This window comes from Rhinatrema bivittatum, chromosome 2, assembly GCF_901001135.1.
Source record: "Rhinatrema bivittatum chromosome 2, aRhiBiv1.1, whole genome shotgun sequence".
Classification (NCBI taxonomy): domain Eukaryota; kingdom Metazoa; phylum Chordata; class Amphibia; order Gymnophiona; family Rhinatrematidae; genus Rhinatrema; species Rhinatrema bivittatum.
This window is the reverse complement of record NC_042616.1, coordinates 730,989,985-731,134,163: the sequence shown is the minus strand read 5'-3', so window position 1 is coordinate 731,134,163 and position 144,179 is coordinate 730,989,985.

The following is a 144,179-nucleotide window of genomic DNA, read 5'->3' as shown; positions in this document are numbered from 1 at the left end:
GAGGAGGGGGGACACTGACAAGTCGTTTTGCCGTTGTTCCTGCGCTGTCGCCGCCGTTGCTTCCTGTTATCTGTCATTTCAAATGACATTTGAAATGACAGATACCAGCGTGGCGTGAAGCCTTAGGCCCGCGCACCCAGGATCCTGTATAGGCGCTCTATCCAGTATCCTGGGTTGCGCGGGCCTAAGGCTTTTCGGACGCGGCTTACATTTACATATAATTAGGCTTCAGGATCGAGCGGTAGGTGAGCTGCACTGTGCGGGTGGTAACTGCGGGTACCGTAGGCACTAACGCAGCTCTTCCTACTGCTCGGTACTGGATAGGCCTGTGTGTAAATAGGAGCAGTATTTTAGTTCCTTGACTCGTGATTCCTACATTGGAATGAGATGCTTACAATGTGTCATGTTTGTAGTTAGATGGGATTTGGTGGACACAGTTTTCAGTTGGAAGCATTCTCCGGACAAGTGATTTCATAGTGGAAAGAAATTGGAACAAATCAGACATGTAGTTTAGATGTTTAGTTATTTAGGGTCTTTTATAATGTATATAGGGTTGATTTTTGTGGGTTTGATGCATGTAGAAGTACTTCAGATCTGTATTTGTGATTGAAAAGTGGTTTTATTGGGTGAGATGGTTTTGCTGGTGTATTCATTGACTAACTTTTTGTTAATGCACTGAATAATGGTTGAAAAACAATTTCTGTGTATTGTTTGATATTGATATGCATTTCTAAGTTTTTGACATTGTTAATAAAAATGTATGGGTTGGATTTTAAAAGCTCTACGTACGTAAATACAACCATTTGCCTCTGTGTCGGTGGATTGCGTGCCGGCAGGCTCCTGACGCGCACAACTTGCGCCTGCTCAGAGGCAGATACAAAAGGTAAGATAGAGGTCGAGGGGGGTTAGAATAGGGCTAAGGGGTAGGCAGGTTAGATTGGGGGAAGGCTGTGTGTGTTGACGCGCACAAGATGTACTAGTGTGCTCCCCCTTGCGGGCGTCCATGTGTTCATGCCGGGTAGCATGCGCACATGTACGCCCACGCACTTCTTTGAAAATCTACCCCTATATTCATAACTTAATATAGTATTGAAATGGATTAATATACTTACCCATAGTTTTGTAGTGTAATTTTTCTTGGGGAAGTAGAATTGGATATAACAAGATTGGTTTGTTTTGCCTTATTGGGTCTGTAGTTAGTTCATGTCATCTGATAAAATATACAAGAGGTTTTGTATAGGAATTATCAGCTGTTCTGTGCTATTCTGTGGAGAGAAGTGAGTATAAATAAATAGGGTTTTTGAGATGGGAGAGGGGTATTCGGGATGTAATATCGTGTGAGTGTAGATGTGTTTGAGTTTTGGGTGCGGAGTAACTGGGGAATGGATAAAAATGTAAAGTAAAAGTAGGGAAAATGTTTGTGGCACCAATCAACCCAAACAAAAGGAGCAGGGTTGAGAATTAGGGGTGTGCATTCGTTTCCTATGTATTTGTAATCCGTAACTTATAGGGCCATAGTCGTTGTATTCGTGGGGAAGCGAAACGTATCACGATTCCCCACGAATACAACGAATCTTCACCAAATTATTCGGCTGTCTAAAGGAGCCAATTTAAACAAACTCCCCACCCTCCTGACCCCTCCAAGACTTACCAAAACTCCCTGGTGGTCCAGCGGAGGGTCCGGGAGCCATCTCCTGCACTCACACCCTCGGCTGCCTGTATTCAAAATGGCACAGATAGAAGGTCAAAGGCTATGTCACAGGGGCTAACGGTGCCATTGGTCAGTCCCTGTCACATGGTAGGAGCACAAGATGGTGCCGGCCATCCATTGCTCCTACCATGGGGCTGACCAATGGCACCGATAGCCTTTGACCTTCTATGTCACAGGGGCTATCGGTGCCATTTTGAATACCGGCAGCCGAGGGTGTGAGTGCAGGAGATGGCTCCCGGACACACAGCCCCCCCCCCCCCCTCGCTGAACCACCAGGGAGTTTTGGTAAGTCATGGTGGGTTGTACTTAATTCAATTTTAGCCGGGAAACAAATAAGAATTAATGCAAGTACGTATCGGGGGCCCCCTTGCCAAATGCAACATATCTGCCCCCGATGAATACCAATCCTGAATGCAACGTATGGTGTCCCTCTGCAAATCCCTATTGAGAATTCCATTTTTAATGTCTAACTGCAGACAAATTAGGTACGCTTTGAGCATCCTGATTGTCTGCTCTAATTATAACATTGAATAATAATCATTATGTCAATTAGTTTGTATGTGGAAATATCTGGGAACATTCCTTTATGTTTCTATTTAATTTGATTAGATAATATCTGATTTATACCATTGGAAAATTAAGAAAAACAGGTATGCTAGTTGATGGGTGAGGGGTAGGGTAGGAGGGAAATAAACTCTCATTCAGAACCCCTGGTAGAGAGACTTCCTGCCAACCAGAACCATACTGTAATATAGATGTAGCCCTTTTCAACCACAAAAAACAAAGCAGGGTGACGTTTAATATTTTAAACAAGCAAAAATACAATTTTAGAGACAAAATTTAAAACAGCACATTATAAAGGCAGAAAAAGCAATTATAGATGCAAATTCAGCTTTAGAAAAGCAAATTTTAGAGGCAGAAAAAAAATTTGAAATATTTATTTTAAATCAAAACAATGCTTTCTTGCAGAGTTTAGTGCCTGTTTGAAGCATAGAAATTAATTATCACTCTGTACCCATTCTCATCTAGTTTAAAACTGTTTGATTTTTGAAACCCAGCAAGGAGGCCCAAATTGTAATTCAGAACCTCTGCAGAGAGACTTCCTGCCAAACAGATCCAAACTGTAAAACAGATTGTGCCCCCTTTTTAACCACACAAAGCAGGTTAACATATAATAGCTATTTTTTGCCAGTTAAATCTTCTAAGGACAAGCAATTAGTTTAAAAACCATAAGCCATAGGAAAGTCTTTGGACTTCATTTCTTTCTTTGTTCAGCAGGACCAGTCTCTTACTATCCTTAGGGAGCATCTCATTTCATGAGTGTTTCTCGTCTCAGATGTCCAGAAGTCATCAATACATCCCTGCATGCATCAAATTCCCTTTTATTTATCCTAGAAATGTGTTTCTCTGTAAAACTGCTCCTGCTTCTCCTTTCATTTTACAAATCAAGAATTGCTATAAATCCATGTACTTTTCTAAATTATTTTGCTTTGCTGCTAGTGCGAACTGGTTGTTTCCCTTAATTGTATTCCTTACATATCTCTCACAACTTGAATTTCAGAATCTTGGTTTCACAAAAAATAAATCTTTCTGAAGATATACTGTTTAGTTGAGTAACTATTTTCCTTAGGGATCTCAGCATTTTGTGATAAACTGCTTGAATAGGAGAACCTGAATGCTAGACCCCCTAGTCACTGCTGTCTGCCTTTTGAATATCAACATATTATACAAGGTCATTGCAAGAATGCACCCCAATCTTGCTTGGGTACTTGTGATATATTAACATTGTCATTTTGTAAAGAAAACATAAGAATAGTGTTCACTGTAAATAAAACATATGCAATGAAAACTAATTTTTGACAATTTGCAAAATGCTCAAAAGATTTTTTTTTTTTTTTTTTTTTGCAACTTTAGACTATCTTAAGATTACACATGGCTCATTATCCCTCAGTTAAAACAGTAGACTATCTCTAGTGAAGAATTTGATGAGAGACTGTACAAGGATGAAAGAATAGCAGTATTTGGGGATGTTACACCCGTCAGTCGCAGACGGCTGTGACCTCTCATGCTCACCTCTTTTTTTTTTTTTTTCCTTCAATTCTGGGAAGAGTGGCAACCTCCGCCAGTCAACACCGGCATCCCTGGGACAGCGTGGGCAATGCCGATCGCCATCTTGAACCTTGAATCACTTAGGCGCGCGCACAAGGGCACGCTTTGTACACGTCAGGGTGGGAACCTCAGGGGCGTCCCCTCCAGATGATGCCAACATGATGCCGTACTTAAGCCGACCAGCCATCTACACCGACGAGTTAGCAAGGAGTATCATCATTGCTGAATCCACTCTGCATGGGAGTTTCTGTTCCGGACTTCTCTCTGGGTAATTGGACGCTTTGGGTACCCGCTCCTCAGGGGTCCTTCCTCATTCTCGGCTATCCGCTACTCGGAGGGCCCAGCTACCCTGGGAACTCTCCTGTTCTACAATTCAACTTCTCTTGGACCTCCACCTGTGAGTATGTCTCAGACTTCCATGAGTCAAGCATTCTCTAAAGCTTTCCTGCGGGTTACCCCGTACCCCGGGCCACTACTGCTCCTGCGTCAGTGAAGCCTATTACTGCATAGCCTGAGCTACTGAATATCCATACTACAGCTTCCAGTACCAGTTCCAGGTTCTACATCTCAGTCTTCTCATCTCTGTGCAGACTCCTCGGCGTACCCCGCTCCGCGGGCCACTACTGGAGCTGCACCCCTGAGATTATCTATACCAACGGAGGGAACATATCGGCATACCCCGCACTGCAGGCCACTACCGGATCATCAGCTGTGGTATCCCATTGATATACCTTCTTGCTCAAGTACTGTGTTTACTAATAATCCCGCTTTGCGGGTTCTACTTTCTCTCCTCATAATAAGGTTTCTAACTATAGCCTTGTCATACGCTGCTGAGACCATGCCTATTACAGGTGAGACTCACAGGGATCCTCCGTGTCGGCAGAGACAATGCTCATCTCAACCCAAGGGTTCACATCTACCCATGATCATAACAGGGGACAGTACATATTCTGATATGTACTATCCCTGATAAAAAAAAACAGTCAGACTGAATAACTTTATTTTCTGATTGCATGCAGGTGTGTTCTGAGTACACGCAATGAATTAAGCAGTCCTTCTCCTGATCATTGAGACTTTCCTGGTTCCTCAGCCAGAACTCTCCCCCCCCCCCCCCCCCCCAGTTCTCCCAGACCTCCTATCCAGTCAGCTCTACACAATAAACACATTTACCATCACTTACACCATAATTAGCAGATGTAAAAATACATGAGTAAGTGTGCTTGGATAAATTTAGCCTTAATTGGCTACATTAAAAATATATAGCTAGTTAAGTGGTTGTAATAGGGGAAAAAAATCAGTGCAGCCTCTGGGCCCAATCAGCCTCCCCCCAACTCGTTAAAAAAGTAAAACTAATGCAGGCCATAATGTCCAAACCCTCTCCATCTCCCCCAAGGAGCTCCAAAAGATTCAAAAAATGTTGCAGGCATATCGATCAAGAAGCCTCCACCCCCATCCCCCAAACAAAATTTGGAACACAAATCTTGTATCCAGACCCTGTCCTCAAGCCCACCCAAAACCCTCAGAGCTGTCAGGAGTTCAGTACAAGCATCCATCTCCTGACAACATCCAATATTTCTTTCAGAATAATATTCTGACAGAAGCATTGAATGTGTTTTGTTTTGGGGGATTTTTTTTTTTGAGGGGGAGGGACTGAGGGAGGCCCCATCCATAGATAATTAATTGGTTCATTGTTTATCTCGGCCTGTGCTATCTGTTTCATTTACTACTTACCTCAGAAAATTACTTGACCTTGACTTGAATCTGTGCTGGGTTCACTCTGTCCACTAAGCTATCGGCTCACATTTCTTGCCATTTTCAGTTATGTATTTGAAGCTTTGAAAGAGTATTGTTAATTGCTTAGAATACCTCAAACCAACAACATTTTGCATAACTCTTTATTTGGATAATGTTCATTTTAAAAATAAAATTGGATATGATCGGAACTAAAGCTGGTAAAAATTCAGACACATGACCTGGATTCAAATTCTCTAAAAGGAAGTTTGTCCTATATTGGAACGAATCCACTAAATCTATAAAATGTAATTTTCTGAATTAAAAATATATAAAATCCTCTTTGAATTAGCAGCTTTCCGTAAAGGGACCAATACCTGTTCAGAACTGAGTAACTGTAACTGACTAAAATTATTCAGATTTAGAGGGTAAAGTAAACCAGAGACCAGAGATCTTTAGCCAGTTAAAATTATTCAGTTCTGAATGGGATTGGTCTCTTCACTAACAGTTGTTAGTACATAGCAACAGAAGATCATAATAAAAGTCATAGTGGCTCAGACCAAGGATCCATCAAGCCTAGTATCCAATGTCCAACAGTGGCCAACCAAGTCTTAAGTTCCTGGCAAGTACCCAAACATTAAGGGGTGGATTTTCAAAGTGTTACACGCGTAACATACGCGCGAAACCCTTTAAAACCCCTCCTGCGCGAGCCGAGCCTATTTTGCATAGGCTCGGCGACGCATGTATATCCCGGGGCTTTGAAAAAGGGGCGGGAAGGGGGCAGGGTGCCGAGCCGGGGGCGGTCTGGCGGTGGGACCGAGGCCTCCGGCACGGCGTCCGTGCCGGGGGAATCATGTGCCGGCAGCTGGCCGGTGCGCGTAAGTTATGCCTGCCAGACGCAGGCGTAAATAGGACAACAAAGGTAGGGGGGGGGATTTAGGTAGGGCTGGGGGGCAGGTTAGATAGGGGAAGGGAGGGGAAAGTGGGGGGGGAGCGGAAGGAAAGGGATTTTGGAGTGGCCTCGGAGGGAACGGGGAAAGCCATCGGGGCTCCCCTAGGGCTCGGCGTGCGCAAGGGGCACAATGTGCACCCCCTTGCGCATGCCGACCCTGGATTTTATAACATGCACACGGCTGCACGCGCATGTTATAAAATCGGGCGTAGATTTGTGCGCGCTGGGTTGCGCACACAAATCTATGCGCTCGCGTAATTCTGAATATCCGGCCCTAAATGAATAGATCCCAAGCTACTAATCCTTATTGATTAATAGTAGTTTATGGACTTCTGCTCTAGGAACTTATCCAACCCTTTTTTAAACCCAGTTACACTTAACTGCCGTAACCACATCCTCTGGCATTAAATTCCAGAGTGTAAGTTTGTATTAAGTTAAAAAGAATTTTCTCCCATTTCTTTTAAATGAGCTACTTGCTAACTTCATGGAGTGCCCCCTAGTCCATATATTATCCAAAAGAGTAAATAACCAATTTACATTTACCTGTTCATGTTCTTTCACAATTTTGTAGACCTCTATCATATCCCCCTTCAGCCTTCTCTTCTCCATGCTGAACACTCTTAATCTCTTTAACCTTTCTTCATAGGAGAGCAGTTTCATCCCCTTTATCATTTTGGTAATGGGACCAATTGTTGGCCTTTTCATCCAGAGAGATGTTTAAATTTATTCTAATATGCTGGGAGCTGGGACCACTTTTGGGGATTCAGTGTATGTGTGTATATGGGATAGGAATTTGGCCAACACCTTTTTTAAGGTAGGGGATTGAGGGAGGCAGGATTGGCATCAGCTTGGCACCCTAGGGTTTTTTTTTTTAATGTAGCTGATTTTATGCCTGAGATTTTTCCAAACAGACAGGGTCATTTATCAAATCATGATAGGGCCCTAACACCCACAATAACGCCATAAAGCCCATGATAAATAACTCATCACGAGATGCGTAGGCAAATTTTAAAATGTTTCCCTACTGGGAGGAGTTTGGGCAGAGTACATTAAAATGAGGTGTGCTTAGCATTGCGTGTGATAGTGTAATGCATGTTTTTGTGGGGTTTAAAGCTGGAAAAAACTACACCTTTTTTCCTGGAATTATGCTTTGCAATATGCCCGAAACGAGGTTTATGCTAAAAATTGAAAATCCCGTGTCGGGCAGCAGAGAGGGAGAGGGGAGGGGAGGAGGGGAGGAGAGAGGGAGAAAAAGAGAACCTCTAGGGAGGCTATCTTTCTGCTGCCATGCGGGTTTTCCCACCCCACCTCCTTTATGACATCATCTGGGGATGACAGCTCAAAGGGGCCGAAGCGTTCTCCGAGGGGCCTAGTGCCTGTGCCTCCACGCCAGCTCCTCTCTACCATCTAGAGCTATGCTTCTGCCTCTGTGAATGCTGTCTGCTGCCTCCATCAGCCCAAGCTGTCTTGTTGCTGCCATGCAGATTTTCCAGCCCCGCCCCCTTTCTGACATCATCCGGTGGTGATGGCTCAAAGGCCCAAAGTGTCGCCGGAGGCACCGCGCGCCAAAGGAGCGCAACAAAGGGGCACGCTCCTTTGTGCACTCCTAGGCGTCTCAGCGTGGCACCTCTCTTGCATACACATACTTTAAATCTTTACAGCTAAACATCTTTGTCGTTAACTATTGCTGTGGCGCCTGTAAAACCTTATTCCTTGATTGTTTACATCTAAAGATACAGAAATCCCTACAATATCTGGTCAAGGCAGATATGGACACCTCTGTAATCTACACCGCAATCCAAAACTGAATGCACATAATTCCCTGATTTTTATTGCTCTGGCCCTTGTTAACTCTATGGCTGTTTTTCACCTCTCTCCCTCCTTATTTGTAATGTACAATCGCTCAGGAAAAAAAATGCTATTATTCATGACCTCTTAATGGAACATAATCCTGACTGCTTTCTAATTTCTGAAACCTTGCTTAGATACTGTCACAATTAACTCCTTTTGTCCCCTGGACTATATACCAATATGTTATGTTATTAGTCATACACTTAGTGTAGTTTTAATTAGAGTTTTAATGTATATTTAGTTTTAAGTTAGATTTTATGAATTTTTTTTAGTGTTTTTATGATTTATTGTATGCTATGTTGAATTTATTGTACAGAAACATTGTAAACCGGTGTGAAGGTTTATACCATCATCGGTCTAGAAAAAACCAGGAAATAAATAAATAAATAAATAAATAAACAAATAAATAAATACCTTTCTCTGAACCTAGGCCTCACCGCCATGGCCATAACCTCCTAGCACTAGTCAAATGTTCCTTAAAACCTCTCAAATTTTATATTGTTGATCCATCCATACGAACTACTTCTCATTACCACAATTACTGCAAACTTTCTGTCTGCTGTCCACTGGGTCTGAGACATCATGACTCAGCTTTTTTACTTGATATCATTTCAAGCCTTCAAGTTGACTTCACTAAAACTATAATTGCTGGAGATTTTAACATTCACTTAGATTCTCTCTGCACTCACCCTTCTGAATCTTCATTTCTAGATGTCAAAGAAGGCCACAAATTGGACACAAATTGTTGAAGCCCCCACCCATAAATTAGGTCGTAGTCTTGATCTGGTGTTCTATAATCTTAGTTTCATCTCCTTTCTGCCAAACAGATTTTCCATTCGCCCTGTACCCTGGTCCGATCACTCACTTTTCCACCTTTCCATTAACATTAAGGATAATTCCTTAAATTCCAAGACTAATAAAAACCCAATGACTCGCTTTAGAAGAAAGAAATTCACCACAGAAATATTTATCGAAGCTTTTCTTCCAAATGTGCCCTCTATAATAAGTTCTGACATAAATAACACAGTATCCCTTTGGAACTCAGCAATTAATACCACTCTTAATATCATAGCGCCACTAGTCCCTGTAACTGTAAAAGTGAGGTCTTGCGCCCTTTGGTACTCCAATTCCTTACAAACTCTGAAATCTATACTCAGATGCCACAAACGATAATGGCGTAAACATTATACTCCCTCTACCAAACACTCATATTTCATCTGTTTGAGGAAATACAAAAAACAAATAGATATTGCTAAGAAAACCTATTATTCCCAAAGAATAACTGCCTCCAATGGAAAACTTTCTGTTCTGTTCAACATTTTAAAATCTTTAACAACTACTTCTCAATTGGATTTCTCTGAAGTAAACAATTCTCTTTGTGACCATATCATGACCCGTTTTCAAGATAAAATCTCTAAGATTACCAGTAGCTTCCTGCAACTCCCCAACCATCAATAAATTCTTCCTCCTCCAGCATGCAATTGGTCTGTTTTCTCACACGCAAGTCCCTCCGATATCACCCACATACTACACAAAGTCAAAATATCAATCTCTCATTTCAATCCCTACCCTGACCAACTTCTAAATGAATTCACTGAACTTGCCAGCCCTTTTCTAAGCCACCTTGTAAACCAATCCTTAGACTCTGGCATTTTCCCAGATATACTAAAACAAACACCAATTCACCCAATTCCCAAGAAAAACAATGAGAACATTACTAATCTTCATCCTATTGCATCTCTCACCTCCTTGGCTAAATTACTTTAATCTGTAGTTTTACATCAACTCTCTGGAATAGCTATCTGAAAACTCTCTTCTTCACCCAAACCAACATGGATTTTGTAAGGGCCACAGCACTGAGACTTTACTACTTATCTCTTTTGACACCTTACTACGAGGTTTTGACACCAAAACTGATTATTTCCTTGAACTTCTTGATATTTCTGCCACCTTTGACACACTTGACCATAAAATTATTTTTCACCAGTTATAGTCCATTGGTATATCAGACACTGTATTAAATTGGTTCAGCTTATATTTATCTAATCGTCCACATCAGATTTATATTGGTCCTTATTCATCTAATTGGTATACCCCTTCTTCCGGTGTACCTTAAGGTTCATCTCTTTCTGCTATCTTATTCAACATCTACCTATTTCCACTCTGCCATCTTCTCAATAGTCTCAGCATTCAATTTAAGATTTATGCATATGACATCCTGTTCTTTGTACCATATTCTATATCCTGGTCAAATACCCTCACTACTGTATGCCTTCATATTAAAACAATTAATTCATGGCTATCTCATAACCATCTCAAATTAAATACTTCCAAAACAGAAATTCTACACTTATCAACTCACCAGTCCTCTTGCAGTCCTCCCTCACATTGACTTTTAGACGCCCTACCAATCCCTATTGTATGTAAAGCACGAAATCTCAGAGTACTCCTTGGCTCAAGCTTCACATGCTAAAACATTTCTGTTTTTTACTATTCGCCAACAATTTCCATACAGTTCTCCAATTTCTTATCCTTATAGGTATAGACTACTGCACTGCCCTCTATCTTGGCTTTCAGGAAAATGCACTCCGTCCTTTACAACAATTTATTTATTTATATATTTATTTATTGGTTATTTATATATTTATGTATTGTTTTTGTATACCATCACTCGGGTTCCATCGTAATGGTTCACAACAATAAATAATAATGCACAATAAATACACTAAAATCAACTTCCTAGGACTAAAAAATAAAACAAATTACAACCATTCGAATAAAAACAACTCAGAAACCAATTAAATAAACTTATCATACAACTATCCCTCCCACCTCCTATCTTATGACCAATGTATGGTGGAAACAATAACACCCACATCATCTTCTATAAAACAAGATAAAAATAGTTAAAGCTGTAAAATCATGACATAAGTGTTGTGGAGCGCTAGAAGAGCGGTCCCACTTACCAAGAGATTAGTGTTCTTGGGCCACGGCTCGACCCCAGAGGAACTCCAAAGAGGTGCCGTGGTAGGTGAGGCATGCCCGAGCATGGGCTGGACAGGAGCGAGGCTGGACTGAAGACTGGAGATACTGACCCTCCTCCGGACCTGCACGCTTTGGAAGACCAACAAAGCAATGATGGTCTTATGAACAGTCCTCCGACCATTCCAAGCCCTTTCGGACCTGCCGCAGGGTACTGCAAGAAGCGGCAGGCCGGATGGAGGCCAGGGCAGCGAAGACCGGAACATGGAGATTTAGACGAGACTCAGGAATGAGGTATTTGGATGCACAGACGTAGACTCAAGCACAGACATAGACTCAGGAATGAGGTACTTGGATGCACAGACGAGACTCGGGTATTCGGACAGTGGCGCGATCCCTCAGGGCGCCCTATTCAGCCAGTACTACTGGTCTTGTCACGGACCACCCTGTCTTACATCCGCGGGAGCGGGACCAGTGCAGGAAGAAACGAGGTACTTGGCTTTCAGAAGACTCAGGAACAAGGTACAAGGCTTGCATCATGAAGCGCCCTACTCAGCCCACCCATGGGGCTGGTCGCGGACCATGACATGGCTTGCCACGGGGTACTAAGCTTACAGAAGACTCAGGAACAAGGTACTTGGCTTTCAGAATACTCAGGAACAAGGTACAAGGCTTGCATCATGAAGCGCCCTACTTAGCCCGCCTGTGGGGCTGGTCGCGGACCACAACATGGCTTGCTGTGGGGTACCAAGCTTAAAGGAAAGCTCAGGAACGAGATACAAGGCTTTCAGAAGACTCAGGAACGAAGTACAAGGCTTTCAGAAGATTCAGGAGCGAGGTACTTAGCTTTCAGAAGACTCAGGAATGAGGTACAAGGCTTGCATCATGAAGCGCCCTACTCAGCCCACCCATGGGGCTGGCCGCGGACCACGACATGGCATGCCAGGGGTTCAGGACAACTGGACAGGATCACAACATCAGGATTAGAAGAAACACATCTGGACTGGAACACAGATACTGGATCAGGAGACAGACCTTAGACGTGGTACACGAACAACAGGCGGACATCAGGACTGGAACAAGCTTACTGGAACAGCAGGCGGACATCTGGACAATACAAAGAGCTCCAATGAAGAACAGGAAACACAGGACCTTGAAGAAGTGCTGGAACAAGGACAATTCCTGGAGTGAAGGACAGCAGGATCCCAGGAGCGACCAACTCCTTGCGAAGGCAAAGCTGGAATGGACGCTGAACCTTTTTGTAGGTCTGAAGAGGACAACGTCCAGGGAGGGGTCAGCAGAGAGCCACACCTGGCTGGCCCTTGAAGAACAGACAAGAGGCGCGCGCCCGCACCTAAGGAAGCTGGAGAGAAGAGAAGCAGGATCCACAGATGGCGTCTTCAGCCACATGGAAGGCCTGAAGAAGCCAGGCAGGCAGTGGAGCAGCCCTGCCCTGAGGCTGAAGAGGTGGCAGGCTGCAGGAGCGGCTCCCAGCCGCGAAGACAGAAGCAGGAAGCAGAAGAAGGACTACAGGCACCAGCAAGGATGGCCTCCCTGCTGGCCTAGGACCCGGGCTGAAGCAGGCACCGGCAGGGACGGCTTCCCTGCCGGCTGAAGACCCTGGCATTGGCTGAAGACCCTGGCATTGGCTGCAGCACATCGGAGGAAGGCAGGAGCGGCAGCAGAGGAGCCGGCTGCATGGGAAGGCTCCCAGCGGCCCGACCCTGCCGCACAGGACAGGAGGCAGCCAGGGAGGAGCCTGGCGATGGTGGCAGGCCCGCCGCGAAGAAGAAGACATCAGCGGCCCGACTGGCTGCGTAAGGTGAGGAACCTGCCTGCACTCCTTGCGGGCAGGACCGCAACAATAAGAACAACATTTAAGATGGGTTAGGGTAGGCCTCCTTAAAAAGCCAAGATTTTAGAGCCCTCTTAAATTGTTTAAAATTCATCTCCATTCAAATCTCTACGGGGAGCATGTTCCACATTTTAGGACCTGCCGGGGACAGAGCCCTGTCCCTCACTTCATTCAGCCTTGCTGATTGTACTGCTGGAATAGTAAGTAAACCTTTATTGGCAGAACGTAAATTTCTCTGGGGACATATAATTTGATGGCAGCATTTAGCCATCAAAATACAGCTGCACGGATCCTAACAGGTACTTCACGGAAAGAACACATAACCCCAATCCTACATTCTTTACACTGGTTTCCAGTCAAATACAGAATACAATATAAAACTGTGTCCATTATACAAAATCTAATTCATAATGACTACTCAGCATGGCTATGCTCACTTCTTCATATTTATCAACACAGCAGACAGTTGTGCGCCTTACATAAAAATCTCCTAGCATTACCATCCATCAGGCTAGCTAGACTAGACATTACTAGAAGACATGCTTTCTCTTTCACTGGCCCTTTGCTTTGGAATGCAATCCCAGATCACCTAAGGCAGATAAAATCACACAAAGTTTTTAAAAAAAATCTAAAGACATTCCTTTTCTTGGCAGCCTTTAGCTCTCTTTCGATTCCTCAATAAGCATTGTCATGACTCTGTTCTCTGTTGGACATCTTTTGGAGACTCTTCCACCCTAGATCCCCATTTTCACATTCCTTCCTAACTTCTGTACTCTAAATTTTTCTGGTCTTATTATGTTTTATATTTATGCTTTTATGTTAATTTTTAATTATACTTATAACAATTATAAACCGTTTTGACCAACTTCTTAGTTGTAAAAGCAGCTTATAAACCCTTTTAAACAAATAAATAGACATATTAGTCAACTTTTTATACTACCGTAGAAGGGACAACTAGTAACTCGAGGTGAGGTTTTGGTGGTGGTCTAGATTTTGGAGGGCAGTTTTACATGCACAGTCAGAGGTATGAACAATAAAGATTTGATGTGATTTCTACACTGTACTCTCGACCTAGCTGCTATCAAACATGTTAAAACAAATTTAACATGCATTTGGTACATCAAAAATTACCCTAACCACACCCCCTTTTTTTTTATCATGGAGGTTGTTCACGCAAATTTTATAGCAAAATGATAAATTTAGGTTACAGTTAGTCAGATAATTTTACTTGGTAACACCGAATATTAGTGCTAGCCAGGTAACATTTAAGCCATGTTGGGAATTATTAGAAAGGGAATGGTGAATAAAACACAATGTCATAATGCCTCTGTATCACTCCATGGTGAGACCGCACCTTGAATACTGTGTACAATTCTGGTCGCCGCATCTCAAAAAAGATATAATTGCGATGGAGAAGGTACAGAGAAGGGTGACCAAAATGATAAGGGGAATGGAACAGCTCCCCTATGAGGAAAGACTAAAGAGGTTAGGACTTTTCAGCTTGGAGAAGAGACGGCTGAGGGGGGATATGATAGAGGTGTTTAAAATCATGAGAGGTCTAGAACGGGTAGATGTGAATCGGTTATTTACTCTTTCAGATAATAGAAAGACTAGGGGGCACTCCATGAAGTTAGCATGTGGCACATTTAAAACTAATCAGAGAAAGTTATTTTTCACTCAATGCACAATTAAACTCTGGAATTTGTTGCCAGAGGATGTGGTTAGTGCAGTTAGTGTAGCTGTGTTTAAAAAAGGATTGGATAAGTTCTTGGAGGAGAAGTCCATTACCTGCTATTAATTAAGTTGACTTAGATAATAACCACTGCTGGGTTCCAGGGGCGTTCCAGGGGCGTGACCGAGACCTCCGAAACAGCCGGGGGATGGCGCGCTGGCAGTTGGCTGGCATGTGCGTTACACCTGCCCAGAGGCAGGCGTAACTTTCACGATAAAGGTCAGGAGGGGGTTTTAGATATGGCTGGGGGGGCGGGTTAGATAGGGGAAGGGAGAGGAAGGTGCAGGAGGGCGGAGGGAACGGAGGAAGGCTGTGCGGCTTGGCGTACGCAAGTTACACAATTGTGCACCCCCTTGCACGCGCCGACCCTGGATTTTATAATATGCGCGTGGCAGCGCACGCATGTTATAAAATCGGGCATAGATTTGTTCGCGCCCAACAAATCTACGCCTGCGTACAGGTTTAAAGATCTGCCCCAAATGTATTTGTCAGATTCAGAGAAAAACCTTCGGCTGTGAATTTTTCTACGTCCCAAGTAGGAGTGAGTTGAACCCATATTAATGCTTCTTACTATGAGGTTTGTATGCAGAATCTATTATGAGCAAACAATTTTTTTATTGAGCATAAACAGAACACGAGATCCGTGCCGTGGGAGCATATCCACAGCCCAGGAATAGAGAAAAACAACAGTGTACACTAGCTCATTTACAGTTCGCAAACCTCTCCCCCTTAAAGGCATTGGGTTTTGGGGAAAACAGAGTTAACTGAACAAATAAAAGAATAAAAACCCCAGAGATGCAGGCCCTATTCATTTAAAAAATATGCTAATACTATACTGACATACAAAATGAAAACTACAATGCATGCTGCAATATTGAAACAATATAGAAACATAGAAATGACGGCAGAAGAAGACCAAACGGCCCATCCAGTCTGCCCAGCAAGCTTCACATTTTTTTCTCATACTTATCTGTTTCTCTTAGCTCTTTGGTTCTATTTCCCTTCCACCCCCACCATTAATGTAGAGAGCAGTGATGGAGCTGCAACCAAGTGAAATATCAAGCTTGATTAGTTAGGGGTAGTAGGGGTAGTAACCGCCGCAATAAGCAAGCTACACCCATGTTTATTTGTTTTACCCAGACTATGTTATTCAGCCCTTATTGGTTGTTTTTCTTCTCCCCTGCCGTTGAAGCAGGGAGCTATGCTGGATATGCGTGTAGTATCAGTTTTTCTTCTCCCCTGCCGTTGAAGTAGAGAGCTATGCTGGATATGCATGAAGTATCAGTTTTTCTTCTCCCCTGCGGTTGAAGCAGGATATGCATTGAAAGTGAAGTATCAGGCTTATTTGGTTTGGGGTAGTAACCGCCGTAACAAGCCAGCTACTCCCCGCTTTGTGAGTGCGAATCCTTTTTTCTTCTCCCCTGCCGTCAATTATAAAAAAGTACAGTAGAACCCAAATCAGAAATACTCATAGAGAACATACTTCACATTCTAATTTGTCATTGAATTGCCATCAAATTTGCAATGCATGTTTTTAGTATTCCATAATACTCATAATGTAAATAATCTCATACAGATTTCCACTTATGGGGGTAATTTTCAAGAGATTTCAGCGCATAAATTTGGAAGTTACAAGTGAATGTAGCATGTGTGCACAAATACTATTTTGTAAAAGCCTGAAGTATGTGAATATTCGCAGTGTCACACGTCATAGTATGCACACAAAAAAGCGGCAGTTTAGAGGCATTCCAGTAAAAGGATTTGGTAGTTGGTGTACAGTTTAGTATTTCATAAGCAAGCAGTATATGCCCTTATATTACCAAACATATACACATTGTTTTACCCCTGCTGAGTTGCTGAAATGAAATTGCACTTGTCTTTTGTCTGTAGTTTTTGGGTGGGAGCTGTGTGTTAAGGGGTAAAGAGTCTGGGTGAACTGTTGGAGGTATCCACAAAATGGGCTTTTAAAAATTGATGTTTTCTACACGTGTAATTCCTTTGAAAAGTCACTCATAGGGATGAATTACCAAAACGTTTTATGTCTGTAAATGAGCTTTTGAAAATTGCTACTATATATGCTACTTTTAGGCATGTAACTCCTTTGAAAATTACCTCCCTATTTTCAAAAGGCTTTATATGCTTAAAACAGGGTTTTACATATGTAAATGCACTTTACCTTTGTATGTGAGCTTTTTAAAATTGCTACAATATATGCCATTTAATTGTCAAAAGGTTTTACCCGTGTTAAGTACACTTAATGTGAGTAAATGGCTTTTGAAAATGACTCCGATAGTACGTTACATTTACTAAATGCATAACTCCTTTGAAAATTCACCTGTTAGGAGAGGAAGTGACGTCAGCCGTTGCAAATGGCTGCTTAAAGTTCGAGCTCAACATGGCATATTTATAAAAGTGGCCTTTTAGTATGCTCCGAGTACTCTCTGCGAGTTATTTTTGCAGCGAAATTGCTGTTGGGACCATGACAACCCGGCAGAGGATGGTGGATTTAGCGACTTTTCCTATCCCAGGAATATGGCAATTATGAAAGAGGCTAATCCCGGCACAGCTGAAGGGAGCGCGCTGGAGAGGGATGCGGCAGTAACGACTGCCACAGCTATCAGAGGCCTGGCAGGCCCGACAAGGGAATAATTTCTTGCATGGTTTAAAGATTTGAAGAGCGACATTACCACACTTAAACAAGAAATGCATGAGGCGGTGGGAGAACTGCGGTGAGATGTTGATGATTTGGGATAGAGAGTGCATGAATTGGAGCAAACATCAGAAGAGATATGATGCAGCATTCAAAAGACTTCCAACTGTTGAGAAAGGTTTCTGAGGAGATTACTTCCAAATTAGAAGATCTAGAGAACGGATCTTGCAGGAAAAACCTTAGAATTCTTGGTGTTCCTGAAGAGGAGGACTCCACAGATTACAATGTGCTAGTCCAGGATATCTGTAAGGCAATTTTGAGTTTTGACTTGGCTGACTCTCCTGATATGGTGGTGAAAATTGATCAGGCTCATCGGTCTTTGGGGAGAGTGGTCAATAATAAACCCTATGATATTATAGCCTGCCTGCATGACAAAATGTACCACTGTAACCCGCCCCGAACCTTGGGTGGTGCGAGATATAAATTCCTTTTAAATAAATAGATAATGCAAAAAGCAAGAAGTTTGGGACACATCACTTGGAAAGGGATGAAGCTTCAGGTATTTAATGATCTATCTGCCATTACTCTACAGTGGTGCAAAGCTAAGAAACATATCACTGACTCACTGAGGACTGAAAATATCAGTTATAAATGTCTCTATCCCTTTGGAATCTCTTTCATCATTAGAGGCCATTCCCTGAAAGCTTGCATTCCTAAGACAAAGTCTCTTGTGGCAGAAAGGCATTGAAATCAAGGATACAAAGGTTGATGACTGGTCCATTCCGAGAAGGGAGGTGACCCGTTTTGCAAAGGAGGCAAGTGCTTGAGGAGAAATTCCAACAGGACTCCGGCACTTGATCTGTGCTCTCTGCTTTTCTTGATCTGTGCTCTCTGTTTACTTGCTATTGTTGCACCCGTCAGTTGCAGGAGGCTGCGACCTCTCATGCTCACCTCTTTTTTTTTCCCTGCACCTTCAATCTTTGGAAGAATGGCAGCCTACGCCGACCTCCCCAAAGTCTCTGGGATGGTGTGGGCACTGCCGACTGCCATCTTACTTCCGGAATCACCTAGGCGCGCACGCAGGGCATCCTTTTGTATACATCATGGCGGGAACCTCGGGGGCGTCTCTTCCTGATGATGTCAACCCGCTGGTGTACTTAAGCTGACCAGCCCACTGCTAAGACGAGTTAGCAAGGAGTTATCTCATTGTTATATCCGCTCTACTATTGGATCTCCTGTTCCTGTATCTCCTCGTGGCATTCAGACGCTCTGGGTACCCACTCCACAGGGAACTTTCCACATCTTTGCTATTCGCTCCTCGGAGGGCCTTCCTGCCTTGGACTTCACCTGACCTGCTCCTCGGGCCTTTCGCCTGGAACTTCCTTGTGTGAGTACCTTCTTCAGTTTCCTACGATACCAACATTGCTGAAGTCTCCACGGTGTACCCTGTGCCTCGGGCCACTACCATTCTTCATCATTATCACTTCTACACATCCTGAGCTTCAGGGTATTGCTGCAGCTACGCAAGATCCCCTGCTTGGTTCTTGTATCTCGAGACCTCATCTACCTCGTCACCTACAGTACAGTTATTCTCTGCATACTCCGCGCTGTGGGCCACTACTGGATCTGCACTTCTGAGGTATCTCAACCAGCCTGCAGGAAACTCCTGGAGTATCCTATGCTGCGGGCCACTACCTGACCTTCTCATCTACAGTACCACCCTGGGTATATCCTTTGTGCTCAAGAACTGTGCTTATTGCATTTCCCCCTCCTCTGGTTATTCCTTATCTTTTCTCTCTAATAAAGTCTCTTTCACAGGTGTGTCCTACGTCGCTGAGACCACACCCACCAACGATGAGGCTCCCAGGGCTCCTCCCTGTGGGCAGAGACATCTCTCATCTTGGCTCGGGGTTCACAATTTCCTACAAAACATAACAGCTATTTTTTTTCTATTTCCCTTTGATTGGAGGTACTGCTTCTCAGAACTTTGCACATGAAATTATGGTTCTGAATATTATTTTGGTCCAATCTTTAGCAATATGCACTTATTTATTTATTTAACTTTTTTCTATACCGTCATTAAGATGGATACCGTCATAACGGTTTACAGTAAGACACATAAAAATGCTGCTAAAATATATCAAATTACACAGGTGCCGTAAAGTTTCGGTAACATCATTTGTAAACTATATTAATTGGTAAGTGTGATAAATCAAGTCCATTTCTCACTCTATCAGTTTTGGATACAAGATTATATAATATGGAACACCATGCCGGTAGAAATCAGATTGGAAAGAGACATCAAAACATTCAGAAAAAATTTAAAAACATGGCTATTTAAGCAAGCATACCACAAAGAGAATCAAGAGTAGAACCCAGGGAACTGTTAGGTGCGGTCAAGCAAACACCCACACAAACACACTCCTTCCTTCTTAAAGTGTGTCTTCTCTCCTATATTCTAATTTCTTCCTTTATCTTAAACAACAAAGAACTAAAGTTAAATAACACCAAACGTTTAGCAGAGTTAGAAAAACTAGACATGACTTATAACACTCACCAAATAGTATTTATTATGATATAATGTTACAGTATTTTTTATGGCACCTGTTTAAGAGTTAGAATTCTAGACACTTTATTCAACATAGTTTTTGTGCCTTATTGTGAACCGTTGTGATGGCACCCGCTTAACGACGGTATAGAAAAGATTTTAAATCAATCAATCAATAAATAAATAAATAAAGATTAGCTTTACTATTTTTCTTTTTTATTCCTCTGTGGTGCATTCTGCTGATTTGTATGCACAGCCACTACTTGCGGTTCTATTATAGAATGCCATTTCAAGGAGCATCATTCCTCTTGGTTAGTGTGAGGGATTTATACTCACACGGCTCCTTGTTTAAGGAAAAAGGGTTTTTGGGAATAGGGGGGATGTAGGAGGGAGGCCAGGGTGAGATCGGAGTGCTATTGGTGTATTATAACCAAGGAGGTGGGTCGGGCTCATTGGCTATTATCTTTATCCATGTTTCTCAATGGTTGATGTTACACTTTTTTCTTTAAATTTGCCTCGGAAGAAACAACTTTTATTTGAAGAGATGCGAGCTAGATGGGCCTCAATTTTTTTCATACAAGAAACACATTTTGTTTGGAAAGACGAACATCCACTAAGAAATAAATATTTTTGGTGACTAACACTGTGAATCGGAAAAAGGTATGGGTGTGTATAATGTTTTCTAAGGATTTGCGGGCTGAAGTCCTGGAGTACAGGAAAAATAGGAAAGGTCAATTTATAGCCCTTAAAGTTCGGCTAGATACTGTATTAGTGACTTTAAGAAATGTATATGCAGTGTGCACCTAATGTTAATCAACCTAATGTGCGCCTTGAACATAATTTGAGTGATATGTTACATGGCCCTGTCCTGCTGGGGGGTGGGTGGAGATTTTAATCTTTCTTTTAATCCTAACTTGGATATTTACCCTCCTCCCAAGGATGGGTTAAAATCACATAGATCTATATTAAAATTCTTTAAAGAATCTTGGGACCTGCAAGATATTTGTTGGGTGTTGAATCCTATGGTAAAAGACTATAGGGTGGATTTTGCGCACCGGGCCTATTTTCAAAAGACCTGGCGACGCGCGTAAAGCCTCGGGACACGTGTAAGTCCCGGGGCTTTACTAAAGGGGCTGGGGAGGGGCGGCATGGGGTCAGAGGCTCCAGGCACAGTGGCCATTTGCCATTGTGCTTAGGATCACATGCTGGCAGTCGGCCGGTGCGTGCAACTTATGCCTGTCCAGAGGCAGGTGCAAAAGGTAAATTAAAAATTTTGGGGGGGTTAGAGTAGAGCTAGGGGGAGGAAAGGTTAGGGGAAGGGGTGGGAAGGTCAGGTTAGGGGGGAGGGAATGGGGGAAGGCAGTGCGGCTCGGCGCATACAAGGTGCATAATTATGCACCCCCTTGCGCGCGCCAACCCCAATTTTATAACATGCGCGTGCGTGCATGCACAAATTATAAAATTGGGCATACATGTGTGCACGCCAGGCGTGCTTCTTTTAAAATCTACCCCTATTCTATTTTTCTAGGGTACATGTGTCTTATTCCAAGATAGATATGATATTGGGTAGTAAATTCTGGGTACAGGGGTACAGTTCTATGGGTATAGACCTAATATTATGGCCAGACCATGCACCTGTTTTTGTTTTGTTTTTTTCACCTGCAGCAGGAAGAGAAAAGGAGAAAATACTGGAGGTGAAATGACTCTTTACTTTCTGATAAACAGACATGTGAGGGCATAAGGGAGGATATTAAAGAACATTTCCAATACATAATACAGGGGAGGTATCGATTCATACAATATGGGTTTGTTTTAAAGCTGTTCTCCGTGGTAAATTGATTTCTAGAGCAGCAGCTACAAAGAAGCAAACACAGAAAGAGAAATCAGCTTTACTGTTGTCTATTCAACAGTTAGAACATAAACATAAATTATTTGGGGGCTATAAAACCCTCAGAGATTTGGATAGGAAAAGGAATAAGCTACAGACACTTTTATATGGGGAAATCCAATTTTGGTTAGATGGGTTTCGACAGACATATTTTGAGGAGGCAATAAACCTGGTAAATTACTTGCTTGGCAGTTATAATGGCAGATTTCCCAAAGTCAAATTTTGAAGATCAAAGATGAGCAGGGAATCATTGTCTCAGATAATGTTGGTTTAAGGAACAGATTTACCCAGTTCTATAAGGAACTCTATACTTGTGAAAGTTCTATTTCAGATGTTGCTATCGATGAGTATTTGGAGGGGGTTTCTTTGCCTGTTCTTTCTGATGAGCATTCATAGAGATTGGACGAGGAGAGTTCACAGGGGAAATATTTACTGCTATTTCCTTCCTTAAACTTAACAAGGATCCTGGCTTGGATGGTTTTATGGGAGTTTTTTTTAATAAGAAATTTCAGGATTTGCTGATTCCCTATCTTCAATGTTTTACATAATGAGCTATTGCCTAATACAGTTTTGCCCTCTTCTATGGGTATGGCAGGGGCCACAGTTTTACCTAAGCCAGGTAGGGATAGTTCTTTATGTAGCTTGTATCGGCCAATCTCGTTATTAAATTTAGATTTGAAGATTTTGGCAAAAATTTAGCTGGTAGATTGAACGTTGTGTTGCCAGATCTAATGCATGTGGATCAATCTGTCTTTATACCAGGTAGACAAGCTGCAGATAATATCCGCAAAATTGTAAACTTGATGTGGTATGCCAGAAATGGAAAGATTCCAGCAGTGCTATTAGCTATCAATGCAGAGAAGGCTTTTGACTGGGTTCATTGGGCATTTATGTTTAAAGTTTTATAGAAGGTAGGATTGGGGCATAATTTTTGGATGTGGCTGAAAGTTATGTACACCGCTCCCCAAGCAGGCATAAAAGTCAATGGCTCTTATTCTGATACTTTTCAGCTGGGTAGAGGTACGAGACAGGGTCGCCCGCTCTCGCCTCCATTATTTGCTTTGGTTATGGAGCCCTTGTGGGGGTGATTTGTCACAATAGAGATATCAAAGGAATTTCTGTGGGTCATGCCCAATTTAAAATCTCTTTATTTGTGGATGATTTCCTCTTCTCTATTGCTATGCCACATTTGTCATTGCCTGTGTTAGTTAAGGAGTTGGATAGATTTAGTAATATTTCAGGCTTTAAAACAAATATTAATAAGTCGAAGTTATTAAACATCTACCTTTCTGAATCTTCTATTAATCGGATTAAAGGGTCCTTTCCTTTTAAGTGGGCGAATCAAAGTATACAATGGGCTTTCAAATGGGAGCAGATTGACGACAGTTGTTTGCTCTGAGTTACATTCCTTTATTAGAGAAAATATTCAGAGACTTAGATATTTGGATCCCTTATAATTTTTCCTGGTTGGGCAGAATTGCTGCTGTCAAAATGACAGTTTTGGCCCGATGGTTTTATCTTTTTCAGAAACTCTCTATTGAAGTCCCACTTAAATATTAAAATCACTCCATAAAAAAGTATTTCATTATATTTGGAGGCGGCAGCCACCCAGGGTAGCTAAAAGGGTGCTGTTTTTACCCAAATTAAAGGGGGGGGGGGGTGTTGGCTGTACCTAATTTTGAGCAGTATTATGCTGCAGCACAATTGAGAGCTGTTTATGAATGGTCCTCTAGATCTATCATTAAACAATGGGTATATATAGGCAGGCTGCTCTAAAAGGGGGCTCGTTATATTCTAGGACCTGATGATTGCTGGAGAAAGGGAGTTCACGTGTATAATCCTTTCACTAAATTGACCTTAATGATCTGGAGGCAGTGGAGAACCATACTGTCAGGCTCTGAAGTCTATTCACCTCTATTATCTCTGGGTCTTTACAAGGGGAACCATTCTCTCCCTAGTTCTGTGAGTATTTTTAGGAAGTGGAATCAAAGGGGGGTGTGGTTTTGTGGTCAGTTGTTTGACAATTTAAAACCGCTACCTTTTGCAAAAGTGCAATTGCAATAAGGTTTACCTGGTTCTGAATAGAGATGTGCTTCAGGTTGGTATATCGTGTTGGGCTTCGTTTCGGGGCCCCCCCTGTGGGAATTTTGTTTTTCCTGTGGTTCGGGGTTTTTTGTTTCGTGTTCCCTGATTTTCAGGTTAGTGCACACTAATGGGAGTTAGTGCACGTTAACTCCCATTAGTGCGCTCTAACTCCCCGTTAGTGCACGCTAACCCTGCCATGTTAGTGCGCACTAATCCAAAATTAATTTTCGTTTTTCGGTTCTCCTGAACCATTCTGAATTAGGCAATTTCATTGAAAGTTTGTTGAAATTGCATAATTCGGGAAATACTATAGTTTTCTGCAATTGTCTCATTGTTTGTCTCATTGTTTGTCTAGTACAGTTCTTAGGAGCCAGGTAGCCTGAGCTTTCTCTGACTTTGACGATATATGTTTTCAGCACACTGTCACTAAAGAGTTGATTTCTAAACAGTATGCTCTGCTGTTTTCCAAACAGCTAACTTCCTTAAGATATAGCCTGTGTTGGGAATCTGACTGGGGGCATACCTGGTCGCTGTTACATTGCCATAGCGAAAAGCTCTCTTTCAGCCAATATTGTGGAAACTAACTATAAACTTTTGTACAGATGGTACCTCACTCCTCTTAAGTTATGTAAGATTTATCAAGATCATTCTGATCAGTGCTGGAGATTATGTGGGAAGGTATGATCATTTTATCATATCTAGTGGACCTGCCCTAAGATCCTTCATTTTTGGAGGTGAATTGCCTCAGTCCTTTCTGAGCTATTGCCGTAAAGATCCCCTTTATTTCTGAAATTGTTCTTCTTTCTCATTATCCACAGGTTTGGCTTTCTGCTGAGAGGTCTTTAGTAAATCATATCTATGTGGGGCTCAGCAGGAAATTGCAGTCCATTGGACGAAGAAGGTTGCCCCTTCCTCAACGAGGTTTTTTCACTAGTTCTGGAATATTCAACATTAGACTTATTTAATGGCTATTCATGTTTGGGTTTGAGAGCCTTTTCTTTAGTGACATCAGCAATTGATGAGCTGATATATATATTTCTTTACTGATCTTTTCTTTTTCTTTCTCTTTTTGTCTTCTCCAAGACTTACTGTTGATATTGTTTTTCTTGGATTTTGTGTATTTCTAGCTCAGCATCCTTGATTATCCTTTTTGGCTTGATTGCATGGAAATCACACATTTAAGACTAATCGGAGAAAATTATTTTACACTCAACGCACAATAAAGCTCTGGAATTTGTTGCCAGAGGATGTGGTTAGTGCAGTTAGTGTAGCTGGGTTCAAAAAAGGTTTGGATAAGTTCTTGGAGGAGAAGTCCATTAATGGCTATTAATCAAGTTTACTTAAGGAATAGCCACTGCTATCAATTGCATCAGTAGCATGGGATCTTCTTAGTGTTTGGGTAATTGCAAGGTTCTTGTGGCCTGGTTTGGCCTCTGTTGGAAACAGGATGCTGGGCTCGATGGACCCTTGATCTGACCCAGCATGGCAATTTCTTGCGTTTTTATGTTCTTATGGTTTCAGTAGTCTGAAAATGCCTAAATACATAAGATATGCCATGCTGGATCAGATCAAACGTTCATCGAGCCCAGCATCCAGTCTTTGACTGTGGCCAATCCAAGTCACAAGTGCAAGGAATGATCCCAAAAGATAGATCCATCCCTTTTGTTGCTCACTCCCAGGTATAAGTAATGGCTTTCCCAAGTCTACCTGACATATAATGGTTTATTGATTTTTCTAACAGTAAACTGTTTGAACCCCTTTTAAACCCAGCTATGCTAGATACCTTGACCACATCTTGCAGCAACAAATTCTCAGCTTGCTTGTGTTTCCAGTTACTCAGTAAAGTCAATGAATAACTTTCTCCTGAATATTTTTCTAAGTTCTGAATTTGGATGAATTAAAACCATAGCTGTTGTTTTGTTGCATCTGAATTGCTGAAGAGGTGCATCAGCTGTACTGAAGATTTCTTGCCACATTTTTTACCTTGCTGACATAAAGGCCAATGTACTAAGATGACATTTTTTTCACAAATGGGGTCCTATGCACAGGAATACAGCCAGCAATAGACTCTTTTGTGAAAAAAATGTGCTACAATATCTACTTTGCAAACTTTGGTGTGAGGTCTGCAATGTGAAATAACTCTGAATTAATGAGCTACTGTGATGCACTATCATACAAAGCAGCTCATTAATTCGGAAATTTGTGAAAAGTGGCATGGTCAAAGGTTTGGCAGCTTTATTCAATGCCACGAACTGCAGAGTCATGCATGTTGGGTACAGTAATCCAAAAGAACTGTATATGTATGGGGGGTGAAAGACTAATGTGCACAGACTGAGAGAAGGACCCTGCAGTGATAGTTTTTGGTGATCTGAAGGCAACAAAATAATGTTGTAAGGCAGTAGCAAATGCCACATAAGAACATAAGAAAATGCCATACTGGGTCAGACCAAAGGTCCATCAAGCCCAGCATCCTGTTTCCAACAGTGGCCAATCCATGCCATAAGAACCTGGCAAGTACCCAAAAACTAAGTCTATTCCATGTAACCATTGCTAATGGCAGTGGCTATTCTCTAAGTGAACTTAATAGCAGGTAATGGACTTCTCCTCCAAGAACTTATCCAATCCTTTTTTAAACACAGCTATACTAACTGCACTAACCACATTCTCTGGCAACAAATTCCAGAGTTTAATTATGCGTTGAGTAAAAAAGAACTTTCTCCGATTAGTTTTAAATGTGCCCCATGCTAACTTCATGGAGTGCCCCCTACTATCCGAAAGAGTAAATAACCGATTCACATCTACCCGTTCTAGACCTCTCATGATTTTAAACACCTCTATCATATCCCCCCTCAGTCGTCTCTTCTCCAAGCTGAAAAGTCCTAACCTCTTTAGTCTTTCCTCATAGGGGAGTTGTTCCATTCCCCTTATCATTTTGGTAGCCCTTCTCTGTACCTTCTCCATCGCAATTATATCTTTTTTGAGATGCGGCGACCAGAATTGTACACAGTATTCAAGGTGCGGTCTCACCATGGAGTGATACAGAGGCATTATGACATTTTCCGTTTTATTCATCATTCCTTTTCTAATAATTCCCAACATTCTGTTTGCTTTTTTGACTGCCGCAGCACACTGCACCCACGATTTCAATGTGGTATCCACTATGACACCTAGATCTCTTTCTTGGGTTGTAGCACCTAATATGGAACCCAACATTGTGTAATTATAGCATGGGTTATGTTTCCCTATATGCATCACCTTGCACTTATCCACATTAAATTTCATCTGCCATTTGGATGCCCAATTTTCCAGTCTCACAAGGTCTTCCTGCAATTTATCACAATCTGCTTGTGATTTAACTACTCTGAACAATTTTGTGTCATCTGCAAATTTGATTATCTCACTCGTATTTCTTTCCAGATCATTTATAAATATATTGAACAGTAAGGGTCCCAATACAGATCCCTGAGGCACTCCACTGTCCACTCCCTTCCACTGAGAAAATTGCCCATTTAATCCTACTCTCTGTTTCCTGTCTTTTAGCCAGTTTGCAACCCACGAGAGGACATTGCCACCTATCCCATGACTTTTTACTTTTCCTAGAAGCCTCTCATGAGGAACTTTGTCAAACGCCTTCTGAAAATCCAAGTATACTATATCTACCGGTTCACCTTTATCCACATGTTTATTAACTCCTTCAAAAAAGTGAAGCAGATTTGTGAGGCAAGGCTTGCCCTGGGTAAAGCCATGCTGACTTTGTTTCATTAAACCATGTCTTTCTATATGTTCTGTGATTTTGATGTTTAGAACACTTTCCACTATTTTTCCTGGCACTGAAGTCAGGCTAACCGGTCTGTAGTTTCCCGGATCGCCCCTGGAGCCCTCTTTAAATATTGGGGTTACATTTGCTATCCTCCAGTCTTCAGGTACAATGGATGATTTTAATGATAAGTTACAAATTTTTTCTAATAGGTCTGAAATTTCATTTTTTAGTTCCTGGATGCTGGGCTGCATAGAATGAGAAATAACTAGCAGGAAAAAAGAGGTTATAATTCCTTTGTACAGGTCTTTGTTGAAGTTTCACCTAAAGTATTGTGTTCAATTCTGGAGACCTTATCTTAAAAAGGATAAGGAAGGATGAAAGTGGTCCAGAGAAAGGCGCCCAAAATGGTGTAGGGTCTCTATTGGAAGTCTTATAGAGGAGAGGCTGAAGGATCTGAATATGTATACACTGGAGGAATGAAGGTATAGGGGAGCTATGATACAGACCTTCAGATACCTGAAAGGTTTTAATGACGCTAAAACACCAAACCTTTTTTGCTGGAAAGGAAACTCGCAGGGCTCAGGATATAAAACTGCAGGGGGGACAACTCAGAGCCAATATCAGGAAATATTTCTTCACAGAGAGGGTGGAGGATGATTGGAATGCCCTCCTGGAATAGGAGGTGAAGACAAGGAAAGAGAATGGAACTCAAAAGGGCATGGGATAAGCACTGGGGATTCCTACAGGCTGAAGGATGGAAGTGAAAAAAATGGGGTACTCTTCTTAACAGCAGGCACGGGGGTAACCTGCACAGAGTGGCAGATATTACCAAAAGCAACTTCCTGGGCAGACTGGATGGACCATTTGGTGTATATCTGCCATCATTTACTATGTAACTATGTTCAAATTTAGGAAAGTAGTAATTTACTTGGCTACAATTTATCTGCTTAGTGGAGCAGAAAATCTTAAACTCAGTGTTTGTCGAAGTAACTAATAATGTTCTGATGTGTCCAAATAAAGCCCCGAGTATCATATGTGGAGGAAGCAAACAAAGTGCCCTAAAAATATTTGTTTGGGGCTGTTGTGAATCTGAACACATTTTCATTGTTTAGTTGTTAACTTCTTTAATTTTCTATTAAGTTGTGCAGCTTAAGTTTTTCATTTCTGCATCATCTTGATTGTTCATTTTGGACTTGCTCTTTTTCACATGTGTGGTGTATTCTCTTTGCAGCTTTTGATTCCTTTCAGCATCATAGGAAGAAGTGAGCTGAAATAAACACTAAAATATTGTTGATATCAAGTGACAAAGGGTGAGCTCTTCAAAGCCAATGAAAGCTTTTCATTATTCAGAAAGCATCCCTGTGTACATGTGTTCTCTGTTCAGGTGAGCACGACTCATTAAATTACAGGGTTAGCGCTTTGGTAGGTAATCAAATACTCAGTTTACTCCTATGCTTTCAAGGATAGCAGCTCAGGTTTTGCAAGTCTACAGGTTTTTGTAAAAAAGAAAAAAAGCAGCCATATTTTTTATTTTTGCTCAAATCCAAAAGGTAGCTTTTTGTCAGAGAGAAATGTGGCAAGGAAACTAAGCACCATAGGGGAGAATTTTCAATAAGCCATTCAGCAACAAAATAGATGGTTACATTATGCTTGACTAGATGTTAGTACATTTTCAAATGCAACCTAGTCATTTAGGTTGAGATTGAAAATGTGCCCATATGTATCCAGCTATAATGTAGCCAGCTAAAATTATGTCTCCTATTTGAGCCAATTCAGAGAGGGATACATTTTCAGCCAGGTCCTCAGTGTATTTAAGAAAGGCATGATCCGCGTGCACATACTTCCATTTACATCCCTCCTTTCCATCTCTTCCTCTGTGGAGAAGTTGCAGATTAAGTTTAACTGCATGTGATATTTTTTCGAATATATTGGTGTTTTTCTGAAAGACTTTAATACCAGCTGTGATATGATTGCTATCAATTTTAGAGAGCAATTTTCAAAGTCATTTACCCAGATAATTGTTTGCTGAACTAGCATGGCTTGAATGAAACTTGACATCCTAGAATGATGCTGAATGCATGCACAGGTTCCATAGTGTAGGTACTTTAAACCACAGGAAAAAGTAATCCCTGAATATGTTTAGATCGGGGAGGAAAACAGCACACATCCTATTGATTTCCAAAAGAACACAAGCTGTTTTGGCACCATCTTCACTCTTTCCCCCCACCGCCTGTACAAATAGTAGGTGCAAAGTACATACAGGTTTACAGCATAAATATTTTGCATGTGATAACTTTCAAAGAGAAAACACAGGGTGGGGGTGGGGAATTTCACTTTGGAAATTTGCATAAAATAAGTGATTTAAAGTGCCAATGTAATTTGCAACAATTCAGGCTCCATAGTAATATTTGTCTAAGAAATCCTCAAGTTGTTATGTCTCAGAAGGTAAGCGGCATGAGGGTTAGCTAGTATTTAGAATGGGGACCATCACAGATGATAAAATGCTGTGAGACTATAAGGAAAACTATAGCAAATCTGTGCCATACTCTGTAATGAAAAAATCACAGGCCATGATTGCTGAATACCCAAAGGAGTGAATATTCAAAATGATACATGCATAGAAATAAACATATATGTGCGCATGTGAAGCATCCGCACACACTCCATAAGAACATAAGAAATTGTCATACCTGGTCAGACCAAAAGGGTCCATCAAGCCCAGCATCCTGTTTCCAACAGTGACCAATCCAGGCTACAAGCACCTGGCAAGTATCCAAAAACAAAGTCTATCCCATGCTACTGATACTAGTAATAGCAGTGGCTATTTTCTATGTCAACTTGATTAATAGAAGGTAATGGTCTTCTCCAACAACTTATCCAAACCTTTTTTAAACTCACCTATACTAACTGCACTAACCACATCCGCTGGCAACAAATTCCAGAGTTTAATTGTGCGTTGAGTGAAAAAGAATTTTCTCCAATTAGTTTTAAATGTGCCACATACTAACTTCATGGAGTGCCCCCTAGTCCTTCAATTATCCAAAAGAGTAAATAACCAATTCACATTTACCCATTCTAGACCTCTCATGATTTTAAAGACCTCTTATCATATCCCCCCTCAGCCGTCTCTTCTCCAAGTTGAACAGACCTAAACTCTTTAGTCTTTCATCATAGGGGAGCTGTTCCATCCCCTTTATCATTTTGGTCGCCCTTTTCTGTACCTTCTCCATCACAACTATATCTTTGAGATGTGGCAACCAGAACTTTACACAGTATTTAAGGTGTGGTCTCACCATGGAGCGATACAGAGGCATTATGACATTTTGCGTTTTATTAATCATTTCCTTCCTAATAATTCCTAACATTCTGTTTGCTTTTTTGACTGCCACAGCACACTGAATCGACCAGTCTCCTGTATGCTGCCGTGTCAGCAACGTTTTTCCAAAGCACCAGCAGTAATATGAGACCACTTGTAAAATCTCTCTCTTTATCCAGGCCAGTTTTTGTCATATTTTTTCATTTGTACTCTATCAACTTGGGCAGATAAGCAGACAAATCTCCCACTTACTTCACACACAACTCCCCTCTATACCCAAGTCTAACTGCAAGGCTTTTCAGTAACCTAAATACCTACCAATACTAATGTACAGTGCATTCAGAAAGAATTCAGACCCTTCACTTTTTGCACACTTTGTTATGTTACAGCCTTATTCTAAAATGGATAATAAACATTTTTCCCTCTTCAATCTACACACTATACCCCATAATGACAAAGTAAAACCAAGTTTGTACAAACCATGCCACTGAATATAACCTGCTAGTTAGTCAGATAGGTTTATCTGACTAACCAGCTGAGTTGCTCGGCGACTGAATATTGCCCCCAAAATGTCTTCCCTCCCCCTTTAAATATAAATATGTCCCACATGGTCCCCCCAGTGGTGATAAAAGATTCACTGGGGTATAGGATCCCTCCCAAAACCTCCCTTACCTTCCCCGGATCCCTGAGTCTAAGAAAACATAGTTGGTTTCTAGTATAGGCCCCATCCCCACCCCAAACTCAAATTTGAAGAATCAATCAAGCAATGGGGCCCTGGGATGTCCCCTAGCCACGGTCGGCACCATTTTTCTAAATGGCATCATCCTGACCTTGCCCCAGGGAAGGGGTCCACTATTATGGTGACACATGTAAAAAGTATGTGTGTGAAACTGGGGGTGTTAGGGGCATGACAAAGCATCATTTGCATGTATGAACATAAATCGCTATTTTAAAACTGACTTAACGCATGGATATCATCAACAGTTCTAATCTTATGCACATATGTAATAATGCATTTAGCGCAGAAAAAATGTGTGCAAAAAGCCACGGCTGATTTAGCACAAATCCATGCTAATGCCATATAAAGGAGGCAATTAACCATTCACGGGCAATGCAGAGAACCGTGAAGGCATTAGTGTGGATCTTTTTAAGTAGGTTTTTTTTAGCACCTGGGAGAAGTTTAAGTGCATACCTGGAGGTTGAAGAATAAAGCAGCAGAGGCCAGAAGAGAAGTCAGAGATGGAACTGGCACATTTCAGAAATGCTGAATGCTAAAGGTTTTGTGCTTTGCTAACTCTGGCTTCACAATGCATATCACTGCATAGTGAAATGTGCAGTCGCTGCTGTACCCTTCAACAGATAACTCCTGACATACGGTCGGCGATGGATCGTGAAGGTGTTAGACATTGCTCTACCCATCTTCAGTCCTCTCCCAGACCACTAACTTCTTTTCTATCTTATAAAAAGGGAAAGCTTTCAACTGATAATCAATCACAGGTCACCACATTAATGTAGCTTTATGTGCAGTTTATTAGATAGGGCCTTCAGTGCGTTGTAGTGCATATATCTGCATGGATATTTATATTGCATAGATTTTCTGCATGTACCTCATTTGCCTGCCATACTCTTATTACATCCTGTGGAGGCACCTGCTTTAGCCGTGTGTGCTAAAAAAAAATCAGGCCAATATAATACCAATGTACTAAAAAAGTGTGTTTGTTTCGGGCGCCCACACTTTTAATGTGTGCACAACTCAGTCTCTTAGATGCACAGTACAGTATTCAAATAAGACACAAATCAAAACAGTGCCAGAAAAGCACATGGAGGTCGGAAAAACAGCGTCCATAACGCTATGATTTTACTGTATCGAGAACCCTGCGCATACTGGAGAATGCGTTGAACTTCTGTCAAAGGGGCATATAGAAACATAGAAACATAGAAATGACGGCAGAAGAAGACCAAATGGCCCATCCAGTCTGCCCAGCAAGCTTCACACACTTTTTTCTCTCATACTTATCTGTTTCTCTTAGCTCTTGGTTCTATTTCCTTTCCACCCCCACCATTAATGTAGAAAGCAGTGATGGAGCTGCATCCAAGTGAATATCTAGCTGATAAGTTAGGGGTAGTAGGGGTAGTAACCGCCGCAATAAGCAAGCTACACCCATGCTTATTTGTTTTACTCAGACTATGTTATACAGCCCTTATTGGTTGTTTATCTTCTCCCCTGCCGTTGAAGCAGGGAGTTATGCTGGATATGCTTGAGGTATCAATTTATTCTTCTCCCATGCTGTTGAAGCAGAGAGCCATGCTGGATATGCATCGAAAGTGAAGTATCAGGCACATTTGGTTTGGGGTAGTAACCGCCGTAACAAGCCAGCTACTCCCCGCTTTGTGAGTGTGAACCCTTTTTTCTTCTCCCCTGCCGTTGAAGCAGGGAGCTATGCTGGATATACGTGAAGTATCAGTTTTTTCTTCTCCCCTGCCGTTGAAGCAGAGAACTATGCTGTATATGCATAGAAATAGAAGTAACAGGCTTATTTGGTTTGGGGGTAGTAACCGCCGTAACAAGCCAGCTACTCCCCCCTTTGTGAATGCAGATCCTTTATTCCACATTTCCTCTTGCTGTTGAAGCTAGAACGATGTTGGAGTCACAGTAAGCATGTGTACATTTATTGAATAAGGGTATTGTCTCCAGGCAGTAGCCATCATTCTGGTGAGTCACCCACTCTTCATTGGCGGCCTCTTGACTTTATGGATCCACAGTGTTTATCCCACGCCCCTTTGAAGTCCTTCACAGTTCTGGTCTTCACCACATCCTCCGGAAGGGCATTCCAGGCATCCACCACCCTCTCCGTGACGAAATACTTCCTAACATTGGTTCTGAATCTTCCTCCCTGGAGCTTCAAATCGTGACCCCTGGTTCTGCTGATTTTTTTCCTACGGAAAAGGTTTGTCGTTGTCTTTGGATCATTAAAACCTTTCAAGTATCTGAAAGTCTGTATCATATCGCCTCTGCTCCTCCTTTCCTCCAGGGTGTACATATTTAGATTCTTCAATCTCTCCTCGTACGTCATCCGATGAAGGTCCTCCACCTTCCTGGTCGCCCTTCTCTGTACCGCTTCCATCTTGTCTTTGTCTTTTTGTAGGTACGGTCTCCAGAACTGAACACAGTACTCCAGGTGAGGCCTCACCAAGGACCTGTACAAGGGAATAATCACTTCCCTTTTCTTACTCGATATTCCTCTCTCTATGCAGCCCAGCATTCTTCTGGCTTTTGCTATAGCCTTGTCGCATTGTTTCGCAGACTTCATATCATTAGACACTATCACCCCAAGGTCCCTCTCCTGCTCCGTGCACATCAGCCTTTCCCCCCCCATCAAATACAGTTCATTCGGGTTTCCACTCCCCATATGCATGACTTTGCACTTCTTGGCATTGAATCTCAGCTGCCATATCTTCGACCACTCTTCCAGTTTCCTTAGATCCCGTCTCATTCTCTCCACTCCTTCCGGCGTGTCCACTCTGTTGCAGATCTTAGTGTCATCCACGAAAAGACAAACCTTGCCTTGCCTTCTATTAGGGATGTGAATCGTTTTAGGACGATTAAAATTATCGTCCGATAATTTTAATATCGTCTTAAACCGTTATGGAACACAATACAATAGAGATTCTAACGATTTATCGTTATAAATCATTAGAATCGTGAGCCGGCACACTAAAACCCCCTAAAACCCACCCCCGACCCTTTAAATTAAATCCCCCACCCTCCCGAACCCCCCCCAAATGACTTAAATAACCTGCGGGTCCAGCGGCGGTCCGGAACGGCAGCGATCCGGAACGGGCTCCTGCTCCTGAATCTTGTTGTCTTCAGCCGGCGCCATTTTCCAAAATGGCGCCGAAAAATGGCGGCGGCCATAGACGAACACGATTGGACGGCAGGAGGTCCTTCCGGACCCCCGCTGGACTTTTGGCAAGTCTCGTGGGGGTCAGGAGGCCCCCCACAAGCTGGCCAAAAGTTCCTGGAGGTCCAGCGGGGGTCAGGGAGCGATTTCCCACCGCGAATCGTTTTCGTACGGAAAATGGCGCCGGCAGGAGATCGACTGCAGGAGGTTGTTCAGCGAGGCGCCGGAACCCTCGCTGAACGACCTCCTGCAGTCGATCTCCTGCCGGCGCCATTTTCCGTACGAAAACGATTCGCGGCGGGAAATCGCTCCCTGACTCCCGCTGGACCTCCAGGAACTTTTTGCCAGCTTGTGGGGGGCCTCCTGACCCCCACGAGACTTGCCAAAAGTCCAGCGGGGATCCGGAAGGACCTCCTGCCGTCCAATCGTGTTCGTCTATGGCCGCCGCCATTTTTCGGCGCCATTTTGGAAAATGGCGCCAGCTGAAGACAACAAAATTAAGGAGCAGGAGCCCGTTCCGGACCGCTGCCGTTCCGGACCGCCGCTGGACCCGCAGGTTATTTAATTCATTTGGGGGGGGTTCGGGAGGGTGGGGGATTTAATTTAAAGGGTCGGGGGTGGGTTTTAGGGGGTTTTAATGTGCCGGTTTTGCGATTTTTTCGATTTTTCGATTTCTCACGATTTTTCACGATTTTTCACGATATTTTACCCCCCCAAACGGCAACAATACGATTCCCTCCCCCTCCCAGCCGAAATCGATCGTTAAGATGATCGAGGACACGATTCACATTCCTACCTTCTATCCCGTCCGGCGCATACATGTCAATTTTAATAATGACAATAGCAAATAATAGAAAACAAGAGTTTCCAATTATTCTTTTCCAATTTTTCATTGATCATATCTAACTTCTCATTGCTCCTCCACCATGACGTCAAGTGGCACATCATAATCCTGCCTCAGAGGTAATTAAATCGCTGCTCGGAGGAAGACAGTCCTTTTCTATTCAGTTCAGGTCAGTATCATATACAGACTGCTTTGAACTGGTGTTTTTCATATAAGAGCAATTGGAAGATCAACATCGGCATCCTTTTATTTTCAAAAGGTAAGAGACGCAGTCATGGAAGCTAGTTTCCTGGATGTCCAGAGTCATACACATCCTGGAAAGAAGTGGGAATGTCCATGCTCGGAGTCCCCACTACCTTTCTGGGCACTCAAGGCTCCGACGAAGACACATGAAAGATGCCCGGAGCCATGGATGTCTTGGAAAGAAGTGGGAATCTCCATGCTCAAAAGTCCCACTACCTTTCCAGGTGCTTAAGGCTCCGGCGCTCAGGTATAGGCCCGTGATGGATGCCTGGAGCCTGTACCATTGTCTGTATCAAAAACAAAAGAACAGAAAACCATAATACATACAGGGTTCATCAAGTATCTGCAAGAATAGCTTGTATACATTTTTTGGACTTCCATGCACAGCCATTTCTCTCATAGATATTCATGAATGCAAGGCCCCACATGTTGTTGGCGTTTGTACATCCAACAGGCCGATACCAACATCTTGGAAATGCATCAGTTTTGGCTATTTTCGTCTGGTTAAAGACATCTAGAATTGGTGTTGAATGGATGTTGACATTTCTCAACAGCTAAAACAAGTGAACAAAGATGTTGGGAATGGGTCTAAAATGAGAAATACATGCTTTCCTTATGGGTGACCGCTTCTTATCTCCTTGGGTCGTGCTGCTGGGTTTTCTTGTCATTGGGTGTTCTCAGCAATTGCTCTCCTTTGCCTAGCATTCCTTATTCTCACTTTCATATGGAAGAAAAAGGCTAGCAAAGCAAAAATGTAAGAATAATCCATCTTGGATGCTATCTGATACATCTGCCATGAGTAGCGCCAGCACACTAACACCAGGGTGAGGGTAGGCGCAAAAATTCACGCATTAAAAAAGCTCGTTATAGATGCGCTACTTTTGGCGTGCTTTACTGTATCGAGCGAAATAGCTAATCTAGTCATTAACATCCTATTTACATGCGGTGGGTGCAATTGTCTATGTGCCTGCTAGCGAGCATGCTATGGATACACTAATACCTTTACGGAATAGGGCTCCCGAATAACGCGTCTAAAACACGGGTCCAAAACACACCTCTAAATCCCATAAAACGGTGTGCTTCCCTCTCTACGCTTTATTGTATCAGCCTGATAATGTGCTGAAAAATAGCCCCAATATTATCGCTTGTCTTATTACATCAGCCTCTACATAAGATTATAAGAACATAAGATATGCCATACTGCGTCAGACGAAGGGTCCATCAAACCCAGCATCCTGTTTCCAATAATGACCAATCCAAGGCACAAGTACCTGGCTTGTGTCCAAACATTAAATAGATCTCAAGCTACTATTTCTTACTGATTAATAGCAGTTATGGATTTTTCCTCTAGAAACTTATCCAAACCTTTATTAAACCCATTGAGACTAACTGCCATAACCACATCCTCTGGTAATGAATTCCAGAGCTTATGTTGCGCTCAGGGGTGGACCCTTATCCTGGAGCAGTGGAGAATGGCTCCCTGGTAGGGACCAGGAAGCACCTGCCCCCAGGGAGTGGAGCACTGGAGGAGACAGAGGCTAGGATGAGCTTCACCACTGGAAGCCCGCGGTACCCCCGGGTGGAGCCCATAGGAACCAGGGCCGCTTGGACTTAGGTGGGTCTCACAGGGTCTCCTGGAGAGATGAGAGACAGATGTGCCCACAGACAGGAGAGGAACACGATTGGGTTCGAGGCTGGAGGTCAGGTGGAGCAAGGAAGACCAGAACAGCATAGGCAATGACAAGGCAAGGGACAGAGCCAGAATCAGGAGACGTGGTCAATCAGGCAGAGGTCAGAATCTGAGGGTCAGTCCGAGGAGTGGTCAATAATGCAGAGGTCAGGTTCCGGAGGTCAGACGAGGTCACAGGCAGGCTGGAGTCAGAAGGCAGACAGCATGCAGAGTAGTCAAGGAACAAGCTGAGGTAAGAAGGCAGGCAGCAGGCTGAGGGGTCAAGGATCAGGCCGAGGTCAGTACCAGAGTGACAATCCTAAGGTACTACCTGGGGAGACGACAGACGAACACAGGAACAGAAGGATGCTGGAACAGTAAGATGCAGGAACAAGGCTGGAACAGAAGGATCCTGGAATGAGACTGGAACAAGCTTAGCATGCAGTGACAATCTAGCAATAAAGCCGATCCGATTGCCAAGGCAAGGAAGTGCAGGCAGGAACTTCCTTAAGTAGTTCCTTCAATCAGGGCGCGCCACAGAGCTAGGACCCACCCCTGGCCCTACAAGAGGCCAGGCGGTCCGTGCGCTTAGGGGCATGGCCAATGCCATGGAAGGCACCAAACTCTGGCGTGAGGCCTGGTGCGGAGTGGAATGCCCGGCGACCACCGCTGCGGGACGCCGAGACCTGGAGGAGCTTGCGGCTGCTGCTAGGATGGCCGACCCGGGACCTGCAGAGGAGCCAGAGAGGTGAGCAGGCCCATGTGCGGGCCAGACACGACCGGGACATGCAACAACTTAACTATGCACTGAGTGAAAAATAATTTTTTAGATTTGTTTTAAATGAGGTACTTGATAACTTCATGGCATGCCTCCTAGTCCTTTTATTATCTGAGAGAGTAAATAACTGATTTACATTAACCTGTTCAAGTCTTTTCATGATTTTGTAGACCTCTATCATATCCCCCCTCAGTCGTCTCTTCTCCAACCTGAACAGCCCTAACTTTCTTAGCCTTACCTCATAAGGGAGCTGTGCCATGCCCCTTATTATTTTGGTCATCCTTCTCTGCACTTTCTCTAGTGCAACTATATATTTTTTGAGATGTGGCAACCAGAATTGCACACAGTATTCAAGATGCGGTCTCACCATTGATACCGAAGCATTATGTCATCCACCGTTTTATTCACCATTCCCTTCCTAACAATTCCTAACATTCTGTTTGGCTTTCTTTTTATTGACATATATGGCTTTTGGGAAATAGAGATATTTTGCGACAATGTGCAACATACTGCTTCTGATAAAAGGGTCTCCTACCTACACATCTATATAACTCCCTCTTCTCTGCTGGAAGTAGTGCTATAATTGATATGCCCACTTATTATGTTTTGCTAGTCTCCCCATGCAGTCATTTTTTGTACTGGGGAATCATGCAAGATGTTTCTCTATAGACTATACCTATGCTTGTGGATAGACTGCACTCACTTCTTTGGCTCTTTGAGAAGCTAAGAAGTTAATTGTGACTAAATGTATTAAGTGTAGTCATTATAAGAGTCATTCAGAGAAGCTAAGTATAGACTGCATACCCTAATAATCAGAAGTTACACGTAGGCAGCTGTAAGGATAGTTAAGTGGAGGATAGAGATAACTGTACAGACCTGCATGGCTACCCACAAGCATGACAGTGCGTGGGTGAGAGAATGATTGCAATAGGCTGTCCTGAAAGGGTCTTTACTGGGAGTAGAACTAAACCTATGCTTGCATAAAAAAAAAGTGACAAACACAGAAATTAGAATAACAGAAAAATGTTTATATTATTAATATTCATTTAAACTTTAATAACTATTTACCTATAAAAAAATGAAATGGGAAAGAGGGTGGGAAAAACTAATAGTATTATCTCTAATGTAAACAAAAAAAAGCCTAGGAACCTTGGGAGTCCAGGTCCTGAATGGCCTAGGGAGCTGGGGGCTGTGGATGTGATCTCATGGCCATCAGCTCAAGAGCATTTGTGAAGTCCTCTTGAGCTTGAGCAAGGCATTCCAACACCTTCATCACCTCCTGAGGTCAGCTCTGACTCTACTAAGTTCCTCCCCCATCCTCTGCATTGCCAGGTCCATTACTGCCTGAGACCCAGCCTCCTGGCCTGGAGCGGGTACTCCAGTCACTATGGTGTCCTCTACAGCCAAGGGATGAAGTGCTGAAAAAAGGTGGGGAGTCTCCAGCTAAGTCATCATCTCTCTCGCATACCAATGGCTGGGCAGCCTCAGGACCAGTGTCCCAAGGTCCCAGGACTGAAAGGGGAAGGGCCCTACTGGGAACAGGAGATGGATAGGTGCTGCATTAGGCCCAGGTCCTCACAAGAGGAGAGAGATAGAGGCTGCTGCACCATATGTATGCACCCATCACTTGGGCTTTTAAGGCCAAAATGGTCAGCTCTGATCACTGTATCAAGCGTAAGGCCACTCCAGGTACATTACTTCATTGTTTCTGGGACTGTATTACAATTTTCTGGAGTGTGGTCCTGGGTTTTTTAAGCAGACGGCTCCATTTTGCTGTATCAGATTCTTCACTTTTGTGTTTATTTGAAAATCTGGAGGAGACTGCAAACTTCAGCACAACATCACAGTGGATATTCCTACAAAAAGGATTTCTCCTTGCAAAAAAATTGATTTTAGATCATTGAATTGATGAAGAATCTCCATCTCTCATATATTGGACGTTATGATTACATAAAATGGCAGTTTATGAACACTTGACAGCCCACAGGTCATCTCCACAGAAATATGTCTCCTTTTTGGATGCTTGGCAAGCCTATTTAATATCCAACAGTGCAAAGGCGTGGAATGACTTGTTAGCCTTACAGTGATGGAGGACAAAGCATCCCATTCTATGGTCTTTGTGTTTCCCCTTGGACCTTTTAATCAACCTGGTTTATCGGGACTCCAAGAAGAGGTATCCTGGGGCAGATACGGTATGCCTCTCTTTTGGAGAACAACTCACAGTTCTTTGCCTCCATACATTCAATGTACCAAAACAGGAGCTGCTAGGATTTTGATTGGGGGGGGGGGGGGGTGAGATGGGGATGCAGGTGAAGTTATCTGATTGTACTTTGTATCTTGTTCCTGACTTATTTTCTTGCTTGGTGTAATTTTTGGAAAACGATAAATAAAGAAATTTTTTTTAAAAGTATTCATTCCAATGCTGTTTTTAATCGATGAACATGAGGCTTTACATAGGTGACTTTACATAGGCAGCTTTAACCATTCCCAGCTTTTACTAAGAACAAATATTGACAAAGTAGCATATAATAAATGATAATTAAATTTAGATTTGTAAAATTAATATTTGAAATCTTATGAGAACATTAAAGAGATTTCCTTAAAATACAATTTGGGTCTGTTAATGTGTTTGTGATTTATACTAAAATGTTCAAAGTGTGACTGGATGATATATATATGCAGTAAGTTGGTATTCAATCATCATGATTTGTTTTCAAATGGGGTTTGGGGGAGTAGATGTTTAAGATAGAATATTGTACTGGTCACCTCAACATGATGTTGCCTTGGTATGTGGCCTAGTCAGGCAACAGATCTTAATTTTGATAAAAACAATCTATTCCCTTGATTCAATACACGACAAAATGTCATTTTGATTAGTGCCCTCTCTGCTATAGTGAAACTGCTTAATTTTGTTAAAGAATGACTGTGATTTATATGTAATAGGGAAGCATGATAAAATAGATGCTGTTGGCAGGCATAAGTAGGAACATGTTTTATGGTGCTATAATTCTTATTCTTAAGAGTGTATCAGGAAATTAAACATCTAGGATAGCACATTTAACTGTTGATGGCATTGTGAAGTACTGGCCAAGGCTGTTTCACAGAAAAAGGATTTCAGTAATTTACAGGATTATCTGAATCACAGTTGCAGATCTTGGGTGAAGTGATTTGCCATATAGTTGCATCTTTGCAAGATCTTTCTTACATATCAGTAAGTATATAGTCATGTGCGCCTAACACAGTGTCAGAACAGTATATGAGGAGTCAAGGGCAAACATTTCTTCATCACTGTAAGAACATTTTGGGTGCTGCCTATGTTCATGAGGCATCACAACCAGTAAGAGAAAAGTGCAAAACTTTATTATCACAATTGTCAAAACATTTTTAGAAAAAATCACACATTTATTTTATTTATTTATTTAAGGGTTTTTTATATACAAAACATCACCTCGGTTCACAATGTAGCATAACTTAGCAACAAGCTTTACAATAATAACATTAACAGGGAGAGGGTTAACAAAGGCAGGGGATGATAATACGAGAATTATATACATATGTACATGTTGGTTTTAACAAGTGAGTTAAACAAGGCAATCAGGATAATTAGCGGGGAAAAGTAATAAAGGGAAGGGGAAGAGGAGGAGTATACCCACAGTGGGTGGGGGGTAGGGAGAGAAAATAGAAAGGGCGAGGGTCAGTTGGGCGGTCATGTCGCATCTTTGGGAAGAATCAGTTCGTTAGTCAGGGTAAGCTAGTTTGAACAGCCATGTTTTAAGATTGTGCTTGAATTTTTTGTGGCAAGGTTCCTGGCGTAATTGGGAAGGCATTTTATTCCAGTGGGCGGTTCCTGCAATGATGAAGGATCGCTCTCTAAAGGTGGTGTGCTTCATGAGCTTAGGAGAGGGTATTTGGAATTTGGCCAGGTGATGCGTTCTTGTGGGTCTTGTCGGAGTGTGAAGCCGGAGGTGTTTTGGGAACCATTGCATGTCATGGTTATGAATGGCTTTGTGTATGAGCGTGAGTACTTTATATACTATCCTGGAGGTTACGGGGAGCCAGTGTAATGATTGAAGGACGGGAGTGATGTGGTCATGACGGTGAGTGTTGGTAAGAATGCGTGCCGCGGCATTTTGTAATAACTGTAGAGGTTGTAGAGTACTTTTTGGTAAGCCTAGGAGGATAGCGTTGCAATAATCAAGTTTGGACAGGATCATAGCTTGCAGAACTGTGCGGAAGTCAGAGGTATGTAGAAGAGGTTTGATTCTCTTCAAGGTGTGGAGTTTGAAGAATCCGCTTTTTATGGTGGCTGAAATGAATTTTCACATACACTCATTCACACCTTAAAACATCACAGAATACACACAAGTGCCAGTATATAAGACTCCATAGAGCCTCTATAAATATACAATACCCTTTTAGATGTTACTCAAATTCCCTGTGGGTTTTCCACTTACAATCTATATATTTCTAACTTACTCCTCCATTATCCAGTTTTTATAAACAAACTCTATTATTTCAACACATTAAAAAATGTATATTAATGATAGCACTAGTCACTGGTGTGGAATTCTGATTCCTGGTCCGTTTTCAACTTCAAATATAAATTCACGTGGTCTGACCCCAACAAGCGGCCCCTGTTTCACATGCATATGCTTCCTCAGGGGGACTGCAACCACTGAGAAAACCAAATTTAGATTTTTAGAACAGGATCATAGGACACATTTTATAACTCAACTGGTTAAACTAATTTTTTACCTCAAAATCATTTAAATTCAAAAGTTTTTCCTCCAAGCTGCATATATGTACATCTTTTCAACCATTCTCATAACTTGAGTACTCGACACTCCCCAAGACGCTGTTCTCTTCGTTTCACAGCAGATGTCTCTCACAAAGCTGTTCTTATCATTTCACAACAGATATTTTTCAAAGAGCTGTTCTCATCAACTCACAGGATCTATGAAAACCCCAAACACATATGTATTGAACTCAAAAACCGCCCAACAATCGAAACAAATATTTCAGTGATATGTGTTCATCAAAATGTCACAAACTTACCCACTTCGTAAAAATATTTCGTCAAACGCCACGATATAGAACATTGTCAATATGCTCCTCCATTCACTAAGACCTCCAACTACGCCACATTTTTACCAAGATTTCACCGGATAATACCTCGCTTAATTCCACTAACATTTTAAAGCGTTTCTCGAGGGCCTCCGCCCTGCCGTGCTGAATAGCACGCCCCAGCGTCTCAATCAGACGTGATTACGTAACGTATCTCAAGGTACTCCATCCTCTCATGCTAGCACATCCTGGTATTCTAAGGTAAACGCACAACGTCATGATGTCCTTAATGTTACGTATTCCATCAACCTTATGCTCATCTATACCCCGTTCATATAAGCCACACTAATGTGTATGCAAGTATGAAAAAACACACATTGTTCGCCTAATTCACTATATAATAAATTGATGTCAAAATCACTCATACATCCTGTTCTTAACATTCTATCAACCCATAGCATCTATTTCAACCAACTTTATTTAAACAAAAGCAGTCCATTCTATATCAGCATTCAAACCCAAAGGGCTCAAAGTTTGCCATTCGAAAATACACTGTTGTTCCCATTGTGTCAATAAACGTTGAGTATCCCCTTCAGGGTTCAAACATTGTCTGACCACAAAAAACTTTATATCATTGATAGTATGGGCATACTGTATCCAATGGCTCACAAAAGGAGCTGATTCTTTTTTCGTTCTCACACAACTTTTATGTTCTATAATTCTCTGTCTTATGGATCTATTAGTATGGCCAATGTATACTAGTGCACACGGGCACACTATTGCATACACGACACGTTCTGATGAACAAGTAAAATGTCCTAACAGGGTATATGGACGCATAGTTTTTTTAAATTGGTACTGATGTATTTGTAGAACATTATTACATACAGAACAATGGCCGCACTGAAATTGGCCCAAAGGTGATTCATCAATCATCGGACGCTTTTTCCTCTTCAATCTGACTGTCCAGTGTCTCATTATACTTTGCTTAATGGCAGAAATCTTAGAAGAATAAGGTAATGTGCAGATAATTCTTGAAATGTTTGCCTTCTGTTGAACTCTTAACAAATGATCACGATTTGCATAAAGACCTCTTTTATATGCCTTCTTGACAAGACGTTTATCATACCCATGTTCCACAAATCTATCTGAAAGTTCCTGAGCTTTAGATCTATATTCTTTATCAATCTCCTATATCTCAAGAACTGACCACATGGACGGGATGGAAGCTAGTGGCATGTAATAATGTGTTTCTATCTGTGGACTTCCTGTACACAGTGGTATCAAACTAGGTAGCACCTCTAATAACCTTAATATCTAAAAAAGGAACTGAAATAGTGTCTCTAACAAATGTGAACTGTAAATGAACATCACATTGATTCATATATGTTTGAAAATCAGCTAACAGCTCCTCATCTCCTGTCCACAAAAAGAACAAATTGTCTATATAACGCTTCCAAATAGTAATATGATCAAAAAACTTAGAAGAGTAAATGAACTGATCTTCATATTGAGCCACATACAATCCCGCAACCGTAGGTGCAAATGGGGAACCCATGGGAATGCCCCTCACTTGTTTGTAAACCACATTATTAAATCGGAAATAACTCTCAGTTAATACTAATTTTACCAATCGCATTAACAACTGATATTTACCGCTAGATATATCAGCCTCTTTCAATAAAGTTTGTACTATTAAAAAGGCCTGCGATTGAGGAATGTTGGTATATAGCGATGATATATCAGCTGTAACTAACCACTGAACCGAGTGCACTTGTACCTGAGCCAAGCTATTCAAAAAATCCATAGAATCTCGAACATAGGAATAGACATGAGTAACCATAGGTTGAAGTAACCGGTCCACATATTTAGCAATGGGCTCAAATATGGACGCAATGCCAGACACTATGGGCCTTCCTGGCGGCCGTTCTACTGATTTATGGATTTTTTGAACAGTATAAAAATACGGAACAGACGGATAAGGTTGAAATAGCCACTTAAACTCCTGACGAGAAATAATATGACTCTTTAACGCCCCTTCCAACAAATCCTTAACTCTTATCGCCATTTCTTCTGTAGGGTCATCTCTTAATACAACATATGTAGATGTATCTGCCAACTGTTGGGCTGCTTCCTGATCATACCATGCTGCATCTAACACCACTATTGCACCTCCCTTATCTGCTGCTGATATAACTATAGACAAATCTGTTCTCAACTCTTCAATAGCTCGATGTTCAGCTATACTTAAATTATACTTAAGTCTTTCTGTATCTGTTTCTATAGCATTCAGATCTTTCATAACCAAAGTTTCAAAAGCTAAAACTAATGGATGAGGGGGAGTGGGTGGCATCCATTTAGAAGGTCGATAAAGTTTTTTATCATGAGCCAAATCTTCTATGGGACTACCAAAATAATCTCTTAGTCTGACTCTCCTAAAAAAATTTTGTAGCTCCACCCTTGTAAAAAAAAGGGTCATGTCTCTCAGATGGCACAAACGTTAACCCTCTGTTCAAAACAGATAACATGTCAGTAGATAATTTTTTAGATGAAATATTAATAACTGCGCTAACAGGTGTACTCTACTCTCGATTGTCTCTCAATATCTCCGATAACGGTTGTACCCTCCTCTTTGTATATTCTTTTGTCCTGTGTCTGTCTGAGGTTGCTTCATTTGAGACCTTAAAAAAGGTATTTTCTGATTACTCCCTTCTGGATTAGATCTATCATCCAACCCGGTTTTAATTGTAACCCGTTTTCCTGGCATATCCTCCAATGGTTTATCATCATCCATAACACATAGCAACATACCACCACCTCATCAATGATATTTCTCACTGTCCTTGTATCAAGGAAGGCCTGTAGATGGATACTGGTGCCTCCAATCATCAGGGACACTGGGAGTATAATATGAGGAGAGGTGTAGTGTCGACCTAGGGTGGCCTTTCCTACCACCCCTAGACCACAGATTTTCCTGGCTTGAAGGGACTGTTAGCTGCAAAATGCCTGGAGCCTGCACAGTACAGGTACAGGTTTAGATGTCTATATTGCTGGTGTTCCTCTGGAGAGAGCCACTGTGAAATTAGAATACAAAAACACCCTCTAGGTGTCTTAGGGTCTTCATTACTAGGCCAGTACTACAAAGAGTAATGCTGTAGAACAAAAGAAGCAGAGCTAAGTAATTTGTTTTTACATGTGTTTAAAGTCTTAGGATCTGATTAAGAAATGAAGGATTAAGTCATACCTGTCTGAAATCAAGAATTATTTTAAACCTACATCTGGAGTATTAAATCATAAATGAAACTATAATTGTTCCCCATTTCGTAGGAGATTAAACTGTTTTCTAATTGTAAGAATGAAAAACATCACATGATGCTCCATCTAAGATGGAGGACAAAAAGACATCTTGTCTTTGGATCTAAAATGGTGGATAAGATCTAAGATGGAGGAAAGGGGTGTATTATAGCTTACATCATACTAATTACTAATCAGTATATCTTTGGATGAAGGAAGAAACCCTATACATGATCGGCTTTATGAGATGATGATGTCATGAAAATAGGAAGCAAGGAAATGGGCAATCAAAGAATAATGTATCGATTAGCTGTGTATGTATGTAATGAAAAATGAAAAATATATAATGAGTTGCCTGTACAGGATGTGGGGGAGAAAACTGAATTTTAGATTTTACTGTTAGAGCTGTACTTTTTGCAATAAATCACATAAAAGAGGAAGGTTTGGTTTCATGTCATATTTTCTTGGTAAAGACACCATGCCACTTTAAGAGTTTGCTCCCAGAGATAAAAAGACCTGTGATTAGTTTTATTCTGACATCAGGATTTATGGAAAAAGAAATATGGGATATTTTCCTAATTTCTGCAGCACCTGCATGGTTTCTTCAGGGGAATTGGGTGGCACCAAGGTCCGGGATAGAGCTATTGGCCACTAGGGATGTGCAGAGGGACGCCATACGTTGCATTCGGGATTCGTATTTGTTGGGGGCCGATATGTTGCATTCGGTAAGGGGGCCCCCGATACGTACATGCATTAATTCTTATTCGTTTCCCGGCTAAAATTGAATTAAGTACAATCTTCCACCCTCCTGACCCCCCCCCCCCCCCAAGACTTACCAAAACTCCCTGGTGGTCCAGCGGGGGGGTCCGGGAGCCATCTCCTGCACTCACACCCTTGGCTGCTGGTATTCAAAATGGCACCATTTTGAATTCTGGCAGCCGATAGCCTTTGCCCTCACTATCTCACAGGGGCTGACCATCCATTGCTCCTACCATGTGACAGGGGCTGACCAATGGCACCGGTAGCCCCTGTGCCATAGAAGGTCAAAGGCTATTGGCGCCATTTTGAATACCGGCAGCTGAGGGTATGAGTGCAGGAGATGGCTCCCAGACCCCCCGCTGGACCACCAGGGAGTTTTGGTAAGTCTTGGGGGGGTCAGGAGGGTGGGGGGTTTGTTTAAATTTGCCTCTATAGACAGCCGAATAATTCGGCGAAGATTTGTTGTATTCGTGGGGAATCGCGATATGTTTCGCTTCCCCACGAATACAACGAATATGGTCCTATACGTTGCAGATTACAAATACTTAGGAAATGAATGCACACCCCTACTGGCCACTGAAAGTGGAGTGCCAAGTATACAGGGCATCAGACCTGTCCTTTTTCCTTTGCCTGTTATTGGAAATGGAGGTCTAGCCAGATGGCAAACCTGATAAGGTCCTCCAGCGAATCTGGCAACTCCCATCTAGCCAGTTCATCTTTAATAGACTCCAACAGGCCCTGTCAGAAGATATATATTAATCAAAAAGAGAACAATACTGTTCAATCGCTGTGCTTGAAAATACTCTTTAAATTCCAATTCATCAACATGTTAGTTGTATTGTATGAATATTTAGCTTTTAAAAGATGAATAAACTTTAAAGCCTGGGGCAAGATGGCCGCTATATGAGAAGCACATAAAGAGCTCTATCTATGCTTGTTCCTGGAAATTTATAATACCTTGGTTATTTCTCCCTTCTTGAAATTCTATAATGCCTCACACAAAGCATAAAGCTCGTTTGAAAGAAAATATAATCTTAAAAGAAGAAGGCAGCCAGCAGGCAAAGATCGAGAGTTTTTTTTATCTTATCCCAAAAACGCCGGGAGTGAAGACCGCGGAGGGAGAGACCCAGGAGCTCGGGTCGACCCCCATGGTTGAAGAAATCTCACTGAGCCCTGGGGCTCCAGAAATGCCACCGCTCCTGGGAGGTCAGACAAGAGCAGAGGGGGAGGAAACACCGCGAGACTCACAGGAGGAGAGGAGCAAGCAAGCCCCCCCCCCCCAATCGGCCCGACGGAGATAGCGAGGAGATGGCGTTCAGAGGAGTTGGAGGAGCAATGGAGGGATTGGCCACCTCCACCCCGTTACCCCAAAGAACTTTGCCGGCGTGGGACAACGTAGGAGAAACAGCACTCCAAGATCTGGTAAAGTTACAAACAAAACCTGTATTTTCTCTTCAAAAGCCTCCCGTGGTTACTTTAGACACTTTATGGAATGCACTGGTTTCAATAAAATCTGCTGTTACTACCTTGACTCAGGCTTTTCTAGACTCTAACAAAAGAGGTTTAAACATTGAAAAAGTGGTGAAGTTCAACAGGAAAAAGTGGAGAAACTCGAGGAAAAGATTACTAAAATGGGAAAAGTACAAGAGACCTTAATAAAAGCTGAAGTAAATGCTGAAAGAAAATTTGAAAATATAGAAAACTCACTCCGCTATTTAAATCTTCGATTTGTGAATTTCCCTGTGGTGAAGAGATTAAATCCAGTTGAAATGTTAAAGGAATATATGTTAGAATCTTTAAAGATACCCAAAGAAATTACACCGGTTGTTACAAAAGCATTTTTTGTTTCTAAGAAATCTGTGATAGCTACCGGAGAAGAAGAGGAAGCACAACATTCTTTGCAGCAATCATTGAACACCACCGATTTGATCGAGATATCATTACACACTGAGATTAAGACAAGAGGAACATTACTGGCTACTTTTGCTTTCGAACAGGATAGAAACCTTGTTTTAAAGTTCTTCTTTAGAAATAGAACTGTTCAATATTATGGTCAATCTGTGTGGATATACCCGGACATTGTCCGTTCTACGCAAGAGCGAAGGAGAAAGTTTTTGCTTATGAGATTAGAAGCGCAAAATCTTGGTGCCAGTATTATGTTGAGATACCCTTGTAAATGTCTTCTAAGATATCGGGAAAATAAATACATCTTTTATGAACCTGATCAATTAAGGGGGTTCTTAGATGGTAAAAGTGGTAGTGCTGTACCCTAAGTAAGAAATAAGGGGAAGTGTTTCTCAATGTCGGTTTATTCCTTATATTGATGTAATACATAGTAATGGAGCTTCATTATTGTTTATGTACATATTGCTCCCTATATTTCCTTAGTTCAGAGATTTGAGATTAATGTGTATTACTATTGGATAATCTTTTTCTTTTTATGTGTATAATTTGAATGGATCTCTTAATACTTGTTTTGATATATGATGTAAATATATCTGAAAATTGCATAAATAAAAATTAAAAAAAAAACAAAACTTTAAAGCCTACACGACTGTGGTGTGTAGAAATTTTTTTTAACCTTTATTAATTTGTATATAATTTTACTGGTGAAAACCTTTATTAGGAATTGGTTGAAAGTTTCATATACTCGTGTAGGCATCCCTGCACCTCAAATGCATATATAATCATTAACTTCCAACCTCCTTGTGTGAAGTAATTTTTTCTTTTTTTTTTTGTAATAAGATTTTATTAAATTTTTACTATAAAAAAAATACAAACATATCAGGAGGTGCGTGACACTTCAACACCTCCCGACTTACAATCAAAAATACTTTGAACCTGATACAACCAAGAAAATATACTCCCTCCCTTCCTGAAATCTCCCCCCTCCCCAAGAGACTCTGATGTGAATCTTGACATTATATAGGATTCAATGGTCTCTCCCGCCAAACACAACATGCAGCGTCCATCCATGTCTGGCGCGCGTGTGTATGCTCTCTTCAGTCTTTAGTGTTTAAAAATCCTAATGATATTATATGACATCCATTAATGCTATTACTATGAAATATTGCCTTCTAAATTCTTTCTCGCGACGTTGTGTATTGGTTAGTTGTTAGCTGTTATAAAATGGTAAGAACCTTAGTTGTTAACTGTTGTGAAATAGTGAGTTCCTTAATACTTCTGTATGGACGAATTTTGTTGTTAAAGTCCTGACACGTATATGTTTCAGACGGATCGTCTTTCCTCAGGAGATTCTGCACTGAAAAACAAAACTATAACAGATGGGTTATTGCCACACTGTCCTTTGTAGAAAACCATGTCCCGACATGAATATATCCACTAATCTTCTTATATTCCTCAAGGTTCGCTATTCATCATTTATCCGGAAATCCAAATATCTTCCGCTCTGGTTCTTATCAACGCCGGATGTCAACCGTCCCAGTATAAAGAACGGATCCCTTATAACCACTGCTTCCACATGAAAATTTACCAATCCAACAGCTTTAACAATCTTGTGAGCCAATCTTGAGTGACCGTGGTCTATCACATATCCATTCATTGGTTTCTCTCACCTCTATTTGGTTGTTAAATGAGCGTTACTATTTTAAACTTGGCGCTCTGATGTAAACCACGCCCCCTTAAATGTCAGTTTCCCAAGATGGGTGGAAATGGACCTGATTGAAACATCAATCAATGTGCTTTAGTACTATCAGACTTGATTGACACAGGCTTCTCAACTCAAATTTTCTACACACCACAGTCGTGTAGGCTTTAAAGTTTATTCATCTTTTAAAAGCAAAATAATCATATAATACAACTAACAAGTTGATTAATTAGAATTTAAAGAGTATTTTCGAGCACAGCAATTGAACAGTATTGTTTACTTTTTGATTGATATATAAATCATATATCCTGGTGAGGACTCCTAGCCATGGCGGTGTGAGAGGACATGCGGAGAAGTCGCTCTTCACTTGAAATTGTTTTCCTGTAAAGTATGCCTGCAAAATGTAAGGGAAAGTTTCGAGTGTTCCCCCCTGCACCCGACTTACCCTTGGGACAAAAGAGGATCGACACCTTCACTACCCTGATGTTGGCAGAAAAAGAGAGCGAACACCCCGCTGTAGCGAAGGGAGGAGTCCTTTCGCCGCCTGGGGATACTACTCTAAGCCCTCTGGATTGCAAGCCCCCACCGGCACCGACGATTCTGGCAGGATACCTAGAGGTGATGCAGGGAGATGACCTCATTCTCCCGAAGAGAGGGGGATGCCGAGGGAGCAGAACTGTGCCTGGAGAACAGTCCTCTTCCAGCCCGATACAAACACCAGGGCCTGAAAGATTTGAGAGGCTTACTATATCGTTGTCTCCAGTCTGCATGGCCGAGGAGGAAACCAGGCTGCAGGAAATCCAGATGAAGGATGCTGGAGGATTTCAAACTGTCCTGGCATGGGGTTGAGTTGTTCATACCACCCCCAAAGCCATCAGTAGTCACCTTAGATACACTCTGGGACTTAATGGTTGCAATTGGAAAGTTGGTGAATGTCTGTGAGATTAAACATAATAAGTTGGAGCATGAACTCTTGACAAACAAACAAAACCTGGACAGACAAATGAAAGAGATGGGAGAAAAGCTAACGGATTTGGATAGTAAAGTCATGCAAGTTCAGACCGTTAATGTGAACCTTATTAAGGATATTGGAGTCCAATCTAAAAGATTGGAACATTTGAAGAATTATTCCAATCATTTAAATTTAAGGTTCACTAATTTCCCTAGAGTTTTGGGTGAAAACACTCTAAGCATGTTAAAAAAGTGTTTTTCTGATTGTTTAAAGTTTGAAAGTGAACAAATGTCATTAGTTAACAAGGCTTTTTTCCTGACAAGATCATTAAAAAAACTCATCAAAGATAGACATTTGAAATTGCAAAAACTGCCAAAATAACTATTGCTTACAAAGTGCTGAATGTATGACTTTTGAAAGTATATATTATTTCAAATCTGGACATCAGAAATACCAGCTATCTGATGGCAAGTAATATCTGCTGAAATGGGAAACATTTTCAATAACTTGCATGAACAATGCTGGTATGATGTCATGGTAAAATTTCTGCTGATTGATTTCTAAAAGTATAAGCAACTAGGAGACAGTTGCTGGTACAGTTACTCATTCTTGAGATAACTTCTTACTTTCTAACCAATTCACTTACACATAACCAGCTGTGCATAACTGCAATAATAAGTTACTGTAATACCAGTGCAGTTACATCCAGCTATAAGACAGATTCTCAACACTAGAAATAGACAAATAATAATGATCTGCTAACAGTTAAGTTCATAGATAGTTAATGTTATAGTGAGTCATGAAACCATTGTCTCTGTGTTCAGACCTAGGGTGATGGTTCAGACATAAGCAGTGCTGGCTTATTCTGTGCTTACTTCTCCTGTCTGGAGCCTCTCCTTTCTCTCATGGGCCTACTCACTAAATCTCCCAGGTCCAGGATTCCCTTCTGGATTGTGCCTTAAAATGGACCAGGTTAAATGTCTGGTCCTAGTCTTTTAAAGGGGTTCTGAATCAGGACTCCTGATGCACACTTCTTTACACTTTTATTCCAAAAAGTATAACATGAGAAATAAAACAAATATCAAGACAAAAATATAAGGATAATAGAAACAAGACTAAGAGGAGAAGCCATGTAGTCCTCAAGCTAACAAACTGATAATATAGTCCCTGGTTTGTCTTGCTCTAAAGGAATACTTCCAGGGAATACTTCTATGACAATACATCTGAACTGAACTGTGCATGTTAGTAATACTTTAGAAATTATAGATAGGAGTAGTAGCACTGTAAACTACAATAGAAGAAACCCTGGTAAATTATCTTTAAATTTACCCCCCAAATCTCTTCACATCAGCTAATTTGGTATAAGACTACCCTAATAAACTTCTATTGTTTATCTCAAGGCACCACCCTACACCAAATACAACAAAAGAAACCACCCTGTTGAACCCAAAAAATAAGACTTTACCATGACTTATTAATAAAGCTTCCTAACATTAAACAACAAATATTTCATAATAGCAGACAAGATACATCATCACACCTCTTCATGGCAAATTTTCAGAGGCTATCAGTTTGATTTAAAAACCTTGGTGCTGGACATAACAATTCATAATATTCTCAGCAATTCCTAGTTTAAAATCAAGCATATCTCTGAAAACTATAAGGCAATTTTTGTTATTCTTTTACCTTAAACTTATGACTGCTTTTTAAATGTGTGATCAGCTCCATTTTAAAATAGGAAAACATTTACAAAACCTACCCTTCATTGAAATTTCTTACCCATAAGCTGGAAATTGGGATTTGCCAGTGGCTGTTTGTCTCTTCCCAAATGTTCTGAAGTTCTCTCCTGCAAATTTCTCTCTCTCTCTCTCTCTCTCTCTGTCCGATGATAATAAGGATGCTCTGGATGCTACAGCATTTGTGTGTATATTCTGTCTTTTCATACTTACCTCAGTTATCAGTAGGCTATGCTTCAATTCTATTAACACGCTCTCCACATCATGCCCTGCCTAATCCAATGCTTTCTCTCTGTTCTGAATATATTTTACTCATCTCTTATAAATCACTTCATGCATCTGACAAAGTGGACTCTATCCTCGAAAGCTCATGCTTTAATGAATTGGTTAGTCTATAAGGTGCCACTTGACTCCTGCCATTTATGTTTGATTACTGTGAACATTCTTTTAAAAGGCTGCTGAAGTAAGCAGGTCTTTTTTAGCTTTTGTAGTATAAATAATAAAGGATTTATTTTGTGAAGAAAGCTAGAGTTCAGACTGGTCTGTACTCCAGCAAGCCAAGGGCTACTCCATAGTTTTATAAAAAGTTTTATCTTTTATTCTGGTCACATTCTCAGATTAAATCATTGCCTACTCTGAATGCCATTTTCATACAGTACATGATTTGTATCAGTGTGATGCCAAAACACAGTTCTGGAACATATATCCCAGGTTATTTTGGCTCTACTGGTGGAAGTGGCTAACCTAATAGTGCTTCTAAAATATTGTTAACTCTAATATCTAGGAATTTAATATAAAAGTATCATAATGTTTTTTTTTTGTTTTAATTGTCAAACTAAAATATTTGGGAAAGTGTTAATGCTTCTTTTAAGCATTTAGTTTGCCAGAATCATTCCTGTTTATGATAGGACAGGGAGATATAGAATGGATTAAGTCCCTTGCTGTATGGCCATTACCATTTGTCATGGACATAACCTCCTTCAAGAATTTCGACCACTATCTGACTACCAGCCTATACTGGTACATCAATCTTAATTTAGCTCCTTAACTGCCTTGTATCCATAAAGTTAAAATAATGTGTTTTGCTTTGTTTTGTACATCTATGATATATTCTTAGGGGAGGAATGATGTGAATGAAACAGTAAATAATTCATGTCACTGCATTGCAGAAATCAAATCATCTGAGATCCTGAGGAGTGTAAGCAGATTAAATGCCATTTCATTGATTGCTCTGTTTTATTATTCATCAGTGCTTAGCTCCCTTTGATTAGCACTGTTTCACCTTATAAAATGCAAGCATTCCATTTGATTTTACTCCGGAAACAGAAAAGGTTATTTTCTGATTTTTATTGCACAATTACAGGCTGCTTTTGACAAAAGAATTGCTACTGTCAGTTCAGAGATGGGTTGCAACATTCATTTTCTTTAAAATGAAAAGGTCAAATTCCTTGTTAAAAGTTCACCATAAAACTATTTCAATATAGGTTTAATAAATACCTGTCTCACTCAATTATAATTTCAGCATTAATTTAAAACAATTGTATGATGATCTTTTTTCACTGCAATTAAGTGTCAGTCTGTCAAATCTGCCTTATTCTGGAAGAATATGTTCAGGTTTTACATATTTCTCTGATCAACATTTGCCTATTTCTTTCATGAACCACTAATAATAACAAGTTACAGTAAGTGTAGTAATACCATCTGGTGGTTATACAGAAATACTGCATTTCAAAAAACTTGGCAAGGTATAATAAGACAAATTCTAGTGTTTGAAAAAGAGTTGTTTAGCATTCTATAAACTTAGCATTATTATAGCATTGCTCAATGTACGCAGTACTGCGCAATGGTAATAAGTATTCAGGTAAAGGAAGTCTTTCCTCAAATAACTTTCAATCTAAGGGGGACTATTTATCAAAGTGAATTTAACATGTGCATTGATGTGCAACATTAACACAAATATTAGCAATGCAATTGATGCAAGATTCACTGAAGGGCTTCAGGCCTTTAGTGAATTGTGTATTATATGCGCTGATAAAGTGAGCATTAAATATTGGTGCGCTCATGTGTGTTTTTAATTCAAATACTTAACTACACCTCTAGAGTTGTAATTACATTTTATGTTAATGGCTGCGTTTATATGCATAAACACATTAACTCCAAACACATTACATTTAAATGAGCTGGTTAGCATACTGGTGCACATTAATCAGCTCATTTAGATTTTGATGCAAAATTCCACATTAATTGAAAAAGTTATGCAATTTGTTATTGGGTGTTAATGCATGGTAATGTCTCTTTAACACATGTTCAACACTAATGTGCGTTAATGGCACTTAGTAAACAGGCCGGTAACTGAACAAAAGACAAAAAGGATTTTTACTAAAGTGTACTAAAAGCGTGTGTTAATATATGTTTTTATCAATTATTATTGCAGTGCATTAAAGCTCTTTATATCCTTATTTAAACAGTATCTTAGCATGCTGCAATAAAGCACATTAAATATGTGTGGTAGCTTCTACTTTTAGTGTAATAACCTTTAACCATATCTGCAGAGGTGTATATAATGACTTTTGTTAATGGATGTAGTAACACAGATATATTATTTAATACAAGCCATAAATATATTTAAATGAGATGCTTTATATGTTTGTTTTTTTTTATTTTAGCAGCTCATTTAATGGGGTGATTTTGTATCAAATTGCATATCATGCACATAAGTTATACCACTTTTCTAAGCAAAGTTAAGAGCATAAATCCACTTTGAAAATGATCGCAGAAAAACTACGCGCACACACAATATTTGATGCACATAGTTTTGCCAAGATAATTTATGTATATGCTTTTTAAAATAAAAATATATGTGTAAGTCCCAACTTCACCTAGACTTTACCTCCTTGAACACATCTCCCCAATGCACATAATTTTATGCATGTATTGGTGGTTCAGTTTTCTAAAGGACTATTAACCTGGGCAGACCAAACCACCCTCTCCTTGTAGATAATACCGAATAATAAACAGTACAAACAATCCAATTGTAATGGATACATTTGGCAGCAGCTTTTATTATTAGAACTCTAGCAATAAAATCTAATTTAAGGTTCTTGAGCCTACTTGCAACCTAAGTTCCTCCTAGGACCCTATGAAGGGGGCCCTCAGCCCCACCCCCCCCCCCCCCCCCCACCCCACCCCCCCCCCCCCCCCCCCCCCCCCCCCCCCCCCCCCCCCCCCCCCCCCCCCCCCCCCCACATGCTGACAGCAGCTCAGCAGTCTTCAAGTGTACATCTGATCAACTGGTCAAATGCAATCAACTGCAATCCTCAGGGAAGATAGCCACCACTCAAGGCAAGAATTCTGTCCCCCTCCAATCATCTGTGGAGTACAACCTCTGGGTGCTGGGCCAATTCACTATTGCATGTCCAGATATTCTACACCACTGGGCTAAGGATACTGCTCTAGTTGCATCTTTCTCATGTGAGCCTTCCGGCACCTCCCCTACACTACCATTCTCCCTGAACTAGGCTAGAGCAACCCAGTGCTACAGGGATATCAAATAATAAAGAGCAAGTTAGCTGATTTGTGTATAATATAGCATGAGTTCTGTAATGTAGGGGGAAAATGACCTTTAAGAAGGAGAGATGTTTGATAAACTGATATAATTTTAATTATTGATGCATTTAATGATTTGAATTATTGATGTTGTTGTTATGCTTTAAATTTATTGCTTGCTATTTTAATTGTATTTTTGTTGTAAGTTTGCTTTGGACATAGATAAAATGAAAGACATTTTTCAATAAAAATCAACTCTCTTTGAACATCGCCTTAATAAGTTTTCTTTCAAAGTCCCTCCTCTAGTCAGAGTCTATGCTGGCAGGGAAGCCATAGTTTTCAAAGAATTGCTTCTATTTATTCAGTCAGCAGTCTCTGTTCTTTGGTCCCTTTTAGTTAAGCCTGAAGGAGTTGTTGAAGCAAGAGCTGCTGAGACTGTGGTCTGTCTAGCATGCTTAACTAAACCACAACTACTTTGGGTACAATCGCCTCCTCTCACCTACTTTAATTATCTCCCACCCACTTCTTCTCTCTGATTCTGAAAATAGACAACTCTGCCATACCATTATTCACAAGCAAGATTTTTTATTCGATGGACAATGCCGCCCCCAGCATAGGTTAATTATACACAACAATTAAATCACCAACATCATTTACTAAGCATATTCTCAAATCCAATGGGATGACCAACTCACAAATGTGCCATAGTATCATGCTACTGTAATGAATTGGGGATGCAGGACCGTCAAAGCTTTGCATCTCTGGTTAGCCTGCAGAATGATGCTTCATTATCAATTTGTCTGCGGTGCAACGATTACCTGGTCTGTCAAAGAGCAGCAGAGTTCACTCATTAAGTAACACCAACACAATTTTTGGCTGGTAAGCAGGCAAACCACCTGGCTGTCAAAGCTGAAGACTTCACTTGCAACTCGTCTTGTTCTCACCTACTGATACAATGTAAAAACAAAAATATAGCATTACTTGCATGCTCTGCCCATCCAGCTTTGAACTTTACACTTGCCATGCATCTCAGGACATGGTCAATCCCCCCTGCACAAGCCCCACGGTAGCAACACCTCACTTGCCATGGGCTCCCCACTCATCTAGCTGTGGCATATCCTGGAAGCACTAAAAGGTTCTCACAACCCCTACCTGGTGTTTGGTGCTCCAGCCGCGGTGGCTGCGGCTGGTCCCCCTCACCTCCATTTCCGGAGCTGGGGCAATCATCGAAGCTCGCGTGGCAGCAGGGAGACGCTCCCTCTGCAAGCGTCCAGCCTCCTTCTTTTTCGTGGCTCTTGCCATCAGCCTTGCACCGCGCTCTGCAGCAGCGGGAATGACTTCTGGTCCCCCCATTGCAGAGTCGGGCAGTGGCCCAACGCCATCAGCAGCCTGCTCCTGGTCGTGGCTTTCTTAGGCTCTCAGCCGCACCTCCTGCCAATCCTTAAAGGGCCAGCAGCAGGAACTTCCGGGACCTCTCCCTGATGACATCATCGACTCAGGCCTATTCAGGCCCCCCTCTCCGATCCTTCCATGACTTGGCAACGAGTCTGCTTCACTCTGGTGAAGTCTTCTGAGTTACGTTGGTTCCTGTTCCTGCCTTCCAAGTCCTGTTCCTGCCTTCTGAGTCTTATTCCTGCCTTCCAAGTCCTTTCCCTGCTCCATCTCACATCCTTGTGTTCCTGCGGATGGATCTTCTGGCTTCTGACCTCAGACTGGCTTTCAGTGACTCTTCTGGCTTCACTCTCGGACTGGCTATCGGTGACTGTTCTGGCTTCGACCTCGGACCAGATATCGGTGACTCTCTGGCTTCTGACTCTGGACTGGCTATCGGCAATCCCTTGGCTTCTGATCTTGAACCAACTTTGGACGACGCTCCCGGCTGCTATCTGGCTGTCTTCACAGGGGCCCAACTAAGACCAGACGGCCCCCACACCCAAGGGCTCAACCTGCGGAGAACGGGGTTGGTATTGGTGAAGCTCCAGTCGGCCCCTGCAACAGCCGGCCTCACCTCCAGATGGTGGGGACCTGTGAGGGTTCGCCCTCTCAGGTTGTGCCAACTCCACCTCGGGCAAGGGTCCACATTTTTCGCCCATCATCACAACACCTGGTTGAGCTACAAAATCCCAAATCATCAATGCTGCCTACTGGCTTTTCCCAGTCCAATGCCTGAACTTGGTAGAACCACTATATCACTGTAAACAAGTTGTATGCTACTGCAGAGGTAAAGGCACCATATTGCTATAAATATGCTGTATGTTACTGCAGAGATAAAGGCACCATATTGCTGTAAACATGCTGTGTATTGCTGCAGAGGTATAGCCAACATAAATGCTGTATGCTAGTGTTGAGGTAAAGACACCACATTGGTGTAAACATGCTGTATATTGCTGCATAGGTAAAGGCACTATATTGCTCTAAACATGCTGTATGTTGCTGCAGAGGTAACCAAGTTCCATGGATAGGCATAGTGCTGCAGGGCACCTGCATACATGTCTGCTCATCTTCATTAATGTCAGATGATGAATGCCCCAGACCTTTGCATCACAACCCTGCAATAATGATGCCACTATGGGGCACTTAGTGCTGTGAAGGATGTTGCATCATGTTTCGGGGCACCACTAAGTGTATCCAAAATAGAGTGGAGCCTGCAGGACAAGGATGATTTTAGCTTAGGCTGTCCAACCTCAAGCCCACATAGGAGGCAAAAGGAATGAGCATCAGCCAATCCTAAGTTGAAGGGATCTTTATCTGGTGTGGTAAGGAGGGAATCCAGAGAGTCTGTGGTAATAAATTACCTTTTTGTGCCTGTTTGTGCTGTAGATTCAGCAAGGGATCACAGCAAACAGTATTGCCAAGCTTCTGGAAACTAAAGGAGAATATTAAGGCCTCATTAGTGGATGAAGGACATGAGGTTGCAAGTGCAGGGAGACAGCCTAGCCTTGCAAATCCCAGTCTGCTGGAAGAACGACTGTGCGTCATGCTCCAGAGAAGCATCCCCAGGTTTGAACAATACAGGGTTACCCAGAGACCATGACATTGCTACAGGTATCAACAAACACTGTACAGCACATCTGTTGCTCCCATCAGTGATAGGCTGCTGCCACAAATGGAACCACGTGGCTAACAAAGAAATCCCATGAAACTGCCCTGCTTATGGCAGATGAATTGAAGACAAACCATTTGATAAGAGAGTGTGAGATGTCTTGCTTGATTAAGTGATTCACAGGAATAGATACACCAAATCGCATGGTGTTAGGTCTGGAGCATTGCAGTAAGAATTATATTGACCAATAATCCATATTTTGCAGATTATAAGTCACTGCTGTTGTCGCTGGAGTGGTGGATCAGCCGTGCGGATGGTGGATAGAAGGACAACGAGTCTCCACTGTGATGAATGGCCAGGTGGCGGCACGGAGTCGGGAGACCAGGCACGGAGTCGGGAGACCAGGCAGGTCAATGAGACCTGTGAGGACCCGGAGCGCTGGTGCTTAGGAGAGGTCTCCCGGAGCAGGCTATAGTCCATAGGAGCAGTCCGAAGTCTGGGCAGGCAGCAGACAAGGGAACAGAAGACGTACCGGATCAGATACCAGGGAGTCAGTCCGAAGATCAGGAACCAGAACCAGGAGAAGGAACTGAAACAGGAACACAGGAGCTGGATTAGGAACACAGGAACTGAAGCAGGAACACAGGAGCTGGGTCAGGAACACAGGAGCTGGATCAGGAACCCAGGAACGCAAGGCAACTAGTAACTTCGAGGAGTGAACCCTGTTGCAAGGCAAAGTCTTCAATCAGACACCGGGTTTAAATATCCTGCCGGCGTCTGATGTCATCTTAGGGGCCGGCTGCAGTTTCACGCCACTATGCCTTTAAATGGCTCGCCCTCGCGTGCTCATGCCTAAGGGGGGAAGAGTCTGGCAGCGTAGCTCGGTGGTGTCTCCCTCATGGAGACGTTGCCATGGAGAGGCCTGAGAAGGCCCAAAAATGCCGGACCCCGTCACAGGACATAGGGCAGACAAGAGGTAAGGACCCAGTCGCGAATCCAGCGACCGGGACCATAACAACTGCTGAGTATAGCTTGCATTAGTGAAAAAAGGGCAAAAATCTTGTAAAGTTAATAAATAAGATGCCACTTAATATAGGTCTCACCCCAACCATGATCACATATACCCGATATTGTTAATGAAAAAAGGTGTATTTAAAAATTAACTTTATTAAAATTGTTTACAAGTTAAGAAACATTTATTGAAAGCAATGGAAAGCCATCAAAATCTTCTTCTTCAGTATCTGTCTCAAAAAGTCAGGCTATCTTGGCTGGCAAAGTAATGTCATTACCGGTACTATTTTGTTCCTGGTCGTCATCTTCTTCATCACTCTCATCATCTGGATCTTCCAGAATTTCAGATTTTTGAATCCCAGTAGTTATTATTCTTGGGATAAATTGTTCCAAGCAGTGCCTACCCACTGCGTAACTTCATCAAATGAGGCATAGGGCATACGGCCAATAGCTGTAAAGCTGGGCTCACCATCACTAATCCAAGGTTCCCAGAGGCAACTCATGACAGCCTTAAAACTTCTGTTAACTAATATGTCATGTGGTTGCAACACCTTTGTAAGGCCACCAGGTATTATAAATGGAATTGTGTTGACTTTTTTTTTTTTCACCTTTTCTGTGAGGTGCGCTCTCATGCTGTCCATGACCAAAAGACCTTTACGTTGTTTGAAAAAAACATCTAGATGCTTTCCAAAACAATGTTCCATCCATAAAATCATTGTGTCCTTGTCCATCCAGCCTTTCTCATTTATGTGGACTACAACATTAGGTACAAAAGTTTCAAGTAACATTATCTTCCGTTCGAAAATGATCATAGGCTGCAGTTTCTTGCCATTGGTGCAGCAAGCAAGAACTACAGTGAAGTGTGATTTTTCATCTCCAGTTTTTTTCACATTCACTGTTCTTTCTCCTTTTTGGCTAACTTTTCTTCCCAGTGATATATCAGAGGTCAATGAGACCTCGTCCATGTTGATAATGTGATCCAGTGTGACACTGTATTTATTTATATCAGAGAAAACGCAATCCATGAATTCCTCAATACCCATTTCTCTTGCAATGGGTATTGAGGAATTGTAATGTAGATAAACCATGACCTTGAGCACTCTGTTCGATGATACATTTTCATAGACAATCCTCTAACACTGGCCACTTGGCCTTTAGCCAGTGATTTGCTTTCTTGGTCAGCTTCATTAATAAAAGGAAATTCTTTGCTTTCCACCAGTCTGTAACAACCTTCTCGCTGACAACGAAGGCCCCTCTGTAACTCTGTTGCCATTATCTTTAGTGTATTTAATTAGCTTCAGCTTGAATTCTGCGGCATATGATTTTCTTTTTGGTGGCTATTCCATTTTTCTTTAATATTCAAACTGGAAAGATTTAAAATCTATTGCTGTTATTAAGCAATAATCTCTCTCTCTCTATTGTTGTAGTTAATAAGCACTAATGTCGCTCTCTATTGCTGCTGTTAATAAGCACTAATGTCAACCTCACTCCCCTGATACTGCCAAATTATTATGAGCCTTGCTTCCCCAATACCGCCAAACATTAATCAGTCTTGTTCCCCCGATACTACCAAACTACTATGAGCCTTGCTCCCTCGATACCTCCAAACATTTATGACTCGCTCCCCAGACAGCGCAAAAAATCTACTAACAATCCATTGCCTTTCCTATGGTCAGGAAACCTCTTAAAAGCACTCACCATCTGCATTCTTAAACATTGTGCCTATTCATCCTCAAACGATGCCATGCCTAATATGTCCCAGGCAGCGCTTTTAGAATATGATGATAATGCCTTGCCTCCTATTTACAATTCACTCACAATTCTTAAACAATTGTAACAATTATTTTCTTTGTAAATTTCATACATAGGCTGCCCCTTTATATAGGTTGCACCCTCCGTGCGGAATGTAAAAACTGTGTATGTATATCTAAAAAAATACGGTATATAGTATAGGGTCGCAAGGGCCATATGGCTGTATTAGTGAACACTAGGACTGCAATGTATGCTGGAGATAGGAGATGGCGAATTACACACAATATTACAGGGTTGTTTTTCCAGGTTCCTCTCAAACTTCCCTCTTTGCACTATAGACTTAACCAGGAATGCATATCTGTCACACTTGAATTTACCTGCCTGAATGAAAATCATCCACAAGATAGCATCCATGCTGCACAAGATATGATGGTGCTTTATTGAACACGTGAAGAAATGTACTGCCTGGAAAACTCACTGTCATTAGCCAGAAACAAAAAAAGTCTTGGAAGGGAATGTGGCATGTTGCAAATACTGCTGAAGGTAATCATATAAAACTCTTATCACAATATGTTATGTACCAGTCTTGACCAGTTCTATCAGTGAAAGAACACTTGAAAATCTAGTTCACTGTCCTCATCCATAGGTATACTTGAATAACATGTAGGCACAAGAGGATGTAGCACACCTCTCCAAAAATAAAATATAATGTAACTGGTCAACTCAGTCAAAAAATGCAAAAAAAAGAATCATATTTGCACTTGAATCCCACATGCCCCAAATACCATAAATAACTTACAGGCCAAAGGCTGACATAGAATTTCTTACACCCTCAACAGAGACCCAGCATATGCGTGTTACCTGAGGTCAAGCAACACATATGCCACTGCCAAAGTGAACCCAATAGGTGACAGGTTCCTGGGTGACATAAATGACTTGCAAAGGAAAGAGAAAGATGACATACTGAAAATGCTAACATGCAAGCGCTGGAGTGAGGCAACTGTTACGCTTGACTCAGGAATTGTACAATGATCAGACATTAGCTGAGTGGACCAGACAAATATGTCAAGAAATACTCAAGGAAATTACCAGTAAATGATTTAAGGAATATTGTTGCAGCAGAGTGACTTTTTTTTTTGTCATTGATGGCAGCCATGTGAAAATAAGAAACTGGATTTCTGTCCTCTACTGCCAAGACACATGCTCAACCGAGCATAAGAACAAAAGAACATGCCATGCTGGGTCAGACCAAGGGTCCATCAAGCCCAGCATCCTGTTTCCAACAATGGCCAATCCAGGCCATAAGAACCTGGCAAGTACCCAAAAATTAAGTCTATTCCATGTTACTGTTGCTAGTAATAGCAGAGGCTGTCAACTTAATTAATAGCAGGTAATGGACTTCTCCTCCAAGAACTTATCAAATCCTTTTTTAAACACAGCTATACTAACTGCACTAACCACATCCTCTGGCAACAAATTCCCGAGTTTAATTGTGCGTTGAGTGAAAAAGAACTTTCTCCGATTTGTTTTAAATGTGCCACATACTAACTTCATGGAGTGCCCCCTAGTCTTTCTATTATCTGAAAGAGTAAATAACCGATTCATATCTACCCGTTCTAGCATGTATGAGCAGTCTCAATGCAAAGGGATATGGAGTATTTTTAACACAATGTTCACAGGCAAATTGATTCCAAGAAACTCAAGCCCAAGGCCTATAGCTAAAATCCCTCTAAACTGCCCATATCATTGGCTAACAAGCAGGCAGTGGATGCATATATACGTACTCCAAATTGTCTGCATGGCAATGCCAGAATTCTGGACATAAGAGTAGGGGGTTAGAATGTCTGGCTCCCCAAGGAGAAGATACAAGGAAAGGCAAATAGTTTCTCTGACTTTCTACATAAAATGGACAATATGGGTTCAAAGGACCCGCCATATGCTGCGAGCCAAACATGCCGGCGCTGTTTAACAGCAAAGTGATATGAGCACCACTGTGTTGGTTGAGCCACAGCATAGCACAGATATCTGGAAGAAAATCAATTTAGTGTATAAATATTATTAATAATATTAATAATAATAATTATTATTATTATATAATAAGACACAGGACCAATACACTGAGGTAAGGGTGCTATGAGAAGAGGCAAGGCAAAGTATGTGATGCCACCAAGCCAACAATGTAAGTGCTCAGGAAGGCATGGGCTTAACATTGAAGATCCCTGGTTGCCTCAAAGTGTAGTTAAATGCAGAGCATCAAAATTAGGATGACTCCTAATTCTGATGCAGTGATCAACTCTAACTGCTTATATTTTCTGGTAATAAATTAAGCAGATAGACCAACTTTAAACATCCTGTATACCAATGCCCGAAGTCTAAAAGAAAACCAGACTGGGAGTTAACATGAATAGCTCTAAAAGGCAGAATGTCATTTTTGTTTTAAAAGGTCAAAGGCACAACAAAATTGTAACATGGACCAAAACAATGAGACACAGGCACAAACATACACACTGACAAGCTAGATGCAGAAGCAAGGGAGAGTTCAAGCAGAAGCCCACCACAGAGGGAAAGAGAATACCTAAAGAAAATAAAAACTTCACTCGTGCCATGCAGCTCAAGGATCGCCAGCATCATAAGAACATTAGTTTTCCCATACTGCTCAAATCAAAGGTCCATCAAGTCCAGCATTCTGTTTCTAACAGTGACCAATCACTTCACAAGTAACCTAGCAGGATCCCTACAGTTTGATAGATTCCATTCTGCTTATCCCAGGGCTAAACAATGGATTTCCCACCTCCACCTTAATAATGATTTATGGACTTTCCTTCCAATGCAAAGCCAGCAAGTAGCAAAAGCTACAAAACACAATGGGGCTTTCAGGGAGCAATATCCCCACTTAACCACTACCTTTCTCTTATTTTAGTAATTTTAATTAAATATTAGGGATGTGAATCGGGTGACCGATCGTCTTAACGATCGATTTTGGCTGGGGGGGAGGGAAATCTGATCGTCATGGTTTTTGTTTTTTTTAAATCGTAAAAAATCGTAAATCGGGAGAGGGCGGGAAAACCGGCACCCTAAAACCCACCCCGACCCTTTAAAATAAATCCCCCACCCTCCCGAAGCCCCCTAAAATGTTTTAAATTACCTGGGGTCCAGTGGGGGGGTCCCGGCACGATCTCCCGCTCTCGGGCCATGGCTGCGTTAAAAGAAATGGCGCCGGTGGCCCTTTGCCCTTACCATATGAGAGGGCAAAGGTAACGCCGGCGCCATTTTGGTTCCTGTCACCAGACGTCACGAGTGCAGGAGATCGCTCCCGGACCCCCGCTGGTCCCCCAGGGACTTTTGGCCAGCTTGGGGGGGCCTCCTGACCCCCACAAGACTTGCCAAAAGTACAGCGGGGGTCCGGGAGCAACCTCCTGCACGCAGGCCGTATTGCCAATATTCAAAATGGCACCGCTACTTTTGCCCTCACTATGTCGACATAGTGAAGGCAAAAGTAGCGCCGGCGCCATTTTGTATACACATTACCTTCTCCAGCTCTATATGTAAGCCGCTGCTGGAAACTATATATCCCGGGAAGGTAGGCTCTCCTTCTTGAAGATGCTCTTGTCCAGTTTAGCATATAGTTTATTTGCCCATAGTCAATGGAGAACATGGCAAACTTTGAGATGATGAGAATGTCATCGAGGTAAACCATGACACAGATGTACAGAAGATCCCTGAAGATTTCATTCAGCATATTTTGGAATACCATGGGGGCATTACACAGGCCAAAGGGCATCACCAGATACTCATTATGCCATCCCACATTTGAACGCCATCTTTAATTCGTCACCTTGCTTTATTCGAATGAGATTGTACCCCCCCAGAGATCCAACTCTGTGAACACTCTGTTATGAACATGGACCCTTGGACTGGCTAGAGACTCATAGCTGGCAGGCGGCATAGGACCAGGAGACTGGGCATGACCTTCACCTATACAAGCCCTTGTTCCCCACAAGTTGAGCCCTTGGGTGCCAGGGCCAGCAGGACTTAGGCAAGGGTCTCCTGGCACGACGAATCCAAAGGATGGCCCGAGTTGAGGCAGGCAGCAGTATGGGAGAAACTGAGGCAGGTCCAGAGGTCGTGGCAGGTGGCAGGGGTACGAGGCGGAGATCCAGGCCAGTTGTCGGGGCAGGCTGAAGACAGACGAGGAGATGGACGAGCCAAGGGTCAGGGCAGATGAAGAAGTACCAGAAGCCAAGCCGAAGTCAAACCAGTGAAGCAAGCTGAAGAGGAACAGGAGCAGGACCAGGAACTCAGGAGTGGAGCAGGGCAGGAGCACGGAGGACAGAGGAACAAGAACGCAGGAAATGAAGAACGCAGGAACAGGAACACAGGAGCTGAAGAACGCAGGAACAGCAACTAGACACCCAGCGAGTTGACCTGTTGCCAAGGCAGTGAACAGAGATCCAGGCTGAGTTTTTTCAGTTTTCAATGTCCTGTGTTAAGGATTCAACTGCAGTTATTATTATGGATAAAACTCCATTCCCAGGCATCATGGATACAGGCTAGGCTAGACCTGAAACCTAAAGACTGTAAGATAACCCTTTGAGAAATCTTGGTGGACTCTTGTTTGTTCCTAATTGGTGGGTTTTGTAAAGCAAGTAATATACCAGCTTGCATCTATAATGATGCTGAAGCTTTTTGTGTGGATTCAGCAAGGCCACCAATGACATCCAGACCCAATGTCCAGGCAAGGCATTGCTGAAATAGTATAAGAAGAATTGAGCAGATTTGGGCACCTGTTGTCTTCTTACAGAAAATGCATAGATCTTTGCAAACTTTTCACAGATGATACTTTTAATATCTTGGGGTCAAAGTTTAAATGTGGTTGACACTCTGGAGGATAATTCTTTTGACATCTGTGACAAGTCAATGCTAAATTGAATTTTTGAGCACCTGGCCTTTTCTGGTGCAGTTTTTGCCAGATAGCACCACTGAGTATTACTGAAAAATAGAATATGATAGCAGGTCTAGATCATATGGCAAACTGAAGAGACAGGGCAGCAGACTAAAGAGACAGAGGGAACTCTAAAAGGAGAATCAGGTGTAGCATTGCATTTTGGTAGAAAGAAAGAGTTGACTAGGGAATTGTAAAACTAGAAGGAACAGGAAGCACATAGATGTAGTTTGGAGAGCCTTTCCATAGAACCAATTAGGATGAAGGTAGCAGCCATAGAAGGTTGTGGTAATAAATGGGAGACACAACTGAGGCTAATTACAGTGTGTCTCTTAAGGAAGAAAGCACTACCTTTCAAGATGCAGATATGTGGGGAGCCAGGAGAGAGAGAGCTCACCCAAACGCAGATACTGAGGTGCCCACAGCTTTTGGTAGGAATTTTGAATCTGCTATGGTATAGTTGGGAGAGGGTTCCATATGGCTGGTTATGGAGAATTGGGTCAGCTTGCATGTGACTACCAAAATATCTTACTGGGGTGGTCTAGTGTCTCAGGACAGGAGCCGAAAGCTAAAAATGTTAAGTGAACACTGATGCATGGAATAAAGTTGTTTTTTTACTACAAGTGGCTGGCTCTGAGCTGTGTTCCAGAGTGGCACAGATGGCAACTTGTGATACCATCCATATCTTATTTCTGCTTTATAGCCCCTTCCTCTCTCTCAGAGATGATCTGTGCTTATCCTTTATTTCTTAAATGCTGTTACTGTCCTTTTCTCTACCACCTCTACGGGGAAGCCATTCCATGCATCCATCCACCACCTGTTTTGTAAAGAAATATTTCCTTACATTACTCCAGAGTCTAACCTCTTTCACCTTCATCCTGTAAGAAACCTCTGGTTTCCTTGCCAGAATGAATGTACTGTCTAACTGGGGAGGTTCAGAGAGATTTAGTGAAGAGAGGTTTAGGTTTTGCTCCCTCATGTGGGAGTTGTAGATGGTGTGTTCTAGCAGTATATAAACTCCTGCCACCATCTTAGGGTGTGGATTTCCTAGCTGGACTTTTTGGTTAACCTTTCAAAAGGCAGATTGTTCCTGCCTTCTGTTAATTATTTTTGCTAACTTAGTTCAGATAATTCTTCTGAGTTACCCTTGTGAGATCAGTCTTTTGTCTGATCTATTTTTGGCTTATTTACTCTTTTGAGCCACGATTTGGAGACTTTCCCTGTGAGAGCCTTGGTTCTCCTTCACAGAGGATTTGGAGAGTCCCTTTGTAAGGTTAGATTAGGGGGTAAGGAAGTTTCTGCTGCTATTTATCTCACCTCCAATGGATAAAATAGTCAGTGACCCAATGCAGAGTAGTTTCATTTTTCAGTTGTTCTTCCTCATTGACTATCCTCTCATTTTAGAGACAAGAAAGTTTTCCCACCCTTCCTGTCTTTTGTTTTATTTTTCCTCTTTTGAGTCAAAGTCTATTTTTGTTCCTTTTTGAGACTGAGAGCCCTTGTTACAAGGGAATCAGTTTCAAGTCTATTGGGAGAGGAGGTGTCTTTCACTAGGAAAAGCCTGAGGAATGGAGGTTTCATCAGAGAGGAATGGATCCCTGTTCTTTACCAGAGGGAAGGAATTTGTTTTTTTTCTGCTGACTCAAGTGTGCTGCACTTCAGAGGAGAGTTGCCACTGGTGCTTTCAGAAGGAGAGTTTAAGAAGACTACAGGAGAGGTAGTGTTACATTCTACTTTCTAATAAGCATTTGGGATTTCTAACCATTCTACAGTAGGGAGAAGATTGAGATAAATGTGAGATGTTGGAAGACGGATTATGCTTTCTTCAATCTGAGTAATTGAAAAGGAGAAGGAAATACATTTCTAAGGAATTGGCTTTCATATCTTCAGGGACTTTATGAGAAGATTCAGGTTACAAAAGTATTAGCCTTTATTCTTCACTATTGTTCATCAAATGTATTTAACATCTAAGTGCTGTAAATAATCTTAATTCAATTTAATCAACTATCAATTGGAAACCACATTGCTTCTCAGTGGGATTCTTGCTTTTATAGACAGTGGAGATTATCAGTGCTGTCTACAGAGACTGGGAAAAGAGCTGCGCACTTTGGTTAATGCAAAAGTACCATCAAGCCGCAGTTCCACCTCAGGGAGCCCTGGACCTCAGAAGTAAAAAGCTATCCATGGAGAATTGGTTGCAGATAGGGTCTATTTTAATTCCATGTGCTTTTGGGGACAACATTGGGGTTCTATCCCACCTTTGGTTTACAATCCCATGACCTTTCATTCAAGAGCCTTCTTTCTGTTGAAAGGTGTTACTTTTCATCCATTATAATGACTACAAATCTTTAATGATATCAATTTTTCTATGAATACCTCAGAATGTTTCTGTAACATCACCCCCTAATCACCCCCCTAACCTTCTGAAACCCACCCCGATTCAATGAGCCCCTTTACAGTGGTACATATATAGAGAGTGTCAGAGTGACTCTATGCAGAGTCTCTCTCTTTCTCACAGGACAAGCAGGATGGTTGTCCTCACAAATGGGTGACATCGAGGATGGAGCCCACCACGGAAAACTTCTGTCAAAGTTTAAACAGAACTTTGACTGGCCCCTACTGGGCATGCCCAGCAAGGCACTGACCCTGCAGCCAGCAGGGGTCTCCCTTCAGTCTTCTTTTTTCCGCGCAGCAGTTGCCACGCGGTGAAAGGAGCTCTCTAACCACGTTCCTGACAGGAATTTGGAAGTTAATTTCCTAAGAAAATTTGCCCCTCAGGGGTCTCCCTTCGACAAATTTTTAGTCATCTTACGGAACCCGGTAAGTTTTTTGCCTTTTTCCATCGACTACCGTCGAATTTGGCCCTTGAGGCCTGTTGGCACTTACCGATCCCCAGCCTAAATTTTGGCTTCAGGCCATGGCAACGGGGGTTCCGCCGTTGTCCGGATTGTACCCGGACTATGTCCATCACAGACCCCCACAGGGTTTGTGTGATGTGTTTGGGTAGTGAGCATGATGTCCTGACTTGCACCAAATGTGCCTTAATGACACCCAAGGGTCGCAAAGCCAGGATGGAGAAGATGGGGCTCCTCTTCCATGCACCCACCCCAACGCCATCGATAGCATCGACGTCATCGGAACCGGCACCGTCGAAGTTGTACCATCATCGTCAACCCTCTGGTGACCGTCCGCCATCGATCGCTTCTCGGCCGTCGACTCCCGTCCCTTCCCCGGATGGGCGAGGGGATCGGAAGGAAAAGCACCGCTATCTACGGCACAAATCTCGGCCTGTCGAGGATCTACAGCCATCGACCTCTGCTCAAGCCGAGCCACCGACAAAGAAGCCGCGAACAGACCGGACACCCTCCACGTCTCGTTCGCAGGCATCGAGGAAACCCTCACCCTCCCGGGGTGCGGGGGCCGTGATCCCACCGGTTACGGTGGTCCCTCCGGCCCTGCCTCAGCCTCCCTCTCCCGTCGAGCCGGGTATGGTTACCCCTGGTCTCCGGGCAGAACTGGACCGGCTGGTCCAGGAGGCCATCGAGAAAGCGATGAAGAAATTGCAACCTCCATCGGCACCGTCTCCGGCACCGGTTCCAGTGCCGCCCCCGGCACCGACACCGGCACCGGCTTCGCCACCGAGGAGGGAACCGACCACCGAGCCGTTGATACAAGCGCTAGCACCGCTACTGAGCCGCATGGAGGCGCTCATGACGGCCCTTCCATCGGTGATTCCAGTGCCATCGACAACACCACCGTCTCCGACTGGATTTTCATCGGCAGGAGAAACACCGTTCCGGATTCCCCCTTCCGGGGTGGTTCCATCGGTGCCTTCTGGTATATCTCCACCGATATATCCTTCGGTTCCATCCATTCCACGCCAGGCACCGATTCCATCGACAGCACCGAAGCCATCGATGCCATTTCTGGTTCCACCTACGGCACCGATTCCACCTCGGTTTCCATCGATGCCTTTAGAGCCTCAGCCAGGTCCATCAGGGTTACAAACCCCACTTGATCCCTACGATACCTGGGGTGATGATGATGATACATCTTCTGACACGGATTTGCCTTCGCCTCCATCTCCTACAGAGAGTAGAAAAAGATCTCCTCCTGAGGATCTATTTTTCATTAACTTTGTGAAAGAGATGTCAGAAGTTGTACCTTTTCAACTACAATCTGAAGCTGATGACAGACACCAGATGATGGAACTCCTTCAATTTCTGGATGCTCCAAAAATCATCACTTCCATCCCTATACACCAGGTGTTTTTGGATCTGCTCAAGAAAAACTGGGAATCTCCTTCATCAGTGTCCCCAGTTAACAAAAAAGCTGACTCCACCTACCTTGTCCAGTCAGCACCAGGTTTCCAAAAACCTCAACTGGATCATCGCTCTGTTGTGGTTGAGTCTGCGCAGAAGAAGGCCAAGCGTCTTAAGCCACACTCTTCTACCCCACCTACCAGGGACAACAAGTTCCTAGATAGTGTTGGACGGAAAGTCTATCATGGAGCTATGTTGATTTCACGCATAGCTTCATATCAACTTTATATGACTCAGTACAACAGAGCCATCCTTAAGCAGATGCAAGACTATGCTGACACGTTACCAGACCAATACCAACCGCAGCTTCAAGCCCTTCTTCACAAGGGATTTGAGGCAGGGAAGCACGAGATTAGGACTGCCTATGACATATTCGATGCTTCCACAAAAGTTTCAGCCACAGCCATCTCAGCCAGACGTTGGGCTTGGTTAAAATCATCCAACCTTCGCCTAGAGGTTCAGGATCGTCTTGCTGATTTACCCTGCTTAGGCGATAATTTGTTTGGAGAGCAAATTCAGCAGATTGTGGCGGAGTTGAAAGACCACCATGAGACGTTGAAACAACTCTCATCTGTCCCACCTGAGCTGACCTCCAAGCAACCGCAAAAGAAAGACTCTAAGAAGTCCTTCTTTCGACCACGCCGTTATTACCCTCCATCGGCCAGGCCTCGTCCAGCTCGATCCTCTACTAGGCCTCAGCCGCGTCAGCCTAGGAAACAAAGGCCTACTGTAGCCCCTCCTCCTGGGCCTGCGGCTGGCCTTTGACTCCCCTGTAGGGAACACATGCCAAACCCCTCTTCCGGACATCCCTGTAGGAGGTCGACTGTACCATTTTCTACAACCTTGGTTGCAGATCACCTCAGATCAGTGGGTGCTAACAATTATCGCACAGGGTTACCACCTCAACTTCATAACTCTTCCGGCAGACTCCCCGCCTCTTCAAGCGTGGAGTCTATCCACCCATTTGGCTCAATTACAACAGGAAGTATCCCTTCTTCTGCAATCAAATGCTATAGAACCTGTTCCTCCCTCTCAACGAGGCAAGGGATTCTATTCCAGATACTTCCTAATACCAAAGAAATCGGGGGGACTACGTCCCATTTTGGACCTTCGAGCCCTCAACAAATACCTTCAAAAAGAGAAGTTCAAAATGGTAACCCTAGGCGCGCTGCTCCCTCTGCTACAAAGAGGGGATTGGCTGTGCTCTCTCGACCTCAAGGACGCTTATACCCACATTGCGATCACACAATCCCATCGCAAATATCTGCGGTTTCTCGTAGGCCACGACCATTATCAATACCGTGTCCTACCTTTCGGTCTGGCTTCTGCCCCACGAGTCTTTACCAAATGTCTCGTAGTGGTAGCAGCATTCCTCAGGAAGGAAGGTGTCCACGTCTACCCATACCTGGACGATTGGCTAATCAGGGCCTCCACCCAACAGATAGCTCAATCCTCCCTAAAATTGACAATTCAAATACTTCTTTCCTTAGGGTTTCTCGTCAATTACGAGAAATCTTGCTTAGTCCCGTCTCAAACCTTATCCTTCATAGGGGCAGACTTGGACACCTTACAGGCAAAGGCTTACCTTCCTCTCCAGAGGGTCCACACCCTAATGTCCCTGGCTCGCCAGCTCCAGTCTCAGAACACTGCCACGGCTCGCCAGTTCCTCATTCTCCTAGGGCACATGGCATCCTCGGTTCAAGTCACTCCCATGACCCGACTAGCCATGAGAGTAACACAATGGACTCTACGACACCAATGGATTCAAGCTTTTCAGCCTCTGTCCTCCATAGTCACAGTCACACAAGCGCTGCGCCTATCCTTAACCTGGTGGACGACTCAGGTCAACCTCCTTCAGGGCTTACCCTTTCTTCCACCGGATCCGCAAGTAATCCTAACCACCGACGCTTCTCACATCGGTTGGGGAGCCCATGTGGACGACTTTCAAACCCAAGGGTTATGGTCCAAAGAGGAAGCCGAACACCAGATCAATTTCCTGGAACTTCGAGCAATCCACTATGCGCTCCGCACTTTCAAAGATCATCTCTTTCATCAGATAATCTTAATCCAGACGGACAACCAAGTGGCCATGTGGTACATAAACAAGCAGGGAGGCACAGGCTCCTTCCTTCTGTGTCAGGAAGCTGCGCAGATCTGGGCGGAAGCCCTCTCCCACTCCATGTACCTTAGGGCCACTTACCTGCCGGGAGTAGACAATGTATTGGCAGACCAGCTGAGCCGTGTCTTCCAACCGCACGAGTGGTCACTCGATCCTCTGGTAGCAACCTCTCTGTTTCACAAGTGGGGTTCTCCCCGCATAGACCTCTTTGCGTCCCCTCAGAACCACAAAGTGGACGATTACTGCTCTCTCATTCGGAGCCGGCACTCTCGGCCGAGGGATGCATTCTCCCTCAAGTGGACAACCGGTCTGCTCTATGCATTCCCTCCACTTCCTCTTGTGTCAAAGACTCTCGTGAAGCTACGCCAGGACGAGGGAACCATGATCCTGATAGCACCTTACTGGCCACGCCAAGTATGGTTTCCAATACTCCAGGATCTCTCCATCCGCAGGCACATTCCTCTGGGAAAGGACCCGCATCTGCTCACTCAAAACAACGGATGCCTCCTCCATCCCAACCTCCAAGCCTTGTCCCTGACAGCATGGATGTTGAAAGGTTAGTCCTTCAGCCTTTCAACCTTTCAGATTCCGTTTCTCGGGTCCTGATAGCTTCACGAAAGCCTTCCACAAGAAAGTCTTACTCATACAAATGGAAAAGGTACACATCATGGTGCACTTCTCAGTCCCTTGATCCCCTTTCCTGTCCAATCTCCAAATTCTTGGACTATTTATGGCATCTCTCTGAATCAGGTCTTAAAACCTCTTCTATCAGAATGCATGTCAGTGCGGTAGCCGCCTTCCATAAGGGTATTGGGGGTAATCCTATTTCAGTACAACCCCTAGTAACACGCTTTCTTAAGGGCTTGCTCCATCTAAAGCCGCCCTTGCGTCCTCCAGCCCCATCCTGGGACCTTAACCTGGTTCTTGGTCATCTTATGAAACCTCCTTTCGAACCTCTGCACTCCTGTGACTTTAAATATCTCACTTGGAAAGTGTTATTCCTTTTGGCTATTACTTCAGCTCGCAGGGTTAGTGAATTACAGGCCCTAGTTACCTATCCGCCTTACACTAAGCTCCTGCAGGACCGGGCGGTACTCCGCACTCACCCTAAATTTTTACCTAAGGTAGTTTCTGAGTTTCATATCAATCAATCCATCATACTACCTATCTTTTTTCCCAGGCCCCACTCCAACTCTGGAGAGCAGACCCTGCATACCCTAGACTGTAAACGGGCTCTAGCTTTTTACCTAGACCGTACAGTTTCTCACAGGAAACTGTACGGTCTAGGTACAGTTGTAGGACAACCTGTGGGTAAGCCTGCTTACCCACAGGTTGTCCTAACAAGTTAGGACAACCTGTGGGTAAGCAGGCTCTTTCCTCCTGGTTGGCGGACTGCATTTCTTTTTGCTATGAGCAAGCTGGCATTCCTTTTCAAGACCGTGTTAAAGCACACTCTGTGAGGGCCATGGCGACGTCAGTGGCACACCTTCGATCGGTGCCGCTTCCTGACATCTGCAAAGCTGCAACCTGGAGTTCTCTCCATACCTTTGCAGCCCATTATTGTTTGGACAAGGCTGGAAGACAGGACTCCATCTTCGGCCAGTCTGTCTTGCGTAACCTTTTTCCAACCTGATGTACCAACACCCTTCCACCTACCCGGTTGGGTGCGGATGCCCTTTCCCAAATTTCTCCTCACTTATTGTGCCTGCTGCACACCGTTGGGTACATTTGGTGCAAGTCGGGACATCCTCAGCTCGGTACTCACCCATTTGTGAGGACAACCATCCTGCTTGTCCTGTGAGAAAGCAAATGTTGCTTACCTGATGTAACAGGTGTTCTCACAGGACAGCAGGATGTTAGTCCTCACGAAACCCGCCCGCCTCCCCGCGGTGTTGGGTTCGTTTTATTTTTACTTTCTAGGCACTGCCTGTAGCTTTGAAAATCAGACTGAAGGGAGACCCCTGCTGGCTGCAGGGTCAGTGCCTTGCTGGGCATGCCCAGTAGGGGCCAGTCAAAGTTCTGTTTAAACTTTGACAGAAGTTTTCCGTGGTGGGCTCCATCCTCGATGTCACCCATTTGTGAGGACAACCATCCTGCTGTCCTGTGAGAACACCTGTTACATCAGGTAAGCATCATTTGCTTTCTCTCTCTCTCTCTCTCCTGCCCCCCATCTCCAAAAATATTTTTGCCTCACATTGGGTACTACTGACTCGCATTACCATTAACTCTATGGAATTTGAGTTATGTTATTTATCAAGTGCGTTAGGGCATTAATGTTTGTGATAACGCCCTATCGCTAAAGGACCTTGTTGGGTTTCTATGACCTTGCATTTTTTAGCATTAAATCTTAACTGCCAGAATTTAGGCCATTTCTTATGTTTCACTCGATCCCTCCTCATGTTTTCCACTCCTTCTAGGGTATCTAATCTGTTACAGATTTTGCATCATCTGCAAAAAGGCAAATCTTTATCGTAGCACTTCCACAATAATACTAATGAAAATGTTGAACAGAACTAAGAACATAAGAACATAAGAAAATGCCATACTGGGTCAGACCAAGGGTCCATCAAGCCCAGCATCCTGTTTCCAACTGTGGCCAATCCAGGCGTTAAGAACCTGGCAAGTACCCAAAAACTAAGTCCATTCCATGTAACCATTGCTAATGGCAGTGGCTATTCTCTAAGTGAACTTAATAGCAGGTAATGGACTTCTCCTCCAAGAACTTATCCAATCCTTTTTTAAACACAGCTATACTAACTGCACAAACCACATTCTCTGGCAACAAATTCCAGAGTTTAATTGTGCGTTGAGTAAAAAAGAACTTTCTCCGATTAGTTTTAAATGTGCCCCATGCTAACTTCATGGAGTGTCCCCTAGTCTTTCTACTATCCGAAAGAGTAAATAACCGATTCACATCTACCCGTTCTAGACCTCTCATGATTTTAAACACCTCTATCATATCCCCCCTCAGTCGTCTCTTCTCCAAGCTGAAAAGTCCTAACCTCTTTAGTCTTTCCTCATAGGGGAGCTGTTCCATTCCCCTTATCATTTTGGTTGCCCTTCTCTGTACCTTCTCCATCGCAATTATATCTTTTTTGAGATGCGGCGACCAGAATTGTACACAGTATTCAAGGTGCGGTCTCACCATGGAGCGATACAGAGGCATTATGACATTTTCCGTTTTATTCATCATTCCTTTTCTAATAATTCCCAACATTCTGTTTGCTTTTTTGACTGCCGAAGCACACTGAACCGACGATTTCAATGTGTTATCCACTATGACACCTAGATCAAGAACCAATCCCTGCAACATGCCACTGGTAAACCCTCTTTCCACAGTATGAGCTCCATTTACCACTACACTTTGTGACCTCCCACTCATTAGTCACTTTAGGGCCCGTACCTAGGTTGCTCAGTTTGTTTCTAAGTCATCTATGTGGAACTGTGCACAGAGCCGGTGGAGGGCGATTAGGTACCCTAGGCACCTTCTGCCTTGCGCCTGCCCCCTCCCCCAGTTGCATCATCACCCACCCCCCCCCCTCGGTCTCAGCCTCGACTCCTACCTTGTTCTCGATTGCACCCACAGAGTGTGTGGTTTTCTGGGCCGCAAGGAGTTTGGGTGCTGCTTGTGGCCCACTGAATCTCCACTCCTCTTTGACACCACTCACGGCCCCACATGGCTCACACCCTCTAATGATCAGCACCCTAGGCCCAGGCCTAGTTCACCTAGTGCTTCTGCTGGCCCTAACTGTGCAAAGACCTGACTCAAATCCACTACATCTACTGATCTCCCTGAGCTATTGAAGTACTAGCTTCAGAATCATTATTGTGCTCAGATTTGATGCAGCACAACATTGTTGGTGTGGTCTTGAAAGCAGCCTCTGTAGCACTTTCTGGATCTTCCATGTCTAATTTTTCCTCATCCTTTTCAGTGCTTTCCTTCTCCTCTGCTGCAATTGAGACATGAGATGCACCTTCATTTTTTCTGTTGTTTGATCTCTGTTTGCATTTCACCTCCTCTCTTGAGTTCCAGCAGCTCTCCTGCTTTATTTCTCAGCATTAACAACTAGCAGCATGTGCAAGTTGATTTTTAAACCCTTTTGCAGAGAAAAGGTGGGACCAAGAGAAGGGAAAAGAGCAGACTCCATTTCATGCGCTCTTGATAATTAGCATCATATGTACTCAGTTTTTAACGTGATCACACTATTATGTAGGTGGTTTTGACATCACCATGCCTGGTGCTAGTGTGTGGGTACTTAATTTCCACCTACACAGCAAAACTTACTGCATAGCCCATTAAGTGATTTTTTTTAATGTGCATGCTAAAGTTTTACTGTAATGTACGCTGACATTTTTTCAGTGCAGTATTCTGTAAAGATGGTGCTACAGATATGACAGGAAGGAACAATGGGATTCTAAAAAGAGTACAGGAAGCTACATGAAGTGAAATGGACTCACTGTGTTATTCACTGGGACATTTCTGAAATATCTTTATTTCTGTATGTGTGGTACAGTTTGTTCAGGGTGCCACTGACCAGTTTTTCACACAATCACTGCCACTTCTATGGCCCCCCTGTAAATCTCAGTGAGTCTAAGCTAGGCCATGCCTTCCTCACGAGGAACAGCAAGGACCAATGGCGGGAGGAGCAAACAGCAACAGGAGAAGCACCTGAGTAGGGGGTTGATGCATCTGCCCCTCCCCATGCACTTTTCACCCACTATGTACTCTCCTTCAATGCATTTAATCTCTCCATGCACTTATACATCACCCCCTTGTCAATCAACAACCCTATCTTTTCCTGATTGATAAAAAAAAATAAAAGAAGTTAACCTACCTACCTCCTGCCAGTTGTTGTCTGTCAAATCTGCCAGAAATTCACCCAGACAGAGAGGATGAGGAACTAAGAGGATCTACTGTCCCAAAAGGAATTGGGAGGGCCCAGAGCTGAAGGGTGCCTGTCCTAAAGAGCTTACCCTTGTAGGCAAGAGTGTGAGAAGAGACTGAGCTTTATTATAGTGCTTTTGGACTTGGTTGCTGTTGGTGCTCTACCTTCTTGTGTACTTTCCTGGACTTGTTTTCCTGCCCCTAGTTTCAGTAAAGACTTTATTTTGAACAGCAGCTTTGGAGGGAATAGTGTTTTGTTACCCAACCCTCAGGGTTGTAGAAGAGCCCCACAGAAAGGCAAAATCTGAAAGGCCTTGAAAGGCGCTGCTTCTCCCTGTGTGGCAACCTCAGGATGTGATGGGGGTCTTTCATGGTCTGAGGCCCTTGCCATGTGCCCCTGTGTCAAAGAGCTGATCAGGATGAGCTGCAAGTATAATAATCACTTCTTATTTGCCATAGATTAGTCTAGTGCTTAACAAAGTTGGAGTCAAATATAAAACTAGATGGGTCGATTTCTCCTTTTTTTGCATTTAGCTGATTTGCAATAAAACCCAGTTAAGTTTAGAGTGGGGATAACTCAAGTTTATTTTAAGTGCTTTATTTTCATATTCAGTTACTCAAATATATTAATCAGGTACAAAACCTTACCAACTCCATCAGATGAGATCTGGCTTCTGCATTGTTGCAAACCACTAATATATTATACAGTACTTCTTCAGTTGAAAATTGAGTGCCTTTTTAACTTATTGTAATGTTTTAGTCATGAATAAAAACAGCATCTCTAATTGGCAGCTTCACGTTTTACTGACTGTGCATTAAAACATTTTAAGGTAACAATCAAAGGATGCTGTCCAACCACTGGGAGGATACTTTTCGAAAGCCATTTAACTGGGTGAATTGGCCCTCTCAGAACTGCCCACCCTTTCCTGGGGGTGAAACTACGCACGTGGATCGACAACACATAGAGTTTTGTCCCTGTTCAGAGGGAGGATTAGATTGGCAAAGGCAACAACTCGCATCCTTTTGCATTTTCAAATCTATGCGCTATGGGGTATATCTTTAAAAAATACGCGATCGCGTACTTTTGTTCGCGCACCAGGCGCAAACAAAAGTACGCTGGATTTTATAAGAAACGCACGTAGCCGCGTGTATCTTATAAAATCTGGGGTCGGCGCGCGCAAGGGGGTGCACATTTGTGCAACCTGCGCGTGCCGAGCCCAGCGCGCGCTGCCTGTTCCCTCCGAGGCCGCTCCGATTTCGGAGCGGCCTCGGAGGGAACTTTCCTTCGCCCTCCCCCCACCTTTGTCGGCAGCCCCACTCTGTCCTCCGGTCCCGGGGGCTGGTCCAGAGGCCTCGACAACGCCGCGTCGTTTCGGGAACGCCCCTGGACACGCCCCCTCCCACCCCTTTTCGAAAGCCCCGGGACTTACGCACGTCCCGGGGCTTTACGTGTGCCGGCAGACTATGCAAAATAGGTGCGCCGGCGCACGAGGGCCCTCTGCGCGTAAATCCTTCCAGATTTACGCGCGCAGGCTTTTAAAATCTGCCCCATTGTTTTCCGGGGAAGAAGTATCCATAGAAAAAGTAGGCATAAATCCCTGCATGTCCTTTTTTCCCTAGACAATTTTCATAGGGAAATGTACCTGTGGACTTTTCAATAACCTGAATAGTGTTGAGAATTGCCCCCCATACCCATAGAAAATAAGCTTCCTACATGCCTTTTGCACACGAGCACATATTGCAAGTGGCAATCATGCTACAAATGTGTAACAAGCATATCTGCTTTTTTTCCCCTTGTCAGTCATTTCATAACCTGGGATATCAGCACCTTAACCATCAGAAAATATGTCATGACAGGATATAAAACCCTGTTGCATATAATTGTTTGAGTAAATATACAGAAAAACACAAAGTAAATATTGAATGCATGCTAAAACACAGCAAACAAGGGCTGAAGCCCTGGCCATGGTGTCAAGGCTCAGAAGTGTCTGTCTTTTCAGTGTAAGACCTCTTGGGACTGAATTTCAGAATTTGTTTAGTATGTTAAACTGCTGCCCTCCAGTGGTTTATTGTGAAAATGACAAGCAAAAACTTTTATACTGCTTTCAGGTCCGTCAAATAATGTTTAAGTAAACAGGTTCTATAAGAAATGTCCTTTATAAGGCATATTATTTCATTGTCATTGCACACAAAGGGGTCAATTTTAAAAGAGTTGATTGTGCAAACAAAATCCCATACGCAGATGAGAATCCGGGCCGTGCATGAGCAACGCCAGGTATGAGTGATTGAGATCCTCGCTCTCAGCAGGAATGTGATGTTGCCATCGCTGAGGAGGATGCGGGAGTCTGGAGGTGGAGGAGGTGATTAGTGGTCATTGGCATCTGTGGGGGTGGCGGCTCCATTGGTCTTTTTGACATGAGACCAGGTAAAGATGGCCATGGGGTGGGGGGAGGGGAAGAATCAGGGCCTTCTTTTATGGCGCATCATGAAGGTCGGTATATAAAAGAATTAAATAAATAAAAATAAATAAAAATAAATGGCTGAGGGGCTCAGGGCCAACACACACACACACAAATATACTGACCCCTAAGGGAAACAGCACTACAAAAAATGCTGTAAAAACAAATCTTTATCTTAATTGAAAAAATATTTAGAACATTGTATCTTTAAAAGACTGTAATATTAACAGTAATATATATTCTTTACACAAAATTTGAATTTAATACATACCATAAAAAAAATTCTTAGAAACATTACAAGCAATATTGAAAATACAAAAATACACAACTTACATAAAATGCGCACACACACTGCACACATACTCCAACAATATTGGAATTAATATGTGTTCATTGAGCAAATCAACTGGCATCAAATGAAGATAGGTAAACTTGATTACATTTCAGTGGTTTTAATCATAAAACCCAATGATGAAATTCAGACTTGAAGAACCCCTGAAAGGCTTCTTCAGGGGGAATTTTAACTTGATTTCCGCACGGTCCTCCAAGCCACAATATTCTCCAAAATAGACAACTGCAACTCCCTACTCCTAGGTCTCCTCAAAGCCACCATCAGACCCCTCCAAATGCTACAAAACTCCACGGACAGAATCCTCATAAATACCCGCAAAAAAGATCACATCACCCCCATTCTCAAAGATCTCCACTGGCTCCATATATCACACTTTATCCTCTACAAGACAATCTCTATATTACATAAAACCCTACATGACCAGAGCATGCTCTGGCTTAATGACTCCATACAATTTCAGACTACTAACAGACCAACCAGATCCTCCTACAAAGGTACCTTACGCATACTCTCCCCTAAATTCATCCATCTTACTACCATGAAAGAACTTTCACTTTCTATTGCAGGCCCCTCAATCTGGAATTCATGCCTCCTGATCTGTGGCAAGAACACTGCACTCAGAAATTAAAAAAAAATAAAATAAATAAAAACATGGCTCTTCAAACAAGCATATGCCTAATCTCACCTCCTCGCCGTTACCCCCCTCCCTTCTCCTTTCATTTAACTGCTAAGAATCTTCTCCCCACCTGCAGCCCACCTGCATGCTCTGCTCTTTCCCTGCCCACCTTATCTCCCTCATTCACCTCCCCCCCCCCCCCCCCCCGCAATTGCACCATTGGAACTTCCCATGCCATTATTGATGCTACTGTTGCTAACATAACCTCCTAGTGCTACTACTGTACATATCGTTAATATTCTTTACTACCCTTTCTTTTGTATTGCCGTTATTTCTGTATTAGCTATTTCTCCCTAGTTTCTTGTATTTCCTTCGCCTTGTTATTACAGTTCCATGTATTTCTCTTTCCTTGTTATTACAGTTCCATGTAAACCGACATGATGTACATAAGAATGCCGGTATATAAAAACCTTTAAATAAATAAATAAATAAATAAGCATGGACTGATATAAGACAAATCTATAGAACTTTGAAAAAATATTATGTGTTGAAAAACAACACTGATTTGAAATTCCTGAGGTATGAATGGTGAGAATCTTTCTTCCAATGATGAGCAATATATGTGCCTGTTATGGAACAAAATCTTCATCTGCCAAAAGCAGCTTTAATATATATGACTCAAAGACCAAAAGATCAACATTAAGTTTGACGCGGCAAGAGCTCAGTGGACAGTTGACTCAGCTTGTATATAGTCATTTCAGCAAATCATTCTCAAAGTGTTTCACTCAAAACTTGCCTTCCTCCCTGACAGCCATTACAGTGGGAACTAAAATCCCTTCAATGTAATTGTTTAGTTGATGTAAGACCACAGATTCTATTATTTTGGCAAGGGTGGTTAAACACGTGATCGGACAGTAATTAGAGAGAGTGGTTGGATCGATTGTTTTCTTTTTAGGAATGAGGAGAATAAAAGTTTGTTTGAAGGAGGTTGGAAAGGAACCAGAGGTCAGGGATAGATTATCTAGTTGAGGCAGAGAAGGTAAAATAATCTCGCGGATTTCTCTTAGTAATCTACCTGGGCATGGATTGAAAGGACTATTGGAAATTTTTATTTTTGAAAGAATGTGAGTTATGGTATCAATAGTGACTAGAGAGAATTCAGACCAAGTGTAAGCAGGTAAAGATTGATTGTTTGTAGGTAATGGGAGGAGACTGAATTTTGCGGTTAGATTTAGAATTTTATCTTTGAAGTGATTAGCGATGTCATTACAGAAAGAATCGGAAATATGGACTGGGAGGTCATTTTTTGTTGTGGTTAATGATTTAACAATATTAAATAAAACATTGTTACCCTTAGCAGCATGTATTCTGTGTGCATACTATGTTTTTTTAATGAAGCTAATTTGTTTTTTGTATTGGTATAGGTGTGAAAAATAAGCATTTTTCTGTTCAGTTAAGGCTTTTTTTTTGGCCAACAATATCCTAGTCAGCGTAGATTTGTTTTCATAAGATGCAATGAGGGAGGGAACCATGGAGCATTTGAGCAAGAGGGAGCAGGACAGTTTTTTGGGTGCTAGTTTATCTAGACAGTTTGAATGTATATTGTTCCAATTTTCAAATTCACTGTTAATGTCAACTGAGGGATTAGAGTGAATAGTTGCAGGAAGATGTTGATGAAGACAATTTCCAAATAGGTCAGAGTCTGCTTTTTCCTTTTGTAGATCAGTATAGGGTGTGAGTTGGAATGAGGCTTTTATATTTGGAGGGAGCCAGTTATCTGAATACAAAAATGGTCTGACCAAGGTACTAGAGAAACAAAGGGTGTTAAAGATGCAGAAGAAGTGTTATAGAGAAAGAGGTCAAGGGTTTGACTGAGTTTATAGGTGGGTTGGCTGATTAGTTGAGACCCGCCTAGACCAGAGAAGGCTTCGGAGAGGTATGTTACAGAACGGGGATGGGGGTCAGCATTATAATGTAGATTGAAGTCACCAGTTAAATTAGTATTAGTCAAGTCAACGGGTAAGGTGGTTAAGGATTCAAGCAGGATGGAGGGGTCATGGGAAAGTAGACCTGGATGGCAGTAAATTATACATAGATTAGCAGTAGCAGTAGAAATTCAAAGCATTTCAAGAGGACTATTACAATTTAAGGTTTTTTTACAAGGTTGAAGTGATGAATTAACGATTGCCAGTAAACCTCCTCCACAATGATTTGGGTGTGGCTCAGAGAAACAAGTGTAATCGTTTGGGCAAATGGAGTTAAGGATTATATTATCTTATCTTAGTTTCAGTAATAAGTACAGCATCGGGGGAATGAGTCAAAATTAAATCGTGGATAATCTGAGCTTTTTTCTGAACTGATTGTACACTAAAGATCAGAATACAGATAGCAGTGTAGAGAAGGGCGGTTGATTTATGAGTGGTTGTAAGTGGAATTAAAAGCAGGCCGCTAAAATGAGATTAGATGAGATTGGCAGTGCACAGCTACTGTCAGGTGCACTTTGGGAGCGAGATTAGTGGCAGGCAGGAATGGCAGAGGCAGGGATGGAGGCTGTCTCTCCTTAGTAGGCGCCTCTGGATGATGTCAGAGGGGTGGGTGGGCACAAGCTCGCAGTGTACAGCTGCCAATGGAACAGTCAGTGAAAGAGTTCCAGCGCTGAGATGAGATGAGATTGGCAGTGCCCAGCTCCCATCAGGTGAGCTTTGGGAGTGAGATTAGCAGCAGGCAGGAATGGAAGAGGCAGGGATGGATCCTTCTTCCAATTTTTGAAGGATTTTTTTTTGGCTAAAATAGCCTCTTTCACTTCACCTTTAACCATGCCGGTAATCGTTTTGCCTTCCTCCTACCTTTCTTAATGCATGGAATACATCTGGACTGCGCTTCTAAGATTGTATTTTTAAACAATGTCCATGCCTGTTGTACACTTTTAATCTTTGCAGCTGCACCTTTCAGTATTTTTCAATTTTCCGCATTTTATCACTTTCCCTTTTGAAAATTTAGTTTTAGAGCTTTAGATTTACATATTGTGCTGCTTCCAGTCATTAGTTCAAATTTGATCATGTTATGATTATTATTGCCAAGTGGCCCCACCACCATTACCTGTTAGACTCTATACCCTCCTGGACATAAAGTGCTACACCCCCACCAAGTAGATCCTCCCTATCATTGCAATATAATTTGTCCCCCCCCCTCCCCATATTACTGTATTTGCTATTTTTGCTTCTATTTGAATTTTCTCAATCCTGACTACTTTCCCAACTTCTCTTAATTTTCCAGATATTGTCGCCTGTTTTCCTCTTTCTGTGATCTCTTGTCAATTATGGATGCTAACCTTTTCTTCCTTACCTTTTCAGCTACTTCTTTAGAAAACCATAATGGTCTTTTTTTTCCCTCTTGCCTTTATTTACATTCCTAATAAAGTCTAGTTGCCGTTATGATAGCTCCTTTTACTTTTGCTCACTGTCCTTCTATTTCCAGTAGATTTTACCATCTACCTAATGACTCCTTGAGGTACTCCCCCATTCCTGAAGACTTAGATCCTCATCTTAGAATGAACCTTCATTTCTTGCATCCTAATATTGAACCACTCCATCCGGTGGTCACTGGTTCCCAGATGATCATCCATTACAACATCAGAAATACATGTGTTTTTATGCTTGCATTTATGCCTGTATTTTTATGCTTCTGCGTCATCTGCCCCAAACCTTGGAAGGCGCAGGATAAAAATGTGCTAAATAAATAAAATATTGTCCTTATTGGTATGCACCAAGTCCAGTATCATCCATATGGGTTCTGTTATCAGTTGACAGAACAATTCTCATTGCAGAGAATATAGGATCTTTCTGCTTCTAGAAGATACTGCAGTTGGGATGTCCCAATCAACATCTCAAAGATTAACATCCCCTAGCAGTAGCACGCACCACCCCTTTCATAGCAATCCTGTGAATATCTTCCATTAAATCTCTAACCATCTCCTCTGTCTGTGATGGAGGTCTGTGTATTACACCAATATAAATAGATGTTCCATTCCTCCTTTCCAGATTAACATACAGTGCCTCCTCCTTAACTCATAAGCCCAGCAATGCTATTGCTTTAATACTGTTCTTTCAATAAAGTGCCACAACTTCTCCTTTCCTTCCTACACTGGCCTTCCTGAATAGATTGTAGCTAGGTATAACTATAGCCCAGTCATGGTTTTCCTTGTACCAAGTCTCCATGACAGCTACTAGGGGTGTGCATTCGGATTGACCGCATTAGTAAAACGCAACTCATATTTTTTTTTTACTTAAAAAATTGATTCGACATAAACGATCGGATTTCCCACATATCGAACATAGATATGTTCGATATGTTGGAAATCGCGATTGTTGAGCCAAAATAAAAATATAAACCCCCTCACCCTCCTTAATCCCCCCCCCCGACTTACCACAACTCCCTGGTGATGGAGCGAGGAGTGAGGACGCCATTTCTGCAATCCTTGGCGAGAAGCATGTGACATCGGCGGCACGTCGAGTGACGCCGGCGTCACGTGATTCCCGGCTCGTTCGCGCCGGACGGCTCGTTCGGCCCAAAAAGAACTTTTGGCCAGCTTGAGGGGGTCAGGAGGCCCCCCCCAAGCTGGCCAAAAGTTCTTTTTGGGCCGAACGAGCCGTCCGGCACGAACGAGCCGGGAATCACGTGGCGCCGCGTCACTCAGACGCGACGTCACGTGATTCCCGGCAAGTTCGCGCCGGACGGCTTGTTCGGCCCAAAAAGAACTTTTGGCCAGCTTGAGGGGGTCAGGAGGCCCCCCCAAGCTGGCCAAAAGTTCTTTTGGGCCGAACGAGCCGTCCGGCGCGAACTTGCCGGGAATCACGTGACGTCGGCGTCACGTGATTCCCGGCTCGTTCGCGCCGGACGGCTCGTTCGGCCCAAAAAGAACTTTTGGCCAGCTTGGGGGGGTCAGGAGGCCCCCCCAAGCTGGCCAAAAGTTCTTTTTGGGCCGAACGAGCCGTCCGGCGCGAACGAGCCGGGAATCACGTGACGCCGCGTCACTCGACGTGCCACCGACGTCACATGCTTCTCGCCAAGGATTGCAGAAATGACGTCCTCACTCCTCGCTCGATCACCAGGGAGTTGTGGTAAGTCTGGGGGGGGGATTAAGGAGGGTGAGGGGGTTTCAATTTTTTTTTTGCACATATGTACATATACCCAACTCATTGGATTTTTTTTATGTCCATATTGGCCGCAAGTGGGACCCCCTTTCGGACATAAAAAATATGAACATAAAATTTTGCTCTGCACATCCCTAACAGCTACTACAGTATATTTAAATCAGCTTCCTCTAGAACTGGCACTTTGTTCCCCTACTATGATCATTAGTGTACATATCTTTCCAAATATTGCCTTTTTTCCCCATATTTCCCATTTCTTTATGAGTTTTTAATGTTTTACTTACCTCAAGGTTTTGTTCACCCATCCCCAATGATTTTACTTTAAAGCCCTCTTTAGTAGGTTTACCATTTTGTGTTGAAAGATGCTGTGCCCCTTCTTCAACAAGTGCTCTACTCAGCAATCATTGAAATATTATCCCATGATCCAGGAAGCCAAAACAGTCATATCGACTCCATTTATGCAGCCATTCATTTGTCTCCAGAATGCGAGCTTCTATGCCTGGGACTTTATCCTTAATTGAGAGGATTGGGAAAACATAGAAATGATGGCAGAAAAGGACCAAATGATCCACCCAGTCTGTCCAGCAAGCTTATACCAGTATCTGCTGCACTGTGCAGGTTACCCCCATGCTTATCAGTTTACCAGACCATAAAAGTCAGGGCTCTCGGAAGCTGTTTGAATCCAATTTCCCTTAACCATTGCCGTGAAAGCAGACAGCAATGTTGGAGTTGCATCAAAAGTATCAGACTTAAGCCTAGATTTTCTAAGACACCGCGGTGTCGTGAATCGCACAGTACAGGGGGGCGGGTCTGCGACAGCTGGCAGCAATCGCATCTCTGCAGTGCGATCGCTGCCGGCTTTTGCACCCAATAGCACCATCATAAAAGGTGGTGCTATTGGGCACGAAATTGCAAGCGAAAAGGCTCCTTACCTTTTCGCCATCCACGCTGTCTTTGCGGCGTCTGCCCTGGTGCTGCCTCGACTCCTCCTGTTCTGGTCTTGATGCCACCCCTTTTTAGTGATCGCACGCGAAAAGGGACTTTTCGTGTGCGATCACTTTGAAAAATGACCCCCTTAGTGATTAAGGATAGTAAGCACCACATCAGCTAGTTATCCCCATGTTTAATTGTTCTCCAAATCGTTAAATTCGGGGCCCTTGTTGGTTGCTGTCTGAATCCAGTTCCCTTTTCTCACTACTGTTGAAGCAGAGAGCAATGACAGAGATGCATCAAAAGTATCAAGGCTTAATTGTTAAGGGTACCAACTGCCTCACCAGCTAGTTACCCCTAGTTACACCCATGTACTCTGTTTATTATATCCAACCTCTAGACTTTAGGGATCCACAGTGTTTATCGCATGCCCCTTTGAATTCCTTGACTGTTTTCATTTTTACCACCTCTTCTGGGAGGGCATTCTAGGCATTCATCACCCTCTCTGTGAAGAAATATTTCTTGACATTGATTCAGAGTTGTCCTCCCTGGAGTTTCATTTCATGACCCCTAGTTTTACTGATTTCTTTCCAATGGAAAAGGTTTAATGATTGTGCATCATTAAAACCTTTCAGATATATGAATGTCTGTATCATATCTCTCCTGCACGTCCTTTCTTCCAGGGTGTACATATTCAGATTCTTCAGCCTCTCCTCATAATTCTTCCAGTGCTGACCAGCACCATTTTGGTCACTCTTCTTTGGACCACCTCCATCCTGTCTTTATCCTTTCTTAGATATAGGCACCAGTATTGAACTCAGTATTCCAGTGATGCTCCACAAAGGATCTGTACAAGGGCATTATCACTTCTTTTTTTCTTTCTGGTTATTCCTCTCTCTATGCAGCCCAGCATTCTTCTGGCTTTAGCTATCGCCTTGTCACATTGCTTCACCATCTTCAGATCATCAGACACTATCACACCAAGGAACCTCTCCCAGTCTGTGCGCATTAATCTTTCACTGCCCATCACATAAAGCTCTTTTGGATTTCCGCAGTCCAGATGCATAACTTTGCACTTCTTGGCATTGAATCCCAGCTGCTAAATCTTCTACCACTCTTCAGGTTTTCTTAAATCACTTTTCATTCTGTCTGCTCCTTCAGACGTGTCCACTCTGTTGCAGATCTTAATATCATCTACAAATAGACACATTTTACCTTCTATCCCTTCCTCCAGGTCACTCACAAAGATATTGAACTGAATTGATCCCAAAACCGATCCTTGTGGCACTCCACTTCACGCCATTCTTTCTTCACAGTAGGTTCCATTTACCATTACATACTGTCTCCTGTCAGACAACCAGTTTGTAATCCACACTACTACCTTGGTACCCACTCCCAAGCTTCTCATTTTGTTCACAAGTCTCTTATGTGGGACTGCATCAAAAGCTTTACTAAAATCCAAGTAAATCACATTGAGCACTCTTCCCTGATCCAATTCTTTAATCACTCAATGAAAAAAATCAATTAGTTGGGTCTGAAAGGACCTTCTTCTGGTGAATCCATGCTGTCTCAGGTCGAGCAACTGACCAGATTGTAGAAAGGAGAATAACACCTATGTACTTATCTGCTTTACCCTCTCTCCCAGAGCCATGAAATCACTTTTGATATGATCTGTGTGGTACCTTGCAGTATCAATTGTGCTAACATGGATGAGCAGCATCCATGGATAGTGGTCAGTAGGGTTGAGGATTCTTGGCAATCTCTCTGTAATGTCTTGGATTTTGGCATCCGGCAGACCGCACAATTCCCAGAACAACATGTCTGGTCAACAGATAGATGCCTCTGTGTCCCTTAGAGGTGAGTCACCAACAACCATTACCCTCTGCCTCCTAGGTGTAGTAGTTGCTGTTCCCACAGCTTTGGAGTTTGCATGTCCTGGTTCCTCCCCAGCTTTTCATTGCAGCCTTACAAATGGACATGTAACAAACTAAAAATATCCAAAAATTGTTGACTAAGACTATTTTCAGTTTATTCCTTTCAGAACAAACCAAATATAGGCTTTTTTGTGAACTTTGAAGCAATAGTAGGCTGTTAAGTGTAACCACTCTGTTGCACATACACAAAATAATGGTAGAAAGAGGAAATGTCAGTGCCCTTCTGAGCCAGGATGGCTAGATTTCTCCCACTTGCATGTTCCCTTCTGTTCTTAATCACTATCAGATCCAGCTAGGCTTGAATCAGTGGTCCTGGAGACTTGGAGGCAGGCATGACTAGCAGGCCACTACACTCCTAAAAATATAGGGGAAGAAAGAACAGTAACTTAGCCTGAAAGTGCACAAGGGAAGGAAAGGCTCCCATCAGCCCAGCAAGTAAGTTGCCCCTAAATGGCTAGAGTATTTAAATCCCAGGCTTCTCTAGCTTCCTTGCTTAATTCTGTGTCTTCCTTCTTGATTCCCGCTCCTGTGATCAGGTGCATGGACTCCAACCTAGAATCATTTGTCTGGATTCCAGCCTAAAATCATTTGCTTGGACTCCTGCCTAGAAGCCTTCATTTGAACTCATCCTAGACATGTTTGCCTGAATCCAAGGCCTACATTACGATCTACTCAAAGGTAGGCCATCTCCATGTTCCTGCCACAGGAACTCCAACCCTGTCTGCCTTGGAAGAGCCTGCTGATCCTGCCATGTACTTGTGACCTGCATTGGACACTGTTGGAAACAGGATACTGGGCTTGATGGACCCATGATCTGACCCAGTATGGTGGTTCATATGTATAGTCTGATTCTGAAATCCCAGAACCTCTGGACTAGCATTCTCCAGACCTTTGCAAGTATTGGTAGTACCTGACCTTGTTGGTCACCTATGTTCTGTGTCATACCTGACATCATGTACAAATTATTCTTATCTTTGAATATACTTATTGTCACAGACAAGAAATAAAAATAAGAATCAAAATGATGAATAGATTTAGCTGACCAAGGCCTAGATTCATCAAATTGCTATATTTAGCATAGGAATATGGTGCATTAGCAGCCATATTTTAAAAAAGGGGTGAGGTTAGGCAAATTGTTGGCACCATGTAGGTAAAAATTGTAACCCGTGATAATTTTTTGCACCACAGGACACAGTATCATGGTGGTCGATGCATTAGTGCGTCACGCATCCAAACTGGTAGATATGCACACAAATCAAGCTGGTACATGCAGAACTGGTTTTCAAAGCCGTCCGAGTATGCACTTATCTCCCACTATGCATGCATGTGAAAAGTATCAAAAAAAGGGATGGTGTGTAGACTTGTGGGGGGAGGCCAACAGAAGTGCGCATAATTACTTAGGCATACAGGTTTGCGCCATGGTCCCCCTGCCTCTTAACTTTACTACTGCATTGGATGGCATGTAAGTCATTAAAGAAAAAATCTAGGCTAGTCGGCAGGTTATTACAGATTGGGTCTAATAAGGGGAAAGGAAAACAAAGCAGTCCTATCCCTAGCCTGAGTGAACTGGGAACAAACTGGTGAAACTGGCAATGGCGTTGACATGTGTCCCTTTTAGTGTACACTTTTTATTAACCAAAGTTATCAAATACACAAACCATTAGAGTGCAGTGCCTCTTATGAACTCCAAAGGCAAATCAGAAAAACAATAACAATTTTTGACCTTCTTCTTTCCTCTCAATCCCCCCCTTGCAGCCCAAAACAAAACCACATGACCCTCTATCCCATCCCCACTATGTGATGGAAACATAATTTGCATGGTGTGCATATTCATTTCAAATAGGGGGCGCATGTATGTGCTTTCAGCCTATTTGATAGCATGCATGTATATATGTGAGTATGTAATACAATAGCCGCAGCCATTATAACACAGGCGCATATATGTGCTCATGGTATCAAATAGGCTCAAAGCACTTACATGCATGCCCTATTTGATATATACAAGCACATATACGCGCAAATCCCGCTTCCATCAAGTAAGTGGACCAGTGAAGCAGCAGTATCCCACAACATAGGAGATTTAGGAAGACAGGACAGGTAAGAAAAGGTTATTATTTGGCCTAGCAGGGATGTATAGGTGTGTGTGAGAAAAGCCCTTGTTTTATCGCTTGCGATAATAGCCACCATTATAGTCACAACTCGTGATAATGGCGGCTATCCCATAATAAAAACTTTTTTGCCCTCTACTGCCAAAAAAGAGGTGTTGTATTTCCGACATTAAATTCCATGTTAGTATGTGTGAAATATTTGTGACATGCGGTAGGTATTCTACATTTGCTTAAATAGCTAGCTTTTGCATACTCATTATAATATTTACATAGAAACATAGAAATGACGGCAGAAGAAGACCAAAAGGCCCATCCAGTCTGCCCAGCAAGTTTCACACTTTTTTTTTCTCATACTTATCTGTTACTCTTGACTCTTAGTAACCTTTTGGTTCTATTTCCCTTCCACCCCCACCATTAATGTAGAGAGCAGTGTTGGAACTGCATCTAAATGAAATATCTAGCTTAATTAGTTAGGGGTAGTAACCGCCACAATAAGCAAGCTACACCCATGCTTATTTGTTTACCCAGACTATGTAATTCAGTCCTTGTTGGTTGTTGTCCGTATATAGATCCACTTTTCTTCATTCCCCCTGCCATTGAAGCAGAGAGTTATGCTGGATATGCATTGAAAGTGGTATCAGACTTACTCCCCTGCCGTTGAAGCAGAGAGCTATGCTGAATATGCATTGATAGTGAAGTATTAGACTTTCTCCCCTGCCGTTGAAGCAGAGAGCTATGCTAGATATGCGTGAAGTATCAGTCTTTATCCCCTGCCGTTGAAGCAGAGATCTGGATATGTATTGAGCTATGCTGGATATGTATTGAAAGTGAAGTATCAGGCTTATTTGGTTTGGGGTAGTAATTGCCATAACAAGCAAGCTACTCCCCACTTTTTTGTGAATGCAAATCCTTTTTTCCATATTTCCTCTTGCCATTGAAGCTTACAGTAATGTTGGAGTCCTAGAGCATTAACAGTCGCATTAACTGTGTGTATGTTTATTGAATAAGGGTATTATCTCCAGGTAGTAGCCGACATTCCCGCGAGCCACCCACTCTTCATTCACGTCCTCTAGACTTTATGGATCCACAGTGTTTATCCCATGCCCCTTTGAAGTGCTTCACAGTTCTGGTCTTCACCACTTCCTCCGGAAGAGCATTCCAGGCATCCACCACCCTCTCCGTGAAGAAATACTTCCTGACATTGGTTCTGAGTCTTCCTCCCTGGAGCTTCAAATCGTGACCCCTGGTTCTGCTGATTTTTTTCTGATGGAAAAGGTTTGTCGTTGTCTTTGGATCAAACGTGTGACGTGATAAATATTGTGTATTTATCATGCATTAAATCCATTTTATCATGCAACGAGGCCCTAATGTAATTTGATGATGACCCTGCAAAAAACGAAAAAAAATTAAAAAATGGACAACACTTACATAAACCAAATAGCAGAGAATAATTGACTAATTAAGCAATTTTAGTAATGCTATTATTTATATATATCAAAAATCACTGTGAGAGTCAGAAAACCTTTTACTGAAGCACAAATCTAAAACTAAAATTATATATTTGAAGGACCTTCATCCAAGGGCACTGGTCAAAGACCCATACTCATAAATTCTTATTATCGTTCCAAATTTCATATTACTTTTTGTAATTTTGAAGAAGATGAAAATAAAATAACTTCTCATAATGACTTGTTTTCTTAATATATGTGTATATGTGTCTTAAGTAGAATCGAAGTCCATATACTATTACTATATGTATGCTGGAAACACTCTATATTATCCATTTTCTCCAAAAACCCATCTGCACTAATAACTGGATTTGGAGCCATGTTTCAAAAAGGACATCTGCATCAGGACATCTGCATTGGGGGTACAACTCCAGTGTACCCCTGATGCAGCCATTACTGCAAAGAAGAAAGAGGCAGATTTTAAACATGTAGCAAATCAACATCATGATGAACGTTATGACATCATGGACTCACATATTCAGTTTGTGAACCCTCAGTGAAAATCATAGCATTGTGCTGCTTCAGTACAGGAACTATAAAATATACCATGCTATCTCACATTTCATGCCTTAATGTTGTATTGCCTGTAGTGTAAAAATCCAGTATTGTCCACATTTATTAAGTTCCACCTCTAGATCTGGTCTATGTCAGTGAGGGGAAACCTGATCAAGAATGTACCAATGCATATCCTGAAATGGGTGCTTATGAAAAACACAAAGATCTATTATGGGTGCTCACAGTTTGCCAGTTTGTTTATATAACTATAATGTTCTGTAAGTCTTGTCTTAGATTTACATGAGATGTTTAGTCCATTACATGTAAATCTTAGGACATGGATACTTCATCACATAAACCGCAAATCTGGAAGGACAATTTGCATTGCTTATAAGACTGTATATATCCCCTGTAGAGGGATGTATCCAGAGAGGTCCGATCTCTGCCATATCACAGAAAGAACATGATTCATATAGTTATGTTCATGATTGCCTTCCGATAATGTTTGAACTGGTGGTAATGCTGACCTTACTAGATGTTCACATATGTTCTTCCCCCTTGAAAAGGCAAATGCAGGCTGTTGATGAAATACCTCATATATGGACAAAACATGACACTACTTGAGTATAGCTGTAGATTTATTCATGTATCACAGAATGCATAGTAATCGAGATTCTCTAGTTGGTTGTTGGTACTCTAAAAGTAAATCACCAAACTTATAGGGTCATTTATCAAAATGCTATAAGGCGTTTTCACATGCGTTAAGGCATTTTCAAATGCGTTAAGCATCTTTAATGCATGCAAAAATGCCTTTAACACATGCGATAGCACCAAAACGTATGGTGCGATGCAAATCCGAAAAAGAGGAGGAGTGGGCTTACTGTTTTGCAATGCTCTAACTACATGTTTTTCAGTAATGTTAAGCCATTCAATAGGTTGTGTTAAGGCTTTATTGCATTTTGTTCTCAAATGCCTGTGAGAGAGAGAGAGAAAGACTAGCCATAATGCCCTAACAAAAGATAGGTATTTATATTTCTATGGGAGGCCCACCTAGTAACTTGAGGTGAGGTTTAGGTATTAGTGTAAGGGTTAGGGGCCACTTGACATTCAGAATGAGATGTACGAACAGAACAGTGCTCTTTTGTAAAGACTTGATGACCTTCGGAGTGAGGAAACTCACCCAAAGATGATATTTGTGCAATGTTCTAGGTTGAGAGAACATTGCACAAATATCCTCATTCTGAGGGTCATCTTTCAGGACTATTCAGTAAAGTTGGCTGCACAAAAACGGCAATTTGCCTCAGCCTGTTCTAAGCTTCACTGGATGGGGCTGAAATTTGCACTACCTTAACCTGCAAAGTTAAGGGTTGTCCTCCCGGAAGGAATTAAATGGTTCTACACAGTGGGAGAGGCCAATAAACTTGTGGAAGATCTGGAAAAGAAGGCTTCTTTAACTACTTGAAAGTTCTTGGACTCCTGCCGAAATTAGGTAGTCTGGTGTTGATCAGATCTTTGTGACGGGCCTACAGACTTTGCATGAATGCCTGCCGAATTCGTTGGATGGCTATATGTTTTGGCGTTCTAGTGTCTGCATTTATTCATTGACTGATTCATTTGATAGGTTATGTCTACATTGAGCTTTAATGTATCATATTGCACTTGAGGTGCTTTTTTCTTTTTCTTTCTTTTGAGACTGTTTTCCCTACAGGTCTCTTTCTCTCTAATATTTTTCTCTCTACTAGTTCCTCCATATTTGCAGATGTTGTTAAGTGTATTTGCAGTAGACTACTGGGAGTGGTGGGGGACTGAGGTTTGTTGAGATTGGTGTGCTGAGTGGTGGTCTGATTTATGTGGGTTGTTTCTCACTGGGGTACAGAGTTGGGGAAGGGGTATTTTAGCAAGAATTACATTTCAGTGTCCCACAAAGGCCTAGGATATATTGGGTTATATCTGCAACTCCTTTTACTAGTAGTACAAATGACTAAAACAGATATACGAATGGTTTCCTAGAATGTATATAGTATTAACTCACCCATTAAGAGAACTACAATTCTATCAGTATTGCATAGCATGTCAGCTGACATAGCATTGCTGCAGGAAACTCACTTGTCTGGGAAGGAACATAAAAAGTTGCAGCAATGTTGGGTGGGGGAGGTGCGATGCACTCCAGCAGCTACTAAAAGAGCTAGTGTGGTAATTTTGATAAGGACAAATTTGCCCTTTGTGGTCAAAAAGAAAAGTAGAGATCTTGAGGGATGTTATATCATTGATTGCAGAGATTCATAGGAAACCTGTGATTATATGTAATTTATATGCCCGGAACCATTATTGTCATTCCTCTTTTATGAACATAATCCAATTATTATTGTCACATTAGAGGATAATAGGGTAGATTTTAAAAGGGTGCGCACGGGCGTACATGTGCGCATGCTACCCGGTGCACGCATATGTACACCTGATTTTATAAGTTGGCAGGGGTTAGCGCGTGTAGGGCTTTTAAAATCCATCGCAATGTGTTTCTGGGAGGTGATTTTAATTTGGTGTTAGATCCTGATCTTAACAAATCCCACCTAATTCTAGGAGATAGACTGTGGAGAACTAATGTTTCTCTCTTGTGACTACTGACTTACAATTAGTTAATGTTTGGCAGATATTTCATCCCCTGGAAAAAGATTATACCCATCTTTCAAGAGCACACCGCACCTTTTCAAGGATAGATTATTTTATTTATTTATTTATTTATTTACTTATTTAAGAACTTTTATATACTGACATTCATAGACATATCACATTGGTTTACAAATAACAGGAGGATAAATAAATTGAAACTGAGAGGGAAGAATAAAGTTACATAGACGGTGATATTGAATCTACTTTTAGAATGATTAATATGTACTTAAAAATTATGTCAACTCCTTGCTCAGATGAAATTAGTACTAAATATGGACAAATCCGTTTTTATGGTTTTAGACAGGAAAAATTTTAATTTAGAAAAAAAAATAACTCTTGATGATCAAACTAGTTTTAATTTGAAAGATATATCCAGGAATTTAGGATTAATTATTGATTATGAACTAAATTTTAAGGCACACGTATCTACAAAAGTCAAAGAAGGTTTTAATAAATTGAGGCTATTGAAACACCTTAAACCTTTGCTGTCATTTAACAATTTTAGGTATGTTTTACAAACATTAGTGTTTACAGGACTGGACTATTGCAATTCAACCATGCTGGGACTCCCTAAGGGCCTCATTTTCCAAGCACTTTACCGCGTGCGAATGCAAATTAGTATGCAGGGGGTGTTAGCGCGGCTAATAACTACAACTCAAACCTCACGTTATGGACTGCGTTATGGGCCTGAAAAGGAGAAGGAGAGAGAGAGAGAGAGAGAGAGAGAGAGAGAGAGAGAGAGAGAGAGAGAGAGAGAGAGAGAGAGAGAGAGAGAACCTTACTATAGTGCCTATGCCCTACATAGGTATTTTAACCCCTATGGGAGGGCCACCTACTAACTCGGGGTGGGGATTAGGTATGAGCGTCGGGGGTTGGGGGCCACTTTCGCATTCCACATGAGACCTACGGACAGAACAGTGGTCTCTAGTGCAGATTTGCTGGCCGTCGGAGTGAGGACGCTCACTCCAAGCGGAGATTTGGCCAACATTCTCTCCACCTAGCATGTTGTTGCCCAGGTAGAGTGTCCATCAAGCTAGGTAGAGAGAACGTTGCCCAAACCACTTCTTGGAGTGAGCGTCCTCACTCCGACAGCCAGCAAATCTGCACTAGAGACCACTGTTCTGTCCGTAGGTCTCATGTGGAATGCAAAAGTGGCCCCCAACCCCTGACGCTCATACCTAATCCCCACCCCGAGTTAGTAGGTGGCCCTCCCATAGGGGTTAAAATACCTATGTAGGGCATAGGCACTATAGTAAGGTTCTCTCTCTCTCTCTCTCTCTCTCTCTCTCTCTCTCTCTCTCTCTCTCTCTCTCTCTCTCTCTCTCTCTCTCTCTCTCAAAACATCACGTGCGGTGCTAATGTTTTCGTGAATGGCGAAAACATCGCCGCACGCGATTTTTCCCCACTGCACGAAAGAAGCCTCATTTGCATTGGTAACGCCCCCTAATGCATTACCAATGCGATATTGGAAAATAAGGCCCTAAATCTACCCTGTGGCCTCTTCAGGTCATACAGAATGTTGCAGCAAGGATATTAACAAACATGAAGAAAAGAGACCACATTACACCAGTATTGAAATCATTACACTGGTTGCCATTAGAGTATAGAATCAAACATAAAGCATTATGTATGATACATAAGATAATATATGAAGACAAAAACAAATGGCTGAACTCTACCATCAAGCTACATGTGCCTCAAAGGGATCTCAGATCCTATAATAAAGGATTATTATCAATACCAAATATAAAATCAGCACGCCTGAGTGAGGTTAGAGACAGGGCAATTTCGGTCGCAGGACCGAAACTTTGGAACAGCTTGCCTCCAGAGTTGAGAATGCAGGAGGATTTGAAACGATTTAAGAAAGACCTGAAAACCTGGTGCTTTCAAGAAGCTTATGGAACCGAGATTTAAAAGATCATTGAAAGCTGGACTCCACACAAAAATTTTTCCTATTTTTCTTATCTATTGAGTTCCTCTCTATTTTATCCTTTTTTAGTTTTTAAGCTTTTAATATGATGTTTAACTTAACTAATTATTCTTATTGTTTTATTAATATTATTGTATCTCATGTTTCTTACTTGTTTTAGCTACATTGTAAACCGTAAAGATAGAATCTTGTGTTCTGACTCACGGTATATAAGAAATGCATAAATAATAAATAAATAAATAAATACATGTAACAGGGGTATAAAAAACTTGGGAGAGTGGAAGAAAATGGTCAGGTGACCTAGGCGAGAGGGTTAAGTAGATAGAAAAGAAACTATAACAAAAAATATAAAAATATATAAATAAAAAATATTAAAAAATTATAAAAAATCTTATAAAAATATAAATAATATAAAAAAATGTAAAAAAAAATATATAAACAACAATATAAAAAACATAAGGGCCCTTGTGTTTTTTATATTATTTGTGACTGTGTATTTAGAAACATGTACCATGTAGGTGATTGTTTGTAAAATTTACATTTCTATGTTGTTAAGAGATATTGATCAATATATTGTTTGCCACACATTACTTTTCTTTGTATAGACATGAAAGAATGCCATAGTTGCTGAAGGTAATAGCAAATAATGAGACCCTTCTTCCCATTAAAAAGCAGATTTAATTACCGATGTGGGCTGATTCTGAGGTTGTGAGATTGGAGTGAAGCAAACTGCATCTCACTTCACTCACTGTACCACATGATCCTCTGCACAGGAATTCTGTAGTGAGGACAGGCCCAGCAGGCTTCTTCTATGTAGCTAGCACAGGAACTCTGTAGCTAGCACAGGAACTCTGTAGAGGGACCTACCCAGAATTGTTGGTAAAACTCTTCTTATTTGGCATTTCATGCCACCACCTTTGGTCCTTTATGGCCCCTTGCCATGACGTGGTTTGCCACTTGGGGAGGCATGTATTTTGGGGGCCTACCCCTTGGGCATCTGTCACCCCAGGGACTGCAGCAGGGTGTAGACTCCAGTGATGATGGGGAAGACTTTGATGGCTGTTCAGATATCCTTTGAAGAATCTGCATCAGCATGTTGGTCATACTATTGACTGCTGTGGCCAGCATCATAACATTCTGTGTATTTGCGGCAGTCTGATCTCACAGGATCTGGTTCTGCCTGTTGAAATCCCTCCTGAGGTGCAATAGCTTTGCCCATATGTGTTGGAGGTGTATCCCATGCCTCCTTTCCAGCTGGTCCATTTGCTCATGCATGGACTCCTCTGTTGGTGACAGGGATGTTGTTGGTGCTGGTGCTGGGCCTGGTGCCAGTTCTGGTGGCAGTATTAGTGGTAGTGTTGTGATGGTGGTGTGGAGTGCTGGAATTTAGGCCTCCAAATGTGTCATGATGGGACTTCTGGGCTGCTCCTGCCGAGAGCATGGTGCTTCATGTTGGCGCTGTGGTGTGTTGACTCGAGGTTGTGCAGCATCTATAAGCTCCCACTGAAGACTAGGTTTTTTCATGAAGCCAGAGAATTAAGAGACACATAGAGTGGGCTGGGTGAACCCAGGAGTTGCAGCATCTGCAATGTTTCTTGAGCCTGAGGCTGCTGCTGCTGCTCCTCCTCCTCTTCCTCACTTACCTGGGAATGGGCATCCATCAGGAAGGTCCTCTGCAAAAGGGCTGCTGCACTGCTGGTCCCTGGGGCTTGCTGGCTGGTCCCTGGAGCTTCCTGGCTGGGACCAGCCAGCTTCGTGGGCAAGAGCTGCAGAAACAAAACATAAGACATAAGTACCAATACTAGCAAGTATTCTTTTTTCATTTGGCATCAGAGTGCACTTTGGTTCTTAACCATTGTGAGCATCTTATGCCAAATGATGTGTACACCTGGTGCAACCTGCCCATTTACAGGTGAGGTGAACTTATTGGCTACAGCTCGCATGGTGTCTAGTCGCTCAGCCATGCCCTCAAAGACATCTGGTCCCAGCCTTTGCATGAAGTGCATGAAGTGCTCCTCCATGCGGATGAGGATGATGGGACAAGGGACTCCTCCTCCGGACCGCCGTATGTATTTATTTCTGGCTGCCACCTTGGCTTTCAACTGCGCCTTGATATACCAGTACCTGTGGGCCACTTGCTCCCCACTATGTTGCGCCAGATCTGGCCCTTGGCTGCCTTCGAGGTCTTGGTGCATGGTTGCCAGACAGAATGGCATAATGCTCCAGGAACCCTGCAATAACCATCTCATTATCCTGGATGCTAAACTTGATAGCCCTGAGTCCTGCTGCCTGCCTGCCAGAAGGGGGTGCCACTTCTACTTCTGGAGCAGCGTCCTCCCTTTCCTCACTCTCCCTTCCAATCCCCTCTCCCCTCCTTTCCTCCACCATCCTGCCCCTGCCCTGCCAACTCCCTATCCCTCTGCCCTCTCTCTCTATCCCTAGCCTATCATCCTCCTTCCTCTGTCCTCACCTGCCTATCCCCTTCCCCCTCCCACCTCCTATTCCTTCCCTCCTACCTATCTCTACTCCTGTCCTTGTCCTTGCGTCTATTCCTACTCCTCCTCTTAGCACTCCTGCCCTTGTCCTCCCATCTCCTCTCCTCCCTCCTCCCCCTCCTCTCCTCATGCCTCTCTACTCCTCTCTCCCCACACCTTTCACACTCCATCCTCCACACTCCTTCTCCACACTCATCCACCAACACCTCTCTTCTACTCACACAACTCCCCCTCACTCCTCCACCAACACAATTTCTCACTCCTCCACTTACACCACTCCAAATCACTCCTCCACCAACACTATCTTCACTCCTCCACGCAAACCAATTCTCTTCACTCCATCACTCCTCCACCATCTCTCCTCTACACCAAAAGACATATAAACTGGCCAAACAAACAAAAATATTCACTCCAACAAAGAAGACAAAAGACCAAGGTAAAGATTATAACAGAAAATCAAACAATGCACTCAGATAATCAAATCAGAAAAAGCTTCTACTCCCACTAAACCATTCTCCAACTCTCCTCTCCTCTCTCTACCATGTCTGACACAACCTTAAAGAGGCAGCTACAGGAAGCAGGAATATATAAACTGATTAAAAAATTTAGGCTAGCCACGTAAAATGACGTGGCACGCAGTGACGCAAAACACAATGCAATGACAGAACGTGCCATGCATTATTTACCTATGTGATGCGGGAGGCTGCAAATTATGCTAACCATGCCCCTTTTTTTTTTTTTTTTATCGCTGGTGCTTTTTTCACTATATTTAGCATGTTTCCCATAAAGCCTTAGTAAATCAGGCTAGGGCTGGTGCATGGGTATTAGGCGCCCTAGTCAAACCTTCTACCATGCACCCACCTCCCATTCTGGTAGAAATGAACTGCACCGTCTGTTTGATCAAGCCTGCTTTTGAATCTGGTAACCTAGGCAGGGATTAAAACCATCCTATCACCAAGGGATTATATCTAAAAAGAGAAAAATTATTTCATGCCTTCTGTAAGGAAACTGACACACTTGGGCAGGCCTACAAACTTTGATTATTTGGCATCTCAAAGATACACAAGGCATCTTGGCTGCCTTTTAAAAATGTACAATAGCTAGGGATGCTTCGGGTTAGTGCACACTATCCGAAATTCGGGTCCCCCCCCCCCCCCCCACCGAATCACAAAGGCCCAAACTGCGGGAAACATGATATTTCCCATGGCGGGCCGAACATGAAGCCCTGAAGTATAAGCCTTTAGTCTATATAATCTGATGTCAAATTTCTGACACCAACTCCGGGTCTAATTCTTACATCTTTTATTTTGAACTATATCTGTTGTACATAAATGTTGCAGTTACCCTTTTCCTGAGGATCCTAAGGTGCAATAAATACATTTCCTGAATGATGCTAACCAGGGGCCTGATTCATTAAAGCTTTTCTCCCATTCTGTCTCTATGGGACAACGCCTTCCTAGATGAGGAAGAAAATAAATCAGCTGGAATGCCTTTAGTATTCTGATGCAAACGTGATGATCTTTTCCCTTCACAATGAACTGTTCACTACCACAAAGTGGCACTGTGATACTGTTATAAAACTATTATGAAAACATGCAAGCAGAGGTGGTTTTGATTACTAGCGTGATTCACATATAATTGTAGAGAAAAACTGTTTAAAACTAGACTTGATTTAGACCATGAGTCTTGAAATAGAAAACGAAGACACCTGATGGCTCAGAGGACCATTTACCGTACTGTTATTATATTGCCATGTATGTAGCAACCTAAACCAAGATACTTTACAGCAAGTCACATACCTGTACAATGAATCCCTTCTATATTAACAATCTATATTAACCCATCTATATATTAACCCATCTATATTAACAATCTATGTGGGTATCTGAGGCAATGGGAAAAAAGTGACCTGTCCCAGGAGAACTGGTACCCTAGTCTACTGGTTTCCAATTCATCAATCTAACTACCATTATTTTTTTTAATGTGGAAGGCATTTTTTAAATGATTTGCCCTAGCAGTTACCCAGTAAAACTGATGGATGAAAATGGTGTTGCTACTATTAATCCTGCCACAAATGGGCAGGAATGAGGACAGGGCAGGACAGAGCCAGCAAGCAATGCACAGGGATTTCATTTTAAATATTCTGTGCATGCTATTGCTTTACTCTATTGGCTTTGAATCTCCTACAAAGCAGGTACAAAGTCTGAGGGGATTTCCCCTTTGAAAGTTTTCTTACAAGCCACAAGGTAATTTAAAAAAATTGTGTCCTTAAATCCAAAATGAATTATAAAAAAGTTTGACAATCATTCATAATAAGGATTATTAGTTTAAATGTTTTGGATGTTACTTTTTGTGATGCTACATTAATAGGTTTAAAACGAGGGTGAGACACTATGAAATATTACATCTGTCTATCAATTTGCAGCATTCATGAATTAACTTTAAGGCCAAATAATACTAACTATAGTAAATGATGACTGAGGCCCAACCTTTGCATTAACATTAACATTAACATTAAATTTAAATTTTATTTTTTCAACTTTTTGTATTACAGAATAATAAAGATGAACACCAAGGTCTTTACCACCCAATGAATTGCTCAAAAAGAGAAACCAATTGTTATGCTCAGGCTTGTGAACCCTTGGGCCGACGGGAGGCTGGTATACCTTGGAGGAAGATCCGTAGGTTCTCCCGTCGGGTGGCGAGGCAGGAACAGAAGATGTGACCAGCTAACCCTCGGCACTGTAGACAGGCGCGACTGTGAAGGCGGGCCAAGAGTTGTGATGTCGAGGGACAGAGGTGTGTCTTCACCACTGGAAGTCCGCGGTCCCCCATGAGGAGCCCGTAGGGACCCGGACCACTGGGACTTAGGAGGACCTTTGAGAGGTCAAGGAACAGACGTCTGGTGCAAGGGCTGACTGGAGCTTCACCCCTGGAAGCCCACGGTCTCCCCGGGAGGAGCCCGTAGGGACCTGGGCCTCTGGGACTTAGGTGGGCCCTTGGAGATGATGGTCAGGAAGAAGTCCAAGGTCAGGTGTCAGAGGGTCGCCGCTTACCAGTCCGAGGTCACAAACCAGAGAATCACCGCTTGCCAGTCCGAAGTCAATACCAGGAATCACCGCTAGCCGATCCGAAGTCAGGAACCAGGAATACCAAGATGAAGCAGGAACAAGGAATCAAGACACTGGAAAATCACCGAAGCAAGCAGACCTGATGAACAATGAAGTTGCCAGGACAAGGAATGGTCAGAGGAAGTCTCCTTTTATACTTCCTCTGGCCCTGTGGATAGGAATCAGCTGTGAGCGATTAAAGGGACGAGGTCCCTTTAAATCTGGTGAGGAGGCGCAGCCTCACACCTAAGATGGCGGTGGCCATCTTGGGTCCCGGGCCGCGGAGGAAAGCAGCAGCTGCTGTGAGGGAGGAGCAGGGACGGCTCCAGACCCGGCGGCTAGCCCGGAGGCCCGCGCCGATGCGCGGGGGCACCGGGCCCAAACACAGGGCAGTCTGCCCCGACGCTGCCACTGGTGGCCCGATCAAGGAAACAAGGTAGGGGGCCGTGCCCGCGGATGGCCGCAGGTGCGAAACACAACAGTATCCCCCTCTTTAGGGCACCTTCCCGGAGGCCTGGGTTTAGCCAGATGGTCTCGGTGAAATTGCTCAAGCAGGCCCCGGTCCAGGATGTTGGCCAATGGTTCCCAGGTGTTTTCCTCGGAGCCGAACCCCTCCCACGCTAACAGATACTCCCATTTCTTTCCACGCTTTCTTATGTCCAAGACCTCGTGGACTTGAAAAGTGAGGTCATCCTCGGAGGCAATAGGTTGGGGAGTCGGAGGCATGCTGGAGGGCCAAGACAACACCAAGGGCTTTAAGAGGGACACATGGAATGTGTTGTGTATCTTGAGGGAAGGCGGCAGACGAAGCTGATACGAAACGGCACCAGCCTGACGAATGATAGGGAAAGGTCCAATAAAATGTGGGGCCAGTCGCACTGATGGCAGCTTCAGACGGATGAACTGAGTACTTAGCCATACCCCCGGCGGTCCGGAACCCCTGCTGAACGACCTCCTGCAGTCGATCTCCTGCCGGCGCCATTTTCCGTTCGGAAAACGATTCGCGGCAGGAGATCATTTTCCGGACCCCCGCTGGACCCCCAGGGACTTTTGGCCAGCTTGGGGGGGCCTCCTGACCCCCACAAGACTTGCCAAAAGTCCAGCAGGTGTCCGGAACGACCTCCTGCAGTCGAATCGTGTTGGTCTATGGCCGCCGCCATTTTGCGCCGCCATTTTGAAAAATGGCGCCGGCTGAAGACAACACGATTCAATTGCAGGAGGCCGTTCTGGAAAGCTGCCGTTCCGGACCGCCGCTGGACCCCCAGGTAATTTAAGGCATTTGGGGGGGGGGGGTTCGGGAGGGTGGGGGATTTAATTTAAAGGGTCGGGGGTGGGTTTTAGGGGGTTTTAGTGTGCCGGTTTTCCTGCCCTCCCCCTTCCCACGATTTACGATTTTTTGACGATAAATCGGGGTAATTGGTATTGTATCGTGGCCCTAACGATTTTTGACAATTTAAAATATATCGGACGATATTTTAAATCGTCAAAAAACGATTCACATCCCTACTAAGCAAAACCTGTCCTCTAGAGTAGTCTACAGCAGATATGGTGCATCACCTCTATGTATGCACAGGAAAGTTATAGACCTACATATGGCAGAAAGAAGTAGTCCTACCCTGCCAGCATATACAGATGACAGAGTGAGTGTCCAGTGATGTGGCCTGGGTGGTAGCTTCTATGTCTACCATGCATGATATAATTAACAGCATATTTGATGTGTGATGCTGTCAATTTTCATACATTCGCCCCTCTCTCAATGCTAGGTATAGACAGTGAGTGATCTAGGGGAAATTTTAGAGTATAAGGCCTGAGGCCATGCATACTGCAGCCCATACAGTTGACTCTCAGATGCACTCCTTTTCAAGAGTAGTAGCACTTGATCCCTGCTGCTCAAAAGCAGTTCTTACAAAATGAATGCACACAAATTGCCAGCTCTGGGATATGGATTGCTGTGGTAAGGGAGGAACCTCCTAGATCAACAGCACTTCCAGAGATTGACAGAGATTGATAGCATGTCACTCACCGAATCACACACCGAGATACTTATCTTTTGAGTACAGACTACCTGCAGCACATGGGCAATCCTTATGTTTCTGTGTTTCTGTGCTGTTTGCCACAAACACGTAGCCAGAGATGGAATATAGAAAGAAGCATCTCTCTTACCTATGAGCCAACTGTCACCATATAGTCCATCCTCAAAAATTTCACATAGGCCCAATTGCCCAAGTATAAAGGAATCATGCACGGCTCCGGATACCTGGACACCATGTCAAGGATGCGAATTTGAGCATCACAGACCACTTGCACGTTGATGGAGTGGAAGAGCTTTCTGTTGTGGTTCATCTCCTTCTTGTCACGGGGAGGATTGATCGCCATGTGAGTGAAGTCAATAGCTCCCAGAACACTGGAAAAGTTTGTGAAGGCATAAAAGCCTCTCTTCAATACCATCAAGTCCTGCCTGTTCTGAGGAAATGCTATGCAGTAATTAATGTGCTCAGAGATTGCTGTGAAGACCTGTTCCAGACAGCACGAAAAAGTGATTTGGGACATTCCCCCAACAGTCCCTACTGTCATTTAGAAGGAGCCGCTTGCCATGAAATGCAGGGTGGCCAACAGTTTGGTGAGGCCAGGCACAGCATGGGACCTTTCTGTGACCAGATCCAAATCCCTTTGGATTTCTTCTAGAGATGTGAATCGGAACCGGAATCGGTTCTGATTCCGGTTCCGATTCACATCGTTAATTGTTTTTTGTGCGGCCCGATTGCGGTTTTGTTTATCGGCTGCATCCGAGTCAATAAACAAAAAAACCTACCCGACCCTTTAAAACTGTTCCCTTAGCTTTCCCCACCCTCCCGAACCCCCCCAAAACTTTTTACAAGTACCTGGTGGTTCAGTGGAAGTCCCGGGAGCGATCTCCCGCTCTCTGGGCCGTCGGCTGCCACTAATAAAAATGGCACTGATGGCCCTTTGCCCTTACCATGTGACAGGGTATCCGTGCCATTGGCCTGTCACATGGTAGGAGTAATGGACAGCTGGTGCCATCTTTAAAAATGGCGTGGGCCATCCAGTGCTCCTACCATGTGACAGGCCAATGGCATAGATACCCTGTCACATGGTAAGGGCAAAGGGCCATCGGCGCCATTTTGATTAGTGGCAGCCAATGGCCCGAGAGCTGGAGATGGCTCCCGGGACCCCCATTTATTTATTGCTTTTTTTATACCCACATTCATGATACAGATCATATCGTATCAGTTTACAAAGAACAAGGGAAAATAACATTAACATAAACACAAGGATAGTGGAAAGTTACAATAAAACAGGGGTACTCAAACTGGGAGGAAGAGGAGCCAGTGGAAGTGGTAACTCGGAACTAAACAAAAATCATTTATAATAACGGTAATGGGGTGCATTGACTAGGGGGCTTTGGAGTCTGACTGTGGCTGAGGGGGTCCCAGATTAAGGGAAGGTTTGTTGAACTAGCCAAGTCTTGAGTTTTTTTCTGAACGTTAGTAGATAGGGTTCTTGTCTGAGGTCAGGGGGCATAGCATTCCAGATGGTTGGCGCCGCCTTCGAGAAGGCTCATTCTTTGGTGGCTGAATGGATTGTGGATTTAGCTGGGGGGGATGTAGCGATCACAATCAATGTTCTTTAATTACATGTGTGCATGTGTGTATGTTATTTTATTCATTGTAAGCTTCTCTCTGTCTCTTTTCATGTCTGTCGAGCTGCCTTTTTCCATATGCATATTGTTGACTACCATGTTCTGTTTCCTTTCCCTTTCATGGGCTTATATGATGCTTGTCAATGCCAAAGGCATGAACTGTTGCATGAACCACTTATTGCTTCTATTATATTTTTAGTATGTTATACAATGTAGCATAGAATGCACATTGTGGTGCTAATGGACTGTATAAATGTATCAAGTTTTCAAGCTCAGCTACATCAGCATTTATCTAATGTTATTATGGAATTTGATGTAAATCTCAGAAAAGATATTCTACTTTAGATGAGCAATGAATGCAGACAGCTTATTGTGAGATGACAAATGAAGGCTGACATCTTATTCTTATATATGTATAAATCAGTTTAAAGGTCAAGATGCATTAATGCTTGCAATCTGAAGAGTGCAGATACAATAATGAAATATTCAACTGAGATAACTATATACATATAGACACAACTCACAAAAGATAAGTTAATTTAGGAAAGAAATAAAAAAGCAGTCATTATTATTCTCATTTTCTAGCTGATAAAAAAATATATTACTGTATGTAAACCATAATAATGCTATTCTGATTTAATGCATTTAAAATAAATCTTTGCACTGATACGGTGTATAGTTTGGTGTTTTTATTCCTGTGTTCATGTTATACATCTCTTTCTGCACCCATTGATAAAACAAGCTATGCTTAGCCCATCAAATTAGCATTTTAGGCTGCTGTAGACTGAAAAAGCATACAGTACTAGTGAGTACATGGTAGAAGATAGAGAAATGATAAAATTAGTGCAAATTTGAAACTTAGGAGCAGTATCATCATCATCATCAAGCTTTAAGTTTTGTTACTGTCCTTTCACTCCTCTCTCATAGTGCATAAGTAGTTATAGAAAACCACAACTCCCTTCCAAAATGCCCCATGTATCCATGCATCCTACCACCCAAAGATATATAATTCCTAAAAAAACAGAAATAAAAACATGGAATAGCTTGGCTGGCTATTTTTGAGCAATCCTAGTGCCTGATTCACTAAGTTTTTCCCATAGACACAAAATGGGAGAAAAGCCTTAATGAATCTGGCCCCTAAATACTTAAATTCTGGTAGGGATGATCATATTTTTAACATGAATGGGCATCCTGAAACAAACTGGGCCCAATTTGTTTCTTTCAGGGGTCTGCAAAATGAATGGAGAGAGACCCCCAAAGTAAATAAATCTTCAGGACCACTTTTAGTAGGAAGGTCATCCCCACCCTATATCTATACAACCAGAACTGTAGTTACATTCAGGCACTGCTGACTAAGGTAGAGGGAAGTAGTGTGCATTTCATCAATGTCATCTGGACCTCCATGAATACTCCCTGAGGGCACACTGGCGGGATCTGGCATAGGCAAGAGCAGGCAGCAGCTCTAGTGGGGACAGAGCATCAGGGTGCTGGTGGGCTTTGCTGCATACCTAGTCAATAGATGGTTCCATATCTCAGCCAATATTCTATCAGCCATAAAAGAGATCCTGGAGGGTTGGCAGCTAGACAGGAGAACTAGGAGTTTAAATGCAGGTTTCTTTGTCACAGACAATGGCACAAATATTGTTAAGGCAATATATCATGGAGGCTTAGAGGGTATCTGATGTTTTACACATACTCCACCTGGTAGTGAAAGATGTCCTGGGGCTGGGGTACAAGGCCTATCAGAATGAATACTTGGCAGAGTTTTTATAGAAGTACAGGAAAGTTGCAGGGCACTTCCACAGAACTGTAAAGGCAGGCAGCTTCTCTGGGAGAAGAAAGAGGATATTGGAATGCCTCTCAAGGGCCTCATTGTTGATATTGCACCTGCTGGAATTCAATGTACCACATGCTACAGGGGTTAGTAAGCAGCGAACACCCATTCATAATCTGTCTCAGTAAATAAGGATAGGTCTGAATTGCCCCCTAGAACATCATAATTGGGCATTCATGAGGCAGCTGGTAGACATACCTAGAAGTCCTTCAAAGATGCCACAGAGAACTTGAGTTCCAGAAGCACCATCTTGGGTAATGTGATCCCAATAGTAAATTGTCTGATGGAAAAGTTGGAGGGCTTCTATCAGGATATGAGAATGAAAATAGAAGTACCAGAGGCATGGGCAGAGTAAGTTAATAGCACAAGAGGAAAATGGTTCTTTAAAAAAAGAATCCTCATAACTTAATATAAAAGCTAACCACACTCATTTGTGAAACTATTTTCATGTTCTAAATGTGATATCAGTTTCATTTGGAAAACCCATTTTACATGAAAATCAAAATTCCACCCAACATATAGGGAGTCTTTGTGCCACTCAGCCTTGCTTCCATGCCTAGGCCTTATATCTTGGAGTTCTCTTTGCCATTGTGCCTTGCTGTTATATCCCAGACCTTATACCTTGAGTTGCTCTTGCCAGTCACTGGGGCTACTTTGACCTCTTATGTTGCTTTGGTGTCTTGAATCCACATTTTCATGCCAATGCAATATCATAGCATAAAAAATGTGCGTTCAAACTAGGTGCACCTTTTTTTTAATACCCGCACATCCACCTCTCTTAGGCACTCGATGCAATAGGCAAATGAGCTGCCATGCTAAAAGGAATGTGCAATGGGTAATTTGTGCATCCCTAGTACTTTACATTGGGCAACCAGAAGATGTAGCTGTGTGCACACTAGGGATGTGCAGAGGGACGCCATACATTGCATTTGGGATTCTTATTCGTCGGGGGGCAGATACGTTGCATTGGCAAGGGGTCCTCCCGATACATTTATACGTTAATTTGTTTTCGTTTCCCAGCTAAAATTAAATTAACTACAACCCCCCACCCTCCTGACCCCCCCAAGACTTACCAAAACTCCCTGGAGGTCCGGGGGGTGGTCCGGGGGTCCGGGAGCCATCTCCTGCACTCATACCCTCAGCTGCCAGTATTCAAAATGGCACCAATAGCCTTCGACCTACTATGTCACAGGGGCTACTGGTGCCATTGCCTGCCACATGGGAGGATAAATAGATGGCCATCTTGTGCTCCTACCATGTGACAGGGGCTGACCAATGGCACCTGTAGCCCCTGTGACATAGTAAGGGCAAAGGCAATCGGCGCCATTTTGATTACTGGCAGCCGACGGCCCATGCAGGAGATCGCTCCCAGACCCCCGCTGGACCACCAGGGACTTTTGGCAAGACTTGGTGGATGCTCCTGACCCCCACAAGACTTGCCAAAAGTCCAGCGGGGGTCCAGGAGCGACCTCCTGCACTCGGGCCGTCAGCTGCCAGTATTTAAAATGGCGCTGATAGCCTTTGCCTTCACTATGTCACAGGGGAAGACCGGTGCCATTGGTCAGCCCCTGTCACATGGTAGGAGCATAAGATAGCACCGGCCATCCATTGCTCCTACCATGTGATGAGGTTGTCCAATGGCACCGGTAGCCTGTGACATAGTAGGTCAAAGGCTATCGGCGCCATTTTTGAATACCGGCAGCCGAGGGTGAGAGTGCAGGAGATGGCTTCCGTACCCACCCCGCTGGACCACCAGGGAGTTTTGGTAAGTCTTGGGGGTGTCAAGAGGGTGTGGGGGGGGGGTTGTTTAAATTGGCTCCTTTAGGCAGCCGAATAATTCGGCGAAGATTCGTTGTATTCGTGGGGAATCGCAATACATTTCGCTTCCCCATGAATACAATGAATAAGGCCCTATACGTTGTGGAATATCAATTTGTAGGGAACAAATGCACACCCCTAGTGCACACAACAGGTAGGTCACAGCTCCCTCCCCAACCTTGGCAGGGCTGTTCCCGAGTGGTTCTTTTCACTGACACTTTTCAGTGAAAGAGCCAGTCCCCTTTCAGGACAGCTTTCTGAAAGGGGATTGGTTCTTTTACTGACATGTGACAGTGAATGGACCAATCAGCAGTAAATGAAGTGAATAAATTAATATTGTATGCCCAACACTTAATGTTAATTTATTCATTTACTGTCAGCAGGGGTTCCAATTGGGCAGATCTTGGGGATGCTGCTTTCTGTGGTTCCCCCTATGAGGAACCACAGATAGCAGGATTATTTTTTTTTGGTTGAGCCTTTGAGCGCGGCATGATTCTGTTTTCTGTGGGTCCTCCTACTTAGTATCACGACAATACAAATAGGAGGAATCACAGAAAGCAGGATTTTTTTGTTTTTTTTCAGTGAGCCCTTGAGCATGGCATGCTTTAATGCCAGATCCAGGGCAGGCTTTAATTTTGCCGCATTAAAATGGGCACCTTGGCCACATGGCAATTTTTGGCATGGTGGGGTAATAGCTCATCTAAATGGAATTTGCTTGTGATGAGCCTCATCTACGTTGAATTTGCATGTGATAAGCGCTATTAGCTATGCGCTCGATTGGGCATGTGTTTTGGACATGCTAATCCCCATATTGTATCGGGGTTATTTTTAGTATGTCCAAAACTTTTGCCAGTAGAGCATTACCCAGTGTGCTAGCCCGCGAGCACTATATTGCATTGGCCTATTTGTGTTGCTTGGCCCCTTTATCAGTGCCTGCCTGGAGTTTTTTTCTGCCACCTATTCTGCTTTGTTCCCCCTTCATGGTGCCTTAGGATGCTGTTGCCACTTTTGTTACTAGTTTATCACTCGTCTTTTTGCTGGCATCTCTCTCCTTACCTTTTTACCAACTCAATGTCAGTTTCTGCTGCTGTCTTTCTTGTGGCGCTCAGCTATGACTGAACTCCTCTTCCATGGACATTCGCTGTGACTGAGACCAACCACCAGAGCCTGGGCATCCACAATTCATCTGTCTCCCAGAGGTTCTCTTTTGGTAGCTTAAGGTAGGGCCTGGTGTTGCTTAAGGTATAATGATTTACAGGAAAGCAATACAGAGTAAACAGCTTTTCTTTCAGCTTTTAGTTTCTATAAAGTACCATTGAAGCATCTCCAGAGATAGTTCATTCATTTTTTTAGGAAAGTTAAGACATCTTCGATTGTTCATCCTCACTGTGTTTTTTCCATTGACTCAATTTGATTGTATAACACACCTGAATCCCTGAACATAGATTAGTCAAACACTTTAGAAGCAGACATTTGAAGTTTTAAAGAATTCAACTCTCTTGACAATATACAGATTCTAAGCCCTCTGGGGATAGATAAATACCTACAGTACCTGAATGTAATCCACTTTGAAGCACTGAAAAAAAAAGTGTGAAAAGCGGAATATAAATAAATAAAATTAAAATAAAATAAAATAAAATAAATATACTCACTGTATAGAATTACCTTGAGCCTGGGCATGTAATTCAGTCACATATCTTACAACAACAACAATGAAATAAAACAAAATATTTAAAAAATGACACATACAAAAATCAATACCCACTCTTACCCCACCCCCATAAACAAAATCTTTTCCCATGCAACATGCATACCCGTAAATTGCTTTTTCTGTTATTCTGATCAGTGTACTGAATATAAAATTAATTTAGCAAACAAATTTGACCAAAAGTAATTTTGTTTCAGAATCACCAGATTAACCATAGTGGTGGTAAAAATAAACATAAATATAATGTGGCACATTGTGGTGTTCTGCATCTGTATTTAGTTACGTCAGATCTAGGCAGCAGTATTCTGGTTCTCACTGCTTGTAATGACTGTGATTTGTTAACTGATTCATCAAAGAAGTTCATTCAAAATGCTGTTTCAAGAATTCTGATCCACTCTAAATCATGATTGCATTGGCCTATAAAGCATTTAGAACCTGATTCACTATGGATTTTCCCATAGACACAAAATGGGAGAAATGCATTAATGAATCTGGCCCTGGGCCCTTAAATAACTTCCTAGGGTATTCACACTTATTCTGTATTTCTTGATATAGCATTTACAGAGGTTTACTAAAGTGAAAGGTGCTTTGAAAATGTTAATTGCTTCTGATGTCTAACTAGAGAAAAAGTATCACTTAAATAGCTCGAAAAGATGTTTTTTTGTTACTGATTGAAATAGAAAAAGCATGAGTTGTTCTTATGAGGTTTTTTCTCACTAGCTTCTAGATAGTAATTGATCTTCTTTTTCTCATGATGGGGGTTAATGTAGTCAGACCTCATGCCTGTGTTATTTCTACAGCAATGCTTCTAAAAGAAGGATGAAAAGATGAAAACATAGATGTTGATATTCAGTACCACTTAGCCAGTTGTTCGGACTTAGCTGGCTGTGGCGTTGTTGCAATATTTGGACATGGCGAGTGGCTGGCAGTAAACTGCTAACTGTCCAGCTAAGTGAAAGGCAGAATATGGGGCATTTCGGAGCAGAGCTATTCATTCTGGCTAACTATGGTCTAGAATCATCAAAATACTATAACTAAAGCAGAAATATGGTTTGTTAGCGTCTGCGTTAATAGATTGGGCATGGTTAGGGAACTTTCGGATATTCCACATTGGGTAGGTAAATTGCACAAATCACGATAATTTATTATGTTGAGTGACTCAGTATCATGTTGTTCAATGCATTAGCATGTCGAGTGTCATTTTGTGTGTCACCAGTCATTTTACGTCTGGTGGATAATTTTTTTTGTTTATATATACCAGCTTCCACAGCTGTCTCTTTTAGGGTGTGTCAGGCGTAGGAGAAGAGGTGAATTCTTGGCATTTAATGAGTTGGAGTTTAGTGATTTCTGAGTGAGTTGTGCTATGATTCTACTGGCGGGACTAGTCGCGAGCAGCCTCTCACCTTCTCTCTCTGCCTGCCAGCTGCTCTGACACAGTTCTTGCAGCCTGGAGCTGCTGCTGTTCCAACTTGCAGCCCGGAGGCCGCCCACACCTTCCTTCTTGCACGGTGGGCTGTGCCGCCAATCTTCCATGCAGCCTGGAGGCCGCCAATGTCTTTCTTTCTCCTGTGTGGCCAGGAGGCCACCGCTATGCTTCCTTGCGGCCTGAAGCTGCCGCCATTGTCCTGTTTTCGTGGCAGGAGCCGCCGACATCCTTCTTCCACCCGTGCAGCCAGGAGGCCACTGACAACATTCCTATGTGGCCTGGGAGCCGCTGCCATCATCCTGCCTTCGTGGCAGGAGCTGCTAACATGTTCTTCCCTCTAGCTTCCTCTTCTGCGGCCTGGAAGCCGCCCTGGAGTTCCTCTTCATGGGCCGGAGGCTGCCAACGTCTCTCCGGCATTGCAGGGCCACCATGGTTTCCCCTGCGGCATGGAGCCACTCTCGCCAGGGCCCTCTTGTGGCAGGGAGTGCCGCCTCCGGCTTCCTCCTCACGGCCTGGATGCCACTGTTCCTGGTCCTGCCTCCTTAGGTGCGGGGCCGTGCCTCTCCTCCAGATTTAAAGGAGGAGACAGTCCTCCTAGCTCCTCCTTGTGATGTCATCCTGGGCGTTTCTCTTCAGCCCTACAAAAGAGCTCAGCTTTCAGTTCTTCTTTGCCTTCGCAAGGAGTCAGTCATGGAGCTGGACTGCTCCTGGATCCTCCGCTCCAGATCTTTGGGCCAGGAGACTCCGATGTCCACCTCCACTTCTTCAAGGCACTCTGTTCTTTGTGGGAAATTCCCTTGTCTTCATTTGTGGTTCCTGATCCTTCGTCTACATCTTCGTTCCATGTTTTGGTTTCTCGCCAGATCCTGTCCTTGTCTTCAGATGTCTTTGTCGTCCAGCCTTCCTGATGTCCTCATCTTCAGACCTTCCTGAAGTCCTCGTCTTCTGAAGTCCTGTCCTTCCTGAAGTCTGCCATCCAGTTGTTCTACCTCTCAGTGCCTCTTCGATGCTCTTGTTTGAGTGACCTGGGGGTCTGAAGTCCAGATGTCAAGATGTTCCAGATGTCTTTATCTCCAGTTCTCTTGACACCTCCTTGATGCTCTTGGCTGAGTGTCCTGGGGGTGAAAGCCCTGATGTCCTCATGTTCCAGATGTCTTTGTGTCCAGATTACCTTGTCTTCAGATCCTCTTGAAGTCTTTGCCTTCAGTCCCTTCACTTTCAAGCGTTCAGACACTTTGGCTCCCTTTTCAGGGAAGCCTTCTTCTCAGATGTCCTGGTTTAGGATTTACCTCCTAATGGGCAGACATCCTTTCTTCTACTTCAGGATGACCTTCTGGTGCATCTTCCATGCCAGGTATGAAGCCTTCGCTTCTTCAGGTTGGCCTGCTTCGATCACACTGGATCTACGAAGTTCAGTCCAGGTCGGTTGCCGCTACGAGTCTTGGCCGGATTCTTATTCATGCTGAATTTTAACTCTTCTGTCATCTTTCCACTCATCAAGTGTCTTCATCACTGTTCCTGATGTTCTTCTCTTCAGCCTTGCCTTAGCCTTGTCAAGTACCTACATCTGACCTCAACTTCAAGTATTGTCTGACCATGTCTTCAGTCTTCCAGTTCTCATCTTGTTCCAGTTCCATCGCCTGCCCTCGACCTCTGTCCGTCCTGACTCATTTGCTGTTCCCATACGGCAGGTCCGAAAGGGCTATCAAGTGGCCAGAGGGCTACCCAGAGACCAGCATTGTGTTGTTGGGTCTCTTCTGATGCATCAAGTTCGGCAGAGGTCAGAGTCCCAGGTCTTCAGCCTGTCCGCCTGTGCTTGGACATGTCTTACCTGCCTCGGTGCTTCTACAGAGCTCTCTGCAATTGTGCTGTGGTCCAAGGGCACACAACTCTCCCTGGAATTGGGATCACTCCCTAGCACCCCCCCCCCCCCACAACAGTTGTCCTGTTGTTTAGTGTTATCACCTGTTTATCTTTATTTACCTTTGCTTTTGTCTTTATTTGTGTGTGGAAGTTTTTATGTGTTTGTTGAGAGTGTTTGTTTGACTTTTTGTGGTCGAAGAATGGTGGAGGAGGAGTGGTGGTGAGGAGGAGTGGTGGTGGAAGAGGAGTGGTGGTGAGGACTGTTGGTGGAGAGGATGGATTGTGGAAGGCATGAGGATAGATGAGAGGCATGAGGAGAGGAGGAGGGAGAAGAGGAGGAGAGCTAGAGGGAGGAAAGGAGGAGGGAGGAGGAGGTCGGGAGTGGTAGGAGGAGGAGGAGGAGTAGGGCCAGTAGGTGTAGAGATAAGGAGGAGGGAAGGTATAGGAGGAGGCAGGAGAGGGAAAGGGAAGGCAGGTGAGTGTGGCGGGGCAAGAATGACAGGGTAGGGCTAGACAAAGAGCAGCGGGGTATATTGACAGGGCAGGTGCAGGAGGGCAGGTGCAGGAGGAAGGAAGGGGAGCAGGGAGTGAGAACAACAGATATTTCCAAGTTCAAATCAAAGACATAATGTCAGAGAAAATACTCCTACAGACAGGGGTCCCACAGGGGTCAGCTCTATCCGCTACCCTTTTTAACATATACCTATTACCATTGTGCCACCTACTAGCCGGTCTAGGCATAACACACTATATATATGCTGACGATATTCAACTAATACTACCTATAGATGAAACTCTGGAAAAAACACTCAACTTAGCCAATATGTACCTTGATATCATAAAACAACTACTAAACCAAATGGAGCTAGTAATCAATATTGAAAAAACAGAGTTCCTACACTTAGAACGCAAAAAGAATGAAATCATTCAAAATACAATCACACTCAAAAACAACCAAAAAATAGAACTAGCAGAGAAAGTACGGAACCTAGGCGTTATAATCGACTCAGAACTAAGCCTAAAACAACATATATCATTAAAAGTGAAAGAAGGATATGCCAAACTCATGATTCTCAGAAGACTTAAACCACTGCTAACAACTAAAATCTTTCGTATAGTGCTATAAGCACTGATTTTTGCGAGCACCGACTACTGCAATGCCTTACTACTAGGTCTACCATACACATCACTCAGACCACTACAAATACTACAAAACACCGCAGCAAAAATTCTGACTGGAAAAAGTAAAAAAGACCACATCACAGAAACCCTAGCTGAGTTACACTGGCTACCAGTCGAACAAAGAATCCAATACAAAACGCTTTGCACCATACATAAATTAATACACAACGAAAATGCAGACTGGCTTAACACGGCCCTCCGCGTTCACGTACCAAACAGAAATCTAAGATCAGCCAGCAAAGCACTCCTTACAGTTCCATCAATAAAAACAGCTAGACTCACCCAAGTAAGAGAGAGAGCCCTGTTTCTAGCAGGACCCATACTGTGGAATACCATGCCTTTAGAGTTAAGATTTCAAAGTGACAATAAATCCTTTCGAAAACACTTAAAAACCTGGCTATTTAAGCAAGCTTATCAAAAAGAGTGGGGGAGTAGAGAAACCGGCGAAGTGCGTGGTAGGAACAAATGAAAATGAATATCAAACACACACCACCACAATCAATACGTGTGTAGCTGTATTTTATTCTATATTACTTTATTTTATCATCATTCACGTTAAGATAAAGTGACACTTATAAAGTTAGTATTGCTTTTATTTCTGAAAAAATAAAAAACCTCCAAACAATATTGTATCACATTTCAATTATTTTATTATAAAAAAAAACTATGTACCGAACCGATATGGCACTTGTGTAAATTAATGTCTTAGCATCCCTATCTTTATGTGCCCACTGTAAACCGTTGTGACGGAAGCTACTTAACGACGGTATAGAAAAGTCTTAAATAAATAAATAATAAATAAACTAGAGTGAGGAAAGTGACACCTCTCCGAAAGTGGAAGTGGCAACTTAAGCATCTAGCAGCCAGGCAGCAGGGCGGGCTTGTCTTCGTGCAAACAAGTTTGGCATCAAGGACAACGAGATGCTCATTGTTGGGGTACTGAACAACTACAGCTTGCTGTTTGGAAACCATGTAGCAAAGATGTCCAGGGCAGCCAAGGGCCAGATATGGCATATCATCACCCATGCCTTATCACGGCTCAGCAGAATAAAAAGGACTGGAGAGCAGGTGGCTCACCATTACCACAACATCAAGGCTGAGCTGAAGACCGAGGTGGCGAGCTTCAATAAGTATACGCATCAGATGGAAGGAGAAGCCCTTTGCCCCATAATCCTGACCCCATGGAGCACTGCCTTATTGAATGGCTGGGACTGGATGTCTTCGGGGTGATGGATTAGAACCTGGACACCATGTAAGCCGGGGCCAGGAAGTATACCTCACCTGTAAATGTCAGGTCTGCCACAGATGTCCAAATATTTTGGCAAATGATTCTCACATTGATTAATGCAAAGTGCACATCTTAGGCCAAATAATACATGTGTACTTCTTAGCATTCATACTTATGTCTTCTTCTTTGTTTCCACAGTTCTCACCCAGGAACCTGCTGGTCCCAGCCATGAAACTCCAGGGATCAGAAGCACAGCACCAGGAACCAGCAGCACAGCACCAGTTCTAATTCCAGCCTTGCAAATGGATGCTGAGACACAGTAGAGCAATGAAGAGGAGGAGCAGCAGCAGCCGCCACTAGAAGAGCACCAGCTACTTCTACCCCTTGCCTCACCCATCCAATTTGACTTGAGCCTAAACCTCTCCAGTCTGATGACATGGGATGAAGCTAGTCAGTCCCTACCTGTCTCCAGCTACCACATTGCCAGTAGGATGCAACAGCCAGCCAAGCAGATCAGTTCACCAACCCAGACATGCCTGCTTTGGAATCCCAGAGAGTGCCTCAAATACCACCAACCACAGCACCAGAAGCACCAGCGGCACCGGAGTGTACAGTAAATGACATGCTCGATAGCATCAAAAGAGGCCATGGACTCCACCTCCATCATATATGGGCAGAGCTGGTGCATTTAGGGAGGGCTCAAATCCACCACACTCAGGCCCTACAGGCACAGACAGCAGTCCTTATACAGGGCATAAGCAACGTTGCTACCTCCATCAACAATCTCACAAAAGAAATAACACAAATTGTTCAACGATTTCCAGAGCATCCATCTGTGACATCCCTGCAGACAGATATCTAATGTTTTACCAATGAATCACCAAAAATGAATCATAATAGCCATAGAAGTATACAGACTAATGTGCTGACAGGCCCCAGATGCTGTCACAGCAAGAGAAAGAATTTACCCAGGTGAACTTTAAAACAGCACTGTCTCAGTGGAAACAAGAGGCCTTGTCCTGATACACTGAAGGATACCTTATCAAGATGTGCCTGTTTGCATGTTCCTGTGTCACTAGGAGCAAAGCAGACAGAGAGACAACAATGTAAGCTCATAAGCAGGAGTCATGGATGGGTCAAGCAGCCAGAGGTCACAAAGACCCCCCACCCTTGGAAGAGAGGGGGGAGGGCAGTCAGAGACAGAAAAATGCTGATACTAGCAGACAGCTTGGCATATAGATAAGGCAGTTCTCCCCCTGAAGAAATGGGGAGAAGGAAGAAGATCTGCAATGTGGTAGGATCCCCCCAAAGTAATGGGGAGGGGGAAAAAACCTGCAATGCGGCAAAAGACCCACCCACCATGTAGTTATGCAGGAGATTATGTTTCTTCATCAGCTGGGAAGTATAAGATAAGGGGTCAAAGAAGAAGAAAAAAAGAAAAAGCACAATCCCTAAAAGGGAAGGACCCCCTGGGGAAGCAAAGCCTGAGGGGAGCAAATGCAGAGCACATCCCTGAAAAGAAAGGGGAACCTGAAGCAGACCAGCAGCCCTGCTATTGAGGAGGGAGAAGACTAGGTGTGGCCAACAAACAGGTATGGAGAGAGTCACGGAGTCTGAAACGGTGAAGGGTGAGAGCCAGTCTCAGGCAGCTTGACAAGTACCAGAGCCAGAAGCTCATCTCCTTCCCAGACCACCTCCAGCTCTGCCTGTTCCAAACCTAAGAAGCAAGTCTTCCCCTGCACACATTCTCCAGACCTCCAGCGAGTGTCTGCTTCAGAGGTAAACAGGGATATCGCTTGAAGCGGTTCCAGGGATAAATAAGTTAGCCACAAGTATTATTAGATAAAGCAAGCTAAGGTTTATGGCAGGTCTGCAATCATCCATGATACAGAACTTTCTTTAGGGAAAACTGGTGCTTAGTGGCCACGATGTTAGAGACAGAAATTGTTATTTTCTAAATGCTAAACCCTACTGGATCTGATAAATTAAAGCCTATTTCTGAGGAGAATATGTGTTGTCTTTTCCTGACTTAAGATCGCAAGTAACATGGGAGGGCAGCTGGCAGCAATCCCTGCCTAGCAGGATGGGCCAGGGGTATGCCCCCAAAAGGAATTCCACCCCCAACCAAAAAGCCCTGCAGAGGAAAAGGCCCATCAGGCCCCAGTTGTAAAGAGAAAAAAATGTTATTAAAGATGACTTTCTGAGGTGAGAGTGAGATAAGAGTGAGGAAAGTGACACCTCTCCGAAAGTGGAAGTAGCAACTTAAGCATCTAGCCTAGCCAGTCCTGACTACAGATTGATGGAAGAAGACTGCTAGGACCATCCTGACTACAGAGTTCCTATGCCAGATAGATAGAAGAAGACTGCTAGGCCCACCTTGACTACAGAGTTCCTGTGCTGGCTTACTGATGTGTATGATCTACTGTCTGCCTGTATTGTAGTGCTGCTTACTTGTAATGACCTCTTCTATGCTCTGCCTGCAGTCTTTCCTCCTCAGTGTAGTCTCCAGTCATAGTCCTGCTGGTGTCGCTTCTTGTCTCTTCCTGCTGCTGGTGTGACCTTTCATCTCATCCTACTGTTACCTCTGTGCTGATGTCACTTCTTATCTCATTCTGCTATGGTGTCACTTCTCGTCTCATCCTGCTGCTGGTGAAACATATAATCTCATCATCCTGCTGCTGCCTCCATGCTGGTATTATTTCTTGTCTAATCCTGTTGCTGCATCCATGCTGGTGTCTCGTCTCCTGGTCATCCTGCCTCCATGCTGTGCTCTCCGTTCCTGGTCCTGCTGCCTGCTACTTACTTTGCTGGCCCATTTGATTGGACTCTTTCCACATGGACTGTCTGGCAATTCTTCTTGAACTTTGCTACAGTGGCCCTTAGTCTTCCCATTTGAGTTCACTCTTTCAACATGGACTGTCTGGGCCTTCTTCGTGAACTTTGCTGTCATGGCCCTTAGGCTGTCCATTTGAGTGCACTCTTTTGACATGGACTATCTGGGCCTTTTTCTTTAAATTTGCTGCCTCGGCCCTTAGGCTGATCCCTTTGAGTGCATTCTTTCAAAATGAACTGTCTGGGCCTTCACTTGCCATCATATAATTGTGATGGCATCAGCTCTAACATTAGTGCTGTACTGTAGCTATTGGGTTGCCACTTCCACTTTCTAGTTTCTTTGCAGTTATCATGATTTTGTAAACGGATAAGATCATAATACTGTATATGTCATGTTGCCATTTGTAACAATTTATGTACATGCCTCAACTAAATGTGCTTGCCATTTCAGTTACAATGTCATGTGCTATTTGATATCTTGTCCTTGCAGAATGTGATTACTAAAGATGTTGACTTGCTTTGAATCTGGTGACTACAATTATTTAATAAAATGGTTACAAGATATAGAAAGTTCACTCTCTGGCTGTGTCTTTTCATTGCATGTTTTTTATCTTAAGGTTTCACAAGGTAAAAGGTTGGGGACCCAGATGACCTTTCATGCTAGAGTGACATTGGCCATTCCAACTAGGCACATTTCTCACATGGAAGATCATATGGCCTAGGCCATAAAAATGAAAACTCATAGTATGCTCCCAAGGAAGACAGCAAGAGCAAAACAGGAAACTCTTTACTGTGGAGCTTCACAAGTGGCTCGTGTTGCCTTCTCCAGAGAGCATACTCTTAGCTAGGGATGTGAATCGTTTTTTAACGATTAAAATTATCGTCTGATAATTTTAATATCGTCTTAAATCGTTATAGAACACGATACAATAGAAATTCTAACGATTTATCGTTAAAAATCGTTAAATCGTGTTAGTGCGCACTAACGGGAGTTAGTGCGCACTAACTGAAAATGATACAAATTGACACTTTCCAGGTCAGTAAAGGTCAGTTAGGAATGAATATGTGTTCCTATTGGCTGGCTGCCCTCTTATCTATTGATGTTAACCAGGTTCCCACTGAGGTGATGGTTGGGGGGATGGGAAATGCAAATGGAAACTCAGGAACACTAACAGAAAATGATACAAATTATTGACACTGTCCAGGTCAGTAAAGGTCAGTTAGGAATGAATATGTATTCCTATTGGCTGGCTGCCCTCTTATCTATTGATGTTACCAAGGTTCCAACTGAGGTGATGGTTGGGGGGATGGGAAATGAAAACTGTTGGTAGTTGACAAAAAAAGTAATGTGATCAGTCAATATGACTAGAACCTGTGCCCTATTCCTGATACCAGGGGTGTTGTGATCTTCCTGCACTCAGTGCCCTATCCCTGATACCAGTCTGAGACAGCTCCCTCCCTGCATTACTAGTGAGAGGCTGGCTTCACAGACAGGGGGGAGCTGCCTGACCCTCACTCCTGACTTCCCCCATGTCCCAGCTAGTGAATGGTGTGTGGGTGAGGGGGGGGGGGGGAGGATGGTGAAGTCTGAGACAGCTCCCTCCCTGCATTACTAGTGAGAGGCTGGCTTCACAGACAGGGGGGAGCTGCCTGACCCTCACTCCTGACTTCCCCCATGTCCCAGCTAGTGAATGGTGTGTGGGTGAGGGGGGGGGGGGGGAAGATGGTGAAGGCTGAGACAGCTCCCTCCCTGCATTACTAGTGAGAGGCTGGCTTCACAGACAGGGAGGAGCTGCCTGACCCTCACTCCTCCGGGGTATTGTGATCTTCCTGCACACAGTGCCCTATCCCTGATACCAGGGGTGTTGTGATCTTCCTGCATGCAGTGCCCTATCCCTATTAATACTAGGAGTGTTGTGATCTTCCTGCATGCAGTGCCCTATCCCTAATACCAGGGGTGTTGTGATCTTCCTGCACACAGTGCCCTATTCCTGATACCAGGAGTGTTGTGATCTTCCTGCATGCAGTGTCCTATCCCTGATACCGGGATGTGTGCACGAAGATCCCAACACCCTCGGTATCAGGAATAGGGCACTGTGTGCAGGAAGATCACAACACCCCTGGTATTAGGGATAGGGCACTGTGTGCAGGAAGATCACAACACTCCTGGTATTAATAGGGATAGGGCACTGTGTACATGAAGATCACAACACCCCTGGTGCCAGGGATAGGGCACTGTGTGCAGGAGGATCACAACACCCCTGGTGTCAGGGTTAGGGCACTGTGTGCAGGAAGATCACAACACCCCTGGTGTCAGGGTTAGGGCACTGTGTGCAGGAAGATCACAACACTCCTGGTATTAATAGGGATAGGGCACTGTTTGCAGGAAGATCACAACACCCCTGGTGCCAGGGTTAGGGCACTGTGTGCAGGAAGATCACAACACTCCTGGTATTAATAGGGATAGGGCACTGTGTGCAGGAAGATCACAACACCCCTGGTGCCAGGGTTAGGGCACTGTGTGCAGGAAGATCACAACACTCCTGGTATTAATAGGGATAGGGCACTGTGTGCAGGAAGATCACAACAACCCTGGTGCCAGGGTTAGGGCACTGTGTGCAGGAAGATCACAACACTCCTGGTGCCAGGGATAGGGCACTGTGTGCAGGAAGATCACAACACTCCTGGTATTAATAGGGATAGGGCACTGTGTGCAGGAAGATCACAACACCCCTGGTTCCAGTGTTAGGGCACTGTGTGCAGGAAGATCACAACACTCCTGGTATTAATAGGGATAGGGCACTGTGTGCAGGAAGATCACAATACCCCTGGTATCAGGGTTAGGGCACAAGTTCTAGTCCCATTGACTGATCACATTACTTGTTTTGTCAAGCTACCAACTGTTTCCATTTCCCATCCCCCATATACTGTCAGTGGGAAGCTTGGTAACATGAATAAATAAGAGGGCAGCCAATAGGAATACATATTCATTCCTAAACTGACCTTAACTGACCTGAATAGTGTCAAATTGTATCATTTTCAGTTAGTGCGCACTAACTCCCAGTTAGTGCGCACTAACTCCCGTTAGTGCGCACTAACTGAAAATGATACAACTCCCGTGCACTAACGATTTTTTAACTAAAAAATTGTGCCTAACACGATTTTCTTGCCCTGCCACACGATTTCTATCGTTAAGACGATATAGAAAACGATTCACATCCCTACTCTTAGCTAATTATTGGGTACATGGGCATGTATGTGAGATGGGCACTATCTAGCTAGTGTTCACCTTCATACGCTGTCCAGTGGAAGAAATGTAGAAATGCTTGGTAATATCTTCACTCTGTTGGTAATTAAAAGGTTATACAGCTATGCAAATGTCATAGTGCAGCTCTAACAAACAAATGGTCTTTTTCCTAGGGAAGATCTATCATCTATGACCAAACAATGGGCCTTTTCTCTGGGACTAGCACCAAATATTGTCATCACATAAAACTTTAATCAGAAGCTTACTTGAAAAGTACATAAAGCACTAGGTCTTGTTCATCTCTAGGAAGCAGAAATGTGCAGCTGCAGGTACCAGACCTAGAGAGTACATTTATGTATTTATTTATTTATTTATTTATTTTATTTATTTAAACATTTTATATACCGGCATTAGTTGTGGACATCATGCCGGTTTACATCAAAAACTGGTAAAGTTTGGAAATTACATTTTAACAGGGAATAAGAAACTGGGAGGGGGGTAACAAGAGAATAGGATAGACGAGAAATAACAGTAACATTAACATTAACTTGGTTCCTCGGTGTGAGCGAGGAGAGAGGATAACAACATGTGGTTCCTCAGTATGAGGAAGATGGAGTAGACGCAATGTGGTCTATTTTTGTTGGTGGCGGTGTAAGTTTTTTATTCTGGGTAAGCATGTTTGAACAACCATGTTTTCAATTTCTTTTAGAAATTGTTCATACATGGTTCAAGGTGTAGATCAGGCGGCAGTGTGTTCCAATGAGTGGGACCTGCTATGCAAAAAGCATGGTCACGTGCAGAAGTGAGATGGGCTGTTTTAAGGGAGGGCACAACTAGGGTGCCTTTATTGGTCGTTCTAGTCGGACGATTGGATTGGGTGGTTGTGAAGGGGAGGTCTAGCCAGTTGGAGTTGTGGATGTAAATTGCTTTATGCATTATGGTGAGTGTTTTGTAGATAATACGGGAGGCTATGGGGAGCCAGTGTAGGTCTCCAAGGATAGGGGTGATGTGGTCGTATTTATGAAAGTTTGCAATGAGTCTCGCTGTGGCATGTTGTAACATTTGTAGTGGTTTGATGGAAGAGTAAGGGAGTCCTAGAAGTAGAGCATTACAGTTGTCTAATTTGGATGATATAGTGGCCTGTATGACTGTACGGAAGTCTTGGGTGTGAAGAAGGGGTCTGAGTTTTTTAAGTACGTTAAGTTTGAAAAAACAGGCTTTGAGAATGGAATTTATGTAGTTCTTCATGCTTAGTTGGTGGTCAAGGAGAACTCCAAGGTCCCTCACAGCTGGTTGTGTTGAGAGGAGGTGGAGTTTGGAACTATCAGATGGCGAAGGTGCGGGGGCAGAGTGAGGTGAGATGAGTAGAAGTTCAGTTTTGTTCGTGTTGAGGGCGAGGTGTAGGTTAGTGAGCAGGGAGTTGATGGCTGTAAGGCATTTCTCCCAATGTTCTAGTGCGTCTAGTACATAGTGTACATGTAATTTTTATGTGGTGTCAGGTGATGTGACACTTATCACCCCTCAAGAGATTACTTAGGACCCCTTATTTATGACTTTACTCTACTTAAAAGGCACTCAATAAAAAGCTTTTTTAGGTATGACAGTTGAAAATAAAGTCATCTACTTGCAGTCTGTTAGAACACCATGTCAGCTCCTGTGTGACAAATATGGATGAGTCACTGAGGTGAGAAGGTTAGAGATTGCTATCCTCTGCTAAGGCTTAGAGGTATGTACAGATCACCAAGTAGGAGTGGCAGCCAGACTGTTGAAGTCTAGCTGCTCCCAAGCAACAGCTGGCCTCATCATTATCTGCTCTTGGGCAGTGGGGAATCTCCATCCTCCACACCTCCATGACTAATCCACAGTTGTCACACAGCAGCTGACATAAGGGCCGATACAGAAAGAAGCATTGGGAAGCGTTGGGAAATACCTGCTTTCCCAACATGCGCACAGGCCAGTGTCTTGGGCGCGTGATTCAGTATCGGCCCGCATGCAAATGAGGGCCCATGGTAAAAGGAGGTGCTAGGGACACTAGCGCTTCCCTAGAGCCTCCTTTTTGACAGAAGCAGTGGCTGTCAGCGGGTTTGACAGCCGACACTCAATTTTACCGGTCAGTTCTCGAACCCGCTGACAGCCACGGGTTTGGAAAATGGATGCTGGCAAAACTGAGCATCTGTCTTCCAACCCGCGGGCCGCAGGCAGATTTGTAATTTTTTTTTTATTTTTGGGGCCTCTGACTTAATATTGCTATGATATTAAGTTGGAAGGTGTACAGAAAAGCAGTTTTTTCTGCTTTTCTGTACACTTTCCCAATGCTAGCCGAAATTAAAATGTGCGGCTTCGCTGCACATTTTGCTTTCTATATTGTGCGGGAATGACTAATATACCCATCAACATGCTATTAGTTTTGGGGGGGTTGGCCGCACGTTTTTGATGCGCTATTAACCCTTACTGTATAAGGAGTAAAAATAACGCGTTGAAAACACGTGGCCCGATAGTGTTCTAGAAGGCTGAAAGTAGACAGAGGTGCATAATCATTAGACTGACTAATGGATAAGTGATGTGGTTCCAGTTAGCAGAAGAGCCTGTCCCTATAATCAGCAGGATTAAAGTGCCACCTAATCTATACACCCAAAATGTATGCAGCTATATAAGGCAGATTCTCTGTAGGCCTTCCCTGCTAGCATAAACATATGGCAGAGTAAGCCTAAAATGTTGCTGTCTTGTGTGGCAGGCTGTTATTTTCTACAGATAAGTGGGTAATTAGAACTCTTAGAAAAAGACTACATAAAATAGGGGTCCTGTAAAGCCTCCTGCTACCCCCTTCCTCCAGGTTGCATCAACCCATTGGCCCAGACCCCTCCCCCAACCCATTAATTAGGTGAACCTGAAAGTACCAGGCATGAAGGCACTTTTTGCCCTCCCACTTCCCTCCATCAATACATCCCTAAAATATGTTAAATCATCTAAATCCTTCCCAAAACACCACAGTTTCCCTGGCAGCTAAAGCTTTTCCAACCAAGCATACCCCCAATACCAAAACAAATAGCCTCACTCCATATACTGGTTGGGAAAGCCTCAGGTGCTGGCGGGTATTGGGGGAAGTGTACACTATGGGCAGATATCTATTCATCCGACAAAGTGGCACAGCATTTCTGAGCTCTGACACTGTCAATTCACCCCCCCCCCCCGACACTGAGGGGCGGATTTTAAGAGCCCTGCTCACCTAAATCCGCCCAAATCCGGGCGGATTTAGGCGAGCAGGGCCCTGCGCGCCGGTGAGCCTATTTTACATAGGCCTACCGGCGCGCGCAGAGCCCCGGTACTCGCGTAAGTCCCGGGGTTTTCTGAGGGGGGCGTGTCGGGGGCGGGCCCGAACCGCGCGGCGTTTTCGGGGCGTGTCGGGAGCGTTCCGGGGGCGGGCCGGGGGCGTGGTTACGGCCCGGGGCGGTCCGGGGGCATTTTGCAGACTCACATATATTGGGACAGCGGTGCTCTTTGAAGCCAAATCCCCAGTAGGTTTCTTTTGTAGTTACAAGTTTGGTTTGTGCACATACAGCGGTCCCAGTTGAAGTGTACATCCAGGCACTTAATCGTGGGCCTGTGGGCAGTTTTGCAGACTCACATATATTGGGACAGCGGTGCTCTTTGAAGCCAAATCCCCAGTAGGCCTCTTTTGGAAATAATTCTTTTAATTGAAATCCCTAGTAGGCAGTGAAATTAAATCCATGATGTCAGGGAAAGCTAGACATGGTCGAGCGATTAGGACTGGCAGAGGAGGCACTAGCAGAGGAGGCACTTCAAAAGGCAGTGCCAGTCCCCATTAAAGTTAAAAAGGGACTTGTTCCAATCTAAAATCTCTGGATGGGCAGGCAGTTTCATCCGGAAAAAATTGAAATTTAATGATGATGCATCGCCACCACCTTTTTCTGATCCTGAGGTTTTGGAGAGGAGGGAAGGGGAGGCTGAGTCATGCAAGACAAATGGGCGAGACCCAAAAGCAGCAGTGCTACAGCAGACTCAACTTAGCGTTGAAAATGTAGCACAGTCACAGTTTGCTTCTGATTCCGATGAAGAATCATCTTGTGTGGGATTCTCATCATTAGAAATGGAAGAAGTAATAGCTGAAGAAGGTTTAGGAGGATTAGTTAGTTCTGTCTTAGCCTCCACTTCAGTGCTGCAGGGGAGAGATGAAACTGATGATGAGGAGGAGGAAGAGCAGTCAGCGTAGGCACAGAGTGTGACTGATGCCCTGGCATTGCTTCTTAGGGTGCACCCACTACTTCAGCTCCAGTGCCAGCATCCACCCCAAAGGCTATAGAGAAGAGTTCACGAAAGAAATCTGGGATCTGGAGCCACTTTAAAGTGACAGAGGACCCGCGTTTTCCTCAGTGTAATTACTGTGCCAGGGCTATTAGCAGAGGCAAGCAAATGGGACAACTAACTAATTTTGGCATGATGCATCATATGCAGAAGCAACACCCAACAGTATTGCCATCTAGGGATGGTGGCAGTACCAGTCAGGGGACCCCTTTTTCCAGGCAGTATAAAGTGGTAGAAAAGGAGCAGAGTCATCCCATGCCCTCAGCCCCTTCTAGCAGTCAGGTGGCAGGCAGCAGCCCCCTGCCATGTGTCAGAAGCGACAACCCACCATGGAGGAAATGGGGTGGTGTTCAGTATCGCTATCCTAGGGAAGGAGGCAGGCAGCCTCAAAAGTTGTAACCAGGAGCACTGGGGTAATGATTGCCCTTGATGACCAGCCCTTGCAGGTAGTGGAGACTGTGGATTTCAAGCTTTTGCTGAAGGTCTTAGTTCCAAATTACAAAGTCCCCTCCAGAACCACATTTGGCAGAAAGGTCATCCCCAGCCTGTACAACCAGTCTTGCAGTCGCATCCAAGCACTGCTAGCTAAGGCAGAGGGGAATGTGCATTTCACCTGCGATATCTGGACCGCACTGAATGCTGCACACTCTTACCTCTCCCTGATAGCACACTGGTGGGACCTGGCTGAGGCAGGGGCAGGCAGCAGCTCTATTAGTGAACAAGTATCATGGTGGAGGTGGTCTTTACTTTACCCATACCTCAGCCAATATTCTAGCATGCATCAGTCAGAAGCTGGTGGGCTGGCAGGTACACTAGAGAGACAGGAATATTTAGGCAGGGTTCTTTGTCACAGACAATGGTGCAAACATGGTAAAGGCAATATCAGATGGGGGCTGACTCTGCACCTGGTAGTAAAGTTAGTTCTGGGGTTGGAGTCCAAGCACCAAGAGAATGAATACCTGCAGGACTTAAATCACAAGTGCAGGAACATAGCATCACACTTCCACAGAAGTGTGAAGGCGGGCCAGGTTCTCCGACAAAAGCAGACTGATTTGGAGATGCCTCACAAGCATCTTATTCAAGACATTGCCACCCGGTGGAATTCCACCTATATTTATTTATTTATTTTATTTTAGTTAAAATATTTCATATACCGTCATTTGTGTTTACATCACAAGAGTGTACAAAGACAAGAAATAATAATTAGTAGAAATTAAAAGAAGCATAAAACAATATAACCTTAAAGTATGCATTGTAACAAATCAGATGTTATTCTAAAATTAATGATTTGTTTGTAGACTATCCCTAAAGGCTTGCTCGAAGAGCCAAGTCTTCAGTCCTTTCTTAAATTTATTTAGCTCAGTCTCCAATCTTAAGTCTGCTGGCATGGTATTCCAGACGCTTGGCCCTGCAATCGAAATAACTCTGTCTCAGACTAATGCAAGGTGGTCAGTGTTTATAGAAGGGATGTTCAGCAGCCCCTTATTTGAAGATCTTAGTGATCTGTGAGGAATATGCATATGATGCTGCAGAGGTAAATGGAGCAGCAGACACCCCTTCATGAACTTTCTGCGGCAATGGACATAGGTGTGCATAGTTCCTTAGGGTATCATGATTGGTTAGTAATGAGTCAGCTGGTAAAAATCCTGCAGCACTTTAAGGAAACCATGGAGGAGCTGAGTTCCAGAAGTGCCATCTTGGCAGACATAATCCCTATAGTTAATTTTCTGGAGGAAAATTTGGAGGGCTTTAAACAGGAAGATGGAATGACAGTAGAGGTGCTGCATTGCCTGGACTTTTTGCAGAAGCAGATGCAAGAGAGATTAAGAACTTTAACTGAAGACCACACCTACATGCTCGCCACAGTCTGTGATCCTCGTGTGAAAGGAAAACTCACCCTACAGACTGATTGTCTCATATTTGTGATGGACCTGCTGCTAGTAAAAGTCCATGAACAGGAGCGGCATAGGCAGAGATAGATTAGGCATGAAGCAGAGGAGGAAACAGTGGGCACTTCAGAGAGTAGTGCTAGCCCAAGCAGGAGCAGCACTTTGTGGGTGACAGTTAGTACTTCCTCCTCCACTTCAGTACTCCAAAGCCATGTTGACCCTAAAAAAGCATCTGTTCTGGAATGTGCTACAGAGAAAGTAGTTGGCATGAAAGACTCTCAGCCCACCCAAGCAAAGGAGACACCAGCACAAATGTCAGTGACACGGTATCTCTCAGAGCCCACAGAGGACATGTAGACAGATCCGCTGGCATATTAGGCACACAAGTCCACTGTCTGGCCACATCTAGCCAAAGTGGCTCAGCGACATCTGTCATGTCCACCAACCAGTGTGCCCAATGAACATGTATTTTCAATGACAGGAGATATCATGAGCCCTCACTGCTCAAGGCTGGTACCAGAGTTGATGGAAATGCTAGTGTTTTTTAAAATAAACATGCCAATGCTTGGGTTTCCAAATTTTCCCTGTGAATGGCAAGATGAATAAAACCAATTGAAAGCCTTGCAGCAGCTCCAAGTGTCTCCTATGCTCCAGATAATATCAGCACATGTACTTGACCTGAAATGCTGTGCCACTGTCCACAGTCCAGGCTGCAAGTCACTACAAGGGCCTGACCTCTAACGCTGTGCCTGTCTGAGTTTAGTTCTAGTATTTCTAATTTCAGTTTCATGTATTTATGCATCACTTCTTTCCAGAATATTATTTTTCCTATTTTGCAACATTTGGAATGTAAGAACATAAAAAGTTGACTTAAGATGTTTGGAACTTGCATATTTCATATGCTTAATAGTTTTCATGACCTTCATAATATGGGCCATTTTCCCTAAATCTTTCTTAGGTGCCAACATTAATGTTTCTAGTACTATAGAAAACTGGTGGTAGTTGTACTCTAGTTCATCCTCTGTGTTCCCATAGTTTATAGAGGCACTGTGTAAACTACAAAGTCAACATAGGCTGATATTGTAGATTTGGACTTGAGTAGCAGTTTTCTTATTTCTGAGAGCTCTTCAAGTTCATTTGTCATCAGCTGATGTGCATAAGTACAGTTAATAGCTTCTGGGTATTTACAAGGGCTTGACCTCAAATGCTGTGCCTGTCCATCCAGGCCTTACATCCCTACAAGGGATTGACCTCTAACACTGTGCCTGTCCATCCAGGCCTTATGTCCCCACAAGGGCTTGACCTCTAACACTGTGCCTGTCCATCCAGGCCTTACGTCCCTACAAGGGCTTGACTTCTAATGATGTGCCTGTCCATCTAGGCCTTACTTCCCTACAAGGCCTGACCTGAAATGCTGTGCCAGTCTGTCCACTGTCCAGGCTGTACATCCCTACAAGGGCTTGACCTCAAATGCTGTGCCTGTCCGTCCAGGCCTTATGTCCCTAAAAGGGCTTGACCTCAAATGCTGTGCCTGTCTGTCCAGGCCTTACGTCCCCACAAGGGCTTGACCTCTAACGATGTGCCTGTCCATCTAGGCCTTATGTCCCTACAAGGCCTGACCTGAAACACTATGCCAGTCTCTCCACTGTCCAGGCCAAACATCCCTACAAGGGCTTGACCTCAAATGCTGTGCCTGTCCATCCAGGCCTTAAGTCCCTACAAGGGCCTGACCTCTAAGAAGGTGCCTGTCTGTTCAGCTTGGAGCTTGGATATTTTGATATGCTGAATAGTTTTCATGACCTTCATAATACAGGCCATTTTCCCTAGATGTTTCTTAGGTGCCAACATTACTGTTTCTAGTGCTAAAGAAAACTGGTGGTAGTTGTAGTCTAGTTCATCCTCTGTGTTCCCATGGTTTATAGAGGCACTGTAGGGTATAAAGTCAACATAGGTTGATATTGTAGATTTGGACTTGAGTAGCAGTTTTCTTATTTCTGAGAGCTCTTCAAGTTCCTTTGTCATCAGCTGAAGTGCATAAGTACAGTTAATAGCTTCTGGGTATTCACTAGATGCCAATGGAACCACCACACTCTAGCGGCCAACCCATTTCAGGGAGCCCTTTCCTGCACAAAGGAAAAGGAACTCTCCCCGGGTGTAGCCAGCCTATCTCTTAGCACCCTCTGACCCATGTTGAACCTCTGTTCACATGGAAACCTCCTCCACGTTGACTCGCCACACTTGAAGGCTCGTGCTCCACTCTAGGGGCCAACCCATTTCAGGGAGACCTTTCCTGCGCAAAGGAAAGGGAACTCTCCCCGGGTGTAGCCAACCTATCTCTTTACACCTGCTGACCCAAGTTGAATCACTGTTCACATGGAAACCTCCTCTGCCTTGGCCTTCAAAATTCTCGTTTGTATATCTGCTATGACCACCAGATTTTAAAAGACCAGCGAGAGCTCACTAGACACCAACGGAAACACCCCAGTCTAAGGGTGAACCCATTCTAGGGAGCCCTTTCCTACGCAAAGGAAAGGGAACTCTCCCCGGGGCCAGCCTGTCTTGCCCCTATCAAAACCACAGGGACCTGACTACCTCACCTCTGCCAGCCTGTCTTGCCCCTATCAAAACCACAGGGAGCAGACTTCCTCCGCTCTGCCAGACTGTCTTGCCCCTATCAACTTTCTGCCACTCTGCCTTGCTGCCATACACCAGACGACTCACTCTACTCCTTGTGGTGTTCTTGCCACTATCATGGTTCCTCAGTGTGTTGGTGCTGGTCTTTCTGCTGCTTTGTCCCTTTATTGGCGCCTTGTGGTTTTTTCTGACACTCTTTCTGCTTGCTATGTACCCCCTTCATTGTGCTGTAGGATGTTGATGCCACTTGGCTTGCCACTTTGCCTGTCGTGCTGCCTTCGAGGGTTCATGCATCTGTTATCAGTGCTCTCTTTTGAAGCTGTGGTGTGTTTTTGACACTCTCGCTGCTGCTTTGCACCTCTGTTAAAGCACTCTTGTCACTCCTGGTACCCCTTTGCCCCTTTACAGTGCCTTAGGCTATTCATGCCACTTTGGTGCCACTTTGCCACAGTCTAAGTACCTTGGAGCTCTTTTCTCGTTCTGATGATTGCTCCCCAGAAGTTTAATCAGAATTGATAAGAAAACTCCAATTCTGCAGCCAAAAATAGGCTGCAAATACTTCCCCCATTGACTTTAATGGGAAAACGGAAAACGAATGAAACTAATCAACAAATTGGTATTTCCCCCTATGAAACTAATGCAAAGAATTTGGGTCCCAGTGAAATGAAAACCAAATCAAAACACATTTTTCCTTCTGCACATTGCTAGGATTTTCATTATTTCATTTGAACAACTGTTCTTCTGACAAAAGATATTATTAATTTCCACATTAGTCTTCTCAACTTCCTTCAAAGATACTTTATTAAAATGTTCCAATTCTGTTTTCTCTGATATATTGGTGTTTTTTGACTGAATTACCTACCCAGTCACAAAATATTTCTTTACAGTGAGTATATTGTCAATAGAGTTGAATTCTTTAAAACTTCAAACTTAGTGTTCAGGGATTCAGCTGTGTTGCGTTATACAATAAAACTGAAAAAAAATGGAAAACACGGTGAGGATGAACAATCTAAGGCAGAGGTTCCAAACCTGTCCTGAAGGACCCCCAGCCAGTCAGGTTTTCAGGATATCCACAATGAATATGCATGAGATAAATGCATATTCATTGTGTATATCCTGAAAACCTGACTGGCTGGGGATCCTCCAGGATTGGTTTGGGAACCACTGATCTAAGGTTTATTCATTTTCCTAAACAAATGAATGTACTGTTTCTGGATAGGCTTCAATGGTACTTCATGGAAGCATCCCTAAAAGTAGAAAGACAAGCTGTTTACTCAGTATTGCATTTGTGTGGATAAGCAAAAGGCAGAGTTCACCAATATTTTACACTACAGTTTTTTCCCACTCATAATGGATTATTCTCCCTTCTATATATATGGCCTTTATTTGCATCTCCAGGGTTTCTACTCCAATTATATTTACTGGCTTAGCTTTTGCTCACAAAGGGCTAGATTTTAAAAGCCCTGCGCACATAAATCCTGCCGGATTTATGCGCACAGGGCCCTCGCGCGCCGGCGCGCCTATTTTGCATAGGCTGCCGGCGCACGCAAAGCCCTGGGACGCGTGTAAGTCCCGGGGCTTCGTAAAAGGGGCGGGAGGGTGCGTGGCTGGGGACATGTCGGCAGTCTGGGGGCATGTCCGGGGTCAGGGGCGGTCCGGGGTGGGTCCGGGGGCGTGGTGATAGTTCGGGGGCGGGTAGGGGGGGTGGTCCCGAGTCCCCCGGCACTGCGGCCTGTGCCGGGGGATGCCGAGGCGGCATGGGCAAGTTACGCCTGCTTCAAGCAGGCGTAACTTGTACAACAAAAGGTAGGGGGGGATTTAGGTAGGGCTGGGGGGTGGGGTAGATAGGGGAAGGAAGGGGAAGGTGGGGGGACGCGGAGAGAATGGAGGCAGGCTGCACGGCTTGGCGCATGCAGGCTGCTGATTTTGCGCAGCCTTGTGCGCACCGACCCCGGATTTTATAAGATACACGCGGCTACGCGCGTATCTTATAAAATCCGGTGTACTTTTGTTGGCGCCGGTTGTGCCAACAAAAGTACGCGCGCGTGTACTGTTTTAAGATCTACCTCAAAGGGTTGGATTTTCTAAATTCCCAAAACTTAAAAAATCCAGTGGTCACAGGGGGCGGAGGGGGCGAAACGGGGGGCGGTCCTGCACTGCCGGCATCGCGCCGAATAACTACACCATATTGGGCGCGAAATAGGCAGTGAAAAAGCTCCTTACCTTTTCGATTTCCGCGCCATCCTCGCAGAGTCGGCCCCGGTGATGCCCCGACTCCTCCTCTTCCGGGGCCGACTCCACCCCGATGTAGGTAGCGCAGGCGTGCGCTACCTTCGCTAGCTATCGCAGGCTTGCGCTGTTAGTGCAAGCCTGCAATAGCCTTAGAACAGTGGTTCTCAACCCTGTCCTGGGGACCCCCCCAGCCAGTCGGGTTTTCAGGCTATCCACAATGAATATGCATGAGAGAAAATTTGCATATTATGGAGGCAGTGTATGCACATTTTCTCTCATGCATATTCATTGTGGATAGTCTGAAAACCCGACTGGCTGGGGGGGTCCCCAGGACAGGGTTGAGAACCACTGCCTTAGAAAATAAGGCCCATATCTCCCAATTCTTCATATAGATACAAAATTAATTTTTCTTTCTTCCTTTGAAAAATTCATGAGAGCTGGATTATGCCACTGCCTTCTTTATATTTAGGGTCCTTCACTTTCAGTTTTTATTCTTTTTTCCTGGGAATTTCAAAGTTATAACAAAAAGAAATCTGTGGAAAAATGGCTTTATTGTAAAAAGAAATAATGAAAATGATTGTAAGCTTCGTGGACCCTTGGGCCGATCGCAACCAGGAGATGGGATACCTTTGAGGTTGTGACACCGGTTCCAACCGGGAGGCGGCGGAGGTAGGCTCACGGACAGCTGAGAGGAAGACACGAAGGGCCCTATGCGACCAAGGGCCAGGAGAAGGGGCTGACCTGGTGGAAGAGGATCTTCGCCCTGGAAGCCGGTACTCCCCCGAGAGGAGCTCGTAAGAGTCCGGCCGCTGGGACTTAGGAGATTCACCCTGGAAGCCGGTGTCCCCCCGGGAGGAGCCCGTAGGAACCCGGCCGCTGGGACTTAGGAGATCTCTACCGACGGAGTCGCTGCTCACCAGGCCAGGGTCAGGTGCCGGAGTATCGCCGTCAGCCAGTCCGAGTCCAGAGCCAGAGGATCGTCGTCAGCCTGTCCGAGTCAAGAGCCAGAGGAGTACCGTAAGCCGAACCGGGTCAAGAGCCAGAAAATCACCAAAGCCAAAGAGAAGTCAGGAGCCAGGAAGAACCACAAGCCAATCCGAAGTCGAAAACCAGAAGATCAAGAGACGAGCAGGAACTCAGCAACTGGGAGCAGGACGAACCTGGGAACCTCGTTGCAAGGCAAAGGTTCAGTCCAGCTGCAGGGCTTAAGTACCCTGCAGCGTCTGATGTCATCAGGAGACGTCCCCGAAGATTTCCCGCGCTGGCCCCTTTAAATTTACAGCTGAGACGCGCGCGTGCGTCTAGGGGGCAGGGCCTACCGCCGAGAGACGCCGGCTGCTCCGGCGTGGCGAAGGGGCAGGAGCTGAAGGCGCTGCAGGCCCGGGCGAGGTGGGGAGACGCCGGGCCTGCGGCGGCAGAGATCCCCGGCGGCCCGGGGAATGCGGGGCCTGTGCGGATGCGCGACCAGGTGGGTGGCGATTCCGGGGGCGGCCCGGAATCGCAACAATGATGGTCCCTATTTATATTCTATCTGATTACAATCCAATTGAGTTCAGGTAAAGTTTCAGGAAAATTTTGTAAATAATGTTCAACTTTCTGCTGCTGTTCAACACTTTTAAAAGACCAGTACTATGATGGCCATAATACCAATGCCAGTAATAGTCTGAAAGGACCAGTTTAAGTGAGAAGCATAGTTATTTGGCACAGCTCATATATTATTTATCTACTCAAAAAAAATGGCAGTCTTTTCAATTATACATTAAATTATGTCAAAGTTCGGAAATGGAGACTTCATACCCGGTTCCCAAAATGCCAGCTTTCGTCGCTGGGCTCAGGTAGGAATTACTCATCTAGGACATATATTCAGTGAAGAAGGAACTTTACGCTCCTACACTGAGTTTCAAGATAGTTATCATTTGGGAAGTAAATCTTTATTCCCATATCTGCAAATCTCCCACTATGTGAAATCTATACCTACTACATTTTGCAACCTAGACACACTTAGTAAGTTGGAACAGTTATTTCAAGTTGGCAAAACCGTTGCCCCTACAATATCATATTATTATAAATATTTAAGTAAGTTGAGCCAGGTGGACATATGTGAGATGTTAGCAGCAAGATGGACGGGGGATGGGGAATTTGTGCTCACTTCCATAGTGATTCGTTCATGTTTTGGTGGAGTGGCCAGGATATCGCAAAACTCTTATTATAGAGAAGTACAGTACAAATTTCTGGGGAGAGCGTATGTCTCTCCTCAAATGGCATGGTGGCAACATATTACGGGCACCCCCTATTGTGGTCGTTGTCCATAGGTCGTTGGTACCTTGTCCCATGCCTTTTGGACATGCCCAGGGATTAATTTGTTGTGGAAGAGGATTGCGAGATACCTGGCTACTGTACTAACAATTTCTATTCCAGTCAATCCACTGTGGTTACTGTTTGGATATACTTCGCCTCAGATGATTGGAGACCCGGGCGTTCATCTCCTTCTCCAGAAAGCATCACTGGTTGGAAAAAGGGCAATACTACAGCAGTGGAGAGAGGTTGAACCACCATCATTTTGGACTTGGAGAAACTTATTCCATTCGCTTATGCATATGGAGTATTTAGCTTCTCGCAGTTCGCCACGTCACAAAAGTAGATTCTTGGCGATATGGGACATTTGCATACAGACTCTTCCACATCGAGCCAGAAGTCGACTGTTCAACGATTAATTGATCGTCATTTGGAAGGAAGAGGCGATTTTGGACGGTATCTGAATACTCCAGGAGTAGAGACAGTTTTTGTTTTTTTTTAATTTTATCTTAACCAATGGCCATCCTTAGATCCCCTGTGGAAAAAAAAGGGGGGGGGGGGATAGGGGGGATGGGGGGGAATAAAAGAGATAGTTTGGATATTCGTTATCTTGATGTATAAGTTGGGAGGTGTAACAGAAACACGCACCTCTTAAGCTGTTTGTATGAAGTATGTTTATTAGAAAATTAATAAAAATGTTGTATCATAAAAGTCTAAGTAAAGAAAATCTCAAATGGAATCTGTTCAATTGTAAACCTGGGCATTAAATCTAAGGATCTGTTCAGTCAGACTCTGGTATTAAACCCAGAAGCTGTAACATCTGACTGAAGCACAAGTGCCCTAACAGAGTCAACTGCTGTTATTAAAAAAAGTTTTGCTTTGAGACCTGCAAAAAAAAAAAAAAAAAAATGTCAAAGATTGTGAATTAAAACCTAACTGGCTAATTTTAAAAAGAATGTGCCTGTGCCCATAAATCACGTATCGGCATGGAGCAGAGATACACTGCAATTTTATATCATGTTTGCAAATATGCACATATTATTTAAAATACCCTTGTCACGTGTATATTTGCATGACATCTTAAGAGATGGCTTGAGAAAATGTCCGGCGTGTATTTCCGCTAGGGCTTTTACTCGCATATGCAGGCAGATTTTAAAACATGCTTGCGTGAGGGAAAACACAGTTTTTACAATTAGTCCACCAGTTTACATAAGAACATAAGACTTGTCATACTGGTTCAGACCATTATCCTGCTTCCAACAGTGGCCAAGCCAGGTCATGAGTTCTTAGCAGGATCCCAAGGGGTAGATAGATTCCAAGTGGCTTAACCCAAGAAAAAGCAGTGGATTTGTGCCACCCTACCTTAATAAAGGTTAAAGGACTTTTCCTCCAGGAACTTGTCCAAACCTTTTTCAAACTCAGCTACGCTAATAGCTTTCAGCACAACCTCTATCAATGAATTCCAGAGCTTAATTATGTGTTGAGTAAAAAAATATTTTCTCTTATTAATTTTAAATGTATTACCTAGTAATTTCATTGTGTGTCCCCCAGTCTTTATAATCTTAGAAAGAATAAACAGCTGATTATCATTACTCGTTCCATTCCACTCATAATTTTGTAGACCTCTATCATATCTCCCCTCAGCCATCTCTTCTCGTTGCTGAAGAGTCTTAACCTTTTCAGCCTTTCTTCATAGGGAATTGTTCCTTCCCCTTTAACATTTTGGTTGCCCTTCTCTGTACCTTTTCTAATTCTGCTATATCTTTCTTGAGAGATGAGGTGACCAGAACTGCACACAATGCACCAGATGAGGTCACTCAATACTCAAGATGAGGTCATATCATACAGCGACATTATGATATTCTCTGTTTTATTCTCCATTCCTTTTCTTAATAATTCCTAGCAATCTATTTGCTGTATTTATTTATTTATTTATTTATTTATTTATTTAGGTGTTTTATATACTGCCGTTCCAAAAGTAGATCAGAATGGTTGCTGCTGCACACTGAGCAGAAAATTTCAATGATGACACCTAGATCCTTTTCCTCTGTGGTGACTCCTAATATGGAAACCTTGCATTATGTAGCTATAATATGGGTTACTGTTCCCTAAGTGCATCACTGTGCACTTGTCCAAATTAAATTTCATTTGCCATTTTTTTGCCACGTCTGCCAGTTTTGTGATGTCCTCTTGCAATTTCTCATAATCCTCTTGTGATTTAACAAATTTGAATAATTTTGTGTCATTGGTAAATTTAATCACCCCCTTGTTGTTCCCAATTCCAGGTCATTTATAAATATATTAAAAAGCAGTGGGCCCAAATCAGATCCCTGGAGCACTCCACCTTTTTCCACTGGGAAAATTTACCATTTAGCCCTACTCTCTTTTTTCTATCTGTTGGCAATCCAAATAGGACACTTCCCCCTATCCCATGACTTTCTAATTTCCTAAGAAGTCTCTTGTGAGGGACTTTGTCAAATGCTTTCCGGAAATCCAGATACACTGTTTCACCTGGCTCACCTTTATCTATATTATTCATGCCCTCAAAAAATGTAGCAAATTTTTGAGGCAAGACTTATCTTGGCTACATCCATGTTGGCTTTGTCCCATTAAACTATGTTTATCTATATGTTCACCACAGAAAAAATGAGTACAGAGAAGGTTGTCGGTCCACACAGACATCTTAGCAAAAGCTGAATTTATTATTCCAAATGGCAATTCCACTGTTATCTAGTATACATTCAATTCTTAAGAGGGTCCCCTGACACGGACCCCATGTTTCGCTGCAAGACTGCGTCGGGAGGGACAACAGATGAAGGTAACAGATCTGTATCTGTAATCATGTGGTTTATATGCTGAGTGCGGAATTTACTCTCCTTGGTATTTTGTGGATTATCTATATTTTCAGCAATTTTGTTCTTTATGATAGTTTCTAACATTTTTCCTGGTCTATAGTTTCCTGGGTCACCCCTTGAACCCTTTTTAAAAATAGGCATTACACTGACAACCCTCCAGTCTTCAGGTACCATAGATGATGTTACTGATAGTTTACACATTTTCAATAGCAGGCTCCCAAGTTCATTTCTTAGTTCTTTTAGCACTCTGGGATGTATACCATCTGGTCCAGGTGATTTGCTACTCTTTAGTTTGTCAATTTGCCCTAGTACATCTTACAGGTTCACTGAGATTTGTTTTAGTTCTTCTGAATCATCACCTTTTAATATCATTTCTGGAATGGATATATCCCTTACACTTCCTCAGTGAATACCAAAGGAAAGAATTCATTTAGTCTCTCTGCTATGGCTTTGTCATCCTTTAGTGCCCCTTTTACCTCCTGATCATCTAATGGTCCAACTGATTCCCTCACAGGCTTTTTACCCTGAATGTACCTGGAAATTATTTTATTATGAATTTTTGCTTTCCACTGCAAGCTTCTTCTCAAATTTTCTCTTTGCATCTGGCTTGCCAGTGCTTATTCTGTTTCCTGTTTTCTTCATTTAGATACCTTTTATATTTCTTCAAATATGTTCTTTTAGATATTATAGCCTCTCTCACCTCACCTTTTAACCAAGCCAGTAGTCGTTTAGCTTTTCTTCCCCTTTTTCTAATGTGTGAAATACATCTGGTCTGCGCTTCTAAGATGGTATTTTTAACCAATGTCCATGCCTAAGCTAAACTCTTAACCTTTGTAGTTACTCCTTCTAAGCAACTGTCAGCTTTCCCCATCATTTAATTTAAAAGCTGTCCAGTTGATATTGAGATCTTCAAGACTCTTTTAGTTCTTCATCCTGTAAGCGCCCACTTGACCCTGAACCTTCACACTGTGCTGGAAGCCCTAAAACCCGAGATCTCCAGACTTGCTCCTTATCAGGACCAGCAGTAAAGTTATGCAAATAACATGCCGTTGTACACCATAGTCAGCTTTTTTAAAATTCGGAGTGATGCATGTAAGTCTTGGCCCTGCCCCAGAACTCTCATTCCCCACCCATACCCTGCCCCTTTCCCACCCCCTTATTCTTGATTCGTGCACAGGTATGTATGTGCCTACTTTGCGGTTTCTTAAAATTTGTGTTGCTTTCTCTCTCTCTCCTAACCACACCCCTTTTTATTGCAGGCGCTATTCATGCAAAATTTATAGCATTTTGATGAATCTAGGGGATAGATTTTAGGAGAGAGCTTGGCTTTATTTGAGGGACCTGGGTTAGGGACAGAGACTGAATGAATTTTGGGGAGGCAGCACAGAAATAGTTCGCGAAGGGCAGCAAAAAAGCTAGCATGGGCTCTGGGTACTCTCATCTACAAATCCTCTTTAGTGTATCATTTACTCATGTATCTGATTTATAAAAGGGGTATAAAAAAAGTGGTGCTTTCCTTTCTATTTGGTCTAAGATGGATATTCATTACAGGTATGCCTCAGTAGCTCTAAGAGTTCAGCTGTTCTTTTCAGAACTTTGCAGGAGACTCCAAGCCTCCCACAGCAAGTTACTTTATCAAAGGGCAGATTTAGAGGAAATGATTGAGAGAAAGAGCTTGAGTAGGTTTAGACTGGCCAGAGTTCTCCTCACTCAACACACAGCTTGTCTGTTGAAGTGAAAGCAATTATTGCTCT